Source organism: Ruditapes philippinarum, unplaced genomic scaffold (assembly GCF_026571515.1).
Source record: "Ruditapes philippinarum isolate M1 unplaced genomic scaffold, ASM2657151v2 ctg600_1_1_1_1, whole genome shotgun sequence".
Classification (NCBI taxonomy): domain Eukaryota; kingdom Metazoa; phylum Mollusca; class Bivalvia; order Venerida; family Veneridae; genus Ruditapes; species Ruditapes philippinarum.
The window spans coordinates 184,897-329,075 of NW_026855782.1; the positions used below are offsets into that span (position 1 = coordinate 184,897).

Genomic DNA, 144,179 nt, shown 5'->3' on the forward strand with positions numbered 1-144,179 from the left:
TTGATGATTCGTTTTTTCAAATTACATTATAACACATTCATTCTACACAAACCTGTAATATTTTCTTTTCGGTATTTTCAAACATGTAGAAAATGTACAATGCCACCAAGGCGGCCACAAATATAAATATATAAGTGTTAAAATTGTAATCACTTTTTAAATCAAAGACTTTACTTTTATTTAATATGATTATTACATCATATTAACCATATTTGACCCTTCCTTTTCTAAAAAAACATTATGACACCTTTAACCTTCAAATGTCTCGACTTACAATACTATTAATAGAGAATTGCATCGTACGTAACAACTTCTGTAATATGATTAAATTGATTCAACCAACTATCCTCTTTTTAAAGAATGAATGAAAAGAGTTTCCATGTAAATTGTAGAAATGCCTGCCTCATCAGTTTTTCTGTAATTGATTCACAGCAAGAAGTGCTCTCTGCAAATAAATTCAGGAATGACATGTAAAAATTATTTTAGATATGAGTTAAAGATAGAAAATTTGATCAGAGAAACTTGTTATTCGTTTCTTAAAATGGATAAGTTCACATTAAAGTACTTAAATTAAATTTGATTTATTCATTTTAGAAAAGGAATTGCTTCTTATGTTGGAATTCATATATTAAGTAATCAATTCCTAACGATAACATCAGAGATTATAAAATATGAGTGTTCGAAAATATTCGACTAGAAATGTGTCATTATAATAAAACATATTGCTTTTAAGTTGATATGTAAGGAATTCTAGCAAAATTTCCTTAATGTAACTATGTTGGAAACTACGATAGCATGTACATGAATACTGTAGCACTGTTATTAATTCTTTTGTGTTTTTGAAATAAAAATCCGACTGGTTAATATAATGTTGATTTTTCGAATGCACCATTTACTTTAATTAATGTTTTATGTAATTAATACATTTGATTAAGTTTAATTAAATAAGAATGCAAGCTGTGTTATGCTGCAAGTGACAGAAATTCTATAAAACAAACTGAACAGTTACTTAAATATTGCACATAATTATTTTTATATCATGTTCAACTTTAACAACACCAAAAAAAAAAACACATTCACGAGTTAGAATACTGTTCAGTAAGACCACTTATATAGCAGACAAATATATCTATTAATTAGAAACGTAAAATTGGAATTATCTATGATGTTATAATCATTATACAGAATAGTGTAATCAATGTCTTCAATACACGTGTTGCTCTGTTATTTTTATAACTTAAATTATTATAACGATATATATATAAATATGGAAGCAATTTAAATAAGATTAGTCTCAGGCAATTTGTATTTCCCACTTATTTTCAGAGCTTTTTGTCTGAAAAATAGGATGATTATAGGATTATGATGTAATCTTTTTCATATTGGGTCCATGTCTCTGTTGAATTAAATCTTAATTGATTTGTTACGCTCGCATTTTTTATGGTGAATGTATAATAATTAAAGCAAAAGCTTAGTGAACATCCATATAGTAAATGCTGATTGAATTAATCATTATAGCTTTTACTTCTCGCTCTGAATTATAATTCACATGAAATGGAGAATATGTGTTTTTTAATATAGAAACATATTGAATTGATCGACTGGTTTATGCATCGTACCATACCAGTAAATAAATTAATTCCTTACACCCTTTATAAACAAAACTTTACTCAAAGGCAGGCATAACGGCATAGAATTTGAAAAGCAAACAGTAAATTATCAGTCTGTCAATTTGTTATGCGAACATCCTATACAAAAAGAATGTCCAAATAGTATATTGAAGCAAACTACGATGGGCACAGTGACAAGATAAAAGATAAAAGGCAGGTCAAAAGATAGCAATCTCAACAGTCCAGACGAACGGATATCTATCATATTTAATTAGGTAAATGTTTTTTTATAATAAGTTCTTAACTGTGGATTCAGAATAGCTGATTTCCTACAAAAATAAAAATAGTAATTGATGTATATTCTCAACTTAGAGGAGAATCTAATACATATATCTAAGTATTCAGATGGAAGTAGAACTTTACGAATGGAGTGAACTAATTGCTCGTTATCATGAAACAAATTTTCCTTAGGACTGAGCCAAAGCGGACGATTTCATAATTTTCAGAAAGATAGTTCATTTTTAATACGCTTTAATACAAAGCTTAGTGTCACCAAGCATAATGAAATGTGCAAATGATATTCAGTTATGTTGTAATGTTGTCTAATTATATTTAACATTTTAGAATCAAATTCCTGGAAGAAAGGACAAATAAATCGATGCTAAATCTTCACAGAAAACTAAAATTGACTTGCAAGTTTTTAAAAGCCACTGGTGCTGATTTTAAGGTTTCACATATCAAACAATTTTTCAGGATCTCTTAAAACAAGTTTGTATTGATAACAAAGGCTGTTTTTCTTATAAATCTGTTTGCAAAAAATGATTACTTATTCATGAAAGTTCTATAAAAATAACCGAGTATTTCTTTTGTATTTAATTCAGCTTAAGACGTCATATACTCTTAATCATATTTTTTTAAAAATATAGGAATTGTTAGTATATAATAATCTTTGAGATGTATGTCAAGGAAAATTTTGGGACTTAATATTTGGCATAAATGTTCATGGATATTACCGTAACGGATATTTCAGATTGCCGTTAATTGTCATCATGTACTCATCATAATATCAGGTACTCATTATTCACTTTCAAATTGATACTCACCATTAGCAATTATACTCATCATTATAACTGACACACATTATTTACTTAAATACTCATCATTTGCCATTATGCTCATTATGATAACCGACATTCATTTTCATTTTGATACTCACAATTAGGTAATTATACTCATCATGGTAATTGGTACTCATCATTCACTTTGATACTCACCATTAATCATTAAACTTATCATAACAATTGAAACTCATTATTCACATTAACACTCCCTATTATTCATAATACACATCATGATAATTGGTACTTATTTTCAACTTAGATACTCTCCATTAGTAATTTTACTTTTCATAATTATTGACACTCATTATTCACTAAAATACTCCCCATTACTTATTATATATATCATGATAACTGGTATTCATGATTCACTTTGGTAGTCATTGAAAATCATCATGAAACCTGGTAATCTTTTTTCACTTAAATACTCACGATAAGGCATTTGTACTCATCATGTTCATTGAAATCACAATCACTGATACTAATCACTATCATTTCTGATACTCGTTGTCAGTGAAATCGTTCATTGCCTATCGCATTGATATTCATCATAATTACTATTTATACACAACGGAAAATATTGAAAATTTACTTTAGGCATTATCATTTATCATTTCCATCGTCATTTCTATCCTTTAATACGTCTTTATCTGATTTATCTATTTTACTATAACTAGTAACTGATAATCATTATATCCATTTGTTACTCGTCAGTACCATTAACTTAATCAATAATTATTTTTCCATCGTCATTATCAGTAATACTTGGGAAAATCATCATAAATCATTAACTAGTGTCATTCAAATTGGTCATTATCAATAATATCATTTTAAATCATGTCATTATTAATATAGGTTAACTGTGTAAATAACCATTAATACTCTTGATTCTGGACAATTATCAGGCCATATTTATTATTCCAACTGTTTTGTTTACTGAATTGTCTCCACTGTATGTCAGAAGTATTTTTGTAACGACTTCAACGGAATGGAAAATTATATCTGGAGTTTAAATGTCCTTAATGGAGTTTTGCATGAAAGGATAAATTATATTGTGCCCTTGAACTTGTTATCCAGAACTAATGGAATGTAAACAATAAAAATGTGCTGGAAATTTCTGTCTTGTCTTCCAAATTTATTTATGATATCAAACGTGAAATTCTGCTGGCTTGAAGTATTCCGTTATCAAAGTGATTTTACAATAAATAAGCTTATGCTTAAAACAGAGTTATAAACATTTATTTTGACGAATTCGTTTTTGCTTTGGGAATCACTTTATATCAACATGTAAACATTGCCTTCCAAAATTAATCATTATATCAGCAGATTACTCAGATGAGTACGAATTAATTTAAATGTATAAAAAATGTGGTATAAATTTAATAATCAATTGATTAGAATGCTTTCTTAAATTGATGAATTAAAATGCTAAATTATACCAATTGTTTTAGCTTCATTGGCCATTGAACTGCGTTTGGACTTTGGCAGTGATACAACGATTGTAGAGGTAAAATGAACAATTGAGAATGGCAAACTCTTCTAACGATTTTATTGCAATTATATAACAAGACAATTGATAAAAGTAAAAACACTGTAAAAACACTGTTAGTTATGCATCTACCTGAGAGAATAAGCAGAACTGTTAATGTTGTTAAAACCCCCATGAAAAAGATAATTCTACTTTACAATTTAAATATCACTCACATGGAGACAATTAAATAGTGCGCAATGTCACAAATATAAAACAAACCACTTTAATGCGTTTTCTCGTTCTTTGTGATAATTGATTCCTATTCTTAATAACGTTGAAGATTAACACTGCTTGCGGCGGTTATAGGGACATGAGAAATTAGATATCTCTCAAGTACAGACTCAGTAAAATAGAGTCTGTTAGTTTTATTTTTAAACTTTTTTACCCTTTTTTTTCATTGCTCAAGAGAGATATTTTTCAGAATGATATGTTTTTAAAACTTCTTGTACATAAATAAGTGGATATAAATCTATAGATAGGTTATCAAAGGTCTGCATACTTTGATACATATCATACAAAAATATTGGAAGAAATAAAACAAAATATGCTAGTTGAACGCGAGCGTAAAACGTGAAAAGTGTTTGCTAATACTACTTCAGATAGAAATTGAATAATATGTAAGGGGAATTTTACTCTGTTTTTATTAAACAAAGCTGGGCTATTAAATATAAATTGTTACTAATTGCTAAAATGAGTTAAAGGTATAACTAAAAGGGTATGTAAAAAATGTTGACAGTTTTTTTAAAAGAAGTAAGAATATTTCTACAAAATAGTTTTACACCCGTTTAGAAATGAAAATATACATCATGTATGCATTCATTCTTAAGCAGAAATTCTTACATAAACACCGCCTACCATTTTACAATACCTAGACATCGATTGTTATACAGAATGCAAATGAAAAGTTATCTAAATACTGTTACATTAATATAAATACTTATCTATTAAATAGAATGTTCAAAGGAATGTTTCTATTCACACAATTCTGAAACTCAGTGTAAACCAAATGAAATGATCACTCTCATAAGTTCTTTAGAATAAATGTAAATCCTTAACTTTGTTTAATTATATAATGAATGGTGATATATACGAATGTCTTTATGTTAAATTTCCCATCAGCCACAAGGAAATACACTCTAGTCAGAAATACATAAATCGGCAGATAAGCATGTAGTTAGACTATAAAACATATCTGTGGTAATAGCTTTTGGGGAAACATAAATTTAAGCGGCATGTGTCTGTGTCCCACAACTATGAGAGTAACGTTATTATCTATATCAATTACATGGTTCAGCTTCTCATAATAATAGTTTTACTAACAAGTAAATTAGATAAATTAATTTCATTCAACACATTAACTAACTATAATTACAAAAAAGTAGCAAAACTGTAGAGTTATGTTACTGCAATTTGTGAAGATATTCGTCATAGTAAATTAAAGATCCTGTATGTTTTGTGATTGATATTGTGACTGTATGTATCATACACTTGCAAAATATTATATATGTATATAATAATGCAAATAAAACAATTTTCAAACATCCAAGAATATGTAAAATGTAATATCTTTATAAATAATGCTTATTTGAACTTACAAGATTGACAAATCTTAATTTGAGCATCATATTTATGAAATAAAACCATGAAAAAAATGTGTTACAGGATCTTTAAAGTAAATCATGATTCAAACTTCTTGTTGATATGTTTTTCTTTCAGACTTTTCATATCAATTTAAACATACCTTTACTTCACTACCATAAAACACTATAAAGAACGTCCATAATAAAGAAAAAAAGATATACTACACTTTAAATGGATACACAAATTTCAATACGGTGTCAAAAACATTGTCTAGCATTGAGTAAATTAGGAATGTATTATTCAAATATGAACAAAGGGCAATAGTTGATGACAAAAATAACTTGCAATAGTTACTACCATATGACTTAAATTAAACAGATCCTTATTTTGACACCAAATTATCTATATCACATTTTTCACAAAAAAGTGATTGCCAAAAAAAAACCTAACCACTCTCCCACCCGGCATCCCCCCCCCACAAAAAACCAAGCTAAAACTAAATTAGTTGATTTATAAACATCAAAAGATCATTGTTTAATATAACATAATTAAATTGCGATGAGCTTAAAAGAAAACATTTTTATATTATGTAAATATATTGCACTACTTATTTACCTACAATTAGAAAAAAACGCATATTTCTAAATTATTGAGTTCGTATCAAAGATAGACAAAATACTAAAAAGATACAAAATATTTTTCTTACAGTTATCATAATAAGAGAGCAAACATATATTCATCAGGAAGTATTAGATCTTCCACAAAGCTTAAAGGAATGATTTCTCTGACATATGTTAGTACAAACAACCATCACACACAGTAATTATTTGAACGTCACACTTCCATAAATTGATTTTCCGTTCCTGTAATTAATTTGTAACCATCTCCATAATATGTCTAACAATATAATTTTTCCAAAAAGAAAATCAGCAAATGACTGATAGGAATGCTAAACTGTTTCTGACTTTTGTTTTAAAATAAGCGTTGTAGAACTTGTGAATACGTTGTTGTTGCTTTATAGTGTTCTTCAGTATAATACGAGAATGAATTTGTTTTGATGTGCCCAAGCAATGCACGGGTCTAGATATATCCCCTATTGTGGAGAAAAACAACATTTCATTATATTTCTTTCCATATTTTTGACGATTGTCCTTATGCTTTACTGTCCCATCGTAACGGTAATTGAAGGTTAAAACCATGAAATAAAATGATATATTAGATCTGCAGCATCCAATACGTTAAATATTTTGGACGGTCATGTGGTAAAAATCAGAATCAGCGATTGAATGTTAAACAAATTGTTTTTTTATCAAATAAAAAAAGAAGAAGTAATCATTAATAATTATTTGAAATTATCAATATTTCCCTTTGCATGCTGGCGACACAATAATTTACCCATGCGACCAGTGCAGACCAAGATCAACCGACTCTTCCCTAACATCTGATCATTGTCTGCACTATTCAGTGAGTACATATTTTGAAAATTTTCCCTAAATATGATGAATGGTCTTATCAAGATTGAATGATAAACAAGTCCATCTAAAATATTTAGTGTGGTAACAGTTCAGATATCTGAGTACAGTTCAGATATCTGAGTATTTTTTTACAAATGGTATGGTTCAAACATATTTGGCCAAGCATATGTGTGATATGTAAAACCCTTTGCTATTTTTTATAACAATTACATAACGTTAATATGTTGTTCATACATTTCTACACAGTTAACAATATTTATTAGAAATAAATTAGTGAATTAAAGTGATCATATTTTCAAATATATCCCAAAGCAAGCGAATATTACACAGTGTCTTCCTCTACAATACTGTATGCCGGACACGACGCATTCCTTGTCAGTTCCAGTTTAGTGTTTTTCCTGAATCCTCCATTGTTTTTATCATCATGAATATAGTTTGTACCACCGTTACATGACAATAATGGAAGATTAACACTTTGTTGTCGATCTGCCGTGGATCTGTTTATGTCTTGCTTTGGTAGTTTATAGATACATTGTTCGCTATATGCCTTATTTGTATGGTGAGAGGTTGATGCACCTTCATCAGAACTTCCATCAAAGTATGCGTTAAATATATCATCAAAGTTTGTATCAGAATCACAGCTTTGCTTTTTCATGTTTTCATTTACATGTCTTACAATATCACAGTTTTGGAATGGCGCTTTATCTAAGTCTTTTGTTGGAGAAGGTATTGATCCGTTTTGCCAGTATTTTGGGTGAATTGTCGGCTGACCAAAAATGTCTCTGCTGTCGACGTTTGGAGAATTTGAGCGGGAAAACTTTGAGTGGGATATTCGTCGTTGCCTATGTGATTCGTTTTCTCCCTCCAAGAAGTAGGTCAGCATTTCCCCCTTACCCTTATAAAAGAAAAACTTCAGATTAAAGTTAGAGTAAATATATTGACTTTCCTAATTTTAACTTCTTTCAAACTTGATTCACGAATACTGCACGAACATTACGCTGAATGGGAATATATCAATCAAGCTGTCTTCAATTTCAATGCGTTCTATGAAATCAGATTGTTGTCAACATACAAATGATCATCAATAAATAAATGATCATCAACAAACGAATGATTTTAAATAATGATAATAATAAATAACAAATGTAATACAAAAACGAATATCAAATAAACAAAAGCTATAAAACAAATGAATGATATTCAATTAACAAATGTTATCAAACAAACGAAACAAATGACATTCAATAAACCAATGAATGAATTTTGTTTATTTTGTATTAATGACTCTTTAACAGATACGATAGCTTCTTAGATAAATTTTACCTTTGCAGTTATATATCCTCGTTCAGTAAGTTGATAACCACCGAGCTCTCTTAGTATCTGAGTAATTGTAGAACTACAGTGAATCTTCAATGCTGTAAAACAATACAAAAAAACTATATTCGTGCATTTTGCTTTACCCTCTCTACATTAATTTGACTGGTGTTTTTTTATTTATTTATTCATTTAAATGTAGTCATTATAATTATGTCTTAAACAAACAAACAAACAAAACAAACAAACAGACAAAACAAACAAATTGGATAAACAATAGAAGAAAGTGGGAATAAATGTATACAATTTTATAGATATGGCAATAATTTAATTTCGTTATTTTTCTTATAACATGAAACGATTTCGTACAGGAGATACAATATATATTCTTTCTATTGAAACATGTAACTTTCAAGTGATGAACGAGATCATTCATCATAATATAAGGTTTACTCGATATGCGCTTGAACACAGATTAATAAATTTACTTTAGAAGTACTATCATGGGTAGTATTTTACTTACGGACACCGGTAGATTCCATTCGTGAGGCAGTGTTGACAGTATCACCAAATATCGTATATCTCGGCATTTTCAATCCGACAACGCCCGCTACACATGGGCCTATGAGATCAAAAGAATGGTTTTCAAATTTAAATCAATCTTAGGCATATTTTCAGAACCAATTTCATCACAAGTGTGATACTTTGTATTTATCTTTCCATAACGATTTCTATTAGACCTTACCATTGGCAAACACTAAACAAATCGTCATGCTATTAAATATTTTAAGTGCGCCCAAATTGATAGATAATAAAACATTTTCCGATAATCAGTGAAGAAGTATATTTGCCCAAAGAGAAAGACAATTGAGAAATATATTTGCTAATGTGATACATCTATGATTCTCCTATTTACGTTCGTTTTCAATATAACATACTCTTTATATGCTTCATTTATCTGTTTCTGTTAGTTTATACAAAATCGAGTGTATTAGAAGTTACACTCTCAATATTCGTTTCTGGAACAAACAAGTAATAAGTAATGTAAACATTCTTGCTCAAGGAAACAACGGCTTGTCTCTGACTAGATCCCTTCCCATGGGTCCAGTAATCCTTCATGGATTACTAGTCCGACGCGTAAATCACTCGGCCACACCACAACGCTTTTAAAAGAAGTACTATACTTTTCATCCGAAAAATTAACTGGAAATGTTAAGATCGATACCTGAATGGATTCCTATACGGAGTTTAAGAGTATCAGATGGACGATGGCTGATTTTAAAGTTCATGATTTCTCGAAGCATGTGTAATGACATTGAAGCGATCTCACCGGCGTGAAGATTTCCATTACGTAATGGTAGTCCGCTTACGACAAAGTATGCGTCACCAATAGTCTCTATTTTGTACACGTCATAGTTTTCAACAATGGCGTCAAAACACGTGTACAGTTCGTTCAGCATACACACAACCTTTGAATGATAAATAAGGATTTGTGCAATATTTGTTACTTGTAAATACTACATAATTATATTTCTGAAGGATATATAATTAAAGAAATAGTATTTATTAATTGAAATATAATTGAATAACTTCTAAATATAACGTTTACTAAATCAAAATGACAATGTTTAAACGAATAGGAAAATAGGCAATAGGGTAATGGGCAATACTAGTAATTATCTGACAATAAAGTAGTGGGCAATTGGTAAACGGGAAATATGGTAATGGGCAATATGGTAATTTACAATAGGGTAACAGGTAAAAGAGTAAGAGGCAATTGGTAAACTGGAATTAGGCAATAGGGTAATGGACAATACGGTAACAGACAGTAGAGTTATGGGCAACAGGGTATCGGATGAGGAAAGGGACAAAAGAGTATTGGGCAATAGAGTAACGTACAATAAGTTAATGAACAATATATGTTTACTGACAATAATGTAACGGACAACAGTTTTACGGCAATAGGTAACGAACAAAATGGTTACAAGAAAAAAGTTTAAACATCAAATCTATAACATTTAAAAAACATTTGAATCTATAATACAAATGAAGTATAAGGTTCATTAGCAATACCTCCATTGGCGTGCTTTCAGCTGATAAAGCCGTGAAGCCTACAATATCAGAAAAATAGATAGACACACAGTCATACAATTCCGGAACAACTGGCTCCCCTTTCTTCAATCTGTCGGCAACATACCTGTTTAACAATAAAGAATACATATATTTAACAATTAGTCTGCAGGCGGCATTGAATTGTAAAAATGTAACCATCTCAGGCAAGATCTATTCTGCTTACCATTTAATCCTAAGATTATTTAGTATTTCCCTCAACATGATAATTGGTTTTGTCCTGATTGAAAGATGGAGAAGTCTTTCAAAAAATATAAACGTGCTTATTAAAAGTAAAAAATTATTATAACAGCTTGCCTTTTAATTTTGTCTGAAAGGATTGTGGAGAAAATACAATTTTTGAGACATATTGACATATCAGCAGTAGAAGTTGATAACGGAACTGCAGAAAAAAAACTTGTGGAAGTTTTGAATGCATGAATTTAGAGACATGTCATTTGTTCAGGAAAATCTCATCTATCTTAAACCGTGACAAAATAAATTTGAATTTAGGAGGTTCATTTATAATTCATGAATTAGAATTTATACGATTGATTGGATAGCAAATTTGTACTTAGTCTAAATAAATACTATTTGGTAATACAGTGACAACTACAATGTTACATAATAACCATGCATTACATTTCAGTAAAACGAATGGTTTTAACACATTAGATAGTACATTTTACTTTGAAATATAGAACAAAAATGAACTTCAGTAAGGAAAACCATTTCTATCCAACGATGATATACTTGTGACGGCACTTTTTTGAACTTAAATTATTTGAATAAGAAGGAAGTATTCAAAACTAAGAAAAGACTGACATTGTTCTCCCTGCCAAAGGTATTTCACAAGTTAATTACCATTTGTACATTTTTTGTACTTCGGTTTTAAGTTATTGTTTGCGTGATTTCACTCTAAAATGTGGTTTAATCATTAACGGTATAATCATACAAGTGTCTTTTATCCATTACAAAACTTACACTGGTAGCATACGAAGCAAGAGATTTTCTGTCATTTTTTTCTCTTCAGATAATAATTCTGTCCTCTCAGCTACCAAATTCTCGAGATTGTTTGCATACTTCTCCATCATGTCCAGCATGTTATCAAAAATATTTGATTTACTGTAAATATGAAGTTTAAATAACATATGATCCTGCTGCTGCTGTTGAGTATAATGATGATGATGATGACAATGATGATTACAATACTTAAGATCAAAATAATAATAAATAATAATGAATATAAAATAACAATGATAATAATAATGATAATAATAATAATAATAATTACAACAATTATGATAATAATAATAATAATAATAATAATTAATTATGCTGCTGCTGCTGCTGCTGCTGATGATGATGATGAAGACAAAAAGAAAAATTAGAAGAAAACAATGAAAATGATGATGATGATGATGATAATAATAATAATAATATAATCAAAAATACTTTTGATGATGATTATGATGATGATGATGATGATGATGATGATGAGGATGATGATGATAAGTTTCATAACAATGAAAGATGATATTGATAATGAACAGGTTATAATAATAATTATAAAGATGAACGTTATAAAAAATGACAAATATATAAAACTGACTGAATATTATCATTAACGATGATAAAATATTTTCTTTCTTTAAATTATTTGTTCCGCCACTTTTAGATATCCTTGATTTCTCTATCATTTAAGAAAATATCTTACTGAAAGTTTTTTGCTGTCTATGAATTTTAGAAAAAACAAACAAAAGTAACACATATCACTTTTTATTTCAAATACCATCAGTTACATTTCAATATACTTCACACCGAATATTCGCCGACTTCTTCCCTATTAATTAATATGTCTTATTTACATTATTTAATGGGTGGGGCGTCCGTGGCCGAGTGGTAAAAGTTCGTTGACTTCAAACCACTTACCCCTCACCGCTGTGGGTTCGAATCCCGACAGGGACTTTGGATTCCTTCAAATGAGGAAGCTATCCAGCAACCTTACGGAACGTCGGTGGTTCTACACAGTGCCCGTTCGTGCCTGAAATAATGCACGGAAGGGCACCTGAGGTCTTCTTCCACCAGTATAGCTGGAACGTCGCGATATGACCTATACTGTTTTGATGTGACGTAAAACCCAAAACAAACAAACAAAACATTCATTTTTAACAGTAAACGAATATAAATTAATCACTTCAGTCTATTACATATACTGCTAAAAACAAGTCCTACTTACATTCCCTGAAGCATATGTTTCAACCGAAAGCGGATTGTTTTAAAATCTGGTCGGTGCTCAGGCTCCTCGTGCCAGCAGTCTTCGATACAATCCTTCACAAACGGCTCGCATTTAACACTGGACAGATCCGGTCGTATGTCCTTATCTCCTTGCTTTATAATGTCTATAATCTCTGTAATGTAAAAACCAATACAAATATTTACTACCGATCTTGTTATTATGAAACAAGAATGCATTAATCAAATAAATGATGCCTTAACTTAGTATGGAGAAACCAACTAAAGCTCATTCTAAAATAGCTATACTTAAAACGTGCCTATTTTAATTTCAATGTGATGACAGTGTTTCAGTTGATCACATGTGTGTTCACTTCCTGGAACTAACCAATGTCGTGGACAAATTGGGGCCTGAACCCATGATCTCTGATGAAAGAAAGTCATCTTGCCACTAAGCCACCTTAAACATCCAGTATGTAATATTAAATAATATCTAAATTAGGAAAAAAAAACATGGGGTTTTCATTCTAAGATTGATGGGCAAAATTGACACGTTTACATTCAATTGATACGAAAAAGTGCACATGTTGCAAGTTGTGTTTCATTAGGCTTAAAAAAAAACAGTTGTCTTTAGTTATGACGCTTCCATCCAGTCATCTTTTACCATTTAACACCGGCTTCAAAATGAAATTATAACACATGTTTGTTTCTACACGGTACCGTTAATTTTGTGTATGGTATAAGTCATTGTTAAATCTGTTATAATATCGTTTTACATCTGTTTAGCAAACAGGTGGTTAACCTCTCCCACCCAGAATGGATAATCACCTGTGACTGTATGCATGTTTTATTTCATTCTCGTAAACTATTCCTGTCAGTAGGTTAGACCGTACGAAAACTAATGAAAATTTATTTCAGTTTCTTTGAGGGTTGCGCATCAAGGTTGTACAAGTTGATTTACGCAATAGTTTATCAACCGCGAAATATACAAAGCACCTGCTACAATTATTCTAAAGCTGAAACAATATGGTGGCTGAAGTTGTGCTATAAATAGTATTTCAGGAGCCGGTGCAAGAAGGCAAAATTACAATTATAACTTCATTTATTCCTTGTGCATTATTGAATCGTATGTTTCAATCTCTGTAAGAGAAACAAGTATATAACATAAAGTATATCTTCTTCCGATATAAGAGGTTGATATTATCAAAATTTGGTTTTATATTCTGAATAACAATATTTTTACCTCGACTTGAATACTGTGTTTCTCCCCACGGTCCGTTTCGTCCCATCATCTCGTATAATATTATAGCAAAAGCGTACACATCGCCTTTTTGTGTACCACACACTTCCCTAACATTGCTTCGTAATAGTTCGGGAGCTTTCCATAGTAATCCTAAATAAAGGACACATAAAAACTCAAAATCCAAAGTGGTATAAGAATCTTAGCCTAAATATTCAGTTGTTTCACAAGTAGCCAAATGGTTTCACTGTTTTATTGATCACAAAAAAGACAGTGGGTGCCTACTTCAATAATGGTGTCAAATACAATGTGACAAAGGTAATAACAAATAGACGCATGTGAATATTTCAAAGAAAGAATAAAGATAATAATAAAATTCAAAGAAGTTTACAGTACTTTTAGTAATCTAGCATTTCAACAACCATTTGTCGGTACACGGTCCAAATATTTTGTAAAACTATATATGTTATTTACATCCAACTGGAATGCTGTTTCTTTAAAATATATTTACTTAGATGAGAATGATTTAATTTGTTACCAATGCATCGTCCTCTTGGATAATATAGAGAATGATAGGGCCATCGCCTTTGAATGTATTGATCTGAAAAGCGATAGTCGTTAGTACGATGATGAAAACGCGAAATCACGAAACTACGATGGTGAAAACGCGATAGTACGCTGATGAAAACGCGATAGTACGATGATGAAAACGCGATAGTACGATGATGAAAACACGACAGTACGACGGTGAAAACGCGATAGTGCGATGATGACTACACGACACTACGATGATGAAAACGCGATAGTGCTATGGTGAAAACGCGATAGTACGGTGATGAAAACACGACAGTACGATGATGAAAACGCGAAACCACGATATATCGATGATGAAAACGCGAAAGTACGATGATGCAAAAATGATAAACTATCGTGTTTTCATCATCGTACTTTCGCGTTTGCATCATCGTAGTTTCGTGTTTTCATCATCGTACTGTCGTGTTTTCATCATCGTACTGTCGCGTTTTCACCATCGTAGTTTCGTGTTTGCGTGTTTTCATCATCGTACTGTCGAGTATCGCGTTTCACATCAAACCATTCATAGGCGATGGCCCTAACGGCATCCCATAATATTTAGCTAAAACTTGTAATTTGGGTTTAATACTGCGTTGTACCGACACAGAAGGAGTCAAAAGGCGACAATTTTATTTGTTGCACCAAAATACATATGCTTTACAGACATTTAAGTGTCTTACTATAATAATAGTACAGTTTGAAATTTAAGTTTATATTTTACAACACTATCTTACTATCATAGTATTTATCCCGATCAGTGATGCTGTCCGATCGCTCATTATCCAGTTTATGAAGTCCAAAGTCCGAGACCATTAACACCCATCGAGCGTCTATAACACAGTTACTGGACTTGAGGTTGCCATGGCTACCAATTTCACTGTCATGAATAAAACTCATCGCCTGTAGTGCAAAAACTGATAATTAGTATACATTTCACATGTTTAATGTAATATTTAATGGTTAAAACAGGTCAACTCTGGAAGAAAATTGTTTAAGTGTCTGTTTAAAGTAACAAATATCTTAACGCGCGTGATTAAATTCGCTATTTTTGGAATTGTTTTGCTCTTTTGGTCACAGAAAATGTTTGAATTAAAGCTAAAAATATGATAATATTACATGTAAGTCATCCCGAAAGAAATCAAATGATATAATTTATCAATATACAATTATTTCATTTTGACGAGAATAAGGAATTAGTTAAAGCCGTATTTTGTCTGGAAAGGATTCTTTTTCCTTCTTTAGAAAGGGCACACATGAGTTTTTTAACATTAAAATAATGATTCTAGAGTATTTTAAATGTTTATCACCTGATGATAGTAGAAATTAATGTAAAATTAATCTTTTTAAAGGTTGCAAAATGTAAACAAAGTAGTAATTTGACTTTCATACAAAATACTTAATCATTGTATCAGTACTTATTGCTAAAAAAGTAACAAAAGATGGTTTTATTAACTGGCAAATGAGTCACGTCTTGGAAAATATGACAGGGCACCAACAATAAAAGCATATGAGAGGGAATATTATAGCATATCCTGGGAATAATGGGCCTTTATTAGACTTGTTGTGGATCGCAGTGAAAGAAATGATGCGTGTAATGCCTTAATTACAGACGAAATGAAAAGTCAAATGTACTCTTAGTTGTAAGCACGAACTTTCAACTTGTTAGACACTATTCTGTCGTTCTCTTATCATTGCAAAGACATTGCTTGTTTACCAGTTTATAAAACCTTACTTACAAATTAATTGCATTGAATGGCGACATCATCGATTCTTTCAGATAATAACTGTAATTCATTTTGTCACAAAATTGTTCTTCCAACATAAAATAGACTCTCAGAAATCTAATAACCCGTTGTACGGTATTTAATTGAGACCCCGTTACACTGCTCACTTACTGCTATTATCAAATAATTCCAAGATCACTTAAGACGGGTTATGCTATTTGAGGTGCGGCAAAATATCGTTTTACATAACGTTTCGTTTTATTAACATGACTAGAAAAGATAGCAAAACCATTTCCTTACAAATATCTCATACAATATAAAAGACACAGCGTGCAGACAATGCGCTATGATTATTGCTGACGAAATTTTTTTGCAACGCCCATTTGTTAAAAATATTGATGCAAAAATTGAACTATAATAATTGCAATAATGTCATGATCATATTGTTAATCTCTTTAAAATGACGCCCTTTTCTTGTATCTTTATTAAGTAAAATATGATTGTACTTACAATAAAATCATATTTAGAAATATAAAGTTCTTTTTTAATACATTTGTAATAATTTTTTAAATGAGGGTATTTCTTATACATGTACATGTTATAACGAAAAATATATACACAAAAAAAACACGAATAATTATAGTATAAAAAACAATCAACTATAATAACAAACATGAAATAATGCAAACCGGCTTGAAATTAAAACAAAAGAAAGGATCTATGTGCATTTTATATTAACTTAAAGATATAATTGTTACTTTGTAAATAGTACTGTCTCAACAAAAACAAAACAGTTTAATGTGATTTTGAAATTCAAGGACCTAGAAATATAAAACAAAAAAGACAAACTAACCTTTAAAAGATCCGATACAAGTGAAGAAATAAACATGTCGTCAAGACTAAAATCTTCATTTTGTAATATATCCTATAAGCATAAAAATATATTATATATATCATTATGATGAAGTTTCTTGAAAATTACGTACGTAAATTATAGGCATGTTGAATTTTTCATATTATGTAAGAGTTGAAGATTTCCTTTTTAATTTATTTAAAGGGTATTATGTTTCAGTACGGAAGTCTAATAGTATCAAGTTAGATAATATTAGATATTGGAAATACATAATAACGCAAATAAAGACGTTATAATGCAAAATAAATGGCATAATTACTCGAAACAATCCCGTTTCAAGTTAAATTTCATAAATGTACGGACATGGCAATTTTTGTTACTATGAACAAAACCATTCATTTATAATGGGGGAATTTGAATTTAGAACTACTGACTGGATATAGAACAGCGCAGACCATGATCTTGATTTCCACTTGTCGCATGTAAACGATAAGGGCTTAAGTGTCGGCGAACATTTTTTTTTATAAATAATTTGATACTGTCAAGGTTTTTATTAATGATAAAATAACGTACATGAAGACTTCCCCTTTGACAATACTGTGTTAGTATGTATATATGCGGCACGTCGACACAAGCCCCGAGAAATCTCGCAATGTTGTCATGGTTTAGCTCTTTTCTCAACTGAAGGTGTTTTCTCATGTCTCTGTCAATTTCTACGCTCTTTCTAATAATATGCTTCACCGCTACAATCGTACCTTTGTACGAGCCAATCAGGTTACGTTTATTTGTGTCACTGCACGTGGAACGCTCGCGCTTACTTTCCTCTAATAGAATGGAACGCTCCGATTCACTTTCGTAGGAAAATATGAATTTGAATGGTTGATTTTTGGAACGTTTTCTCTGAAAGAAGCAAGATGACAAAAACATTACATTCAATTGAATTATATTACAACAAGAACAACCAATTGATGAATTGAATAAGATATTTTGTGACACTTTTATGATTTTTTGCTGTCATTTTTTTCGTTAAAAAAAGAAATAATCCGATTTTACCATATGTATTTGAGTTATGTTTTACTTTTAATTTCACTCTTTTATAAAGTTTATTTCATTCTAATTCAATGTGACTTGATAAATGTTGTTCGTTGATTGTCAATCCGAGACTAATTTCAGAATATCAAAAAAGTAAATTGGAGGAATTAAAACAAGTTGTAGTTTTATCGATAAGTTTATAACCTGAAACAACAAAAATACTACATGTTTATGAAAAAGACTTTGGCAATCGGAAACTAACTTCTTTAAGGAACAAATCTCTAAATAAAATCAAAACACTTTTTATCTTGAAATTCAAATGGATATATCTATTAAGAAATTACTCTTCAAGACAGAGAAAAAACAAAATCTCTAAAGAAAACTCAAGACGTCAAAATTAAAGATGTTTCAGGCTCGATTTGATGAGCCGGTTCATGGATGGTAGTAGTAATTGCAAGCTACCGTCCATGCCCACTGGCACCTCCTTAAACAGGGCTAAACATTAAACATCAACTGGTAACATTTTGAATTTTAACAGACATGTTACCTTTTTCCTTGCCGGCGGTATAATGTCATCTACAGAATCGACCAAAACAATGTCTTTAAAATCCACTTTCCACAATAATCTAGCCAATTTCTGTTCGTACAGATAATGTCTGAAATAAATTCATCGAAAACTTAGGAAATAATGAGTTTAAGTGACTTTTACATCACCCGGAGACTTAAAACGTCAGAAATAATGGGTATGTTATAAAGATTTGCCTGTAGATAGAAGTCAGAAGAGACATTGTACATTTCCTTTAAGACATAAAGCAAATTGCCGTGTTGTTTCCCAATATGCGCCAAAATATAAAAGATTTGTCAAAATACGAAGGAACATTGACATTCAATACAAATATTAATGACTATTTCTTTTTAACAATAAAACTCAAAGGATTGTGCCACTTTTTCAATTAGGGTGGTATTCTCATGGCGATATATATTTTATCAAACGATCTTCTAGGTATTTATAAAATAAAATGGGACCCAAAACAGGACAAGACACAAGACAGAACACAGACAGGATAATCACTTAATAATGCTTGAATGGAAATAATAGTAACCGATAAGGGAATTTTTTTTTTTTTTTTTTTTTGGGGGGGGGGGGGGGGTTACGTCACATCGACACAGTATAGGTCATATCGCGACGTTCCAGCTTTACTGGTGGAGGAAGACCTCAGGTGCCCTTCCGTGCATTAAATCAAATACAATTTAGCCGTATGACGACAAAACTAACATAATGGGTTTGCGACCAGCATGGATCCAGACCAGCCAGCGCATCCGCGCAGTCTGATCAGGATCCATGCTGTTCGCTATCAGTTTCTCTATTTGTAATAGAGTACGTAAGCGAACAGTATTGATACTGATTAGACTGCGCGGATGCGCAGGCTGATCTGGATCCATGCTGGTTGCAAACGCACTATGTTGTTATTGTCGTGACACGGCTCATTGATTGATTGTCCCATTACTTCATGAGCATTTCGTGAAAAAAATGGCTGTTTTCAATGAAAATTCTTCAATTACAAGTTCAAATTGCTATAAAACTATAAAAAACTGCTTTAATACTAATCTAACTTGGCACATATGTTGACTGGACCATTTCCTTTGCAACAGCAAGTTCAGGCTTAAATTTCCTGTTACCATGGAAACGAGGGGACATCTCAAAATTGCCAAAAAATGACTATTTTGAGTTGATTTTTTTCCATCAAAATGGATTTCAAAGTGCTGCAACTTCTCAACGGATTGAGATAGAGTCAGATGCGTTTCAGCGTTTGTTACACGGTACCTTATTTTCGAGCTGGGGTTATTTTTAACCTCTCACAAGTCCAAAATGTTCTTGGCGATGAGGGGGACTGCCGCCACCCTTCACCCCCTCCCAAACAGAAGGGGGCACATGCCCTTTATGGCAACTTCCTGATGTATCTTTTGGTTGGGGGCCGCGCCGCAAAAGATGTCATTTAACAACATTTCTCAAACAAAACAAGTGATGGGGGCCTTAATAAGGCATTTTTTTACCATTTGAGACAACAAAGAGGGGTTGGGGGTGAAAAAGGAATAAAAAGGCGTGTATTTCGCGTAATGGGTTAACAGAAAGTGATGAAAAACCTGAAATACCCCAAATCACGTTTTTCCGTGTTTTAAGATGGCCTTAAATATAAATTTGAAGAAAAATAGTAATTTTGTAGAATTTTTTACTTTTTTCATTAACCCATTACTTTATGAGCATTTTTTGAAAAATGGCTGTTTTCATTGAAAAGTCTCCCGTTACAAGTTCAAATTGCTATAAACTATAAAAACTGCTTTAATACAAATCAAACTTGGCACAAATGTTGACTGGACCATTGCCTTTGCAACAACATGTTCAGGCTTAAATTTCCGGTTATCATGGCAACGAGGGGACATCTCAAAATTGCCAAAAAATCACTTTTTTGCGTTGTTTTTTCCATCAAAATGGATTTCAAAAAGCTGCAACTTCTCAATGGATTGAGATATAGTCAAATGCTTTTCAGCGTTGCTTACACGGCACCTAATGATCGATCTGGGTTTTTTCAAGCCTCTCATAGGTCCAAAATGTTTTTGGCGATGAGGGGGACTGCCGCCACCCTCAAACCCCCAGACAGAAGGGGGCACATGCCCCTTCTGGCAACCCACTGATGTATCTCTTGGTTGGGGGCCGCGCCGAAAAAAGTGGTCACTTTTTTAAAAAAACATTTCTCAAACAAAAACAAGTGTTGGGGGCCTAAATAAGGCATTTTTTACCATTTGAGACAACAAAAAGGGAGGGGGTGAATAAGGCGTTAAAAAGCGTGTATATCGCGTAATGGGTTAAACATGTCTTACCGAAGAAAAAAACCACCTGCAATGAGACAAATAACCGCTACAACAATACATACTGCCAGTATTTGCCATTCTAAAAAAAAGAAAGTATGTCATTAAATCATATGTCCGAAAGTATCAGTATATAAAATGTTCTAATTTGTACCATATATTTCGTCAAGAAACAAAATAAAAACCTTCCTGCTGCATGGCACTTGTTAATTTTGGAAGTGTCTTGTCATATATTAACTTAGGAAGAGACCTGGAACTACTTATGTTTTCTGACATAATTCCATGATTTTTTGCTTGAAATCATTTTAATAAAAATGTAAACACAAAAAGTATCGATAATGGAATCAATGGACAAAGTTAATATTTTGTTGTTCTCACCAAACTCTTGTATGCACTTTTCTCCGTGAAATCCACAAGCCGGTCGGTCAGGCGGTGGCTTTCCGTTCTTCCATTTTATATTTTTGAACAGGTGTAGAGACTGTAACGAGATAAAAATTATTGAAGAATAATTCTATACTTTTTATTACCATTTATCTTTAACCTTTTAACTTAAAAGACAAAATTAGTGACATCGGAAGCAAGAATTAAATCGACCACTGTGTACGAGATTTTATTTAAAGAGCAACATTCTTATTCCCATTGGCATCGGCTTTATCAATATTTAATCTTCTCCCATGGGATTTAACAAAGGCATTTTGTAGGATGTACATATTGTCAATATTTGACTACCCAATAATATGATATCGACGACTTTCAGCTGCAACAATTTTCTATTTTTGAATTCATATAATTACCGTGTATATCCAGTAACGCCAGAATGTGAAACTACCAAACGATTTGTGCAATAAGTAAAGCAGAATTGTGCAATAAATGGTGTACACCTGACAGTATTTCTAACGCGGTAAGTAAACTAGCCAATACATTTTACTTAACCGAACTGGAAAAAATGAGTAGTCGCATACGGCTGCTTAGACAATTACTTTTTTAACAATTTAGTATCTACTGCATTAATTTTGATTTGATTAAAAGTCTTTATAATTTCAGAACATTTTTCTGATGACGTATCAAATGTTCTAACCGGAATTCCTGAACCGTTTCTAGTCATGCTGAAATTTCCCGCCGGAACAAGCTCAACCCCTCCTTCATCTCGATGTACGTCAAATGTTAATAACGTATAATTACCCTCCGCGTCACCGTATATATCAACGTAAACGTCATAGCCAAGAATACCTGAAAGAAACAGCATTTCAGAGATGAAAAATATAAATAGATGAAGATTCAACACTGAAATTGTCGAGCGTGACATTTTTCAACGAGTTCAATAAATTCAGTAAAAAAACCTAAACGATTATAAATTTCTATTTACACCAAAAGCAGATATTGAATGGACGTAGGTCTCCTACTAAATTGTCTAAACAGGTTGAAGGCAAAAACATGTATATTAAATGATAAAGCTAAATAAACAAATATTCATTTGGAATCTTTAACTGTTTAATGTTCTTACTTTTGAATGATCGATCACGTATTTTGTCTATAATAGCTGTCCCATTATTTGGCTTTCCACCTTCTTTCAAAACTTCCTCTAGAGCGCGTGCATACGTATATACTGCGTCATACAAGTAAGCCGCATAAACTGGCACCAAAACCTGCATAAATATATTACAAATGCAACCTGTAAAACATTTATTCTAATAGTGACAAAATTACGTTAATGAATATGGTAAATAATTGCAAGGAACTCGGACATTGCTTGGTATTTATGGCTTGGAAAATATGTCTTCAACAGACGGATTTCTTTCTCAATCAAAATAATTAATTCTAAAGTTTCAAAAATGTTTTAATTAAATTACCTTATTACTTATACTAATACAACAAACAAACTACGACCGATAAATGTAAACCGAAGTAAAAAAATGTCTTTCATATACGTGAAACAAGTTCCAGGAAATTTTGCCAATTTTTTTTATATAATTAATATATTGTCATAAAACAATATGATGCTATATTTTTTGAAATAACTACTGGCATTTGTTCTCTTAAAACATTTTCAAGTTAAGACATTAATAAATAATGTTTTTTCTTTTCTCAGCTGGATTAAATCACTCTTCCTATAAAAGCAGATTGATGGCATAAATCGTATTTTTTATCCATTAGTATTTCATTAAGTTGAACAGCTAAGCTGATGTAAATACGACAAAAAACCCTTGATCTTTCTCGGGTGATGCAAAAACATTGAAGTGATATGTTTCAGTAATTACCTAGAAAGGTTAAATAACAGATTTTTTGTAATTGATTAGTGTTATCAACATGGAGATGTTAACACTGTTAATTTAGATTATATAAATAAATGATGACGTTGAAATTGATAGTATTTATGAGGTGGTGAGAGAGACAATGGTGATGGTAATGAAAGTAGCAGTGATGACGATAATGATGATTACTAAAATTATGATGTAGAAGATGATGGTAGTGTTGGAAGTGGTGATGGTGACATTGACGATGGTGAGGAAAGAAGCAGTTATGACAATGATGATGTTGGTATTGATGTTGATGATTACTACTTTGATTTTCTTGAACATTTTGAAACAACCGATAAAGTACAGCATAAAGCTATCAGATAAGATATTAAACAAAATGAAGGAAAGAAAATAGACTTACAGGCTTTCCATTCCAAATAGGTCGAAGATTGGAGGAAATTGGTGGCTCGGTGTTCCTTTCCCTGACGTGCTGAAAGAACTCTTCAGTTTTATTGTTTTCTGGTGGTCGTGGAACCAATAATAAAACTGTTTCAAACGATTGAATATTCTTTATAGTCAATGCTGTTGTTTCGTTCTCAAAGGGCTCTAGACAAAATGAGAACAGACAATGTAAGTAATGATATCATCTTAAAACAAACAAAATGTGAAAGATAAAATCAAATGACTTTATTAATCATATGAAATCTTTCTGAACTAAAAACGTAATTACCTGTAAAATAGACAATAAATATCAACTCAAAAGGTCCCTTATCAATTAAATGCTTAAAAGAAATATCATGCTCAAATTTGGTATTGAAAGTATTGATAATTTCTATTCATCCACTGTTTAAATGTAAAATAAACATCGTTTTTGCACACTAAGAGAAGATATATTACGTTTAAAATTGTAGATATAATGCATACATAGTGACATTAACACCAAAAATCAAAAGAGAACCAATCAACTTGATCAGTTAAAGAGACAATTAGATAGAGAAAACAGTTTCCTAAATATCTTTTATGCATTTTCTCAATCAAATAAGACTAATTCAGTAAGAATTTCTTACATTTCAATAAATTTCTGCAATAAAAATATTTTACCTAAAGATAAGCATAATGGCATATCTTTCATAAAAGATGTATGGTTTACACTATAAAGTTCACGTAAAAAGAACAATTTAGAAGTAGACTGCAGAAAGCTTAACCATTCAAATCTGTATCTTACTTTTAATAAGATATTCTGATGGGTCGTCTTTATAGAATCGTTCATCTACGGCAATGACAACATATTCGGAAATTTTATCGTGTAACATGGCCTTCAAAAGTCTGCTGAAGTCAATTAGAGCATGGATGTCGCCGAGAAAAACGTAGACTGAAACATAAAATATATCTTTCAAATCATGTTACCTGTGTGAACTCAAATTTATGAATATAGATAGTTTAATATCACATATATACGGTTTTGAATATTAACATGAATTATTGGCAAGATTGAGAAACGCTTAATATTACTTTAAACATGATTTTTTATCATATCTGATATATTTTCGTTCCTAGAAAATAATCATCTCAAACACACCTGTATGTCTTAATAAGATTTAAAAAAAGAAACAGAAAAAAAGATCGGCAAAACTGCATCAATGAATGAATTGATTTTGCTCATTAACAAAAAGTTCAGAGCGACGAAGTCAACATAACTTCGCTGGATGCCATTTTTTTAGTTTGTCGACAAATCTATTCCGCACCTTTTGTAAAAAATATTAGATACTTTTAAGGAGTTTCTACATGATTGTACTTTTATGTTTTCATTTTGTAAAACAAAATCTAATTCTTTTATAAATGATTGAAAAGCAGAAAAAGAATAATAAAATTGAGATTACACAAATTCATTTTTCAAGACTGTAGTTATAAACCAAACGACTAAATGTTCTTACTTCTAGTATCTTTATAAGTAGATTCAACCAGATGGTACATTTCGAGATTGAAGGAATAAGGCTCTTTGTAGTATGCCACTTTGTTCACGTAAATGTTGTTTTTCGTAGACAAGTCTTTCAAGCTCTCGGCTGTTTCATTCCATATAGATGACGCACCAACAACTAGTGTGAACCTGAAAAGTACGACAGTAAACAGAGTACATCATCTGAGGGCAACAGTACATCATTTGAGGGCATATAAAACATAGAAAACAATAGGTATTAGGGTTGGGAGGTAAAAGGTATAATTAAATGTCTGATACTAACAGTTTCTTGCGACAACTTCCCAGCAAGACATGACAATCTCTTGTTAAAAGTAATTACAATGTCTCCGTTATCTATCAAGTGATGAAGTTCATGAACGCAATATCATAAAATAGTTTAGTAACATGCTTTGACTCTTTTATTACTTTTGTGTTACAACAAAAAAATAAGGTAGTGTGAGTATTCATGCCCAAGGAGGAAGGTTTTGTTCGAGTTAAGTTTATTTCTTAGAGCAAATTGCTTAGTATATCTGATTAACACGCAAGTAACATCCACGTGTAGACATAAATAATCTAAATTAAAAGGAAAGGCGTCATACATCGTCATATATCAGGTTATAGACAATGCTAGGAGATATATTCATCTTCATATTTTAAGTATTTATACTATTGTAGTCCTAATTTGCTAAATGTTGTTTAATCGAAAAAATAGTATTGACATAATTTAGACGAAGGAATACTCTAGCAAGTATTTCTTTGTTAACTATTTGATAAATATATTACAAAATTCTACTTAAGTACAGAAAATTATGACACCACATGACTAGACCTTTATTTGCAAATAAGTATGAAGGAATATTTTACCGTTTCCATTCGTAGTATTGCAATATAGACATGATCGATTTAGACACTTTTGAAGTCGATGGTTGTGTCCGGGCAAATGTCCGCCTATACTTGCTTTCCATTTCTAGTTTACCAAACTTAGAGTCGTGGCATTTCTGAAATGAAATAAAGCACACCAACATTAAAAATAAAACTTATCTTTTATAACATAAACGGTAAATGAAATAAAGCAAACCAACATTAAACAACAACATAAAAAAGTGTATGTATAGTCTATTAAGCTAAACATAGTTTGAAAATTTGAATTTTGTTGAATTGGATGACATTTTGCATTTTTTCTGTCAATTTTGCAAACGCCTTATTCTTCTACGCTTTGTATGATATATGAGTCTTTTGACGGAGAGAGTATAACGTAATAATAAACATCCTGATTACGAAAACACGGTAATAATGACTTTGTTACAACATACGACATTAATTACGATTAACTGATATTTCTCTGAACAGTTTTGGATTTGGCTAGTTATTATGAAGTAAATATTTACAGAAGAACAACTTGTTACATGCAGATGATTGGACTTTCTTGATTTACTGACTTTTCATCATACTTTGTTGGACAAATGTAACGTTCATGCGGTGCATTTTAAATACTTTAATTACATTTTATTTTTCTTTATATATCAACATGTTTACATGTACTTTATAGTGTGTTTTTTAAACCAAATATTTGTGATGTTGTTGGTTCGGATATGAAACACTTTTTCATAAGTAAAGCTGTAGCATAAAAGAAATGTAATACAAATACTGACAATAAAAATACTTAAATACTGAAAAACGTCATATTTCTTTTGACAAAAGTAAATGGCCAAAACATCTTGAAGAGATCAAGCGATTGAATGAAAGAAATCAAGAACAAATATTACTAAGTGTCTCAATTTATATGCGTCATGTTTGTTTGGATATTGAGATTTGGTCAGTTTGAGTAAATATATAAATGTGTGTAAGTGATGTTGAACTAAGTACGTTCAGACACATCTGAAAAAATACAATAAGAACTATACTATCCTATCATAAAGCATACTAAACATTTGAGGATCTCTTAGAAGTATACAAGTAGTATATTTAGTGTTAGTTGTGATTAAGATATGCTGAAACCATTGCATTTTTCAAAGAGCAACCATTTATTTCGAACCCAAAAAATGTGCATTGTAATATTTACTGAAATTTGTTGTATCAATTCGGTTTATAGTTGGGGTTGTTTTTTAAGTAACCCATAACATAATATACATGCACCAAGTTTAAGTCAATATTTTGACAGTTAAGTAAAAATGTAAACATTAATTGTGAATTTGAACATTTAAGTGTTTTTGCAGCCCAGATGTAAGGTATTAAATGTATCCTGCTAAAATTGTTGACAACGAAGGAAACAATTATATCGCAATACGAACCCAGCAATTGTGTAACATAATCTAGAACCATTATCTCGATACCGTATATTTACTAGTCAAATTGTATGCCTTTATTCGTTCGACGGTGGATGTATTAAACAATTGTTAAGCGGCAGAAAATGTGTGTCCGGTGTTACATCGTCACTAATGGCTTCATTTAAGTGACTTTGTTTGGATAAAGCTTTTGCATGGAGCCCATATTTACCGCCCAATTTTGAGCTCTCAGAGGATAAACAATTTAAGACGATCAATAAACTCTGTCATTGCTATGACATATTCCTTTTGTACTATTCTTCCTGTGGAATGGGTTTGAGTGTGAATCAATTACATCAATATTACATGTAGAAGTTATGATAAAGAACTTATGCCTTAAATACGCTCATTTGTAAAGTCGTGTATTAGACGATATGCAACAGACGCCTGCAACAGATATTAAATATTCCTAAATTGTGCCAGTTTTGATTTCAAAGGCATAATTATATTTATTACATACATCTGTGACTGATGCTGAGTTAAGATATCTTAGAAATTTTGTTTGACCTTATCGTAGATATAGTTAAAAGTAAACACATAAAAGTCATAAGCATGATTTATAGCAGTTCCAAAAATCGACAATAGAGTAGACAATATATTTACTTTTATATAATGGTATTAAGACAAATACAATGAAAATCTGAGTGCATTATTACTGGCAGAAACTTCTTTGGAATGCATTTTAGCCATATCGTTCTTTTCAGCTATTCAGTTTCAAAAGCTAAGGGAAAAGCAAACCCATTTGTCTTTAGAATTATTGCTGGTTGCCTCATAGGTACAAACAAATGTTTTAACTTATATTTTTTTTTAAAACAATTAAGAAGCATACACAAAATTATAATATTATTAATATATAATTTTCATGAAATATGACGTTTGAGTAATTGAGATCAATCATTTTAATATGCAAATATTTAATGAATTTAAATTGTTTGAAACATTTTTCAAACATCTAAAGAATATCCGAGATAAGGACTGTATTTTAGATAATGAAAACGTTGTATCAACAGCAGAATAAACACTTAAACACCTGGCAAAAGCTTCGTAAAGTTCAAATTAAAAATGAATAATGGAAATAAGTAAAGCACACATTCAAATTAAATCTCTAAAATCCACATCATTGTAGTCTCGGCGCAATTAAAACTTATCTTTAACTCAGTCAGGGTCAATTACGTTTGTACCTATTAAAACAGCATCTATAGTCTGTCCCATCAAATTTGAACATTCCATTTTTTATTTAATACAATTGTAAAATCATTTAAATTAATGTCATGTTAACCCTGACGTCAATATCTCTAGGCATGTTTTTCATTTTTTTCATAACGTTAGTAATATGGTCACAATGTAAAAATTATATTTTTTCCCGTTGACTTACGTTGTAACCTGACGTGACGTCCATTTCAAAATGGCGGCGCCCATATAGACGTCATTTAGGGTTCGTCTCACAATTAGCGTGAAATGTACTTGGTAATTATAAAAAATTGATTATTCTTATTAATTTTTACTTACTGGTCAATAGCTAAGTTGGTGTCAAAAAGGCAATTTTACTAGATCTAGCAAATCGCTTTATAAATTCTAAAACACAAAGATTAATATAATTACCACGATATACTGTCGTATTTTATATTATTTTTAAGAAAAAAAGGAGCAATGAAGTGATTTGAGTAGATAGCTGTTCAATCAAGCGCGTATCTTGAATACCGCAACGCGTCATTCTGTAGTTGTCTGAATTCTGTGCATTAGTATGTATCACGTCTTAAATTGATCAGAGTCGATGGGATACAAAAATATGTTACCCTTCTTATTTCGGGTGCGATGTTCGTGCGCTAAAACTTTCCGTAGGTTTCAACTTTCACAAGAAATATTATTAAGAATAAGTTTGAATTGGAGCGTTCAATAAGCGGCAATAAGTGTGTTTTTTAGACTTAAAGTGTTACATATTATGTTAAAAGGAAGGGTAGATCGAGTCAAAGAGAAACACCCAGTGACGTCCTCAATAATTTAAGTCTTCCTAAAATTTGAAAATATTCAGTGAAAAAAAACAATAGACCTAGCATATTTTTCGCGGGAAAAAATACCGCGTATTGTATATTTTGTAGCTAAAAGGGTAGGATTTAAAGAAGTCTTGAATAACGAGATAATATGTAGGGAAATCATTTCTGAGAAATATATAAAAAAGTTTAAAAAAATAAAGTCAAAACGAAGGTTATAGATCTATGTAATTAATGGAAGAAGTATTGTACTGTTATAGATTCATGTCATTAAGTGTGTAAATGTTATCAAAAGTTTTATTATTAATAGATCTATACTGTATGAATTTAAGGTGTAATTTTAACAGTTAAGTTGCGAAATCTGGGTATACAAAAATTATTTTAAATGCAATCAAGACAAATTTATCTCAACGCTTAAAATTATCTGTATGAGGTTACATATGCCTAACCGCCCTCTGTCAATGCCGCAACTGGAATCATCCATAAAAAAGCGCGAGGCATTTTTGTTACGTCATATATTTCGTAAATTGTTGTTGACGTAATAAAGTTTTTTTCGTCAGGAATCCAATAAACATTGTGATGTTGACATGTAAAATTGATGGGCCGTTCTTGAATTATGGATTTGGAACATACTGAATTATGATGTGTTTCATTTACATATTTCATTTGCTAACCCAGATAACTCCACTTTTAATAATGAGACGGATTAACAGTTTAAAAAAATCTGGATCATCATAAGTGTACTAGGAGTTATGCCATTCAGGAGTTTCAAAGTAAAAAAATGGGATCTAGATCTACGGAACTGGATAGAATGTGATAATGAAGGAATCTTCAGAATGCGAATTTGTCGTGACGTTTATAAAGATCTATTTCGAAATTCATAGGGATTCTATTCACACAGTATATAAACGATTTGAACCCCAACCGGATCTTGTGAGAAGATTTTAGTGTCAGCCATATTCTGCCACTACACTTGTTTACGATATTGCTATTTATATTGATACTGATGGACGTTAGGTTAGTAAATCTATATTTATATCGTAAGAGAGAAACTTACTTAAACGTTTAAGTTATGCAAAACATAAACTTTAGCACGAAGGCTATAAAATAATCGAAACTCACGAACAGCTTTCAGGTGATCAACACTGAACACGAACAAAAATCCGTCTTATTCCAATGATGATTTAGTTATACATTGAATTGTGATAGCGAACTACTAAAGTAATCAATAACAAACGATAATTTAGCCATATGCATAACATATTGCTGTATCTTGAACATAAATTTAAGAGTTTTACCAAGGAGGTCTTTTCCGTAAACTGAACGTTACTTGCTGGTGATTGTGAACCCTACTTGTGAGTTTACGAAATTTATCTGTACCCTGATTTGTGAGTATTTTTAAAGATTTATTGGAGTTCATTGCGATTTTTGTATCAATTATTGCCAGAAAATATAAATGATTGTAATAGAATTTAAGTATATAAGGTGGGATCTAAGGTATTTACCGAGAATTGGTTTAACTGATAATATCATTAATCATTTGTTTAATAAAATATATAATGCTATGTATATTTTTCTTTCCGATTACCATGGAAGAATACAACTGCATATACTGTTCAGTAAAGACTACGAATTTCAATGCCATCATTGACCACATAATTATTCGCCATCCAGACTGCAACTTGAAAATAAGAATAAATAATGATCAGAATAAAATCTACTCAAAACAATTCAGCGTCACAGCCAATAACGTAAACGAAACAAAGAAGTTTATAACACCAATTGCTGAAACACTGACGTAGTCTACATGTCAGAAATAGAAAGTCAATGAATTTCTGAGAATAAAAAACAGTGTTTAAAAAGGCAGAATGAAATCAATGGTAGGTGTTAAGCTTTCAACATGTTGAAATAAGCAATCTGCACCAAAATCTTGTAATGATATTTCGAGGTTTATTGATACGAGACGTTATATAACGGTCACGTCAAAACTATATATAACAACAATGCCGTTGAACTAAATAGTACATATGTAACATTTTAGCTTTATATCTTTCCAAAGAAAAATGAATGGTAAGTGAAGATGAGGTTTGTTGGTTAATTATTCTTATCAAGAAATAATTGACTTTCTGATTCGTATAAACAGCCACTTTCGTAGACAGTGAAAACATGACGAAGCTCCTTCATTCATATGCAGTTTTAGTTACTTACATGTAAAACATGTACCCTTCTCTTGTGACACAAAAACTTCATATTCTGCACAATAAAATTTGGAACATACGACAAAAACACAATAAAAATCATCAAAAGTGACTCGCAAGTAATGGTTCAGTGAAAACGCAAGTAGGGTACAGATCATTAAAATTGTTTTAGCAAGACGGGTACAGTTATCAGAAATGTCTCCTCTATTATTAACTATGTTTTATAAATATTCAAAGATATTTTCACAAGTGTCTGTCCGGTAACATGAGGTGAAGACAATAAATCAAAGATTCAGATATGAGTTATAGTGAAGTAAAACAATTTTAGGCAAACATTTGCTTGTGTAATCGGCGTGTGTTGGCATAAACACAACATGAGGCGAAGAGCACAGCGTTTTATGTGCATATATTTTACGAAGAAGGTTATGGGTGTATATTTAAGCAAAGATGAATTATTTCTTAATATGATTCAAATGTTAACATACCGTAACACATTAAATTCAAGCCGATTTTTAATAGTTTAATGTGTCATTACGCCTTATTGTACGTTTAGATGCTGAGATCTTCTCACAAGATCCGGTTGGGGTTCAAATCGTTTATATACTGTGATTCAGCTTAAAAGTAAGTGCAATTTCTAGATTTACTTCATGTGAGTCGATGTACTTGTTGCTTATTATCTAGTTTTTAAAGCTTTCCATCATGCATTGCAACTAAACTGGTAAATCTTGTAGATCATGATTTGTAAAATAATCATGAAACGACCCCGACAACCTCATGTATATTTTAGAAACATGACACGTGCTTTCTCCCGTTTATCTTCAAATGAAGAGTACTTCGGCAATGGCTACGGAAAATGAACAACAGAGATTTACCATAGAGAAATCAAAATTTGCTTTCACAAGAAAAGTAGACACTTTAGAGAAAAATCCTGAAAAATCTCGAGGGTGACTTTTTTTTAGTTTACAAAAATAGTTTAATTTTTGTTCAACCTCGTTTTGTTAATTCACACCAGGCAAAAGTTCATTTCCATTTTTAATGGGACAGACTATAGTTCAAGGTATACAACAAATGTTCTTGCAAATGTATGATATGTATGACGCATTTTGAAAACAATGTTAAGTGTCTTGTATTGACACATAATGAAACATGAAGCACGAAGTGACGCAACGAGCTCATTTAGTTACCCAAGAGAATGGCGCGAGTGTAATGTAATATCAACATATTTAGCACTAAAGAGATTGATTAAGACAGTTTCCTGCCAATGTTACTTCACTGACTGTCCTTTATTCCCATTTGGACAACAACGATTTGCATCTCGTCGTGAGAACACATTTATATAATTAGAGCTGTTAACCAAGTATCGTACAGTCGTTAAGAAAAATGACAGGTTATTCGTCATGTCAAAAAAAACAAACAAAAAAAAAATGAAACAGCCAGTGAAAAAGCTTTGTGTGGTTTGAGCAATATAAATGGTATTTAGAGTAGTACTACATATTTACAAAATAGGTAAACACGAAATCCACAAAGAACGCCCAAAACGACAAAATTGGAAATGTTGCAAGCTCGATTTGACTGAGCCTGTTCAACCTGGTTAATGCAGGTTACCACCCACGCCTCCTAGCACCGGCTTAAGCAAACAGTATGAATTCAATATTTTATCATGGTAATGGTGAAATTTTGAATTTAAAACATCCACAGATGTGTTCATACCGAATGTCTTAAATATCTGTTACTTTTCTGCTCTTAACATAAGAATTGCTCCCACAAAATATAAAAACGGATTTGCGGGTCAGAATTGTTGATTGTTTATAAATGCATTTTAAATTTTAAATAAAAACACTTAAATTAACTGATTTGCAATCTGAAAATATATAAACGGAGACGCACATAAAGATGTTTGTCGTTTTGCATTGCGTTCTTTGATTTATAATCCAACTGGAACTTAAACTGAAGATATCTATTAACTGTCAATAGTACTAGGTAATCAATATAGAACGTAATAATGCTTATCAATGCAGATATTCCACCGTAAAAATGTATGTATGTTTTAGTGAATATGTTTTACATCTTCGATAAAAAAAGTGAATTATTAAAAATACAAAGCACTTTGCGGTAGGTCTGTAAGAAACAACATGTTCCTTGATTTAGAGATATAAAGGATTTTATGATTAGACAAATTAAACTGAATATACATTTTTCAAATCAAATTTCAAAATCTATCTGTTTTTCTTTCAAGTAGGAAATATTTAATATTGTCGGGCTGTAATACTTTTTCAATCAATTTTCATTAAAATCTTTATAGCTTAATAAGTACACGTCTTTTATAATGAACTATTTAAATAACCTTTACAGCAAAATACTTTAATATTTTCTTTCAAGTTGAAATTACATAAGAACATTGCTTTTTGAATAAGAAAGTTGCCAACAAGGCTCTTGTCAAGTTCAAGTGAAATTAGTAACCTTTGTCTTAAACATACGGAAAGAATATTTTTGAAGGTAACGGTATTCTTTCTTTTACCAAATGAGCTCAGGCATAATGTAAGCAAATCATTCAACGCATAAAGTAAAATGTATTATATTTAAAATCAAAGCTTTGTTACAGTATAAGTTCTTGAAAATGAATTTTATTTTATATTTATATTATCAATTTTTGCGAACATCAACGCGTATATTTTGGTTTGACATAGTATATGTTCGGATTCGTTCATACTTTTAATGTACAATGGATGCTAACTATTATACTTAAAAGTATTTCATAATTAATCATATGAGTTTGCAAGATGATTACAAAAAACCGACATATTTCACAATAAATTAACACGTAGATCTATGCAAGATTTCGCTTTCTCGATTATGACATATTACGCTTCCGACGGAGCATATCTTATCCACATAAGCTATTTATGAATTTTTTCAATTGGGGTCAAACATTAACGATACTGACCTTATTTCGTGAAATCAAACTGTTTGTGTCATATTTTGTCATTATCAATAAAACTACTGTTCTCAATGTCTCAAAGACTTCCTATTTGTCGGATGCTTGCTATCGATTGTACACGACACATTCTGGTGTCAGGTATCAATAACATAAAATAATCGGTTTTGTACAAGATATATCCTAATGGTTTCATTTATTAAACCGGATTTATTTACTTTAATTTTGCCCTATATAATACTTCATTGTAATCACTCCAATCAAATGTGTTGAATGTTGCACTCGTAACCTTCAAGAAAGCCTTGATTTTTACTAAAATTCTCTATTGAATATTTATATAAACCAGTAGTGTAAATAGCGTTTTGCCAAAAAGCAAGATCGAGATGAAGAATAGGAAGCTGAAAGGCAACAAAATAAATATATTCTTAGAATGTTAATTAACTTTTAAGATTAGAACTGCATCCGGTAAATATTATTCAAATATTTCGTACTTAATTACCTTGTCAGACATCATCTGAACGTATCAATGTACACTTAATGTTTTAACCTGTATCGCGGAGTATGCAGATGTTGCACAATCATGTCAAGTTGGCAAAATTTAATTTCCCTGTGCTGTTTTACAAAATAAGAATATTCTATAGGAAATTAAGGCAATGCTTTGATTTACATATAGGTAAATGAATATGCAGATGATGCACAGTCATGCAAAGTAAGCAAATTATTTTTCCTCTTGCAGTTCACTTAATATAATGTTACTGAAATTAAACGTATTTTAAAAATGCAATAATACTTCTTATAGGAATTCTGTTAGTAAAACAATTCGTATGATTTGCATATCAAGTTAAAATATTTTATTTCAAATAACTTCTTCTGTTGGATTTAACGACAGTAAATTGTAATATTATCGCAGAAATTACAGATACTGCGCTTTCTTATCAACAAGTGTGCTTTGTTTGAAATTATTAGATGAGTGGTGTTATTTACGACACGTACAGATGCATGCTGCAATAAGTGTGCACTTACGTTGATATTGCTTATTAACGCATTCTTGGTGCTTTAAACAGAAAAAGAGTGAAATAAAAACTTAAATATCTTTCTATAGTTTGGTTTGATAAACCTGTAAAGTAGGAAGAGATTGGAAGAGATATCAGTGTGCAAATATTGCACAGTCATTTGAAGACAAATGTTTATCTTCTATGCATGTCTTGCTGATTTATTAAATAACATGCAATGGAATGTAAACGTGTATTACAGGAATGCATTTCAAACGTGTCGTATATATCAAAAAAGCATTATTTTGATATAAATACACAATTAAACATTTTCGTCAAATTATTTTTGAAAACAAAATCACATAGAAAAAAATACCAATAACATTCAGTATTTTACTTTTTACGGAAGTATACAAAAATTTGCATGTGTGGTAACATGTAGCTGTAAAAACAATTGATATGCAACACACTGTTATTTAAAAGAATCGATTCATAATAGAAGATCTGAAATTAATGATTATTTTGATAATATTTAGTTACATACTCGACAGAATAATACGAAAAACCTGTCGGGGCATTTCAACTTCAGGAATTCCCGATTGTATATATATGAATTATCGATTTCAACTTCAAGAATTCACGATTTCAACTTCATGATTTCACGATTTCAACTTCATAAATTCATGATTTCAACTTCATGAATTTGAAATCATGAATTCGTGAAGATGAAATCGTGAATTCGTGAAGTTGAAATCGTGATTTTTTGAAGTGGAAATCGTGAATTCGTAAAGGTGAAATCGTGAATTCACGCAGTTGAATCGTAAAATTGAAATTGTGAATTCATGAAGTTTAAATCGTTAATTCGTGAAGTTGAAATCGTGAATTCATGAGGTTGAAATCGTCAATTCGTGAAGTTGAAGTCGTGAATTCATTAAGCTGAATCTTGAATTCGTGCATTCCATATTTTGAAAACGGGAATTCACGAAGTTTAAATTGTGAATTCATAAAGATGAAATCGGGAATCCATGAAGTTGAAATGGCCCTACGGGTCTTCATGGAATAATGTATGGAAGTTTAAATCACATACATAGATTCCGTTAAGACATGAAAATTGAATCTGTATAGTGTAAAAAAGAAACATCCTCAATTTTATGCCACTTTAATATGAAAATGGTTTATTCTGTTAAAACATTTGTTCTGTTATGTTCTTACTTGAACCATGTTTACTTAAAGTGAAATCTAACGTTGAGCATTATTGTTAATTGATTTCTGACAGTTTTGCGTCAAATTGTGTATAAAACATTGGAAATATAATACGCCAAAACGAAGCAATTTCCTTTACTACGACATTATCGTTATCCAGAAAGTGGTTTTGATTTACGGTCATGGACAATTTTTGAAAATAATATTGCTTTACAAAGAAAATGTTTGTGTTACTTTAATGAAATCATTTATTTATCAACCAACAACTTTCACAAATAATGGTTAACACAAAAAAAAATGAAATGTTTGCTAAAACATAGACCGAAACATTAAGTCAATGGTCAAAAATTGATTCTATGAAGTAACTTTAATCTTCAGCAGATATATTTAAGATAATAACTTTATAATACTCTCAGTAACATAATTGCTTTTAGCAGTGATTAAACATGTTGTATAATTTAAGTTATTAAAATACAAATTTGCGTCGTTTACTCGAAATCTTATATTTTCTATGAATGATATACCATTGAATGACGTAAGGGACGAATAATTAAATCTGTATGCGCAGTGTTTGAATTAAAACGTTAATTGAAATGTTGATTTAGTAGTCACATCATCCAGTTTAACGATACTTCAATCAATATTGCCGCCTACTTTGATACAAGGTTTGATTGCAATTATTGTCTTTATAAGTAATTCATACTGTTTCCGAGACCCTTAATTTCAAAAATAGTTGTTTTAGAAGTTATTATTTTCAATTTAATCACCATATTAAATTTAAAACAATTACGTAGAAGTAAGTGTGGATTGTAATCTCAAATTTTTTATCGCAATTCCTTTCTTACTCGGTTTTTCTGTTACAATATGGACATCACAAACGATTATTTCATTTACATTTAACGACAATTCTGCAATGCTCTTATTTTGTGACTGTGATTTTTTGAAATTCAGTTTACACAAAGCCGATTTCGTATGCTATTTATATTTGCTTTGTTAAGATTTTTTAAGCCTTTTTGTCTGACTTTTGTCACTAGTTAATATGTTATATAAACACTGATATAAACACAACGTAGCACGGCTCTGAGAATTTCATTTTTATCTGAAAGCATACTATTGCTAAAACACTGGTTAATTGTTTCTGGTCCCTTCGTAATCATTGATTCTAATGCTTTGTTGTGTTGAACATTTTGCTTAAGCCGGTGCCGAAGGGGTGCGAAATATATATTGCATTTACCTCTGGCTTTATGAACAGCTTTTGATCGAAACTCAAATTTACTTTATCTTGATTTTATTTTCTCCGTTTCTAAATTTCCCCTATTAAAATAAAGATATGTCTTGAATGCTATCAGTGATATCTTACTATCAGCCGGCCGCTTAAAGATCTACATGACATTGTATAACCTAACAACTCAACCATAAAAACATCATATTGCTTGCCCTGCAATAATGTATCTTGGAGAAACAGTACGGAATTTTGTAAAATAAAGCCAATCTCAAAACATTACACAGCTTCTTTGATGATGACCGTCCTCAATATCTTAAAATCTTAACGTAAAATATCTTAGTATCTTAATGTTATTCGGTTGATTTATTGTACTTGCTCTCTCCTTGAAAAGATAGATCTTTTGCTTGAATAAATCAAGATAAAAATAGAACTGCCTAAAGATAATTAAACAGGATTGAGAAATCCCTTTCCTTATGCACATTTTATAATTTAACAATGTAATTATACTCATTTAGTGATGTTTTGTTTCCAAATGCGTTACAAATGAATTCCTGTATTATTTACTTCTAAATGAAATATCGATACAATACTCAGCCATTCTCTCATAATTGAAGCACTTTTGGTTCACAAAAAATGAAAAATCTGACTTTCATAAACAACGTTTTCTATGATTTGCTTTTAATGTTTAATACCTTGGACAGATTGTGTGGAAGTTTAACACACACCATTCGCTCCGTTTGTTTACTGAAAGCTTTTGAAGTTAGTTACTGAATTACATTGTTACGGAACATATATATACCATAGGAATTACTTTGGAGGTATTGTTTTACTAAGATTTTGAATTAAACAATCCAAAAGAATATGCATTGTAAAGTTGAAGATCAATGTTTACCTTTAGCAAAAATATGTTATGCCATATCTTATTCTGAAACTTGTATACTTCGTATTTGAAAAGCTTGTATCAGCAAATATTTTCGTAACTTAAAATTGACATTGTTTCGATTCAATGCACAAACAAATACTGTCATAAAAGTTATCGAATTATATCTAAAAAAGAAGCAGAAAACAAATCAAGCATAACTTTTAATCGGTGTAACGTTACCAAAAAACTTCGCCTCACAAATGATCATCAAACAGACCTTATGATCTGTTACGGAACAAAGGTGAAAAATTATAAAACATAGGATTTATAACTCAATATTTTCACTCTTTAACATTACTTAAACAATTTAAATGTGGTATCTTCACAAACAACATCAATCATAAAACACTGTATCAATTAAAAGTAACATCAACAGTTTAATTTAGTGAGTAATGCAGGTAAAGATATCTGTTACGGAACATATGTTATGGAAAATAAAATATTATGTTTTTCACTGAAAAGAACAAGAATTCTTTTTTTTTCACTTTTATTTGCTTTATTTCTGCCTAATTTACACAAAGTTGTTGTAATGTTATAACGTTTCATGTAGTTTCCTCTACATTTTCTTCACCAGTGCTTTTTCTTTTTTGAACATAATTTTTTCTGCTTTCTTTCTCTTTTAAATGATTTGTTGTTTTCCCCTCTCTGCTTTGTCTCCTGTATTTCTGTTTTTAAAAGCACCATTCTAAAATAGAAAATCGTTGCTTATCATAAATTTATTAACCTTGATACATGAACATCATTAAAATAATTATTTTTGTCATGATTATTATTAATATAACAATTACATAATAATCATCATTTTTATCATTATTACATTAATATCATTATTAATATTACTTTTTTCATGATAATTGTAATTCTAAAACTTTTAGATAATGTAAGTGACATAATGATACAATTTTGGTATTTTATAAATAGTAAAAAAACATAAAAAATCATATTCAAACATAGCATTTATGAATGCTATGTTCGTAACCAATATGATATGTTCCGTAACTGAAAACTGCAACCTTACAACACAATACAAATCATGTTAGACTTCCAGTTAATATTGGACACCATTTTCATATATCTTTATGATGAAAAAACACACTGGAACAGTTTTTATAAACAAACTGTGTATATGTATTATGGTGCTAAAAAAAGATGATAGAAGACTATGCTTTCGTAACAAATTGCCTTTGACTAATTGATAATATGTGCACTTCTTTTTCATCGAAATATGTGTTCCATGTTTGAAACCAATCATTCATTTCAAATTAATAAATAACTATGGATAAAGAACATATATGACATCAGATTATGATCGCAAAATAATTAACTATGTTCCGTAACAAATGTTTCAAACAGGTAAAAAAAATATAAATAGCATCAACTTGCTACTTTTGACTCTGTGGTTTGCTAAAAATAAAGCTTGCAATCGATTTTTATCAGTAAAATTTCTCGTGTAAGTAACATAATTGTGAAAACATCGTTACCAAATCAAAAAACAGTGGTTTTCCAAAAATAAAGTAACAGTGATTGCCAATTACCTCCAGTTGCCTAATTGTATCATAAAAGTCAATTAAGATGTTGCATGCATACCTCTAAGTGACGTATTATTGGGAGCGGTGATAGGCAAAAAAGTCACACCGTCAATTGAACCGTATACTGTACTGAAATTCGGATGATCGTTTTGTTACGGAAAATAGTCGTTATGGAAAACATAGTGAAATTCGATTTCTACGGGTCAGAATTATCACATTTTGTGCAAACGACATCTGATTTTGGTGTTTTTCATTTAAAGAAATACAAAACAATATTTTTAAAAATTTTTATTTGATTGGTATAATGTATATTTAAAAGTATACGCCCGTTACGGAGCCATAGCATTTTAAACGCGACATTTGAATTATTTACAATAAAACAGTTTGTGTTAAAATGTATCATCGCAGGAGTCTTATTTATCAATTTTATTCAAAATATAGTCTTTTGATATTGTTTTGAGTACAAATTTAAAGGAATATAACGCATCTCAAGATCGTTACATTCCAGTTTAAAATCGTTACGGTAACATAGTTGCATTTTGGCGACGGCAGCATTTAAAGAAAATCATGGAAAATAAGGGTCTCTGTCTCGAACTTCTTATGTAATTCTTAATCTATTATCAATACTGTATCGATTTTAGGCAAACAATTGTTGGAAAACATAGAAATGGATTGTTTTTTTCACCAATCTCAAACTTTAATTGGCCAAGCGACAGCGCTTTTTTGTAGTTACTATAGCTTTTCAGTTTAACACAAATGAAAAACGAGGAGCATCCACGATATAAAATTTAAGTTAAGCTGCTGAGAACATCCCAGTGTACTTATTTAAATGTTTGCCACAAAGGATTAAGCTCGTCAGTACATTTTACTACGATTTTAAAAGTGGAGACAGGAATTATTAAAAAGTGCTTCAATTATAGGAGAATGGCTGTACTTAATTTTATTTTCCGTATTTTCACTGTAAACATTTACTTTTCATTGAGGTGGAACATATTTTCCATATTTTCACTTGCGTCTTACCGGACTTCTTTATTCATAATTCAGCCAGCACATAAAATTTAAAGGATTGTAATGTCAAAAAAGAGAAAAATTTATATAATCAACAGAAAATTCAAGTTTTAACTATAAATTCAGAATTTATTTTCATCTTGTGATATGAAAACTATGATATTTCACTTGTGACTACCGCCACATATGAAATACCACTCGCTGAAAATAAATCCTTTATTTATAGAAAAACTTTAATATCCTATACGTCGTTCTTTTTTATATTTCATTATATCTTTATATTTTTAAGTCACACAGACTAAATCAGTGACGTCAAAGCCGTGTACGTGTTCAACCTTAAACATAGAAATGTACGTATTTCACACCAGCTTCTGTTTATTTTCAAATATAAACTTGCGACATACGCTAGGCCATATATTGTTGGTTTTTTTACCTCTCGGGAGATATTTTATTTACATTTTTATTTCTACAATCGGTGCCGACTTAAATGTAATTTGTTAATGTAATAACTAACATACTATTTGATCATACATCCACTTTTTGGGTTTTTCTTTCTTTTATTGTCTGCTACCAGTGACATTTGTGTAATTTATCAAGTAACCCTGTCGACATATGCCGTCTGTTGTTATCTTCTGGTCTATAAATTACACAAGCAGATGATAAATGCATCTTATTGGCACCACTTCTCAGAAAGAAACACAAGAAAATGGTTATCAATGTGTATATAAATAAGAAATTTAACTGCAAGTTTTCCTTACGATAAACAAGTTCGAATGATTTTTAATTGTCTGAAGAAAGTCGTTCGTGATAACTCAAACAAATTTTGCATAGCTCGCCTATTTAAATGCCATATGTGAAAGGCTTTATTTTCATCTGTTTAGATTAAAATGTAATCTAAAAGTGAATTTGTTTTTGTATTGTGTCATACATCTTTTATGTAATATAACCATTTTATGAATTTAATTTTGTTGTTATCTATAACATTAACATTTTTACACTTTTTTACATGTCAGTGTATACATTCAATTTTCAATAACATTATATATTAATTTCTTATTCCTTCTATCAAATAATATATGCGATGCTAATAGTTTAATGACACACTTTATTTATAAATAAATCATGTCACAACCAACTCGCTTTATCAAATCTTGAAAAAAAAATTTAAAAAAAATTTCTCTGACAATCTCAATTAGAAAGATGCATGTAATATAATACACACTTAGTTTCCAGTTATTTATAAATGAAAGAAAACGATTTTGCTAAAACTTCTTCTAACGTATTCAATTACATAAAAAGAGAACAATTTTTAGAATATTTACGTAAAATCAATCATACATTGTAAGAACTAAGAACTCCTTCATGTCTGTTAATTTGTGATATCGTGATTACTGTTGTAGTGAACAAGATAAGTCTGCCTTTGTATTGTCCGCCGTACTATATAAGAAAATGTTAATGCCCCTTCGATGACAAACGTTAACTAGTTCACTTGAACACATATGAAGCTTTTGGAGGACATTGGCTTTATGATACCTTGTCCGTCTGTAAAGATTGTGTTACCTTCCTCCGTTTTGTGTTGTCATAATTGTACATGTTTATATGGCCTAACATGAGTTGATTAAAATTACTATCTAATTAACATACACTTAAATCATGTCACAGTGATTTTAGATAGTAACAGTCCTCGGCCTAATATTTACAAAATATGAAAACAATAATCAACAAAGGAGGAGCGGCATTTAATAAACGCATCCCTACACACAGCCCAGCAACACCGAAACACCCGCAAGGAGCCATGCAGGACACCAGCCAAAATCAGAAAACGGCAAAGCACTGACTTTTAACAAAAATTAAAACTTTAAATACTAATTATCATACCTTAATAATATAAACAAGCCTGTACGCAAAACAGCTCTATTCAACTGGTAAAGGAGCATTGCCGCAATACAAAGAGTAGATCGATGAAGTAGTTAAACAATATATACTATTATATTTCTTTGTTTAAATATTGTGATAAAGCATCTTTGTATAAGCTTTTTGAACATGTTTGTCGAATTTTAAAATTACATTATGAACAGTGTAAAAACGAATTGAAAATCAAGTGTGGACAATTTACAAAAACAATGAATATACATAACAGAAAAGACAAATAATCAAAATCTTATGTTCTTAATTAGAGCATTTAAGCCAATTATTTTGTGCTAGTGCTGTGTCAAATTTTCTCACAGAACATTCATTATTTTCCAGTTTTTTCATCGATGATGTACAAATTGGAAAAAGTATTGTGTTGTGTTTAATTCTGTGTATTAACTGACAAATTTCATTGTCAATAACAGTTAACTTATATACAATTTACAAAAAATTAAAGATGATTTACACAATTATAAAGTATCTGTATCTGGAAAGCATTGAAAATATCGTGACTTCGGTATGTAAGCATATTAATGCCATAAAACTTATACATCTCAGAAAATGTATAATAACCTATATACTCCATTGTATATTTCTTTTCAACTTCGCCAAGTCAAACTTCAAAACAAGGCACACAATCTCTAAACAAAACATAAACGTTAAGTGACTTACAATCAAATACTATTTAAACATATTCAAAAGGCAGCAGTGACCTGTGTTCATATTTGTTTAACAGTGGCTTTATTTGCATTTATTTTCACATAACGGCTATACTACATAGAAATAATTTGTGCTATGGAGGTTTTGTAAAGTTTTTTTGGAGTATTTATTCAAATTTTAACTATTGTATAAGTGTCATTTATATACGGTTATTATCGTTCATGTTCTTGTAAAAAAGTACGTGTGTCGTTCACTCTTGTTCACTTTCAACAAAACGTAAATATGTTATATTACAAATTTGCGTTTCATAGTATCTTCTGTAACCATTGTATACGTAACTAAATATACACAAAATATGTGCGTATGTCGAAGTTCACTTAAAGCAAATTATAACAATTAATTAATTGAACCGAAATGTCTTTTTGTGAGACATTATAAAGTTATATCTAGAATCATTTAATTAATTACTCTTTTCACAAATGAAATGCAGTATTTAGGTACCTTTTTTGGTTTTTATCATGTACAGAAATGTTATCCTAACATACAATGATTAGTTACAACATCAATAATGCGAAAGCTTAGACAGTAGACATAATCTGTAAATCTGAAATTTCTTTGATAGTCATGCCCAGAAACATGGTGGTGTTTCTAGCGAGGATATTCTTCTACATTGGATTTAAATTTATGTGGATTTTTCTGAGAAATTAATCAAATTTTTTTCAGCTTATCTTTGGATGAAAATTCTATTTCTAGAGGTACATATAACCAGAAAAAGTATCTTTAAATTACAGTATTTCTTTTCTTTATTTATTTACAAGTTGGTATCTTTTCTCATAGTACAAAACTGAAATCAAATTTAAGTAGTCATTGAAGACTATTAATGGTGCAATTTTGAACCAAAACCAACTATTTTTGAGATCACCCGCGGATGCCGCCTAAATTTTCTATTAACGAACATTCTATTTGAGTGCATCCATATTATTTTATATGAAATATTTGAATACATCGGTTAAGTAATTTGCGTTTCAGCAATAAACAAGTCTGCAATAGGAAACGGACAAGAACAAAGTCTTCCCACACATGTCACAGCAATTGAATTGAATATTCACGCGACCAGTGCAAAACAAGATCAGCAGGAACTGCCATACCGTCATGGTCTGCACGCTTCCGCCAGTTCTTAATACATTCTTAAATTTCATCTCAAGATAATGAATAGGTTTGTGTAGGTTGAAATATGGTTCATTCATGATACCAAGAGTGGTAAGGGTTAAAGATAAGCGCTGCTTCGCTAAACTATATATGTATTAAGTATTACCTTCTTTCTAAACCATCTTTGTCAGGTCTTAGTTGAAGGGACATACCAGTGTTAGGTTTTTATATTATGATATTTCTTTATCCAAAATAGATATTAATATGTATGCAATGTTACACAGTATTTTTGATAAATCTCTACAAAAAAAGTTTCTAATTTACTAAATGCTAAATAACCAAATTTAGATGTTATCAAAACATGTAAACGTCATATCAATTCTTGTGAAAAATCAGAAATATTTAATATCAAATAAATGCTAATGTAACCGCTGGTAATGAGACAGTTAATTGAAATATTGTCTTCATATTTCAACTATAAAGCTACATAAATACCAAGTCTTTTATATTACGTAACCTTCCGAATAACAGGAAAATTCCAAAATGATTTATCTATGGTATGTGTCAAACGCTCGATTCAGAATGATTTATATCAGCTTGATATTGCTTCAGTATATATGTTCTTGTGTTTAAAGCAAAAGCTTTCCCATTCGATTTCACATGAAGTAGTTATTGAGAAAAAAACCACAAAAACAACATTATAACTATAGTGCCAATTTGCCACCACACAATCAAATCATTTTACGAAGAGACAGACACAGTAACAAACTATTTACTTGTAAAATCATTGTTTCAAAGCAGAAAGTAATCATATATTTGTGATAGTATGACCCTTTGTTAGTTTATAGATAAAGCGCATTTAAGTGCATTGTTATAATACGTGCTATCTTTTGTATAGGTTACGGATGATTCAATGTACGAAACAAAAATGCTGAAAATCACTCATTTATCAAGCTGTTCAGATTTTTTAAACAAACATACCCGTAAATGTAACCGCTTTTGGATCCGAAATAAGATGGTCACTAAAGTGTTGTGGTATTAATTTTAAATGATTTCTAAAAGTAATGTAACGGTCAATGGCTACATTTGGTTATCTTGTAATTATCAATGCCGCCCTGATATTTAAATGCACACTATTTGGTGGCGCTTAAAATTTTCCCTTTTAGTATAATAATACAATTATTTAAAACATTCAAGAAACAAATCTAATTAATTATTCCCGTTCATGATAAAAAGTCATGAGTCATTTTCTTCTAGGCAGAGTATAACCTATTTTTTATTTGTAGCAGATTTAAAGAAGCACTTCAAGATGAGGGAGGACTTAAATCAAGATATACATTTTTGTATTTGAATTAAACTGAATTTACCGTAATTATTATATTAGTAAATATCTAATTATCCGTTTACTGTTCGCACACAAATAGCTGAATCTTTTACGATAAACAATTTGCATTATTAAAAAAGCTTTGCTGTTACTAAAATGCGTTAACATTTTTTTCTGTTGATCTGTATTCACAAAAGATAAACGTTTTATATGACATACAAAAAACGAAAACAAAAACAACAAAAATAAAGAGTAAGAAAATGTGAAAACAAAATATAAGAAACAACAACATCAAAATCTCATAATAGATTTTTATGCTATACACTGCAGGAAATATGTGTCAATTTTCTTTACTTTTGTATGATATAAATTTATTCATCTCACGTAATTCACGAATAGGTATGTCTTATACTTCAAGATTTCTATGATTAATTTGATTTATATTCTTGTAATAAATTTCAAACAACACTTTATCAAAATGGAAAGAAAATGCTGATTAAATTGAAAGCATATATAACCATATTATCTCAACAGGAACTCATCATTTTATATCAGATAGTGATTTAAGTATGTATTACTTTTGTCTGTTCGAATCATTACAGTAGTACAAATTGTAGTTCACAATTTTGCAATGAAAAAAAAATGTATTTTCTACTGGTGATCATAATAAACGTCAAATATGTGTTTCATTTCCAGCAATAAACATATTGTGTATATTTGCATTTTTAAAAATTAAATTAAATGTGGAAAGTGAATGTATACTTTGATCATGTCTATCTTATATTGATTTGAATTTGTAATCTATACACATAATGGACATGTATTTAAAGCTTTTTGTTCAGCAAAGTATTCCAAACATCATAATGTGTATAAACATTATACTTTAAGTAAATAAATTATCTCCATCAAGACAATAATAAAACAATAACAACATGTTTCCTTTATGTTCTCGTATAACACATTTCAAACATCTGAACATTCCAATGAGACTCGTTTCATTTGGTCAGTCTTGGACTAGTACAAATAACAATAAAATTATCCCCTTTGTTTTGATACCAAAGGCAATGGATAATTAATCTTCAATAACGTTCTTAACAATCTTTTCTTCAATGAAATTACATTGTTGAAAAGTATTGTGAATTGCTTTCAGACAAGTTCGAATCAAATCTTTTATAAAACATTGGAAAAATTTGCTTTTCTACTAATAGTGCAGTAAGTGGTTTTGATACACCGCCATGACATTAGTTTACAAGAATAATTGTAAAATGATATTCCTTTTCAATTAACATGTTTGTGTTACTTTTAATGACATCATCAATTTCTCAGCTTTCGAAAAGGCTGATTTACATAATATAAACATGTATAAAATATCCTCCGGAAAGAAGTGTTCATTGCACACAAGGAGTATGTAAACAAAATAAGCAAAAACACGCAGGGAACGGGCAACCAGCGTATTAACGCTTACTGCATAAAATTTCTAAAGTTATTCTCATCTGCATTTGTTATATTGCAAATAATCGCTTATTAATGTAATGTTACTTAATTGTTCTTGACAATTACATAACATGGCGCCTAGTTTGATTTGTAAAACCATACGCTTGCGTTGCTCTTTTAGTCTTTTTACTGTTTTAAATTATAAAAATCATAACGATTTTAACAACTAATGATTAAATCTTTTTTTCGCAGTATTTTGATTATAAGGTCAAATGAGATGGTTTTTGGTGTTTTGTTTGGTTTTGGTTTTGTCTCTTGTTGTTGTGTTGTTGCTGCTATGTTTGTTTTGTTCGGTTTTTGTCAGTCTACTATTCACATAATATAGTTTGTTCGTGAATTATCAATCGATATTGCCACCCACTTTGACTGACACATTGTATATTGCATTTATTGTCTTTATTAGCACTTCATGTTGTTTGAATAGCTTTACATTCGAGTTCGCGACCCTTTGATTGCAATAATAAACTTATATTGTCCCGATTTAGAACATGCATTCCTCTTTTAGGAATATGGATGATTGAAATATGATAGTTGTATAAACACAGATGTTTCTAAATTTAAAATTTCATTTTACCACATATAAATGTAGAATTCCCCATAAACCCGGTGCTATAGGGTGTGTACGATGGCTTAATTTTATCAGTACCATTTATTAAGAGGCTTAGTCAAATCGATCATGCAACAATTTCAATTTTAAATATTTGGGCGTTTTTTAAAGTGACATTATGATTATTCAAGGTTATATCGTGTGCGTACATGTGAATATATAAAAAGGTTTTCATTTTGCCACGTGTACCGTTCAGTTTATAAAAAGAGTGGGCCAGTCTTTTTATGTTCAAGCAGATTAATAATTTTATCCTAAACGTTTTCAAATATCACCTAGTAGTCAAAGACAATTTTAAAAGTCAATCTTTTGAAATATAAAGTCAATTCATATCAACTTCACTTATACTGGACATGGCAAATACTATTGGCTCGAATCTTGCCTTAGACGAAATTGATCGAAGTCACAGGGTTGGAACACCGAAGGCCCATGAAACACGTCCTAGAGACATTATTGTTAAATTCGTCTCATATAGAGCTCGACAAAAACTTTACTCTAAAAGAGCTTCACTTAAATCAAAAGGGTATAAGAATTCCTATATTAATGACGATCTTACAAAAAAGCGAAGCTCACTACTCTTCGAAGCACGACAGCTGGTCAAGCATAAGTCGATACTTAGCACGTGGTCTTCTGATGGTACTATCCTGGCTAAAGATAAATTCAATCAAGTGCACGTGATAAACTCAGAAGAGGATCTAGCGCACATTAAGACACATACATATGCAGAAGTGGTTCTAACCTCGGGATCTTCTGGCAGTTAATAATGTAACTCATATTATGAGAGTTCATTAAGACAACATTCATGTATATACTAAAATACTCATTGATATGCTACTTTAATAACTGTTATTTGTCATACAATTTACATTCAGTGATTAGAACATGATACAGTCGTTGTTGTTGTTTTATTGCATGTAGTAATATTGAGAAATGTGAAGACTGTTATATGTGCTACATTGTTATATGAATTATATAACCTTATTTCATACGATTTACGGTCTATAACATCTGTGATCTACTGTAATACTTTAGTGTTAGTAGTTTGTATTGAATCATAACATACTTTTTCGACCTACTTATTGTAGGCAAATAACTTAAACGGGAAAACTTTAACAATTTAACGGTACGTATGATTTGACTGATCACATATCACGTTTTTTTTCGTTTTTCAATGTATCGGACTGTTATATATATTTTCATGATCTAAATTGTTGCTCTTCGCGCGTAATAATTTATGACATTATGTAAAACATTCCAAACACAAGTAATTGATATATTATCTTAGTAGAACAATTTTATTTCTTATTATCTGTAACAAATACATTGTACACCTATACCATTTACATTACCAGGTCTCGCTTCTCTTTTTTAAAAATTTAATAAATTATGATAGATAGTTGATTATTAAATCTTATCAAATTAAAATAAATATTGTATATCTCTATCATCAAGTACTACCGCGGCTTCAGATAGTCTAATATGCCCGTTGTTGTGTTTTCATGCGTTATTTGACATGTTGACATCAACGTTATAATAATTATAATACTCAAGTAATATCAATCTCTCTTTTTATAATAATTAAAGTGCATAGTATATAATTGATCGATATTTAATAGTTCAATGAAGAATAGTCATTAAGTTTATCAGTTAAATTGTATAAACTTATTTAAAGAGATGTTTTATTACTGAAAATACTTTTGTTTTCCATAGTATGCTATTTCTGTTTATGTTCTTGTATAATTAATACACTTGTAATTTTACCTTGGTAGCCGATATATACCTGCATTACTTTGAATGTACATTAACTATGATTGTAAGTATAATTAATGTGTAAATATGTATGTGCTTATAGGTCATTTTGCGTATATACAAATGTACTACTGACAAATTATGGACTTCATCGCTGATATTAATGCGTTTATTCAATACTTGTTTTTTGCCTTATTATGCAAATGGATTTAATCATTATATTTCCCCTTCTCTTTTTTTTATTCTTCTTAATATAGGAAGTTCAAATCTTACTGCACACACATCATTATAATGTAGTTTACAAGTCATAATGAACACTGTTTAATTAGATAATTTGCTTAATTATATATTTCACATACGTGTATAACATGTTAAAAGTTATTATATATTTTTTCTTTTTTTCTTCACTATCCTTGAAGATCACTGTAGCAGTCATGACATTCATAGAAATCTTGCATATTTGTAAATATTTGTTGATTACAACTTATCAATTATTATTATTTCTCCTTTCATCAATTACATAATGGAGTGTACTTTTGTTTTCTGGAACAGAAACCTGTTAGTAGAATCAAGATTTTGCCGTTTTCACTTTTTACTCCTAACAATTTGGTTGCTTCTTAATAATCCTGTATATTGCTTGTCTTTTAGTCAATATTTCGAAGTCAACGCTAGTCGTCTCCGTTCATTGAAAGGACTGACTAAAACATATTCTGTAAAGTCTAGGGCATTCTATAGAAATCTTTCATTTTCCAAAAACGTAGCTATTGTTTTCACTGTTTGTTTAATAATATCGTGGTCAACAATTTTCCTTTTACAGTGTGGAGACGTTCATCCGCATCCTGGGCCCGACAACTCATTTTCACATGCATCACTTGATACATCATTTGATATTTCACATAACTTGTCCATTCTACATTACAATGTTCAGAGTCTTTTACCCAAACTTGACATTATCAAGACAGAGTTCGATTCTTTTGACATATTAGCATTTAGCGAAACATGGTTACATTCATCGGTTAGCACAAGTGCACTACTATTAAATAATTTTCATATTCCCGAGCGCAGAGACAGAGGACATGACAAATATGGTGGTGTTATATTATACGTCAACGAAAATTTAGCTTATGTTCGAAGGCATGACTTAGAATTCTTAGATATTGAATGTATTTGGATTGAACTTATTCTAAAGCGGAACCTTAAAATGCTTATTGGACTCTTCTACCGCCCACCAAACTCTGATGCCCAATATGACCTTAAAATTGAACAATCTTTTGACCTTGCACTTAATTCTGGTATTCAAAACATTACAATTGTTGGCGACTTTAACCTCAATCCTGCCATTCCCGCATCCAAGCGAAAACTTTTACACCTTTGTAACCAATTTGGGCTTGCTCAATGTATCAATGATCCAACTCACTTCACTGAAACGTCTTCATCCGTCATAGATCTTATTTTTTTAAAAAACATACGTAGTTTGGTACTTAGTGGCGTTGGTGAACCAGTTTTCGATCAGCAAATTCGTTATCATTGTCCCACTTTTGCACTTTTTAAATTTACTAAACCAAAATGTCAGACTCACTCCCGTCAAATATGGCTGTACGACCGAGGAGATTATAATGCATTGAGATACTCTTTAGAACAATTTGATTGGCAGACCATTCGTAACACTGATATTGACCAATGGGTCTCTGCATTTACATCTACCATATTTAAATTTTGTAACCAATATATTCCTAATAGGTTAATCACCATCAGACCCACAGAACCACAGTGGATATCAGGTGAAATTAAACGACTTATACGCAAACGCAAGCGTCTTTTCAAACAAGCTAAGCTCCATAATCGAACTTCGGACTGGTCGAAATTCCGCCAACTTAGAAATAAAATAGTTTCCCTTATTAGAGATGCTAAATCAGAATATACAGCCAAATTAACCCAGACTCTCACTAATAAAACATCTAATAAATCATGGTGGGCCACAGTTAAAATGTTTCTCCCCCCTAATAGTCAAATAATAGTCTATTCCTCCACTGCTCAATGACTCAAATATTCTATATGACAACGAGGAAAAGGCGGACGCCTTCAATCGTTTCTTCGCTCAACAAACATTTCTTGACGAACCTGATTGGCAACCCATTCCACCAATTTATTCTTTCTCCTCAACTCTATCATCACTTCACTTTGAACCATCTGATATCGAACCATTATTACGAACACTACCACTTGGGAAAGCAGTTGGTCCTGATTTAATAAACAATCGCGTTTTAAAAGAAATATCGTCTCAATTAGCTGTTCCTTTATCAGATATTTTCAATTATTCTCTGTCTATCGGTACTTTTCCTACTCAATGGAAGGTTGCAAACGTATGTCCAGTTCATAAAAAGAATGAGACCAATGTAATTAGTAATTATAGACCAATTTCACTTCTCTGTTCCCTAAGCAAAGTTTTAGAAAAAGCTGTTTACAAACACGTATATAATCATCTAATTAACAACAACATTTTAACAGAATATCAGTCTGGTTTCCGCCAAGGCGACTCAACTATAAACCAACTATCAGTAATTTATAATTCTTTCTGTGAAGCAATAGACAATGGAAAGGAAATTAGAATTGTATTTTGTGATATAAGCAAAGCTTTTGATCGGGTATGGCACAAAGGACTCATAACTAAATTGTCATCTGCTGGAATTCGTGGAGATTTACTTCTTTGGTTTCAAAGCTACTTATTCAATAGGCAGCAAAGAGTCACTGTCCAAGGATCATCATCTTCTCTTCTTTACGTCAAGGCTGGTGTTCCTCAAGGATCCATTCTCGGTCCACTGCTTTTCCTTATATTTATAAACGACATTGTAATAGATATCGACGCCAACATCAGACTTTTTGCAGATGACACAAGTTTATCCCTTATCGTTAATACACCCGAAATAACAGCAAATGTACTAAACTCTGATTTACAAAAGATTAACCAATGGTCTAAAGAATGGCTGGTTTCGTTTAATCCAGCAAAGACCATATGTATGACTATATCTCGGAAAGCTATCAAAACACAACATCCTCCCCTACTTCTGCAAAACCAAGTCATTTCTGAAGCTTCTTCTCACAAACATTTAGGAGTTGTTCTATCAAACGATTGTTCATGGTCAAATCATCTAGAATATATTAAAAACAAAGCTTGGACAAAGATCAATATTCTCCGTAGTCTAAAATTTACACTCGACAGAAATACATTAGAAACATTATATTTGACATTTATCCGTCCATTATTAGAGTATGGAGATATACTTTTTGATAATTGTTCAGCTAGCGAAAAGCATGAATTAGATATGATTCAAAACGAGGCTGCCAGAATAGTCACAGGTGCTACTAAACTTTGTTCTCTTGAAAAACTTTATGACGACCTAGGATGGGAATCATTATCAACTCGACGTAGTAATCACAAACTGGTCTTTATTTACAAAATTCGAAATAGTTTATGTCCCACTTACTTAAACACTCTAATCCCAACACGTCAAAACGAAAGATACACCTTCCGAAACTCCTCTGATATTCCTCCTATCTATTGTCGAACATCCTTTTATCAAAACTCTCTCATCCCGTCTAGCATCCGTTCCTGGAACACGCTCCCTCAGAATACAAAATCATCAGAATCTTTACAACAATTCAAGCGACTTCTTTCAAACCCACACAAACCTCCTAATTATTTTAACACAGGGCCTCGCAAACTTCAAATCCTGCATACTCGCTTAAGACTTGGCTGTAGTTCCTTAAATGATGATCTTTTCCGAAAAAATATTTCCGAATCAAACACATGCGCCTGTGGTCAAACAGAAACAGTGTGTCATTTTCTTCTAAACTGTCCTTTGTATCAACATATGCGAGATATTCTCTATAGGAACATCATACAACTGGATAGATCCCTGATCATAACTCACACTGTGCTATTGCATGGTTCAAATTCCCTTTCAAACAACCAAAACGTAGAGCTTTTCAAGTATGTATACCTTTATATTGATTCTACGAAACGATTTATATAATGTCTGACTGCTACTACTATGCTGCTTATATTCTTTTCTTGTCCTTATCTTTATTTGTTTAATGTCCTTTTTGTGTTTTTTTTCTTTAGTTGTTTTCTGTAGTTTTTTACTTAAATTTTGTCAAAACTTACTAAAATCTTGTCCTTACCATTAACATTTCATTTTTCTTTTTCAATCTTGCATTGTCAAATGTGTTTTTTTTTTTGGTAACTTGTTAATTACAACCACCACAGACATTGAAGATTGTTATTGTTAGATAATGGCTTCTATAAGCTTCTGCTTTCGGCCAAAATCTATAATTATTGTTATGTTGTTATTTACACATGTACAAATATTCTAAATAAAATATGTTTAAACCAACTTGACTAAGAAAATATTAGCATTATTTAACTTTAAGGTCATTTTATGAATCATTCTGTAGGAATAATAACTTTTGTCATTCAATGATTTAGAGTTGTTATTCGTTTAAGATTAAGTTTCCTTACATTCGAGTCAGAAATAATAAATTAAAGTACTTTTGGAAAACAATTTCTAATTCACTACATCCATACCACTTAAACAACTTTCAAAAACTTTCACTTTTCAAACATTTCATATATGCGAGAAAAATATATTACACCAATGAAGCTGTATCAATAAACCACTAAAAATATCATTACCTCAAACCATATTTAAAGTAAACAATATTAACTAATTGTCATTGCGCATGAAATAACCTTTGTTGGTTATATTCTGGCAAATCTAAATATTTAAACGGGAAATACCAGATATTTCAACATCAAAACAACACGTTTAATTAAAGTATATCTTAGAGAGTTCGTGCAATTAAAAAAAAAATACTTTTCGAGATATATCATAGTTTATTTTCTCAATATCTTCAAGTCCGGTTGATTTATTGTACAAGGTTTCTACTGCAATAGGTAGATCTCTTTCTGTTCTTGAATAATCTGAAAACGTTTGAAGATAAATGATGAGCTTGCAAAACGTTTCTCCTCAAAGATGATTAAAAAGCATTCAGGAATCACCTTTACTTGTTCATATTTAATTCATAATTTAACGATCGCTAACCTCCCTGTTTGATGATTCATATCCGATTATATCTGACAATTAAGAGTGCTTATATATAGAAATAGAAGAAAAAAAACCAATCCAAGAACGCATTAAACAAATAAACGATGTGTACAATGATTGGAGACGCCGCAAGCTACTTCTTCCTGCAAGATATCAGAACATACGCTACTGTTGTTATTTTATTATTACCCCATATCATGTTTGATGAGGAAAGTAAATTGTTGACACTTGATTTACCTAGCTTGAGCCGACTTACATACTATTAGCGAATGTAATAACAAACTGACTACTTGATTCTACGCCTACGCTGTTTTTTCTCTATTGTCTGCTTGAAGTGACACTGAAATCGAATTAATCAAGGTATTTTGTCGGCATGTGTGGTCTGTTACTATCTGCAGGACGACTATATATTGCACACGCAGACGATAAAAGGATATAAACTGGCCCAATCTCTCAAAACAAAATAAATTGACGGTGCCCAAACACATATTAAAAATCAGACCCTTTAAAACCAGAAAATGGTTATTAACTTATATATAAATAAAAAAGCCAAAGCAATTTTCTCTTTGAAAAACAAAATTTGATTGATTTATATGTGTCTGGTGTGAATTGTTTATAAATGTATATCTTTTGTGAAACAATACTGAAAAAAGTACTACCTGCATATTTCGTTGCAATATAAAAACACCATTATAACAGATGGTCATTTATGTATTATAGTATAATAAATGAATGGTTGATACTCATTAATTATATTTTTATGATATAAATAAAAATAAAAACTATATATTTTGTATAACCACTCTGTATGTATTTTAATATGAAACAAATAATATTAGTGTCTTTAACAATATATTAAATTATGCAATGTAATATATTGACACCGTAGGTAAAAACACATCACCTGCTAGAGCTAATAGATGCATAGACTATAGTTATTAGAACCTATTTAGTCGACTTTAACGCAATTGTTTTGAGGCTGCTAAGTATTTTAACTCACAAGTCAAGTCTAATATCATAAATTCAGGAAAAGAGCAATTTTATATATACAAAAGACTGTCACGAATGATGAACCTAATTGTGGGTGTGTATTCAAATTTGTTTAAATCGAGTTTATTACTACTACTTTAAGTTAAGCCTTACGGCAGTTCATTCACACAGACAACGTGTGGTCGGTCACACACCTAGCATTTTAACAATATATTAAATTACAATTTATTTCCGCTTCGTGCAATAATGAACTCTTGAACTAACATGATCTAAAATTAACGAACTTACAAAACATAATATTATTATTTATTTTGCTCCTCACTGTTCTGGTTATTAAATTAATGAAAAAGAAGATACACAAGAAATTAAAAAAAAACGAACAACAAAAAATCATGAATCCCTGACTTTCGAAAAAGGAAAAAAAAACATCATGCCTAGCGCAAAGTATCGGTAACAATAAGTTAATCTATAATACATCGATCATGACTGATATTTGAGAGTACTTACTCAATTGAGGTCGTTAATGAAGAGTTTGAAATAACTGACTATTGTACTTACCAGTCAAATCAATATCAACAATAAAAGATTATTTCAAATGCCTTATATCGAGACCCCTTTTTTACATTGAATGTCCTTCCCTAATTAAATATGGATTTTTTAAAATAGGAATCAACGGTAATTTCGAAAAGGAAATGGAGCATAAAAGATAATCAAATCATTAAGCATGCGTCAAATAAATGCACATTTGGTGTGAAATACATGTGAAAATCATTCTCTTAAGCTCTGAAATAAACAAAATACACGTGTTTTGCAATTCAATAAACCATTTGGTTGTATCGCATAAGTACTGGGTGATGTATTCAAATTTGTATTATCACTGAAAGCGTACTTAAACAGATTATTTACAAATACTTCCTTCTGGTTATCGTTATGCATTTGCTCCGGGGAAGTATTGTACGTAGAGTTATATGAAAAATAAAACAATCTCATTAACCACAAATATTGGATAAGATCACAAAGATTAATAAGGACCAGTAATTTTTTTGACTTACATTAAACCTTGTCACAATGTCGATTGTTAAAATCAGAACCACAGACACTTAACAAAATATTCCGCTTATATGATTTCTAATCAAATCAGATTTTAAGAACAAACTCTAACGGCAGCAGGAATTTTTTTATATTTGTTTGACAGTGGTTTGGTTTTATTTGATATTCGGCTTACATAAGGGTTATATCTTATACAAATAATTGTTTTCTACTGAAGTTTTGAGAGGATTTTAAAACTGCTTATAAGTATTTATGCGAGTGTGTTGCGTCACATATATTCTTAATCATACCTTTAGTTACGATAAATAAAAACATGTATTTTAAAAATTTATACAGTAAGCAAATCTTTTATATGAGTAACAAAGTGAATTTTCGGTGTAACACCATACATCGGCATTTTTATCAACAGCATATAAGCACAAAATATGATAAGCTACTGTATTTGGTTAGTATGTTTCCCATCTCCCATTGATTCCTACGAAATCAAAAAAGTTCTAGAAAATATCAATAAGTATATAATTACTATAATGTCAATATTTTGAGTATTTCAAGTAGGACAGGGGAAATGACCTAATTTCTTTGTATTGCGTGTTTAACAATACACGAACATGTCAAAGGTTGGCAAACGGAGCAAAAATCAAAATGCTGCAGGCTCTATTTGATTAAGCCATTCAGAAAAAAATCCCGCAAATTAATGTTTACGCACGTCTGGTACAAGCTTATGCAAAGATGAAAATGGTGTGACTTTACAATTTAAAAACATTTGGAGATATAAACTTATACTATATCTCAAATAACACTGTTACAGTTTCTCAAATATAGTTTAGATCAGTAGTTAGAATTGACGGACTTGTTTTTAATGCTTGTTTTGTGCAAAGAACGAGGAGTTGCTACTAAAAATAAGAAGAATCAACTAAAATATTAGATCACTTAACATTTATTATGGTATTTATAAAGTCATTATTCATTATATTCAGGGCCGATAATTGTACAAGATTAACTTAATAAATGCCCTGACAATGATTTACATATATTTGTGAAGAAGACTACATAGCTCATTTGTCTAAATCTTACGTAGGCTATGCAATTTAAATGTCATGTTAAAGAATACTTCAATGCAATATCCTCTATGCCATGAACATAAAAGAAAATCATTTAAATTAATGACAAATATTTATTCTAATATCTATTTCGTTTTAGAGATTTAGAAAAAATCAAAGACAGGAATATTTCCTCAATTTGTGAATAAAAATTACAAATGAGTCATCAATTATCTTTAATTTTAATCTTATCTTTGTGTACTGCAATGTAATATTCAATTATTTTAGCTTTTTATTTGCATACACTACTTAAATTTTTCGTAAAAACACACCTGCAAATTTGAGGACTTGAAAATATAGCATTACAAGGTGAAGAAATGAAAAGCATACATGAAAACATTTTTATGGAGGAAATGATATAAAGTTATCAATACTATCTGCCCAATTATGGCTGCGCAGACAACGCCTGGCGCATATGCGTAAAGGTATAGCTCAATTATCAGAGCTGGGAGCACCATAATGATACCAATATCACAACATATACCGTTTTGTTACAGATAAATATATCTTGTAGAATCATTTTGGTATAGAAATGTAGTAAACCAATTTTTTAAATATAAAACTTTGTTCATAGCTACAAGTCCTTCGTAATAAATAACATATGTAATGTTGATAACAACTCTTGATAGTCTTGATATTTATTGATTGTTCTCCACTTGTAAATAAATCATTTTATTCTAAATGAAACTTTAATACGACCATTGCTGAATTATTGAAACATAAATGTTATATTAATTATGACACGACTTGATTATTAATATTTTACAAAGGCTAGGTTTAAAGATGTTTTTTACTGTTTACTGCTCTGCAGCAACTTTAACCGTCACGTAGTATATGTGTACCTAAACAGATAAAATAATAGTTTAATAGATGAAAATGTAAAATTCTTATATCATTGGCGACTGGTAATGGTGAGATGACAAAAAAGTATATCTAGAGACATCATACTGATATCCAAAACGAAGTAGTGCATGAAAAGTAAAAGATGAAAAGAAAATATGATCACTTTTTGTCATATGGAATAACTAGGTTTTAAATTTCATCAAGCTGGCTCAATGACGTCATTTGTATGTGCTTAAACATTGGAAAACAATTATACATATCTTTAAGAAAAGTGTTGCCAATTTTTAGTGTTAATGTAAATGTTAATGCAACAAAACTTAAGTCAGATAAGACACTAATTGTTTTGTATTGTAAGTTAAGATGGCAATTCTAGAGCTCTATAATAAGAAGAGATTCGCATTCAATAAAGCAACTCAATATGAAATATATTATATACCAAATAATTTACTGTTTCCTTCTGTATGCATAATATTTATTTTTGTTATACATCATCGGCTTGAAGTGACATTTGTTTAATTAATCAAGCTTCCTGTCGACTTTTGTCGCCTGCTTTAACACCAGTGTAATAAACTGCAGGCACAGATGATTGGACATCTGCTATGCTTCAATATCTGAGAAAGATTTAATTAACTTAATCTGAAAGGAACCCCTATGGGCTAGAACATTAGCTTTATAAACACAGGCTTGTAGCAGTGTTCCTCTTGCAATAGACATGCATATAAATTTTATTTTGCATCACGATTAGCAAATTTGTGTACGATTGTTTATAGAGCAAACCATTAAATATATGATTGGAATAATGTTTAAATGATCAGATTAAACTATATCATTCATTTTATGTGTTTAACTTTTGAATGCCTAACAAAATGAAATGAAAAAACATAATTGTTATATCTTTTGAATTTATTGTTATATCTTTTGAATTTCTATTTGTAGCATTTATTATACTTATTACATACTTATATTTGATTCATTAGTATAAATCATCTTAAAATGTAAGTGGTGACATAACAATTATACACATTCCGGCGCACATAATTAGTTGTATGTCTATGTTGCCGAAAAATGCACTAACTATCACAAAAGCATTGACATTATCTAAAACAATCCAGATTGTCTTAGCTAGAATCTCTGTGTTGGTAAATCATAGCAGGTGCAAAACGTACAACCAACTAGATCAAATTAAATCACGTTTTGTACTATCAATCTTATTATTATTATTATATTCTTGTGAATGTAGATCTTTAAATAGCTTCTTCAGGTAAATGATTGTTTGAATCGTTAGCGTCCTGATAATACTTGCCTATTTTGTATGAGTTTGTTTAATTTACCTACAGTGTTTAATTAAAATGTTCATTTTATAATTTTTGTCAATTTAAATGTACCTAAGCATTTATAATGTATCAGTAAATTAATAAATTCAAGATGATAAACTACTTTGCAAAACTAAATTTTAATATGCCTACGTTCCATATCAGATTTAATGAAATAATTGATATTGGAAAAAAATAATTCGACAGTTAGTTAAACGGACGAACACAATTGTTCACAATTTTTACGCTTATTATCCGTCATTGCTTTTTTTATTATTTTAAGATACAACGAACACTGTGATGTATCGAGTTTCCAGCTATACTCTGCTTTTATTCAAAGCAGGAGCTGGCACTGTAGTATACCCCAACGCCGTTCTAAACACTACCTTGATGTTTCAAAGTCCTTTGCCGCATTAAAAACACAGAGTGATGAGGAAAAGTGGTTTGAAGTAAACGACATTTACCACTTAGTCTTGGTTTTAATACTTAAGTAACATTAAATAAAAATAAATTTAAAAAATACTTCTTGTACTTACAAATGTATATATGAAAAGACTATTCGTTGATGGCATCAGTCAGATCGGATCGAGACCCTTCCGATGATCAAATCGTTAATATCATGAATTAAAATTATCATTGACATAGATATTCTTCGTAATTCAAGCTTAGCCTATTGAATAATAGAAAATGCTCATTCATGCATTATTTGAGAAAGATAACAATGAATATGATACGTTTCAACATAATATTATTATGAACACAATACATTGCATATCTTATAAATGAACATCTGTTGCATAATCGGGATTTTGTTCGAAAAAGCTGCACTATAGTAAGCCGAATATCAATGGAGAAAGTAAACATTAAATTATTTACACACGTGTGTATATTTCAAGAAGTGTTGGCCACCAACGAATGGTTTGAAAAAATAAGTAATCAATTACACTGTATATTTGCACTAGAGAAAAAAATTAAAATTTAGTTGATAGCTTTAATTGTAATCCAGATTTAATTGCCGTCTAGATGTCTAGAATCATTTTTGTGATTGTTTATTTTTTGTGTAAACATATTTAAATGTGGACACATTAATGAAATAAAGAATATTTAAGTTAGATGCGGTGCCTGTTACTTATGGAATAAGGCTAAACGTAATATCTTTTATTGAATTTCGTTTTTAAAGTGCACTTTTCTTAAAGTCAACTTTGCATACCTCAGTCCGGCAACAAAGGCATACATAAATTTTACATATCTTATTTCAAAGTCAAATATTATGTATATCATTATCAGATTTTTGAAATCATGGATTTGGTGCTTCAATAATATAAGTAATAAAGACTTTTACCAGGTCATGTGATTCTATATAAACGGTTGTTTGAAAAGAATACCCGAGCCGCTTGGCGTATAAGCTGAAAAGCGATGTTAAAACGTGCAGTATGATGATATTCGTAATATCAATAAATCGATCGAAATATAATGTTGAAATGTTGTTTGTTTGAATAGCTTTATATAAACAATAAAACCTTTAATACTATACCTAAATTAATACAAACGTTTATCATAAGCTTATTAAATTGAAAAATGTATGTAGTTCATATTTTCAAATATTTTATACTCTTTAATCTAAATTAAGAAAAAATTTGAATAAGGTAATATTTCTTCCTATTGATATCAAGTTAATTTTGGACAGCACATAGGGCAGTATCCTTATAATATTGATTCAACTACGGGTGAAAGATTTGAAAAAAACAACAACAACAAAAAAACAATAACAAAATAACAAGCAAGCACCGTAACGGTCATTTTGCAGTGTTAGTAAACTTGCTAATATTGGTTTTACCACTCGAGTGAGCAGCCGTAGCTGGCAGTGACCGCATGTTATCTTGATATGAATGAATATTTGCATATGACTCCCGTGGTGGGCATCTTGCGGGTTCATTGACACAAACATCACAAACAGAGTAGTATTACGAGTTTTATTTGGTAAAAAAGCTTCGCAGTATTCCGCTTTGAGCACAAAACTTAAGAACAATTAAATAAATACATGGCTCCTCGTGTCGTTGAACTGAGTGCAATACGCGAAAATAAAAAGTGTAGTACTTTTTATAAATAATACCATATGTTTACAACTTAAAGAACATAAACATCAAACTACTATTTCCTTACCCGTCATACTAAAAAGTCAAAATTTAGCGCTTTTACATCTTTATCACAATTCATTTAGATATGACATTAACTCCAAAGTATATTTTACTTGGCCGCAGAAATGTTAGTTAATATGTTTTAAAAGCAAGTAAAGATCATCTTCAAAAGCACTGAAATACTTCATACAACATTTAGTCCATATGGTGGTTTTTACAAATGCATTTGTATTTAAGCGATACAGTTTCAATGCAAAGTGTTTCAATAGTTATCCACCGACCTCCATTGAATCTCTGAAACACTTAACCTTGTTATGAAAGAGGTGCCGATATTTTACGCTTTCAAGAAATCATGTGAACAAATCTACTTTAAGTCTAAATGAGCATTATAACACATATTTATTCATTGAATGGAAACAAAAATATGTTCAGTGAAGAGAGGATATGTATATAAAAAGCGAAAAATAGTTGAACCAGCATAACTGTTAACAAGTGTTAAAATGGGTCATTTCGGCTTCCTTTAAATGCACTTTATCCACACAAATTTCTTAAAAAAATAGGTATTTTTATAATCTATAGTTATTCTGAAGCTTGAATGTTTTTAAAAAAAATTACTCCCACGGTGTCGTAATGCGTCTTAAAATATATTGGTCTCGATGTTTAATCCAACATAGCCGAGTTAACTACATTCCATTTTCCGTAGGCGGATTTGTTGCAATATAAGTATACTTATTTCAATATAAGGAAATGTTATTTTATATATTAAGTTTTATACATTTCTATGAATTGGACAATATTTGACTGAGCAATAACATATCATTCAAACAAATAATGTCTGTATTATTATAAGTTATATATGAACATTTTCGTTTTAAATGTTTACTTACATATGCTATCATTGGCAGGTTCCATGCAGCCGCTATGTTAGACTCGCAATGACAAGAAACGTCCGGACCTATAAACCCAACGGTATTATTCCTATGATGTTCTGTCATGGCATTTATTGCATTTAATGAATTCATTCTTGTATCATTATATAAAAATTCTAGCTTATATCCCTCCAACAAAGTCGAATTATTGTTTACATATTCCAGTGCTATAAAATAAGCACCGGCGAATAATTTAGCATGTCCGCTGGTTGAGCCAAGAAATGATAATTTCAGTGGTATCCTATTATCACACTGCATGTATTTAAGATTAATTATTAAAATGCTAAGTAAGAAACTTAGTTGCTGATATTTTTGTTTACCCGCCATTTTTTTAGAATCCAGTTTTTAATGAATATTTTATTGTATTTCCAATTTTGTGTTAATCAAACATTTATGCTATGACGAAGCATTGAACAGATTTAATTAATATCCAACAACAAAAGAGAAAAACATCCCGCATCTGGTCCTGGATAGAATGGTTATGTCGAACGTTAAAACAATTTGATAAAACATTAGCTGATTTGTCGTCAATATTTTTTCTTTTAATCTAATCTGCTACTTAGTGAAAAAGTAATGCTTCTTTCCAAATTAATATCTTGTGAGATATTTATTATTTTAATCCATCGTCATCGTTCGATCATACTAAAAGGTTTGAAGAATTTTATTCTTTTGCGTGTTATTTTCTCTTATCTCTAAAATACATTCTTCATAATATGTCTTTGTCACAGCGGCTACCGGTGTCACATGATAAATAAGGACACGTGACCCTAAAGATGTGTCGATTTTGCAACCCATACGTATCCAATAAGTTGTATTATACACTTATTTGTCTACATATTCTCGTTTTAATTTTAAGCGCTATTCTTGTTAAATGCAATATTTCAACTAAAATAAACAATGACTCGGTTTATTAAACAAATAACCATCCTGAAAAAAATCTACAACATAATCAAACTAAATGCATGATTAAAGTGGTTGCAATTTTTTACCAAGTATTAAATATAATAGTTACAAAACACGTATCGGTTTATACAGTGAAATATTCTCTACTGCCGCTCGAGGGCCAGCAGACAATGTTTAAATACAATAAACGGCCAATCGAATATTGTTTACTCTTAGCGGTAGCGGAAGAGTGCTCATATTTGAATAATTGAGACTTTATTTGCTCTTTGGTTAACGCCGCGCTGAGGGTTTTTAATGCTACTTTGCCCTAACGTTTAAAGTATTGAACAAAGTATAATAACACCCCGTTATTGCAGTTACATATTTACCAATTAACGCTCTGAAAATTTGATTTAAACTCATTATAATAATAATATGTTAAAATCAAACATCGGTTCTTTCCTTACACAATACTATATACACTATCGTTGTATTTACATTTGTCAATTCGGTCATATAACTTAAAGTGCTTTTGAATTTGATAGTACCATATTAAACTGTTTAACCAATGTTTACAACTTTGGTAAGTCATAATTGTATTGAAATGAATCAGACACCACACCTCTTATATATTTTTAAATTTAAAAGCAAATTATCTTTATATTGATACAAGGCCTTTTCAAGATTTTCCTTAATTGCATTGCAAATATGATCAAGAAAGAAATAAGCTTCATAAACATATGATGTTAAAATGTCGGGTATTTTGTCATAGCTTAAGTGTTAATATGAGGAATAAATCGTGAAGTTACCAGGTCAATATGTAGACAATATGGAATGGCACGACTCCTTGAAAACAGTAAAAACATAAGTATAAACTAGTTTTAAGTTGCAGACTCGATTTAACTAAGTCTGTCCATGAGTAAAAATGAGAGGTGCAGCTCTTACACCCCCTAGCACCGTGTCAAGTGGGTTTCAATCCATAAGACTGTAAGTATCGAAATAAATCATCCAAAAAAGACCAGAAGGTATGAAAAATATCATTACTTTGTCAATGGTTTCATTCATTCGCTTTAGGTGCGAAATAAAAAAAATAAACTTAATGCACCGAAAACTGGATGAATTTTCAATGTATCAATATCATTAAAATTGATAAAATTTGTTTAAACCATTTACATGGTATGCATGTTATCCTATGACAAGGTTTGTTATAAAACATTTAAACATGTCAGTGGTAGTGTTAATTTTTAATACAGTGATAACTAGTTCGCTGTTACCTACTATAGGAAATCGGTTAAAAACCCTACAATAAATATTTACTTTAGGACAGTAAACTATATATCTTGACCATATTCATGCTATTTTGTGGGAATTGACTATAAAGTCCAAGGTCAGGTTTACGTTCAAAGTCGGAATGTTTTAAGTGAACTTTAAGATATTTACTTCACAAATAGTTCTTCTGATTTCTTTTGTAAGACATCAATTTAATTTAACATAAATATTGTTCAAATAAAGCGAAAGTTTAAATAAACAATACGTATTGATGAGAAAGATACCGTATTTACAGATTTATCTTTATCACGGATTTTCTAAGGTTTATGAATAATTTGATTGAAAATAATATTTTCGCCTTATAAATAATATCATATGCGTACGAATTTATAGTAATTCCGAAATGAGGATAAGGGATGACTCTTTATAAAGTTAACAGAACAAGCAAAAACATAATAATAAAACATAAAATACTCGTAGCTCTCTAAGAAAAAAGTTTGACATTAAGGTTTTGATTTTTTAACCTCTTTCTTCAAGTCATTATTATAATTACAAGGAAATGCAAATATGTGTTGCTTTTTTAATTACTTAGAGTTTCTGCAAGGGAGTATTCATCTGCAAAGGACTATAAACTGGTTCTAAATGTGCCGTTAAATACAAAAAAAATATCTCATTCTCCTGATTAAAATTCAGCGTGTAGTTTCTTTACTATCCCTTAACTTAGATAAAACAGGAATGATTATTACATAGGAATGATTATTTAATCAACATGCTTGAAAATTAAAACCAAAATTAAATAGATATTCAATTTGAAAGTGTATAAAGATATATACATGTATGATGAAGTATTTTATAACAATTTAAGAACAGTAAAATGATGTTGTTTGATATGTAAGATACATGTATACTAACATATTTCTTAAATTCTACGCACAACTCAGTTAAGATAATTATATGGTGACGCGCCGGTCGGGTCAGCTATTACGGTGCAAAACCGTTATCATATTGTATGAGTTATCCCTAGTCAAATATTTAAATATATAATTTAAATCAAGTTTTGACTCAAAATGCATCACGGTGAAGTGTTTGTATTTGTGTAAAACTCTTGCAATCTGTTGTAGCAGTATTGAGGACAATTCAACACAAAGATCTTTAGAAATATTTGCATTACACCTAAACCAAACCTGTTTATTTTTATCATATTAACAGTTGGAATTCTAAACAATGACGTCAATTCTACATTCAAATGGTATGTTAATAATACGTTGTTTATAGGTTCAGAATGTCTCGCATAATTGAATTACATCCTCGGGGAACAGCGATGTTTAACTCTGTACTAACATAAAATGTAAGCATATTTTGTCAATGATTACATTAACCGTTTAAAACTAGAAAAATCAATTTTATAGTAGCACCATGTGATGATACAGAGGGTTATTTTAAGTATCTTCTAAAATGCAATAAAAAAGGATTGTTAAAGAAAAAAACTGTTAGAATAACAAATATGATGTTAAAATTTGCCTTGTCATTAGTGCAATTGTTAATATGTAAGATAAAACACAAAGTTATAAGGTTACTCAGTAAACATATTTGAGCAGTGAACATATTTCGAGAGAAATTTAAAAACAATTAGACAAATTATTTAGTCAATGAAGTATTCGGTAGAATTTCGGGAGAGGACCTTTCATTCTATTTCAAATTATATTGTAAAATAACATTTCCCTTTTACACATATTGCATCCATTGCATAGAATGCGTTAATGATTATATCTCGACAGAAGAGTAAGCAAAGTCTTACATAATATAAAATGTCACAACAAAACTTATCTTTCTCAGCGAACCTAATTATATGCAAGCATACGGAATGTATTTAATTAGTATTCTGTCTAAAGAGATTCTAACAAACTCATGATATTTTACAAAAAAAGGATATTATCTCAAAAATCAAGATTGAACTTCAGATAAATAACAATATATATTTATCTAACTGTAATACGCTTTAAATTAACGCCTTAAATAAAGATTGTTTATAATTAATTTTGATTTAGCTTTGACTCTAGATTCTATTTTTAAGTTAATGTATTCCCTGAATTGAGTCTGTACATGGGTCTAATAAAAACGTGCAGCAACCCTCACGCCATTTAGAAATGACTTGAGCGGTACTGAAATATCAGCACATAAAAGAGCCCGGTGGACCAGAAAATATTACAATAAGGTGAAGTACGGGACAAGGTGCCACACAGCAATTGACACCTGCTGTTGTGAAGTTTGAAAATATAGAGAAAGAGTGATTCCTCGGAGGCATTAATGGCAACAAAATTACATGAATTACGAAGAGGTGTCTGAGCCACGAACGTTTCATCTTCTCTCCATAATATACTGCTGATATTACGTTTGTATAAGGTTATAGTTTCATACTCGTCTGTGCACTGATTTTGAAGTCTATAAATATTAAAAGCGATTACTGGTAATAAATAGATAAATATTTCCAATGAGATTTTTAGTTGTCTGAACAAATAGCTTGTGAATAATAGTTCTGTTTAATTTATATAAAGCACACATACACAAGTTTCTATCTTAAGTAACCGCCTCCGTGGTCGAAGGGTTAAAGTCGATGACTTCAAATCCAGTTACCTCCCTGCGTGGGTTCGATCCCCGGGAGATGCTTTAGTAGTTCAGCGCGGAGGAAGGTAGTCTAGTACTGATGTAACTCTCCAGGAACGATGGTTAGGAAACTACCCGCCTATATGACTGAAATACTGTTGGAAAAAAGGTGTAAAATGAAACAAACAAACAAACAAATCCTATCTAAAGCAACTAATAATGTAGGAATCGTGATTGACAGCTCATTATTTTTAGCTAAAAATCAAATAATGGTTCTTGCAGTTTACGAATTATTTTGACGGTTCAAAATTTAATATGGCTAAGAGCAAAATAAATACCTATTCGTTTGTCAATAATTAAACTATCTAAAAATAGGACATGGGGATAAAGTATACCCTTGAAATAAGCTTAAATCAAATATAAAATAAATAAGGACATTTTTTTCTTGTTTGTTACGTTTATCCCTTGGGTGGTCCTCCTACCTTTTGTCACTTGCTCGTGGTCAAGTTTACAACTTTATACTTTCAGTTTATTCGCCAAATCGGCATAATAACATGCTTTTGGCCAATTTAAAAATTGCAAAGTTGGCTAAGACAACATAAACATATAAACAGTACATAATACAGCACATAATAAACGTACATATAATCTACACAAATTTTCACAGATATACAGTATAATGAAGTGTATTTATATAATGTAAATACTATTATACGTTACTATTGCTTATAAATCTTTTATTCATTGATAGATGTGCATTGTGACAAATGTGGATGTTTCAGGGATATGCCCTGTTTGCTTGTGATGTCAAATATTAATACTAATCTCGCGTTTGGTGCTTTTGAAATACTTGTCTTTAAACCGTATGTATCTTTACGTGATCAGCGAAGGAAGGGACAGCCAACGAGAAAATGATTTTGATTTCGAATATTGCATTCAAAACATTCAGTCTGCATGGAGAGTCAGAACCGGTAAATTGTTTATTTCTTTATAAAGTTAATATCAGATTACTTCACCTGAGCTATAGACATGTTGCATTCAGGAAATTTATGCTTGTTTATGTATGAGGTTTAATTCTCTTGAAATGTTTATTTAAAAAGTTGTTTTGAATGATGAACCATGGTGTCATTTCATAGTCTTATGTGACTTTTTTGTTTTAACATAATTATTATTTTTATATGTTCCATGTTTATCTATAAATCATCATAATAGTATGACCTTCAAACGACTTCAATAGCAGTAAACTAACCAAAAAGTTCATTGAAATAGTACAATATGTTATTGTTCTATAATTCAGAGTATAATTATATTGAATTAGGGACAGAAATGCATATGGATAAAAGGTTAAGAGTAAGGAAAAAATTCTTAAATTTAGATTGGCATTGTGCTTTGGAAGACTTTGTCACATCAGGATAGCGGAGGGACTTCAAACAATATTTCGAGAGTAAGAAGATATAAAGCGTTCAAGGAACATCAAATCAATATTTACACTCGCATACATGTTTATAGTTCTTCGTTTCATTTGGGTATTACATGACAACGTAATGCTATAACTGAATGCAACAGAATATATACTAAAACTGCATGACATTGTGATTAAATTGTCACATAAGAACTTTTAAATATGTTTTCATTAAAATGATTCCTGCTTACATATCTTTTTCTCCTACATATTTTTGATCTTCCCGTTGACCCGTTTAAATAAAAATTAAATGTTTGTTATAATTATTTAAGACAATGCCTCTAATAGAGAATAACGGAATCGCTAAAGAACGCTCAAAACGACAAAATTGAAAACGTTGCAGGCTCGGTTTGATTAAGCCTGTTCATGGACGGCCATGGAAAGTGCAAGTTACAATCCCCGCCCCTAGCACCCCGGCATAAGCAGAATCCGACATTTAAATACGAAAATGGTGAAACTTTAAATTAAGATATATCCACAAATGTGTTCATACGGCGGTTATCATGGAATCTTTGACGTAACAAGTTAGTGCCATTCCATGAAAAGCGGCGTATGGTCGCCGGTTAAAATAGTGCGTGTGCCCTAACCGAGAAAAACAATAGGCGGAACTAAAAAAAATGGAATTTTAAAAGAGGATTTGAGGTTGTGAAGCCTGCATATCACAGAAAAGACGTCAAAAGACAAATTTACAATCAGGCAAAATATCCTAAGGGTGTTTATACAGTATTTAAGGAGGAATACTGGAACCACCCAAGCTGTAAAAGGCTAAATAAAAGAAACTAAAAATACCACATAACATGCATACACAGCAATACTGTGACAGTCGTGTTTAACGATCTTCACTGATCGAAAATATAACATCTTTGATTATATGTACGGGGCGATTTTTTTACAGCCTCCACACGGCACAAATAACACTGATGTGGCAATACAATAGAGAAGTAGAGAAAAATACCCAAAGAACGCCCAAAACGACAACAGACAACACAGCAACGGAGTTCACACATTAGAATGTACTTGTAACGAATGTAGAGCTTCTAGACTTAGACTTTAACAGCATTCATTGTGTATTCAAATTGTTCTACCCGCATTCAATCAACGGCTTTTCTGGCATTCAATCAACGGCTTTTCTGGCATTTTCGTTAACACTTCAAAAACCTTATATTTGGTGTTTGATGTATTGTAGTGATGAGTTGCAGTATTCAAGAAAATATCTTTTAAAAGCATAACAAATTCAGAAAAAAAGGAATCGTGACATTCACGTTATAACTAAAAGCATACTTAGCTTTGATTTTTATAGATATATGTGTGGAACTCAAAACTAAAAAAGTATTTATAGGAAAAAAAATTCAATCAAAAATAAAAGAAACATTATTTAGAGATATTACGTATTGAATATGTACAGAAATCTTTCATTGTTTTACTAGGTCAATTTGAATTGAATAATTTAATATAAGACCAAGCTAATAGTAGTTTGATGCATCAGACATGAGAATTGAGTACTGCTGAAGCCGGTGCTAGGGAGCGTGAGGGATGTTGTACTTTTTAATATTTCTCATGTACAGACTCAATCAAACCGAGTTTATAATTTTCATGTATTTGTGCTGTTTAAATGCTTCAGATGAATCCCTTTTTTTCCAGGTAATTAACATAAAAATTCGTACTATTTAAACATTTTATGTCAGTTTTTCACGTTATTAACCTTGCAAACTGGAAGGAATAAACCGAACTAGTAATAAGTTCCAGTGCAACGGGAGTGTTGAAAATAAATGTTTGATGAAATGCTGTTTACGCGTTTGATAAGAAATACAAAACAAGGGTAACAGTTAAATACCTGGTTTTAATCGTGTTCAAGTGGTGTTGTGACATTTTAATCGTTATGTGTACCTTTAAAACTGCAATGTTTGCTTTTGCCCTCATCGTTTAGATTTTAACACCCTTCAAAGCAGCGTTGTTTTTTTTAGAATATATTGCTTCAATAAAGATTTTATTTAGCAATATGTTAAATGCATGTAATCCAAAAATGATATGATCGTATATATGTTTTGTTATTGCAAAATTTAAGTCAAGTGGTCTTTAAAAAACCTACGCCCTGAAGTATTTAATAACTGTATCGATTTACTTTTCATCGTTTAAAATATGAAAATAAAGTTTTCAGTATTTTGCTCTTTAAACTTTCATCTATCGCAAGAAGTATTGCGACAATACCTATTCTACAAATTTACCAAATTTAATTTATCATATTGGTTTGAAGTTCGTTATAACATTTCTCAAAAATTAAATTGTGTCTAGTCGATGGCATTTCCGCTCTTTATCTTATTTCTAAAACGCGATTTAATGCGCGATCAGGTTATAACAAAAATAGAGTTACCAGAAAACATGTGAAAGCGCATTTACCCCTTAGCGTCATTTCCTTGTTTCCATGTTTTAAATCTGCAAAAATGCGTACTCGGATGACAGATGTACAAACTGATAACGAATAAATTATTAAGACATCTATATTCAGAAAGTTTAAATTTAAAGCTTATGAGAAACTTGTTCTTTTGGTTAAAGAAGATGATTATATTTTGTAATGTTTGCCCTCTTTCTATCTTAAGTTTGTATTAAAATATGTCACCTATGTTTTCAATCGTTCTTTTTTTTCTCTTTGCCTTATTTTAGCAGTTGTGTTGCGGGATATGTGTCAAATAGCCAAACCTATAAATATCATATTTCTTCATTGTCAATGTTAAACTTTCTCGCTAAAAAGTTTACATATATCCTAAAACTTAAAACACATCACTGTACTCGTGGTCTTACCTCCACAAATTTCATTTCAATCTTTAAAAAAGGTATACGTACCTGTTTTATTTAGTTTGCTGGTCTGCACTTACATTTTATAAAATGTTATTTAATTCATTTATATTTCATTATTTATTCTTTTTTAGTTTTGAACAATGGAATAACAAGGTCCATTATGTAATTTATTTTTGTTACTCAAAACCCTTTTTTATTATTTTTTGTGTTCAATTATCGTTACCAAAAAGTTATTCGATACCAATGTTTGTTTCTTCTTTTAATTTGATATTTTGCATCAATTACAGTTATAGTGATTTTGAGTTTTTGAATGGAACGCAAAAAATAATGTTTTGCAAACATTTTGCTATTTTTATGACAAATGATTTCATATTCAACACTATGTTTATCTAACATTCTCTTCATTATTATATAAGGTTAAAAACTCACTAAAAAGGGAAACATTATTCGTTACCGAGGAATATTGTGTCTTTAAACAGCGTTGAAATCGTATGATTTAATGTTTTACGTATTCTAGTTTTATCAACTGGCATATCATTCGGATTACAATGTACAGATAAGTATAGTTGTTGTCAGTTCATAGTTTAATTTGAAAGAAAGGAATTAATTGATTTACGGTCTTATTTATCCTCGGTGGTGTTAAATGAATTACGATGGGGTAGTTAAGATATCTTAATTCACCAATTTACATATATAATACTGCGATGACATGGCACGGAAAAACCCGATTCCATTACAGGGATCTTACCTTAACAGTACACACGAGTCCATACTGTTTATTGAGAAGAAAAGTAAAACACAACAACAACAACAAAAAACAACAACATCAAGAATAGAAAAAGATTAAGCTTTTTTATCTGATTTAACGATAATTGTACAAAAAAGAAATAGGTTTTGGACATGAATCAAGTTACATATTAATTTAACTGATCTGTTCAATGTCTTTAAGTAAATGTAAAGTAGAGTCATATATAATTTTTCTTCAGATAATGATTTAAATGCGCACTTATATCATTAAAGTTGACACTTTTTTGTGATAAATTGTTTTTAATTCATTTCAGTCACTCCATTGAAATTGTGGTAAAGTCGAGACAACCGATATAATGTTATTTTGTTAACTGTGATTTGGGCACCTATATAATTATATCGCATAACAGTACGTTCGTCTAGCACAATTATGTTACAATGACGTAGTTACCCATTATAACAGGTATTCTTACCCAAGGTAAACTCGGATTGAATAATAGTTCAAGAAACATTGTTGTACCATGTTTATCATTTAGAAATTAAGTAATACGGACTTCATTTGGATCTGAATTATAACTGTTTTTTTTTCATTCGTTTTTTTTTTCTTTGTCACTTAAACATTCATCTCATATGTTGAATTTTACCAAGGGAAGTTTGTGAGTAATAATTATCATTTGAGCATTTTCTGCAGCCAGCACGTATGTTGCATGATAAAAATATAGATATAAACATTTTCACATACACATTGTTTAAATAATTCAATTCCAATTTGTATCTAGTAAATGCAATATGTTTTGAATAAAAAAGTATTCATTACGCTGCTCTTTGTTTGTGTGTTGTAACTACAATTCACCAGGCTATGTTCAGGTTCATACTAAGTTTAAGAAATGCAAGAAAATGTCTTATTATTAACAATTTGAATTACAACATTAGACAAACTTGTAAAATGCCGATATAATAACAATTGCATTTCCAAACTTTAACGTAAATACTACATTCCAAATGTTACGTAAATACACACTTTGTTTATAGCTACAAAATGTCTGGCATAATAGAATCATATCCTTGGGGAACAACAATGACATATTCTTTATAGATATAAGATGTAAATATATTTTGTCAATCAGTGCATTAATCGACTATACAAAATTTCTAGAATAAATTTGAAACATTTATTATCATTTTCATCATAACTCGTTTCTTATAACGTCGTGCATCTTTAGAAAGTCTTTAGAGGCATGTTATAGTATTTCATAACATAAGCCAACATTCAGTTTAATTTCCATAATCACATCAACTAAGCCAAGCCTTAATATATATAAAAACATCATATATATTCTGATATAAGTAATTGACGAGAATGTAGGAGAGAAAGTTGGTCTGCTAATTATTCAGTCAATAAAAGATTCAGATAAATTTTAGATAAGTGTTTTACATAACATTTCAAAAATAACGGCGTGTTTTTTTTAGGCATACAGATGGGTTAAGTACATTTGTAAAATGTTTCCGTATACACTTGAAAATTTTCTTCTAGATCAACGTAAAATAACACGTTCCGCTTTATTTTAATACGTGTTAAGAATAAAATACCAAAATGCTTTAACAACAAATTCTAGACAATGTCGTTTTTAGCTATATATTACGTAAGAACTTTTTGTGCGAATGTTTTGCTGTTAGTTATTAAAGATCCTGTAACACATTTTTTTCATGGTTTTATTTCATAATTATGATGCTCAAATTAAGATTTGTCAATATTGTAAGTTCCAATAAGCATTATTTATAAAGATATTACCGATTTTAATATTTCATGTAAATAAAGGGAGATAATTAGAAAATTATTTTCTATAAATTATAAGTCAAATTTTCCAATATGAAATGAATGCATATAATTTATTGATCAAATATAATGTGCTTAAATATTTGCAGTACACATTTTACATATTCTTCGATGTTTGAAAATTGTTTTAATTGCATAATTATATACATATATATATTTTTGCAAGTGTGGTATACAGACAGTAAAAATATTAATTACAAAACATACAGGATCTTTAAACATTAAAACATCTGTTAAGTTAAAAACAATTTTAATACTATAAGTTTAACACATTAACACAAATCTTACAGAACGATTGTTTAGGCATATATATCGTACGGGAATGAAAGGACAGCCATATTCATGTAATACAATTATAGTTAAACTCATGTCACATGAATTATTTAAAGCTTTTCCCAATTTAAAATGAAGTGGTACGAAAGCTTTCTTAGACAATAAATAATTTAAACCCTTCAAGGACACATAGTGGGCAAGATAAAAATGATTGCAGAATCTCTTTGATTGAGCCAATTCAGACATCTTATAAACTATAGCAACGTTTTTACTAATCGCATGTTCCAATTGTACTGTTTTAATATTTTTAAAAAGGTTTCAGAATGTGTTATTAAATGTTTCATTGATAATATTCATAACATTTATTTGTAAGAAAAATATTAACGCTGTCATTGGATTACTTAAGTTGTGTGAATATACAACTCGTTGGTAAAATTCCGGATTCCATTATGAAGCACACAAGAGATGGGTTACTAACTTCCTCGTAGAAATCTTTAAGTAGAAATCTTGATTCACAGTTCACTGTTTTGAAATGAGTTGATTCAATAGGAAGTAATGATGTGATCAAAAATATATAAAGTGAAGAGCAAAATAAATATAAAATCGTTGATAAAAAATTAATCGCGCAAAATATAAAGCATGGGGATAAAGTCTGTTCTTGAAATAGGCTTTAATCAAATATAATTATTTTAAGGACTGTTTGTATTTGACAAAATGCGTGATTTCCTTCCATTCAGCTATTGGCAGGAATCATTCTGCGTTAAAACAGTATTTTCCTCTGTATTTTCAGATCAATAAATTGACAATAATTATTGTGGGAAAATGAGATTTTGCAACAAGTTTTTATGACATACTATAATAATCTGCTTACTTTAAAAGTTAAAGTTTAACAAAACAAATTACATAATAATTAGCCAATAAATAACGTCACTCATGAACCATTATATAAATATCCTTAAGAATGCATATGTAGTATACATTTGATAGAAAGATCGGCTTTGTACTTTAAATAGTTTGAATAATCTTTGCTTAAAAGCTATGGATACGTCCTTGAAATAAGATTCGACAAAAATACAGTATTCATAATGTCGAAATTTTTCAGAAGCACTGTTTTGTTGTTGTTTTTTTTTTTTTTTTTTTTTTTTGGGGGGGGGGGGTGGGGGGGGGTTGAGGCTTCCAACTGGGTAACCCCGTTTATTCACCCAGTTATAAGTATGAGAGGGTCGGGGTCATCCCCCTCATACCTTACATTCTTTATACATGTTTATCACATTGTAATATTTACAAACAACATATCATGATATACCTTAATTTCTATCAAATTACTTTATAACATTATAATAAGAGAAGGTATACAAATAGTCTATTTTACACATTTATGTAAGTTTTAAGAAAAACAAACAAAAGGGAACGTCACATAAATATAGAATGTCAGTTTAATTTCAGAAGCACAAAAATGGTAGCAACCTTGAATAAATTGATAAGACATCCCCAGCATCAATATCATAATAATAAGCAGCAGCAACAACAACAGCAGTGTTGTTTTATGAACTTAAACGTTATTTCAGGCTTACAATAAATAATAAGTAATAAGCTTCAAGGACATTTTGAAGAAGCAAAGGTTATTAGTCTGCAAGGCAAAGCCAAAAGCGGTAGGTTGTATAAATTAAGCGCTTAATTGGTGTAAAGCTTTAGACGCTTTCATCTGATAAACAGACATATTGCATTCAGGTAATCATATAAAATATATATATTCTAATGAAATTTTGAATGATGCACCTGCGTGTCATTCATCATCTGGTGTGACTTCTTATTTCTATAAAATTTTGTCATGTTAATGATGTGTTTCAACCGCATATGCTCATAATGATAATGATTATTATGACTTCAAGAGCAAAACAAATCACACCAAAAGAAATCACAACAAAAATAAAATCAATAACTTCTATATGTCAGATAAGTTACATAGTCTTGATTCATCGGTTAGGGACAGTCATGTGTAAGAAGAAAAAAAAAACGGTTAAAACGATTGTTTAAAATATTTAGAATATAAATATACCAGTTAATTAATCAGTAAACAATTTCCTGAAATGTTCGTTAATGCTGCAGAGCCTGTCAGAATTTATATTTGCTGTATGATGTTTTATAGCACTGCTTTCTATCTATTTAAAACTAAAACTTATCTAAAAAAACACCGGGTACGTAACAGTAACGTTAAAAGTAAAAATACGCTAATTTGTGGGTGAAATTATTTAATTGCATCATTTGTAATTAAAGGAATAGTTTTCCATACAATAAAATACAATTAAAGCAAACAGGAAAAAAATATTCAAGAATCTTTGACGTAAGGAATCATTAACGTAATGATCCTAGTCTAGTGGTATAGTTGCATATAATTTGTTAATAAGGATTGACTAAGAATGGAAAAAAATCACATTCTGGTAATTTCCTTTAGATTAAGATTTTTAACACTTTCAGTGGTTGTGTTTGTTCCAAAGTGAATGTTTCAATTTAAATCTTATATACATCTAATTAATAATGGCAAGGAAGTGAATGCTTAAAATAAAATAAAAATATTTGTAATTATACAGTCTGTATGAATGCGAACTTATATTGAGTTTATTTTTCCTTAACGAACAGGACCGTCAGTTTGGTTAAATCCTGAACTATTCAAAAGCTGTTGTAATGTACATTTCCATCGCTTTTGTAAAAAAAGCATATATATTTAAGTTCTTTTTTATATTTGCTGTGGTAGAATTTGAATTATGATCTTAAGTATAATTGAGAATGTGCTGAACGTATTAAAGTGTTGCAATTTCCTCCCAAGCAAATTAAGCTTATATTCAATTTAGAATGCTAATCTTTCTATTTCGCTGTTCCTATTTTAAATAAAATCTTTACGTCATCTACGCTTGTACTTTTCCAACAGCTTTTGCTTTCATTTACTTAATATATGCACAACAATATACAAAACTAAAAGTTTTTATTTACACGATGAAATGATATGGCATTCCGACCAACAAAAATTGTCATAAATTTCATAAAATGATTTTTATACAGAAAGGACAATCAAATGAACAGTTAAATTAAATTGAATATCTTTGAAATATATTTATATTCATTTTGTAATGAAATATTTCATTAATTGTATTTAAATTGTATATTTTAAAGTCCATTTTAATATCCAAAGCATCTATCAAAGCACAACATCGGAACATTTTGTTATGTTTTCCTTGCATTCCTGAAACAATGACTTGTAAGAGTGCAGCAGTAAAATAAATGAAAAGTTGCACTTTTATTTGTTTACATGAAAAGTGTTTTATAAAGATATAAACATATCATACGTTCTCATACCGGAATAAAACACATTTATTTTTCCACCCAGGAGAGTCCTTAACGCAACAAAAGCTAAAACTGCAAAAAAACAATACCTATCAAATGTTGCCTTGGATTATGCGTTATATTAATTTCTTTCGCTAGACGAATAATAATAAGCTTTTTGCATTACCTTTTTAGCTCGACTTTTCTATGAAAAGGGGAGCTATCCTACTCGCCCCGGCGTCGGCGTCGGCGTCGGCGTTAGCGTTGGCGTCACACCTTGGTTAAGTTTTTCGTACCACCCCACTTTATTTCAGAAGTATTACAAGTATGGCTTTGAAACTTACCATACTTGTTCACCATCATAACCTCCATCTACAGACAAGAGTACATAACTCTGTCAAGGTTTTTGACAGAATTATGGCCCTTTTTTGACTTAGAAAGTGTATTGAGCTTGGTTAAGTTTTTTGTACCACCTCACTTTATTTCAAAACCATTGGAGGTATTGCTTTGAAACTGACCATACTTGTTTACCATCACGACCTTCATCAACAGACAAGAGGACATAACTCTGTCAAGGTTTTTGACAGAATTATGCCCCTTTTTGACTTAGAAAATACATTGAATATGGGTAAAATCCACTTATTGCCTTAACCCTTTGAGATATTGCTTTGAAACTTTTAATGCTATTTCACATCATTACCCCCATCTGTACGCAAGAGAAGGTAACTCTGTCAAGGATTTGTTTTAAAAATTAAGGCCTTTTATCGACTTAGAATCTTGGTTAAGTTTTTAGTACCAGTCCACTTTTTGACTGAACTGTTTGAGATATTAATTTGAAAGTTGGAATACTTGTTTACAATCATGATTCCCAAACATGTCCAGGAGAAGGTAATTCTGTCAAAGATTTTATTTGAATTATGGCCCTTAACTGTCAATGTTTTGTATTATAGGCAAGCACTAAAAAACTTAAAAAATCTAAAAAAATTCATTCCTATCCACTTGTTCACTTTACCATAAATTATGTCATATAAACATTGCTGTAATATTCAAGGGTATCAAACAACTAGTTCACTTTAAAAATACAGAGATTCTTGTATTGCCTTTTACTGCAAAAACTTTTTTTATTGGCAAGCAATAAAAAAGTCGAGCGCGCTGTCTTACGGACAGCTCTTGCTATTTTTACCACGCGTTTTATACTTATTTTGACATAAAAACAACTGTCCAGTGTTATTGTTTATTTAGTGTGTAATTCAACATGATAGTTATAATGTCTGCATTTGATTGGCTGCTTACAATGTAAATAAGTTTTAAACTCCAGAGCATCAACAGTGCTTTAAACTCTGATCGTTAATCAAATGACTATTCCTATGGTACATAAATTTGGGTCGTTATGCTTCAGATTGTTTAATTAACCGATTTACATATAAAATGTTGATGAATATGCAATGGTTTACAGGCCGTGATGTTTTAGACTAAACATTTTGTAAAGGTAACATTTATTTACTACCTAACTACATTGTGTTGTCTTTAATTAATTTCAAAGAAGACAAATGCTTTAAGGGATAAAATACGATAAATTTAACATTTTGTTTTATGTCATTTCGACTGTTTATCTATGTTATAAATTCTTAAAATATTATAATAAACTTAAGAACATACATTTAGATAATATTCGTACCCCTCAAACAATAAACTTATAAAGATTTAGTTCACATATAATTATATCATGGTGAATGACATGATGGATATAAATTTACTCCGCGTGGCAAAAACCGACCGCTGGTGAGAAAAATAAGAAAAGAGAGAAAATCACACAATTATAGTAATCAAATGCTGAATTACTGAAAAGTGACATTAAATTTAATTTGTCCTTTATATATTCCATTGCAATGTTTTGTCTAGCATGTGTTTAAACATATAAAAATGACTTAAACATAAATATTTCAGAACAACAAACTTATTAAAAATTATCTTTTATAGGAAACCAAATTTCACCCATTTTGTTTTCTCAACGTACCGTTATATTCAATCAACAGTTTTCCAGGCTTTTTCGTTAACGCACCAGAACCCACTAAACTCTATATTTGGCATATAATGAATTGCAACGATTAGTACTATAATCGTTCTAGTTTTACTTGTAAACTTTTCATTCACTTTATTTAATAAAGTACATAAAATAACTTTTACGGATTCAGTAGGAAGCTTGAAAATCCTTTTTTGAAAACTCTCTCTGTCGTTCTTTATAGTCTGTACTGAAACCAAACCTAATATTGTCATTTCGATTAAAGAAATCATGCGTCCTTCTCCATATAATCAAACTGCAATCTCCTTTTTCCATCAGCTTCTGTTTATTTTTTTCTTTGCATATGCATAACAAAATGGAAAAGAAACACATTTGGAATAGATAAATGAAATGATATTCAAATTGAGGACATTTTATTTATCTTACAGTTCTGACATTTTGTCATAATTGTTTTTGTCTCGCCAAATTTATTTTCAACTACCATTTTGAATTCTCAAAGACAGTTTAATCAGAAGTTATCTGCATCTGCTTAACCAGGAAGCCAGTGAAGTGCACCAATCCTTCAGCATTGTTTCCATGAACTGTTGCATTTGTATGTACCAATAATTCATTTATTGTTAGACTCTTGCGGAGATGTTTTTTCTTTATGAAGTTTTATCAGAATTTATCTGTCATTAAGAGAAAAACATGGTTTCCTTTATCATATTTTGGTTTCTGCAAATGCATGAGATTTTCCACGATTAAAATAATAATATTTTTTCTGTTTTCTTGAAAATGTATTAAATTCCAAAAGAATATATGATGTACTGTGCCGCTATGATAATGTGAGAGTGACGTTGAATTTTTTGTGTTCACAAAACGTCATTGTATCGTTGGAATAAACTGAAAACATTTCGCCCTTTTTCTTCACAATACATCTGTTTTTTTATGAATTTCAACGGTAAAACGAATTTAATGTATCACTTAGTGTTATTTTGTGTGACAATATTTCAATTGCCAAACATAAAAATAATGATTATTATAATGATAATGACAATAATAACAATGATGATACTTCACTTCGTCATTGAACAAATTAGACACATTTTCTCATTATGGAAATAATTTAAGTGTTGTTTTTACTCACGTTCTAAAAGTACATACCTTTATACAATTATATTACTTTCAACACAATTAACACTCGGCTTCCGCATTCTTTAGATAATCACTCGAAGCTTTCTAAATTTTGACTTTGTGTTTCAGTCGGTGCTAGAGGGCGTGGTCGTGAGCTTGCATGTAACGCTTTTGTCCATGAATCGGTTCAATCAAATATTTTCAATTTTGCCGTGTTGGTTGTTCATTAGGGATTCATTTCTCCGCTATTGTTTTTACTTTGTAGTCGCGCCATTGATTTTTTCAGTGGTTAGTTCTTACTTATGAATTATATTTACAAATCAATCTTTCTATTTTTCATTACACTTACACTTTTGAAACGTTCTTAAGTTAATTTCGTGCCATTCAATCATTCATTCATTCATAATGTGTGATGATACGTGATTTAGTTCCGGAAAATCAGCATTGTATAAGTTGTTCCCTTTATGAATTTAAGCCTTAATGTATATTACAAATCTCCTTTATTGGATATGTGAATGCGTAAACCACCACTCAACTGTATAGTACATCTTATTATTTACTTAAAATTTTCTTTTCTTTATCATTCCTCTTGCTTTAACAGTTATCTAACTCGAAACCCGAACGAAGTCAACTTCAAGTGTAAAAGTACCAATATCAAATTCCATAAACAAAACAAAATATCATTCATGCAGTAACATAATTGATATTTAGTTCGACAGTACTTCTTCTACATTTATTGTCAATTTATCTTGACAGTCTTGGCAATTTTAAAGACAATTTTCCTTTTTTACACTCACTTACTCAAGAATATAGAAAGTAAACTAAAGTTTAGAAATTCAGACTTTTAAACTTTCCATGTAAATTGGGTAATAGTTGGAATTCACCGTACTTTAAATAGTAGTACATTATCAGACGCGTGTAGACAATGATGTATAATCAGTAATCACAAACAACTGATACTTTTTAGCACCATTTACTCTCATCAATGTTTGATATTTCCATCTTGTCAAAAATAATATTTTTATCTACTATTACAAAGTAAACAAATGTGTATGTATCTAAGATAAAGAAATGTATGTATGTAATATCACAAGGAATTGCATTCAATGACATTTTGAGTTGATATGACTGTATTGATCATAAAAACAATGATGCAAAGCTAAAGTTATGTCTCTTTATGGTTCATGTTAAAGGCATGATGCCAAAACAATAAATAAATGACCTTAATTCAGACATTGTTTAATTAAGATACTAAATTATATCTCTTGCTTACGTAAATTTATAGCCAGTCAATATTTTATATAACGAGTTAAATCAATAAAACATAAATCAGGACGATTCAGACTCTGATTTTCTTTACATAAAGAATAATTCATATGCCATTTGAAAAAAAAAAACATTTATTTTTCAAATCGTTATTTACAAATTGACATATTTTACATTTTACTGAGGCTTTGATATGTTATTTAATCAATGTAAAAATGATTCTTTTTTAGAATTAGGATAATTTGGATGCTTAATGGAGACAAGAAAAAGACCGATATCTGCTTAAAATTTTAGTTTTGTTGTTGTATGTGACGATATTTTTATCATACTAGCCAGATATATCAATATCAGGCTTAAGGCAATTGTATTTGTTTTTCAAATCAATCTTAACAAGTGTTTTTAATTTATGACGTCATTACGATTAAGAAAGTGACAGTTTAATGGTACTTAATTCATAAAGTGGCTACAGGACCTGTTAAAAATACATTGTACTCTACTGACAACTTAATGAAGTTCAACGATCTGTTTAAAATAATGCAAGTAGAATGAACAACAAAAACTTAATTCATAAACTATAAATACAGAGTTGTAAATATAGAGTTATTCTGTGAAAACTTTGGAGGAGATGCATTTTAATGATACTAGTTCATGACATCATAGTGGCATAACTTAAAAACATTATTTCGTACACTATGAAACTCTTTTATCCAAGTCTGGAAATATAAATCTAAAGGTATATAAATATTTTGATATTTTGTAATATTAGAAATTATGAATGTCAAAGGCGAGGGTTATAAAGAAGGACATTTATAATTCAGCACACACAAAGACAAATGTCGATTTTATTTGCTATATTTTCGTTAAATTACAAGTCCTTTTCCTAAACTTATCGAAGGTACAAAGTAAATCAAGGCTGTCAACAACTATGAACTTGTGTTCATGAAAAATTAATCAGTATTATTGTGCTCACTGTTGTGAACAGACTTGTACCCGGTTCCCTTGTGCATTGTCATCTGAACGGTAGACAATAATCTTCCACAAATATGTTATTTTTGCCAAGTGAAGTCAGAAATGTTAATTTTGTTTCTGACAGCTTATTCAACTACGAAAATAGAAATATTGCTGGTACATAAAGCATATTAAGAAATCATTTTACCATAGTATCACGTAAAAGAGTCCGACAGTTTGCATATTATAAAAGTAATTGAAGCGGGATGATATTGTGTGATTGGTTGCATGTTTTAAATAATGTGTATCTCTGATTGATAAAAATTCCATTCAACTGTCCATCGCATTATTATCTCAGTAAAATATATATTAATATATATTATAGAATAGCTAAATTAGCAAATAACGGATATGAAAATTGATTCTGAATTGATCACTGCCAATGACACTCATCAAGGATTCCAAACAGCTGTACATATAACGAAAATAGATATCAATTTGGAAACTAAATGCAGAGCATACAGGAGTAAATTAATGTGCTAATCAATTTTTTTCTTATGCATAAATGATTATAACATAAGTTGTAACAAACCTCCTGGTCAAAATGAGCATTAGGTTTTAAAACGCTGACACATCTCAGAAGGTATGGACTACTTGGGTCATTATAAGAGTTATAGTACATAAAGTATTAGAAACAAGAAAACATGGTGTTTACCATATTCCTGACAAATCTGAATGTAAAACTTACATAACCAATCATTGGCAGGTTCCAAGCAGCCGCGATATTTGATTCACAGTGACACGATATATCAGGGCCAATAAATCCCACATTTTTTATTCCATAGTGATCAGTCATTGCATTTATTGCCTTAAGTGAGTTACCACTTGTATCATTGAACATATAATCCAGTCTGTATCCATTTAATAAAGATGCATTCTTATTTACATGATCAAGGGCAATAAAGAATGCACCCGCAAATAATTTTCCTAGTCCACTTGTTGATCCAAGGAAGGACACTTTCAATGACTTTCTTTCATCCAGTTGGATATTGAATTAACTAAATGCTTGATAGATTTGCACGAAAATTATAATCATTAACGGTTTTAATCCAACCATTGCTTGTTTAGATACCTTTAGCACGTTTTCATCACTTCGACTGATATATATATATATATATTAATAATCCCTCTGTTATCTTATTTAATTAAGATATCATGAAACTGAAAATTATTTTAATTTCAAATTGGTTTCTTATAGACTGATAATTACACATTATAGGTTTTTACATCGTTATCACTATAAATCATTTGCCTTCTTCACAAATACGTTAACACATAATAGTTTCTAATTTATTTTTACAAAAAAAACAAAACAAATGGTGCTCCTATGCCAACAAAAATACCAAACCTGTTTCATTAAAAATATTAAAAACAAAAAAAGCACAATACTTGTGACACAATAACTTCCTTGCCAATATATTAAATTTCCTTTCACTACCGTTAATAAACGAAAAGTACTATCTCCTTAAATTTTAAGTATATGACATCCATCTTAATACATTTCATCAACTTTAAACAGATGAAACAAATTTTGTAGAAATAACGTGAAATGTCACAGTGCTATTCAAAACAAAGACAAAACGCGAAGTATTGGAATAAACATAAGCTCCTAACTGTTATTTACTGACAACGGTACTGACATCGTTAAATCATATTTCAACTTTATACACTGCGAGCGAAATGAAAACATTTTGCCACTGAAGAAGTTTTTCAGAACTTCAATATGATATGAACTTTAGAGATATATTTAGTTGAAGCCTACTTTGTGTCGATCTAATAGACTGTTATCTTTAGCGGCGGCGTAAACCACGTAAATCAATTAGAGTTTATATTGGTATTTATATACTCGAACTCGAATAATGTTTGTTAGTCTCAGAAATGTTTTTGTATATCTAAGCCTTTAGCTTTAGCTGTCACTTTTACTATGCCAATTAAATAGTTTTGTATATATTTACTTTAAAAATCAAACAAATATCTGGGCTTTATGATTTTTCAATCAAGTAAATTATTAATTGAATTTTACCTGATTATATAAATTGTTTGATGAAAATGTCAAACAACGGATGACCTTTAATAATTATCTTACCACAACAATTGAAATTGCCTATTTATCAGGTTTTATTGACATTTTCATTAATGATACAAAGAACCTGTGGGATATCGGACAAATGTAGACTATATGCGTTTAAATTTTATATATATTCTTGGAGAAATGGATTTGCGGCGAGTACTGTCGCTTTATAAGCGTTAATCAAGAAAAACAATACGCTTTTTACTATTTGTGTTACAAGGCAGTTAACTTGTCAACAGAAATGAAAGTCAGTTCACCAGGAAATGATTTATGTTCTGCACGTGCATTTTTCATTGTAAATGTAGTTAATAAAAATTAAAATTAAAATTTTAACATGAGTTATATTATAGTTAAATATAGCCGTTTTTTAGATACTGAGATGCTCCTTTCTTTTCTGAAAAGTAAATAAATACATGCCACTGCACGACCTGTTTATATTCATGTTATAGTCTGATTTTATTGACGTGTCAATAATGAATACATTATAGCACTCATTTAAATATTCGATCCCACTTCAGTTTTGTCCGTTTATTTTACGAGAATTAATATGGAGTATATCACTAACGTTTGGAAAACTCCCACTAGCTCAATGTTAGTTCTCGTAACATCTGCAATAGCACAGTCGGTTAAGTAATTACCTAATGTATGAGAGGTCCGAGGTTCGATCCCTTCTTTTGACATTCTTTTTAGACTTATTCTCTCTTTATTTTAAGTATATTTTAAAATATATTGTCAAGCGCTTGCAAAATTGTCTACACGGACATGAAACAACTAAGAAACACTGATGATTTGTCACATTTTGTATTGTATTTTACGGTACTGAAATTACATTTATTGATTATAATCCGAATGAATTTTCAGTATCAATTATATACAAAAATATAGTATTTACAAAAGAGTACTAAACATATTAAAACAGAACAACCATAACTTCAAAAATTTTGAAAAAAGTTATAAATAAGAAAAAAGTCCTGGACATGCACTGTCTCCATCTTACAACAAGTAGGACATTTTAATATTATATACCCGTGGTTTACCCTATTGCGCTATAACGGTCAGTGTAACTATAATTCATAGAAACTAGATGAATTTAATCACATTACTGGGTACCTGTCACGGAATTTACCGAGCATTTATCGAATATTAATATATTCTGTGCATTGACCGTATAATGAGTATGGAATTGACAGGTTAATAAAATCAAACAATAACATTAAGTGTTGTGTATTCGATTTAGAGAGAAATTGTTCTTGTTTTCTCGATTCCTTTTTACGATACTCTTTTTAAATAGTCCTTCATTGTTTTCTCATAAACATTCAATTGCTAAATTAAAGGGAGCGTATTTTATTGCCATATTCCTAGAACAGATTCAGAAACACAACATAGACAATTTATTAAATCATATGCAATGAATCAACTGTCGAGGCTCATTTAAATTCAAATATTCTTTTTCGATTACATTTATTTTCATTGTGTAAATATTTTTAATAAATCTTTTAAATTAGAAACAGATTACACCCACGTGTGCTTGTTTAAACCCTATTCAAATACAATTAAGAAGCAAGCTTTATTTTAGCTCAGACAGGTTCAATGTTGCGAATGTCACCAATAAAAATCGTAATATCTGTTCAGAAAATTACAAATAACAAATGAAGTCGAATTGATAACTTAGATTTTCACGTACCTTAAATGACATTTATAAAACAGTGAAATACAGCTTAAGTTAAAAATGAACAATATTTAAATTGTTCACATGCGTTGTTTTTTTTAATGATTTTGTCGAAATTGTGACTGTAAAGATAAACATTGTGAACTAGCCTCCAGAAAAATTGTTGTATCCCCGTCATATTCGTTAACATTCAACAAATGATGACATTCTGTTATGTTTTGTAACATTAACTTGGGCTATAAACTGTATTTGTCGGAGTCTGAAACTTCCTTATGTAGTATGTAACGAATATGGCAAACTTTTGTCTTGATAAAATTCACATTTACATGTTGTACATGTTGTATATGAGAATCAAATATTCAATTTAAGATTGTTATGTAAGGGTAACATAAATAGTGAAACTGACATAAATTAGATTTAATGAATAAATGCTAGGATAATATTGAGTGAAATTGTTAACCTTAATCAATATCCTAGAGCACTTCAACACACAATGAATTGGGAATTCTAATTATAAATTGAGCAGCTGTATTTGTTTAAGAATCTTTGTTTAATTTATTACGTGCGAATAAATAGATTTGTCAAATAAATCAAGTGAACTGATTATTTCTAGAATTAATGTTAATTATTATCAAACGTAAAGAAACTTAAAAAGTATAATGTAGTAGTTGTGTCAAAGTAGGATAATTTATTAATTATAAATGTATAGATACAGCGTTATTTATTTCAACATCTTAATTTCGCGAAGTTGTAAAAATTGATGAGCCGATAATTAAAAGTTTCGTAAAATTGCATCGAATGCGAATGTTTTAATGCGAACTGTGGTTATTTTGTAAACTTTCCTTTAAGATGTGTATACCGTTTGGTTTGTTTTTCTTTGCACATTCTAGATATGACAATAAATTGCAATTGGTGTAATATATCATTTGGACACTAAACGCAATACATAAAACTTGATTCCATTCTTATCATTTCCCCCTTTTAAAGATCTGCCTGACATTGTTTCATAAAATATGCTTGAAAAAACGAATATAAGTTTGTAACATATTGTCGAGGTGTCAATTTGAATATGTTTCTCAGACACAGCATATAATACAATATGACCTCAAATAACTGTAATTTTATTTTTAAGAAGTATTCAGTAAAATGAATTTTAAGAACATCCATAAGAATTACCATATAGCGTGACAATTTTTATCTAAGCAAACACATTTTGCCATATCAGCAATGTTGATGCTGCTTTTTTATACAAATATACAGTCAATTGTCTAAGCTAATATATACAGTTTCTGTCTCTTGTGAACATTAGACTTCAGCTAGCTAAGGTATTTTCACTTTAAAAATTCTAATTGTGCTAATTCTTATCAAAATATGACTTTAACCAAGTTATCAGTTGCAGTCCAAAAAAGTTATTTTCATTGCGGCTTATGTTATCATTTTTCAGATCATATATTATTCTAACACTGTTATGGTCCGACTTGTAAATGTTGCCGACCTTAAATCCTATGCCCTTCATCTTTCTGCTATAAGTTCGTCAAGGATTTTGAAAAATTTCAGAAGAGGAAACTATAAGGCTACCTTACGGAAGGTTTGTGGTTCTATCTAGGAGCCCACACGTGTCTGAAATAATGCACAAAGGAAAACCTAATTTCTTTCAAACGTATACGACCTTTCACGTGTAAGTGTTACATCAAATAAAACAAAACAAGTTCATGACTATTAACGAAATTCTTACAAGTGCTGAGAAATCAATAACTGTGATAATATGACAAGCTTTTAATAAATATTACTTATAATATTCTTTTTATTTAAGAAAATATATAGTATTTTTATTTATTTTAGTTTAATGTGGTCCTTCGAAATTCGTTTATTATGCATTGAAAGACAAATACATTAAAGTCAATATGCAGCACAATAAAGTTAATTTAAACATCATTAAATCATTGGAGAATAAATCTTTAATATCAAAGGGAAAACAAAACAGATAATAAAAAACACGACATTTAATTCTCATTATATAATAACGTATTTACGATTTCAAAATGTTATTACTGTGAGCTTTAAAAAAGGATAATATATTCAGGTCAACATTAAAATACGTTTTTATGTGAATGATATTAAAGCTGTCTGACTGTCGATACTAATTTATGTACTGAACAGACAAAACAATTTGTAAGAAACAATGCATTCAATAAGAGACAAAAATATAAAAGCAAGTACAACGCTGAATATCACGCAAATCATTATAATTGTTATAACATAAAGTATTCAGATAACTTTGTATCTTACTTCATTGGATAAAACCTTCATTGTATAAAAAAGCGTAGCATTCACAATCATTACATGACATTCAATTATACTGTATCTTTTATTATATTATTGTAAATTTGTATTTGCATTGTCTTTACTATGACTTGTTTCAAAATCAACAAACCCTTTTTACTTAAAAAAGTCGGCTTCAACTGATAACCTAATATAATAACCTTCATTCTCAAACGTAATTGTTGTTTGTTGTTAAGTCCGTGCGTACTTTTATAATAATTATTGACACTTTTTCTGGACAATGATGGCTATATCAAAAATTACTTTTGCTTTCTTACAGTCAGCTGCTGCATAGAACACAAATCAAGTAGAAAAATCCAGACTGTCACATAATACATGTTGTTGTTTTTTTTAAAATTTACCTTAGTTTTTACATAAATCAAACAGTATTATCTTTCATTTGGCACGAGTAGACTCAGTAAAATAAGTGATTATTAAAACTGCTTCTATTTCAACACTTATAGATTGTCTGCTATTTACATCGAAAATAATATCTAACTACTTTTAGAGTTCAAATAGGTATGCAAATGTGTATTCTTTTTAGATGGCGTGTTTTAATAATTTTACAAATGTAGTAAATTAATATCATACGGAAACATGTTATCATCATGTTATATTCATACGTTGATTAATCGTTGTCATTTAGCAAAACAACATGTTCTGTAATAGGTAAATGTACTTTATATGTTTACAGAATGATATAATTGTTTTATGATGGAGCAATGATATCAAATGATTGCAAATGCAAAATTGGCCTACTTCAATAATGATTAAATGTCCACTTGACACATTTAATTAAAGGACCTCCATTTAGGTCCAAACGAAACATTAAATTTGAATTCAGTAAATAGATCACCTGGGACACTTCAAACAGAAAGGTATACCAATTTTAGTGAAAAGCGTAACATTACTTTTCAATTTTAGGTCATGTTTCTCAATAAACAATAATTATTCTGGAAAAACGAAGTGAGCGGATGATTTGAAAATTTGCATACAAGCTATTGGTCGGGACCTACATCAAAAGGAACATTAATCTCGAAAAAAATATTTCAAGTCCTGTCATGTTGGATTCCCTTTAAGCTCGTTTTTTATTGATCATAAAAACAATAAAAATGCAAAAGTAATGTCTCTTGAAGGTCAGCAATAACAGCTGACCTAATTATGAGTCATCATCTCATTAATTATATATCTTGATTACGTAAATCATAACTGTTCAGTATTCATTAAACTAAATATACTTCATATAACGATGTAAATCAATACAGAACTATTCATCACGATTTAGAGACGTAAAGGTATGTCAAATTTACACCACTATGACTTTGAATTATCATTGAATCAATGCTAAAAATGATTCAGCTTATAATTAAGATAACTTGGAGGCTAAATGAAGACAAGAATAAGATCGATATAATACTTAGTTAATCTGTTGTATGTGACGACATCGTTTTGATGGTCATATAATCATTTTCAGGCTTACAACAATGCTATTTAATTTTCAAATCAATTTAAAACGTGCTTTGACATCAGCAAGATTAAAATAGTGCCATTTAAATGGAACTTAATACATCAAGAAGCAACAAGACTGGTAAAATATTTTTCTAACAGCAACCCGTTTGAAATGAAGCGAATAGCATAAACGGAAGCTTTAAGAACAACATAAAAGGACAGAGATGGTACATTATTATATGATAACTATAATAATAGAAAATAATTTGTGTGTTAGTTACTGGTTTGACATCATAGTGGTATAACTTAATAAACGACATATTTTCAAAAAATATGAACGGTTTTTCAAATCTACGAAAATTCAACATTCAACAAATTAATCAATCAGTATTTGTGAAACATTTTGAGATTAAAAGTTGTTAATATCAAAGGTCAAGGTTATACTAATCGAAATTCTGACTTTTTTAATGCAATGTGGATTTCAAGTATCAACATTGTCTAAAAGTGTTACTTAAATCTTTTCCGTAAAACTATTTTTTTTCAATTCTGTTTTATGACAACACACACATTAGTTAAGATCAATAATCAATCAAATTATGTGTTTGTCAAAAAATAAATATTGTTAATGTAAACGTAATCATTAGCAAACCCGTATACGATTCTCTTGTGTGTTGTCATATGTACGACAGACGATAACTTCCAAGGAAAGATGTTATTGTTAGGACAGTGAGGTCAGAAAGACCAACAGTATTTTGACGGCTTAGCGAAATATTTCTGGTATATTTAGAATAACTAAGCACCTTTTTATAGAGCCGACTAGAATATTCAAAAGATCCATAAAAACAAAAACAGTAGAAGTGAGATGTAATTGTCCGTTTACACATTTAAAGTTACTTGTATGTGTGAATGAATAACAAATGTCATTCAACTATTAACCGCATTATTATTTTTCGTCAAAAAAAAATTATTACCAGTAAACTATATAGGTATAGCTCATTTGTTTATCTTACTTATTCTGTAAAACTATCACTACACTAATTATAACAAAGATATCAGGGACAAAATAATAACTTTTGCTTATGTGCGTGTGAAATAAAAAGATAAGTAAATTAGGATGCTAATCGTGTTTGTTTTCTTATACTTAGATAATCAATAACGTATATGATCTCAATTTCATCAACAAAACAATCAGTATCTATAAGGATAGTTACATCTAAGTAGGTACAAACTACTTTCAAATGATTAAAACAGTTAGACATAATACATATAGAAACGAAAATTCAACTAGAAAACATAACGTTTGTTTGTTTGTTTGATTGATTGGTTGATTGATAGTGGTTTACATCACTACGACACAATATAGGACATATGGCGACTATCCAGGTTTACTGGTGGGGGAAGACCTCAGGTGCCCTTCCGTGCATTATTTCCGGCACGAACGGGCACCTGAGTAGAACTAAGCTAGTTGGAAAGCTTCCTCCCATCAAAGAAACCACAGTCCCTGTCGGGTTTCGAACCCACAGCATTGAAGGGCAAATAGTTTGAAGTCAACGACCTTGAACAATCGGCCACCTAATGTACACCTATTTTGTGAATTGACAGTAATATAAAACTTACATAACCAATCATTGGCAGGTTCCAAGCAGCCGCGATATTTGATTCACAGTGATACGATATATCAGGGCCAATAAATCCAACAGTTTTTATTCCAAAGTGATCAGTCATTGCATTAATTGCCTTAAGCGAGTTACCACTTGTATCATTAAACAAATAATCCAGTCTGTATCCATTTAATAAAGATGCATTCTTATTGACATGATCAAGGGCAATAAAAAATGCGCCCGCAAATAATTTTCCACGTCCACTTGTTGAACCAAGGAAGGACAGTTTCAAAGACTTTCTATCATCTAGTTGCATGTTGAACGAACAAAATGCAGTAAGTATTTGTACGACTATAACTATGATAAACCGCTTTACTCCAAACATAGCTTGTATAATTTCCTATTGCACGTTTTCATCACTTTGACCTTTAGACTAATCACATTGTTATCTTTATCATCTGATTGAAACCTTGTGAAACTGAAAACTATGTCAAATTGGTTTCTTGTATACCAATAATTGCCCATGATACAATTTTCGATATTTCTGTTAATCCTTTTTCTTCTTCAAATAATTTTTACAAATTTTCTTCTATTATTTTTTTTAAATATAAATTGATGTTTCAACAGCATATTTTAAGACATAATAACACAAGAATTACAACACAATAACTTCCTTGCAAGCATATCAAATTTCCTTTCACCACAATAATAAACTAAAGGTAATATCTCCTAAAACTCGAAGTTTATGACATCCATCTCAATAAATTCCATTGAAGTAAAACTGATAAAACTACGTTATAGAATTAAACTTAAAATGCTAAAGTAATTCAAAACAAAAGACAAAACGCGAAGTATTGGTCTAACATAAGCTGGCTCCTCATTGTTTTCTTTGATGGGATTTTTTTTTGTATTCAGAACTACTAAATGCCCTTTAGAGATATATTTACTTGAATCCTAGCTGTTATGAGTGATATGTCGATCTAATAGGCTTTTATTTTTAGCGGCGGCGTAAACTACGTAAATCAATTATGGTTTATATTGGTATTTGCATATTTGAACTTGAATATGCTGAGTGTATTTATATTTATTTCTCAGAAAGTTATTTATTTGTTGTGTCTTTGTATTCTTCGTTTAGCTTAAAGATATACTTAGCTCAGATTTGATACTTAAATAAACGTGTTTTGTCATCACACAGAGTAGATATGCTAGGTTTAAAATTATACACACTGTACGTGGTTACACGATCAAAATATAATGCCATTAAAAAAACTGGCAGTTTTTTAAAAGATCCTGTAACACATTTTTTATGGTTTTAATCATAAATATGATGCTCAAATTAAGATTTATCAATATAATATGTTCCAAAAAGTATTATTTATAAAGATATTACCGAATTTAACATTTCATGTAAGATGTAATAAAAATGTATTTTCTATAAAGTTTAAATCAAATTTCACAATTAGAAATTAATCATAGTTTAATATTTTAATGATTACAATGTACATATAATATGCACAAATATTTGAAGTATTCTTCATATTCTTTGATGTTTGAAAATTGTTTTATCTGCATAATTATGTACATAATATATAATTTCACTTGGTATGGTTTACCACTTTGAACACAACATACAGGATCTTTGAGAAAAGACCAAATTTACTTGACCTGTAATATGGAACGCAGCTTCCCATACATAGTTTATTCATTCTGTTATTCAAATTAGACATATTCAGAAAGAATTTCATAGATTTTAGTAATTTTTTTTAACTCAAGGATGAGCATAGTTTATCTCTAAGTTGCGACTTTAACGATACAAATTGAATAACTTCATACCTACTTATTTACTGTTGTTTTATTTCATCAATTTATTATAAATTGATTTGAAATTTAACCTGGTTTTATAAATTATTTGATAAAAATGTCAAACAATTCGTGGCTTCAAATGACTTATTAGTAATGGTCAACACATTCAGAAATGATATAGACAACGGAAATAATACAATAATACAAGAGTTGTGTTAAATGAATTTGCAGTGTTTTATTTGAACAATATTAGCGTTTGTAAAAAGTCATTAATTTAATTTTTACAAGGCAGAAATAACAGTTGTGCTCCCGCATTCAATAATATGGTAAGAGAGTTGACTCTTAAACACAGTTATATAATCGTTAGAAACAATCATTACTTATTTTTGAAGTCAGAGATATCCAATTTAAATTCAATGAAGAAAATTTATGTGTGTTTTTGTTTCATAAATTTGTGTGACAAAAACCGTATTTTTTAAAGACATAATGACAAGATTTTACATCTTTATATATCAAGTGTTTTGTATTCGATGAACAGTATAATTACGTTGTTTTTCTAATTTTCTTTGTGCATGTATGACATGAAAACCCTTTTTAAAAGATTGATCCAATCAACTTATATCAATTGCTTCATACTCCTACATTTTTTAAAGTTTATATACATGCTTCTTATTTCACTAGCTGTATATTCAAGTTATTATCGCATAGTTTATATAATTAAAAAAAAAATCCGAAGCTCGTTCAAATTAAGACGTTTTATTTCGCTTTCATATATTTGCTTTGCGTCAATATTATTAATACATCTTTTAAAATCGAAATATATTAAACCCAAGTGTATTTGTTTAAAGTCTATTCAAATACAATCAAGTAGCAAGCTTATTTGTAGCTCGGCCAGGTTCAATGTTGTGCGTGCTTGTCGAAATAATTGCTCTACTCTTTAGACTAAGTTTATTCAAATCTTAATAGCGCCTTTATTAACATTACCCTATGCAGTTAGTTTAGATTCATGTTTGCTAGGTAGCCAAATAGTAAAATAAAATGTCAAGGTCGAATGAAGCGATGGGTAACTATATACAGGACGCAAACTTTCCAACAGACAATCACGAGTTCAAATGCAGTCGGATAGATTATTTAGAATAATACGTTTTATATTTATATGTTTTGGAAACCGTGAAAACAGCTATAATATGAACAGTATTGAACTGTCTAGCTTGCTATTTTATTGTCAAGTGTAAGATATTGTATTGTCAATAATTGTGACTGTAGATATTAATATTTCATATAAATATAACAACTACTTTAATAGAAACGTGGTTTCTGTTTCTCCTGAAACTTGTCATACTCGTCAACTTTAACTTCTCATTCAAACGAACGGAGTTACATTTCTTTTGTTAGTCAATCAAGGGCAATAAATTTACTAGAAATTGTATTAGTCTGAAAAATACATAATGTTGTTATGAATATAGATGCCGAAATAGAGTCTTGGTAAAGTCAGCATTTACATGTAGCAGCAGATTCAGCTTAATTCTCCTTCATTCATAGAATATATAATGAATAACAAAACAACACTCTAGCGTGATGGTTTCCTTTTTTTTTAATTTATCTAAGATTCTGTCTGTAATCAGTAAATATTGTCCCTTTATTATGTCCAATGAGCCAACACATGTTCGTGTCCACATTACATTTAGAAACAAGAATAACATAAAAAGAAAAGCTTTTTCTTATAATTATTAAAACATATTTTGTTCTTTTGTTATATATGTACATTAATGAAAATGTATCAATGAAAGCTTTCATAAATTCGACAAAGAAATATTATATTCTAATAATTTGTATCAAATGAATGGACAGTTTTTTTGTATATACATACTTCCAAAATTTATTTCTTAGCACAGGACATGATCATTAGCATGCAAAACAGTATTTACAATTTCACAAGCAGCTACATATGTGCAGTATCATTGAACTTATTAACAGGAAAGGTAAAGACAGAGTATTAAGCATATCAGTACATAATGTAGAAGATATAACATGTCACAATATGTACTAATTTTAATCAGTCTTGACTATTGTCATGCATACCGACGCATCTAATTACTTTTCTGTCTAATAAAATAGGAGAAAGTTACTGATGTTTGACAGGAATAAAATGATGTTTCCAAACTAAACATACCTGTAATTATAACACAGTTGCAATGCAGTTACAAAACAACCGACGATATATTGAATGAAAACTATACCTTGTCCTATTCATTATTAAAAACCAATAAGATAAAAGTGATATTCAAAGTTCCGTTCAGAAAGTATAATTGACTGACACCCGTTCAGTACGACATCACTCCTTTTATCATATACTGTTTTACGTGTCTGTATAAGATAAACTTGCCTTTTATTTAAAATAATTTGTTTTTCAAAGCAAATTGTTTAGCTTATAGAAAAAACAAACCGCATATGATCTCAGACTTACTAAGATTGATATCATGGTTGAACTTCTTGTTGAAATGCTATTTGAGACTTAAAATCAGGAACATTTAGAGCTAGCTGACTTATGCAACTTGATTATGTAATGGCAATAAACCCAAATTAATCTAGGAATGATTCTTGCATATAGGTATACAATGTCTTGTAAAAACACATAATTTTCCAATAAAACTTGAGTTATAGGTATTATCCTATCCCAAAATATCACTTGTTATCAATTATACGGAAAGGTAATATAACATTACAATGTTTAACAACTCTTAATAAAGATAAATGTGTTTTTGTTTTTAATTAGATGATTCAATAATTACAGATTGTAATATAATGACACAATATGTAGTGAAATATAAAATAAACGAGTTCTTAATAAATGCAAGTCTGAGGGTAATATTGAGTGTAATGTTTATCATCAAAACCCTTATCAATATCCTTGAGCACTTCAACAAACAATAACTTGAGAATTCTAAATATGATATTGAGCAGCAACTGCAAGAGTAATTGCTTCATGATTTTTTCTATTTTATTAGGGGCGAATAAACAGATTTGGCAAATAAATCAAACTGAACAGGCTATATTAAGAAAATTATGTTGATTTTGTACAAATCTGGAAGCAAAATCATAATCAAGTAGTTGATGTCAATGAAGGATGCGCTACTAATCAATATATACCCAGGAAGTTTTTGATTTTAACATCTTTAATTGGCAAATTCAATTTATCAACAATGATTTATAAAATCATATCGAATAAGTACAGTGCTTTTTAACCGTGATCATAATTCAATTTGGTAAAATTGCTCTGATTTTTTTATTTTGTTAATTTTGCTATAATCTGAGATCATTTCTTACATCAAAACATATTTATATTGCACTCGAAGAGTGTTGAAAATGGACAAAAAGGTGTTTGAGTTTGTAACATAAGTAATGTTTCCAAACAAAGATATATATAGATTATAGATTCGCCATTTTAATCAACAGAAAAATGAATTTTAGATTTCCTGATTTATCAAATAGCGTGATAAATGTTATTTGAACAAACAACCACATAATACTTCGTCATTGTCAATGTAAAATACATTTTGTGATACCGGCAATGTTGATGCTAGCAATTTGTAACAGATATACAATTATAATCAATTGTACAACATAAGGTTTCTGTCCCTTGTAAACATTAAATTCCAGCGCGATATTTTCTTCCTTTTACCATTGCTATTTCATTTATCTCTGCATACTTTTTTAACACTGTTACGTGTTGTACTGTTTAAAGTTGGCGACTTTTATTCACTTGTCACTTGCCCCTCATCGCTTTGGATTATTTCAAGTGAGGATGCTATCCAGCTTCGAATGCTCGGTGACTCTATTCAGGTGCCTGCTTGTGCCTGAAATAATGCACGAAAGGAAACCTGAGGTATTTCACTACCAGTAAACGTATCACCAGTGTCGGTATGGCTTCAAAAATATATATATATATAAACCCAAGTTATTACTTTTTCGCCCAAATTTTTAAAAGTGTTGTACAATCAACAAAAAGCAATGTAATTATTTTTCTAGTATAAATGTATAGTAAAATAAGAAAAAGTATTTTATTTACTTCATTTTATGTTAGGTCTCAATGATCATTGAGAATGCATTCTTAACATGTCTTTCTAAGACAATTTAGTTTATACCAACATCATTAAATCCTTGAAAATAAAACCTTAACATTCAAGGGAAAACAAAACAGATAATAAAGTCAACCTCAGATTTCATTCTTTTTATTTAATGATGTATTTACGATTATAAAATGTTATTACTGTAAACTTGTAAACTCACAGGTTTTACGAAAGCGAAACAATGAGTATTTGCAAGTTAATATCAAAAACCTTTTTATGAATGACTTAAATAGCCTCGGATTGAAGATAATAATTTTAATACTGAAGAGAAAATACTGCATTGAAGAAACAATGCATATAAAAAACAAAAGGTTTGAACAATAGCCAACGTAAATCACTGCAGACGTAAGCAAATCAATGAATCAAAACTGATTCGACATATTTAACAACGGAAATGAATAAATAACATGAATAATTGGTTTAAGCGCTAAACCTACTTGAACAGAATACACCTTTGTCACAAACATAAGAAAGCCAGGCTAGCTTGTATAATCATCGTTCAGTCTAAACATGCTTTCTTCATATTGAATTCTTTTTAGATTTGAATCGTTTGTACAAATTTGAAGCATAGTAAATCGTTGAGACAAGCGTAATGTCCAATGTCTGCTTACTTGACAAATGTCTATAAAGTTTTGTTTATTGGGTTTAAATTTTATATCTCATATCTTACGTCACTTTTACTATGTATCAGAGAATAAAAGAACAACCCAGAGAAGCTTGACTATTATGTATTTTCTTTGAAACATAATATAATGTAATCTCTTTTCCTCATGAGTATATTGTAAAAAATGGCCGTTTTCATTGAAAAGCCTCCTGTAACATGTTCAAATTGCTATGAAACTATGACAAATGCTTCAATACTAATCAAATTTACCACAAACGTTGACTGGACAATTGCCTTTGTATTGACATGCTCAGTCTTAAATTTCCTGTTACCATGGCAACGAGGGGACATCTCAAAATTGCTAAAAATCACAATTTTGCCTTGCTTTTTTCCATCAAAATCGATTTCAAAGTGCTGCAACTTCTACATGGATTGAGACAGAGTCAAACGCTTTTCAGCGTTGGTTACAGGTTACCTTATGGTCGACCTAGGGTCATTTTTAGCCTCTCTCAAGGCCATATTTGTCTTGGCGATGAGGGGGACTGCCACCAGCTTCAAACCCCCCAAACAGAAGGGGGCACATCCCCCTTCTAGTACCCCTTCATGTACCTTTTAGATGGGGACCGGCGCCGAAACGTGCCTACTTTTTTATCAAAATTTCTCAAACGAAAACATGTGTTTGGGCTCAAACAGAACAATTGTATATTTGAGGCCTAAAAGAGGTTGGGGGTTGGGTTGAGAGTGCCCTGTTTCGTATATATAGATGTGGCAAAGTGTTAACCTGATTCAAAATAACCGATAATTGGCGCTGTTTAAGACAATTTCTTCGTTGTAGCTTTATTATATAGATGATACGATTTCAAAGATAAACGACAGTATTGGCAAAATATTGAAATAGGACTAAAAAGAATAGGCAAAGCAAAATACAGATTAATTTTTTTTATTGTTTTTGCATTATTCATATGTATTATATTTGAAGTTCAAATCGTTGATAAAAACATTTTTGTGAAGCATATATAGAAGTTACGTAACAAAGTAGAAAGCAGTCATGGAAACACATTTCTGGTCAAAAAATATGCAGAAGCCTTCTTAAAAAAAAATAGAAAAGGAATTGATATTAGGACCTGGATAATATTCTATACAGTTTACTTACAAACCCAATCACTGGCAGCCTCCAAGGAGCCGCGATATTTTGTTCATAGTGACAAGATATATTAGTGGCAATAAATCCAACATTGTTTATTTTATAGTGATCAGTCATTGAATATATTGCTGTTAATAAAATGAGTTACAGATAAGCACTTGTATCATTTAAACACATATCAAATCTGAAACCTCGTTATATGATAAAAAATGTATCAGTTGTCAAGTGAAAATAACGGATCTGAAAAAGGTGTGTATTTTTATGTCGCCCTTAACCGAACTTTAACTAAAATACGTACAGATTATCTTATTTTATTGAGAATTTGAATTTACAAGGCATCATTTTCTGAATTAGGAGCATATTTTTCCCACAAGTATACATTTTGAAATACAATATTTTGACAAGTTAGAGATATTTATATATATCAATTTGAAGCAAACTTCTGTTAAAATGCTTGTGTCAAAAATCTAGGTATATGTCTTTAATGAAGATAGAAACTATCCTTATCAATCAAACTTATATTGTTTTTCTTTTTTGATTGCGTTTGTGTATTATACTTGTTAAATGCAGACTGCTGTATTACGATATGACGCAGCAAAGTGATCTTATAAATGCATATTTAGTCACAATGTTCTTTCAGTTAGTCCTTCTAAAGTATAAATGCTATCCATAAAATTAAAGCTTTTTATTTAATTTGTATACTATTATGGTAAATTTAATTATACATAAACGTTTGGGTTAGTGATATTTGTAAATATTTACTATTAGTAAAAATATTCGATTCGACATTCATTAGACTTGGTGGCATTATACAACATGTATAGACAACGATATTTGACCGTGTAAGTTTCAAATACAATCATTGTCGAAACGTAAGGTCACGTTGATATTTATATCTCATTCATCCTTTTCAAAGAGAAATTATCTTGTTTAAAGAGCAAAGCTTTTATAACAATAACACCTATTTGTGATCAAATATTATAACACAATCCTTGCGTGTTGACAAAAAAATAAAAAGAGTTCCTGTTAAATGGCATATTTTGTGAATTGGATAAAATAAGCTGATTGTTTTAACATACATTAACCATCATTTTCTTGTAATTCCCATTGTGTCATTCATAATTCGTAATTTTGATTCCTAATGGTCATGGACACATATGGTTTATCAAAATGCATAAGGCATTTACAGTCGTCTCTATAGAGATTTAATGCGCATACATTTGTAATTTAAAGCATCGTTGTTTTGGCATAAGGCTACCAATCAAATAGTTTAAATCCAAACAAAAGCTTATTTATATATTATAGTTATATATGTATGATGAAATGGTATCTTATCTGATAATAGAAAGCAATACTTTGGTATTCATGACAATCATATTAAATACTTTCCTTACTATCCAACCTAATATATTTTATAAACAAATAAAAACTTCACAATTTATTTAAAATTCAATTTTTGCGAGTATTTAATTCAAATGCTTGCTAGTAATAGTAGATTATAATGACACGAATTATTTAAAAATCCATTAAAAATATATTTTCATTCACGTTAAAGTCATTATTTTTTCTATGATTTTACTTAATAATGTCAAAAACTGCACTTAAATATGCATTTAAATATTACACTTAAATTTAACTGAAAAGCTAAAGATCTGGAAAGACTTTGCTGTTGCTTAGACACATGTGGTTTCAAGTTAGTAAACCATATGTTGGAATTGATCGTATATAAATCCTTTTCTGTAAGACACAGTGTAGACATTTAAAATGAAATCAAATATGCAGATCTATAACTTCGGTATCAAAATCTACAAATAAACAAGCACTTGTGTATTCACAATTCCTACGAAATATCCTAATAGACAATGACTAATATCTTAATCATTGCTGTTAATGAAGTTTCCGTTTGTATCTTTAAATAAACACTGAAGCTTATATCCCAGTAACATTTGTCAAGCGTTTCAAATGATGCCCCAGAAAATAGCTTACAAAATTGTGTTGAACACAACACAAAAGCGACATTGTAAAGGGCTGTTATTTCATGTATGTAAGTAGGTACAATTTAGAAATGCTACAATATCCACATTGGCAAAAAAAGTTTATAATGCAATGTGGACTTTAAAATTATTTTATTTATTAGAACATTTGTGTCAAGCGAGAACGCAATTATACTAAATAATGTAATGATTCATAAATGCTATTTTGTAATGAATAAAATGAATGTTATTATATCATTGAAGATAAAAAATTTGTAAAACCTAAACTCTGTTCACATTACATCATGAAAATGTGGTAATTTTAAATAAAGCGATATCAAAACTGGTTTCAGAATAGATAAACATTCATTCGATTCTACGCAAGTGATCATAATTGCATTTTTAAATTCTCAAAATAATTGACACTTATTTACATGAAACAGAAATTTCATTTTTTTTGCAGAAAAAATTTCTATTGTGCTTCGACCTTATCATAGTGCATGACAAATCATTATTTTTAATAGATATGACAATATTTGACATGTGAATCATAATACAGTATTAACATAATGTTTTGTGTATTTGGCAAAGAATACAATCATGTGTTTCACTTGTTAAATGACATGTATGACATGTATAACAATGTTCGAAAAAATAGCACATATCACAAAACTATCTTGTTTGTCCTTAAAATTTATTTATTTATTTATTTATTTATTTATTTATTTATTTATATTACGCCTTTCTGTATTTGCTTTACAGAAACATTTAATGAAAGAGATTACATATAAATATGTTTCTTTAAAACTTATTCAAATACAACATCAAGCGACTTATCTTATTTTAACTCAGACATGTTCAGCAACAGATTCTACGTGGCAGTGTGCTTAATGATATTTTGATAATATATACTTTCATATTTGTAATATCATAAGAAACATACCTTGCCATTTCCCTTAAAAAATTATTGTTGTTCCATGTCATATACTTAAAATTTCTCTTCTAAAAGAACAATAATATCTAGTTATGTTATTTTGTTACACAGTCAGTGGCCGATTGGTTAAGACCGTAGACTTCAGACCACTTTCCCCACACCTCTGTGGGCTCGAATATCGTCATGGCCTTTGGATTATTTTATATGATGTAACTGACGGGCGTCGGTGATTCTGCCTCCACCTGAAAGGCTGTTAAGTCACCATATGACCTGTACAGAGTTGATTGAGCGTAAAAGCCATCAACAAAGTTATACAATGGAAGACAATTAAATCAAACAACTGGAGATTATGTTATGAATGTAAAGACGTCGAAATAAATTCTTGCTTTATTCAAAATTTTTACTTGCAAAAAAGAGTTCATGAAACGAGAGAAAAAACGCCATTCATACATTCATTGAGTTTATAATGTTTACACACCTCCTCTATTGTTTGTGACAGGTCTATATTTTTCGGATAGACCGGTTTAAACAAAAGAAAGTCCGTTATGAGGTCTATCTTTTGCACGTGCACAGGTCTGTTCTAGTTAAACAGACCCGGTCATGAAAAACACGTGAAAAAATAGACCTGCCTATGCGCAGACAAAGAAAACAAGAAACGAAATAAAAAAGTGAATTATTTTTTTAAACAAGATAATGTTTATTGAATGCACTTAGCAATTATTCCAGCATCCCTATATTAAATCTTTGAATGAAAATAATGGATAGCATATCAAAGTTAGGACACATTTAACATTTATTGAATCGCGTATCTAACTGGTTCTTCGGTCATTAAGTGCACAATATAAAAAATCAAGTTCATTCATATGAAACTATAGCAGTAATCAAAGCATACTTATTACGATTTTAAATCACCTAATCCATAACAATTTAAACGTTCTAGAAAAATTCACTTCACAGTACATAAAATTGTACCAAAAATTCATATCGAAAAAATATACCAAAAATATGTCCATTTCACAACTTTTCGCCATTTCATATACGCTTTGCATTAGAAACCGCAGCTACCCACAGCATATAGAAAAGTCTCTGGTAGGATTCCCACCCGCAGGCTCAATCGGATTGTTAAATCCCCGTTAACCCCCGCCCTCTTTCTTTAAGTTAGGCTTTATCCTGTTTTTCTATTAAACCGGAGAAAAATCAAAACTTATTTCCTCTGAAAACTTTCAAAGCCAGGGCTTAGTTTCAAAGAATGCTACACAACAACGTTAAAGGAAATTTGTATTGATAGAATCCAAACATTGCTTATGTAAAAGTACTTAATGTGGATTTGTCTACAATGGGCACATCCATTATTATTTCAAATATCGATAGAAACGATAGAAATGTTTTATTCGGATATCATTAAAAAAATCTTGAAAAAGAAATTTCAATAAAGTTATTAGTGATTTAGTATTAAAATGTTATGATAAACAATCATATTTTATTCTAGAACACTATATCATCTGCTATATAAAATATAGTTTCGGTTCATGTATCTCACACTTGCCAACATGTATACATATGTAAGTCTTTTGAGGTCTGCTGGGTATCCGAACATTGCCCTTCGGACAGTTGCCCCATCGGAAGTTTGCCCCCCGTTTGCAGTGACGGTCATTTGTCCCCTCATATATTTGGAAGGGGCGGACATTTGCCCCTCCCTGTTTTAAAAATGTTAAAATATTTTATTGTTGAATTGTTTGCTACCAAAATTCATCGCATATTGTCGAATTTTCATTGTGCTTAAAAACACAAAAAAAATTCTCGCGCAAATTTGTGAAATTCAAAATAGCATCCATAAATAAATGAACTATAATGTTTCCATTGGCATACAAAAAAATCTATACACGAGATGACAAGTGACAAGTCACAACAGCAAAAAAAAAGGGACAATCGTCCGACAAGGGCAACTGTCCGGGGGCAAATGTCCTAGAATCTGCATTGTCTGATACTATCAACATAACTATTCATTCTTTAACATATCTTCAATTAAAGTTCACTTCATTACTGTCAAATTGCACATTTTGCTCTTTTTTATTATTTTAAAGGGAAAGGCAAAGTTAAATGCAAAATATATATTGTACGTTGATAAAAGCTTACCTGTATACATGCGCTGTGTTAAAAATAATATTTGTGCATTACATCAAATGCTCCGGATCAGCCATTGCTCAATCCAATTTAGTTTTACGGTGTGTAAGTTGGATATCGGCCTCGTACATCGATCTTTCTGTTTAGAAAAGACCTAGTCACGAATTTCATGAAACACCTCGAGCGCTACGCGCTCTCGGTGTCACATGAAATTCGTGACCAGGTCTTTCCTAAACAGAAAGACCTCGTACTCGGTCGATATCCTCTACATAACAGTAAAACATTCTAGCGTGCTGGTTTACTTTTATTTTTAAATTTATCTGATTTTTTGTCTGTATTCAGTAGGATTATGACTTTGTAATATCCAGAGTGTTAGTAAAGTTGCGTGTCGAATGTACATTTGGAACAAGAATGTCATAAAAATGAGTTTACTTGTATTAAGATTTAATAGCGAAGAATATCTCTAATTGGAAACGACCCGACATTAAAATGTCTGTCAAACTTTTATGTAACGTTAGTAAATATTCAATATTTTATAATTGCTATATGTTAGTTTTTTTAGAACAATGTGTGATGTATTACATTCTCTAGTTTAATTAACAATAATTGATCTTTGGACATTTTAGACTTTGTTTATAACTTTTCAGCAACAGTATGATGTTGTCCATTTTTTAATATTAGGTTACTGGATAATGTAACACGGTACCAATTTGAAAATATTTTTAATTGTTATGCATACCATTGAAAGAGCTTTGTTTGACTTCCAAGTACAAAGATGACTTGTAAAAAATATTATAATAAGTAAATATATTGTATGATATCTTAACATCATACAATTATCAATAAAGTTAAAGAGTTTTACACCCCATTTTTGAAAATTGCATTCTCAAGTTAAGTTTATAACATCTTCTCTATATCAGAGTCTCTCTTACAACATCTCCCCCAGTCTGTTTAATTTGGATTAAATTGAGTTTTTTTAAACAGTTGTAGAAACAAAACTACATTTGTCCTGATTTTCAAAACTAAATGTCCAGCTTCTGAAGAGAGATTACAGAAATATTTTAATGAAACAAGAAAAGTGTACAATTGAACTTTTTGTGAAAGACAAACATGCCCAAAAAATAAAACATGACACAATACTTCAATCTGTATTCAAATAATTTGACTAACACTTTTAATTATTATATAACGTTATATTTTCTTTGTTTCTATAAGAATATTGATTCTTTAATCAATCTGATTTGAATACAAAGTAAGATAAGTAAACAAATTTGCCAGTTACGGGCAAATTGATATGTTTAAAATTCACACTGATGAATATCGTTGCAAATATGCGTGGTGTGGTGATATAAACAAAAACATTTTAAAACCTGCAAATGGATTGAAATTGGAAACGACAACACTTTTTCATCAGAAACATTTTCTTAAACTTTAGTTTTGGAGGAAAAAGAAAGACTGTTTATTACAACCCAAAACTGGAGACTTTTTTATAACATATGGTTACAGAACATATAGGTTTTCATTGACCGCCTTACTGTGAGCTACTATTGGCGGTTCAAATTTCATATTTTTGGCTAATACTCCATTGTAATTGCATAAATGTAAGTTATCACCACTTTGTGTTTCATAATTAACCCTTAGCATAACTAGTGACATGTCCGGGGTCTGAACTCGACAGTGAAAGCTGCTTTTTATGCCTCATCGGGTTGATGGACCATTATCAATCTTAAACTACAGACAGACAGGAGATGGTTAAAAATTAGGTCAACACGTTTTCTCATTTGAAAACATATTTTAATAACTTATTAGAATTGTTGTTTTGTGAAAACAGATGGTGTGAAACTAAAGTATCTCAGATGAACTGACATAAAGGAGATCTTATTCCGGTAAGTAGTATTGAAAAAGTTTATCGAATTCTTATCAATTCCTTTAGCACTTGCAAATTCTTAATAAAAATATATTAACCAGCTGTTGCAAGTGACATCGTTTAATTAAGATATGTAAGTGCATTATTAGGTGCGAATAAATAGATAAAGTGCATAAGTCATTCAAACAGGTTTTATTACTAATGCTGATTTCAATTTAATCGAAAAAAACCTCATGTAATTGTCGATGTACAGAAAAGATACAATTATTTTTTATATACAATATAAGGTATTTGTTCTCAATATATAATTAGCAAAATTTATAAAATATTTATTTGCTGAAGTTCCTGAGCTCTTGTCTAAAACTATTAAAGTAGTACAATGTTATTATACTGACCATGACCAAAATTGGTCTATTGGTTGAATACTTGAAAGAAGTTCGTTCTCTTAACTTTGTTTTTGGATGCTGCACTATTATATTGTTACCGGAAACGAAATTTAGTCTATAATCATTATTTCATAATTTTAGTTTTGTCAATATATTGTAACACTGAAATTTTACTTTTTATTCGGTTCTTACAATTTATATTTTTCAACAAACGACTTTTATACAACCATTCAAAATTAGGTAGATTACATGCAATAAAATTGCTTTGAATTTCAAAAATAGTAAAGCATTGAGGAATCTTGTAAAATAGCAGAACTTTGTTATACATTTTTTAATAGTCTGCCCCCTCTCCCGATCTAGAAGAAAGCAGCTTTCAAACGACTTTCAATTCTTTAAATAGCCTGCCCCCTCTCCCGATTTAGAAGAAAGCAGCTTTCAAACGACTTTCAATTGTCTTTTAAAATAGATAGTTCTATATATGTAATATATTTTTACAAAACTGACTTATTATTATATTGAACGCGATATTTGTTCAATATTAAAAATTAACGTATGTTTCAGGTGTCAGTATGCGCATCTAAATGTTAAAATGTACACTGATAAAAATAAGATTTAACTCTTTACCATAATTGTCTGCTTCAAAAAATAATCAAAAACTAACGTGATTCTATAAATATCCTAAAGAATGTATCTGTAACCTAAAATTGGAAAAAGGATGGGGCAATCTTTTCATATTTAAAGCAGTATCAAATTTTGTACTATTAATTGTTGGTCAATAACCATCATAAAAGTAAATCTTTTGAAATTCATTACTACGTATGCCGAATTTGATAACGAAAAAACAACAGCATAATGTCAACTTAATAACAACAACAAAAAATGAAACTCTATATAACAATATAAGAAATAAAATTATAATAAAACCCCTAAAAAATTCAAATATCTTGGTCAATCTTGAATATTCATCTTGACTGTGTCTCACCGACGAAATCATCAATATTTTAGATATTATTTTACTCTCATTAAAATGAATTTCATGTTTTCTTAATTATCATAATTATCCTTTGACAAGTTTTTTGTATGCAAACATATTATACTTCGTCAGTAAAGAATACCTTTTATGCATGTTGACAATATTGATGCTGGCAATGTAACAAAGATGCCTTTATCTGTTCGCAGATATAGGTGGTGCCTTCTAAAAGTATTATTCACTAAAGGCAAGAATTATACTTGAATCTTTCACTTTTCTATTTTCTTCTTAACTTGTTTAAATTGATTGCGTGTGTATTTGTTGTTTTATTTCGCCACATTACCAACTTGATGTATTTAGGAAAGAGTTATGTATTTGTCTCTGCAAGTCGTAAATCATTTTCCAATAATAATGTAAGCCTTAAATGCAATCAGTTATTTTGAAGGTAAATGTTAAAGATAAGCAAGTTATTTTTTTAATAATTCTAATAATATAATGAAAAAAAATAATACTTTTCATTTTTAAAAAGAAGACTGAGCATATCGTTTATTATTATTTTCTTATGCTGTCTTACTTAAAAACATTAGTAACGCTATGCAACACTGCAACACAACGTGTCATTATTGATACCATCAATAAATCCTTAAAGTTCAAGGAAAAACATAATTGATTATAAAAACCAATACTTATTTTAATTTGTCTTTTTGATTTAATCACGTTTTAACGAAAATCAAATTTTATCTGTGTGTGCTTGTAATCACATCGAAAAACAAATATTTTCAGCTCAATTTCAATACGTCTTTTTATATGTATGACGTAAATAAAGTTGGATCGCCTTAACAACTTAAGACAGAATAGACAATATAGCTCGAAGGAAACAATGAATGCCTAAACGATATAATAGTTTGATCACTGGCCAACAAAAATCAGCTTGATCAGTATGCTTAAAAGCTAATGAGACAGGAATATTTTAAATTGTGATAAAACATCTGTTTTGAGAAACAATTCAATTGCATCTGTGTACTATTTGATATTCACTATTATCTTTAGACGATAATGCTGACAAATGTAATTAAAAAATCTGGTTGTACAAATTTATATTCTATGTCATGAAGTCCAAACTATTCAGAAAAATGTTTAACCATGTTGAAACAATTTAAGATTTTGCAGAAGAAATTGTAATAAACATGGTATTTTACCTCTACAAATTCAATACGTTGATTTTGAACTAACAGACATATTACTATATCATACAAAACAATGGAAATGAAACAGAAAAAGGCAATAAAGCATACTAAAATGCAACTAAATTTCAAATGGTATCTATTCAAGTACATGTATTAGTCGGTATACTTAAACACTAACAGATACGCATGTCTGTACATCATTAAACATACAAGTCCCATAGATTAAAATAAGGATAAGAATAGAAACTAAAAGATAATTTGAACTTGATAGTAACAGATTTTAGTTTGTCAGAACCAGGATCTAATTGACACACAGGTGTTCAAAAAATATACAGAATTGAATATTATAAGATCATAAAAATCATCTTTGATCGCTGAAAAAAACAAGCTTAGAATAAGTGTATAATATTATTTTTAACTATTGATTTAACAGGCTTGTAATACTTTTAATAATATGTCATTAGCGCAGATAAACTTTGTGATAACGTTTATTTCCTTTTGTAATGATAAAAGTTTTAAATCAAGACTTACATAACCAATCATTGGCAGGTTCCAAGCCGCCGCGATATTTGATTCACAGTGACACGATATATCCGGGCCAATAAATCCTACAGTTTTTATTCCACAGTGATCAGTCATTGCATTTATTGCCTTAAGTGAGTTTCCACTAGTATCAGTAAACATATAATCCAGTCTGTATCCATTTAATAAAGATGCATTCTTATTGACATGATCAATGGCAATAAAGAATGCACCTGCAAATAATTTTCCTAGTCCATTTGTTGACCCAAGGAAGGATAATTTCAATGGCGTCTTGTCATCAGAATGTACAGTTAGTGAGCAAAACCTTAATAACAATACTCCTATTATTATGCTTATAAACATATGTATTCCAAACATAGTCCACTGTTCTTTCGAATACTTGTATAAATTCTTAGATAAAAATTACATTATACACTTAACTGCAATGAGTCATATGTTCAAAGTATGCAAAATATGTCATTTTCTTAAAACATATCTTAATCAGATGATAACAATTTATAATTAAGGTTTTAAAAACAAGACAATTTCTTCTAATAGTTAAAATCCAATCGTTTCGTATTTCAATTTATAGCATTATGAACGATTCACATAATTATCAATTCAGTTTGGTACTTAACACAATGAAAACTCCAAACATAACCCTGTTATAATGTTCGTATGAAATAAATAAAATTAACTTCCGCTAAAATAAAAGTTAAAGATAACATCCTCAATAATTTATCCCCAACATAACTTTATCTAACTCGTTTACAATAAAAACCGCTTTAGGGTCAGCCTTGATATATTATACAAATATTCTTAAATTTCTTTCAAAAATTATATATAACTTTAAATCAGTACCCGTTGTAATTTTTGAATGGAGTGTTAGTGTTTAAACAATATACAATATTTTTGCCACTGAAGGAGTATTTTGAAATACAATATATGACCAAAAGAGATATCTTTACTTCAAGCTGTTAAAGGCGAACGTGTGAATAATCTAGGCCCTTAGCTGAGGTGTTTGGTTTAACTATACACATCAATCAGGTGTGTTTTGATATTCACCCAGTCGATTGGATAATCATACGCTTTCTTAAATTATAATCCAAAATAAATTTTACAACAATTTACAATGATAGTGAATAGAAAGTAACCTTTTGGTTTAAATGTGTATAAATAGAACGGTGTCAGTATTATCATATAGATATTTGACCCAACACATCAGTTTAAAATAAAATTTGGAAAAAAAGTCTTAGGTTACGTTGATATAATAATGTTAATTGAATATTTCAAAGTATACACTTTTAAACTTAAAGTGCAAATATGTTAAAACAATAACACGTATTTGTGATTAAACAGATAAACATAATGATCATTGTGCGAAGTTTAAACGGTTTTAAAAGCAGAAATTTCAGTCGGCTTAGATATACATTGGTTAAAAGACAAGTACAGGACAATAACGTACATATGTCATGCTATAAATCTTTTAAAGGAGTATGCTAAATGTTAAGTTTCGGATTAATTTAGGATAACAATAGTTTTTTTTTTCAATTCCTACAAATGTTATTTACATACGCTGTCTGTTGGCACCAATTACACTTCTGAAACTGACAACTTTACCCTATATGTATTTGTATGTATGTATGTACGCACGTATGTATGTATGTTTTATGTTTTTACGGACGAAATGCAAATACTTAGCACGTCCATTGCATTAATTAACAGTTAAGGCCAATGGGGTAAACAAATACTAGAAATGTCCTTATGGACAAGGACTACAACATCGATAATTCGTCATTGTAGAGTTGTCCGAAATGAGTATTAAAGATATACTATGCCCAAATTTGATATCAGAAAATATTGATAATTGCTACATAGTATCTTTGTAAATATAAAATAAACATGTTTTGTTTTCACACAAAGTAGATATTTTATGTTTAAAATTCTACACACTGTACTATTAGGTGGTCACAATGTAAATACGAACATAGACAAGCATTTAGGTCTAAACACTAGTCTAAACACTAGCTAACGTTTAAGAATAAACATTAAAAATTAACAATTTCAATATTTATCTATTCATCAGTTGCAAATGTAGCAAACATTTACCAAAGTAGAGTATTCTTAGCTGTTTTGTCTTTTTGCATCAAATTTAATTTCTTTAAGATATTGTTATTTCAACTTAAATCATTGTATGTCAAAATTGAATCTTTTTAAAACCAAATGTAAAGCTTATTGTCGTATTGAATAAAAACTATCGAACACTTAAATCGACTTTACGTTATATTTTTACATTTGTACTTTTTATGTTGCTTTATTTTTTTATAAGTAAATTAGGCGATCTCAAACCTGATTTATTCGCACGAGGAACGTTTTGCAAATTCTTTATAGCTTTATAACATTATTAAAATGAAATTGAACGTTAGATTTTAATTTTCAATTTTTCAAAATTTTTGTTTAGAAAAAAAAACAGCTTTACGGTTTTAATGGTCTTCATATTCTACATGTTTATTTTATTTCTTAACTTTAAAACAAATACTGTTTAAGTTCATCAGGGCTGATGAATGATTGATAAATCAACGAGATTATCCCGCCATATTTTACTAGTGGAGCTAAAAAACTAAATAATGTTTATTGTATCAAATAAAGGTAATTTACAATACAAAGTGGTTGTTTCTCCTTGTATACAAATGCAGTACTTACATAAACTATCATGGGGAGGTTCCAGGCTGATGCAACAGTAGCTTCACAATGACATGATTTATCCGGCCCTATAAATCCAACCACGCCCATTTCATAATGTTCTGTCATAGCATTAATTGCTGTTAATGAACTTCCGTTCGTATCTTTAAATAAATATTCCAACTTATATCCATTTAACATTGAAGTATTGTTGTTAACATAATCGAGTGCTTCGAAAAATGCCCCAGCAAAGAGCTTTGATGGACTTTTGGTAGAACAGAGAAATGATATTTTCAGTGTCTTTATTTTCTCAGGGCATACATAACTCAGATATGCAACAACAGTCCATGTAAGAAAATAAAATATCTTGATCCACATAGCTATATCAACAAATTATCTGAATCTTATTAATCCAGTTAACCCGTCTTCACAGGCATGTTGCATTTCCACAGTATATGTCTCTGTCACAAACTTCTTTTGCAAACAACATAATCCTTTTGTTATCTCAGCAGTAAAATATTATTAAGCAAATATTCTTATCAGTAATTTATTTATAGTTATGACTTTCTTAATTTGATCTTCAGCAATTATTTCAAGAAATGATATCAACTATCTTGTCATCATACAAAAACACATTTCACATATAGCCGACAATCAAGTTTGAAAATTTTATTGTACCCTGGCTTACGTTATATATTTCACTGGTCCTGAAAGTTTTACACATAATCACTTTACACCTCACAGATTGCACGTAACACTTAACTACCGAATAGTTAACACTTCACATCTATATATTTCATTTCTCGTTATTGATATCCACTGTTCAAATATAATAGCTTTAAATCAAAAAGAAATATAATAAATCTTAAAAAATAAGAATTAAGTTTAATATAGTGCCCGTCTTCATAAATCGCAAATATGTCGTTCTTCCATTATTTTTAAATCTAGATAAAACTGATTCTATATATTGCATGACAAAACTTTATTATACCGTGAAAAAGGCATATATATTATTATTTCACTAATGTCCTTTGTGTATCTGGTAGAGATCTTGTATAATTATCTTTCCCTACTATTGTCAAATCAATAATATTCAAAATATAAAATGTTAGAAAACCTTGTGTGCTATATATTTTTAACAATCAATAAAAAAAGATATTGGCTCGTTAAAAATAAAGAAAATCAGGTATATTACACATTTACATATTAATAAAGCCATCGCGGTCGTCATGGCATTATGCTATTTTAACATCGTGCCCTGAAAAACGCACATTTAAAAACGTGAAACAATGGCGTATGCTTTGTGGGTTTTTTTCCGTTTTATGCATGTTTCTTCTAAGTTTATGTACATCTGTAGGGTGGTTCTCCTAAACATAAAGCAAAACCGAAGAACAATTTATAAAGACGTTTATTAATGCCGAACTTTTATCCAAGTCAGTATTGGTCTCAGATCCGTGTTTTATCAACCAAAACGAAAGAAAGGTAATCAAGCAAGAAGTGAAATTATTCTGCTGTATAAACTTCACAATTTATCTTTGGTTTTAAGAGCTTTGTCTGTTTTTAACTGATTACCTATCTGTTGTGTATGTTACGCCAATCCATTTGATTGAAAATGATATACTATCTTCAACTATCTACATCTTCACCTTACTGTTTAATTGAAAGTAGGCTGTATATATTACTGTAGTTATTCCAGTTCTTGTTTTAATGATCTTCTATTACTAGAATAGTGTTCAATTTGAAAAAAATGAGCGATAAGATTAGCCCTTTTTTCAAATACGATTAGAATCTAGGCACATTTTAAACCATGTATTATAAAATTATTGAGCAATACATTAGTTTGATCTCTCTTGGTTGAAACTTACATTGAAACACACTACATTACTTTACTTTACAGTTAATGAATACATTTATTTATTCAATTTTTATTTATTTATTCATAAAAAATAAACAAGTAGAGATTTTGATGCTAAAGCATCAAGTCGCCGGATAGAAAAATGATTGTCATAAATATAAGAAAATATAAGTTTAATGGTTCAAGTATAAAAATAACAGGAACAATGAGTTGAGTAATGTTTGCCACTGAGGCTTGTAAGGCAAGTGCTATGCTGGTAATTCTTCTTGTAATTGTACTTTATACATATACTGTTGTACCATACATTGAAATCCGTATAGGTTACTAGTTCAGATTCAGATTGAATAATAATCGAGGAATCGACAAATAATTACCGATCATCGAATATTTGCAAAGTGACTATGAAAATATATATGTTTAATTATTTCATGTCAAACAATACAATTTTACTGTAAAAGTGTTGTACATCATTATTATGTGCTATAGAAAAAATATATAATTTAGTTGAAATCAATATAAGCATTCCCATCGTTACTTACGATATATAAAATTAACGTTTAATTGCCTTTCAGTGCGATAAACTATCAACACAAAGATAGTTTATTATTTTTTTCTATGTATCTAATACGATTCCGGACCCCTAACGTCATACCGTTTTGGAAACCTGCGTGACGGAAACCGACGGAATATACCGAAATCAACGATTACCATTATATATTTCAATAATGTGCCTCTTAAGCATAAAATTATTTTGGGATGTTCAACCTAAACTAAACTATTGAACTTTCTTGTCGAAAGTTTGACAGAAAGGGCCAAGTTTAACCCTTTACCAAGAAGAAAGGAAAAGGTTTTGAAAATTTATTTTTAATGTGTAAAATATGAGTAAACAGGTTTTTCTAATGATATAAAGTATGAAACTGATTAATGAAAAATAACTTATGTAATTATCTGTACAAAATTACAATGATTTGCATCTTATCAGTTTCCACACCTTTTGCCAACCATTAACAAGTTACCTGTCTTATCAGCAATCTGTTACTATTAATAGATTTTATAACGATATACAACATATATAAACATGTAGTCACGTGATTCTTACGAAAGACCAGGGAGAATTTGTTTATAATAAGATAAAATAATGTAATATAATAGTTCTCATAAAATATAAACAACCAGAAAATTCTAAAGTGTCATTTCAAATTTCATTCATGATTTATATATTATAAAATAGCAATGCTTGACACATAGAAAAAAGTAAAAGTTACCCTAATATTCAATGACTGATCCTTGGGGATACGTTATTGATTCATTTTATGATTATTGTAATGTTGCTTTTTAAGATGTCAATATGTGCATATTTCATTTCATTGAGCAAAGTTATCATATGTTTGATTTTTTGAGATTACTGAAAAATAATTGTTGTCTTTTAATTGTTCAATGATTGATATGCTTTTATTTTCAGATTTTAAGGACTTCTCCTACCATAGGTATAATATTAAACTATTACAAATATAGTCGCCGGTTTCTACCGGCAACTAATAAATGAAATAAAAATAAGTAAAAGGGGAATGAATGATGAATAAATGAATGAATGAATGCATTTAAGCTTTGGATGAATATAGTCTTAAATCATACTGTCAGTATTAATTACCTACGTAATAGGATGCACAACTACGCGCCTTGTAAATTAAGCAATTTTACCCAGCTTATAAAAGGTAAAAGTGCTATTATATTATTAAAAGCAGAATATGAAAACGAACAAACGGAAAATGTTATTTATAAATAAACAGATTATCTACTTACGTATGCAATTAAAGGTAGATTCCAAGCAGACGCGATAGTTGACTCGCAGAGACAAGACATGTCAGGACCAATAAATCCAATTGTTTCTTTTCTATAATGTTCTGTCATTGCATTAATTGCGTTAAGGGAATTTCCACTTGTATCCGTAAATAGATATTCCAACTGATAACCTTCCAATAAAGATGTATTTTTGCTGACATATTCCAGTGCAACAAAGAAAGCACCCGCGAACAACTTCGATTGACCTTTTATTGAGCTAAGAAAAGATACCGTGAGAGGCATCTTGTCTTCACTATACACAACGATAAAACACACATTTAAACTCCAGATAAGAATTGCAATGATTTTGAACAACTTTAATTCCGACATGGCTTTAATATAAATAAATAAATACTCATCTTAGTCTACAGGAATCGACCTATATCCCAGGATTTTTTTTTCTTAAATCAGATCACTTTTTTGCATATTCCTTTAGAATTGTCACACTTATTATAATTAAAACTATCCCTACTAAAACCTCAATAGCATAATAAATTCGTGTTTTGTTCAACGAAACTGAACCTCTCTGTTATATATAGATAAGTCAATTTAAATTCTGTTAACATTTACAGACACCTTTCTCTTGCTAGACATCCGTTTATTTAGACTTTCCAGAGGTTGTCAATTGATGAACTCTATAAAAACACAAGTTTCTAGCGTGACGGTTCACATTTATTTCATATTCAACAAAATCTATGTCTGCCTCTTCAGTATTAGTCAACTCAATATAATCTCCAAAATTTCCGAAGTGTCTTTACATTACACTTGTGCTTCGACAAATCGATAAATTTAAAAAAAAACGCATGACGTTCAATCAATAAAAATAGTAATTTAATACATTCTGCAAAACAAACATTAAAAAAAACAATAATAGTATGTAAATGTGTGTCTATTCTACATTTTCAAAAAACTTTGACTTACTTTTAAAGTCAAGTTTACTTTTTTTGTATTTCCTCGTGTCATACACTGTAACATATTTTTGTTATCAAATTTATTTACTTTTAGATTATACGTTTATTTATATCTTCTTCTTTTTTCAATATGTCTAAAGTCCACTAAATTGACATATATACAAGGTGACACGTATTATATATTTTAGGATATAATATTGCATATGCAAATTTATAAATTGATCAAATTTATTTAAACTTAGATTATTAGTTCATTTATATCAATTCTCCATTTTCAATATGTATGTCTAAATTCACTAACTAGATTGTATTAGCTTAATTAAATATAAGGCCATTCATACTATAGTTGTTTATGATATCTTATTTCATATACACAACAACAAAAACAAGACATAATTTAATCTTTGTACACTCTAAACGTGCTTATTGTCTTAACTTTATGTGTGATTAACGGACCGGTAAATCACTCACAGACCATTAGTTACTTTTTATTTCAATAGGTTTATGTTACATTTTAAGAACAATAATATTTAACTAATAACTTTATATGTTTGGATATTTTCAAAATAAAGGGATTACTTTTAATATTATAAATAAGTCGATTTAAATTTTGCAGCCCTTGTGAAATGATATTAATCTTATTTTTTTCAAGAATGGCTGAAACGATACACAATGTATCTTTGAGGGAATCCGAAAGTGGCCATAATTAACCCTTTCGCTGCCGGAGGGCTATTGTTTTATTGATCACCTATTTGCCATGGGTTTTCTAAGAAATTACTGTATTATTGATTAATATAATTATTATTATTTGTTATTAGTATTATAATAATTATATATATTTCCAAATCTGTTAGTATAATAATAATTACTGCCGATGGTATAATTTCTTTATATTTATTATTATTTTATTATTATTATTATTAATTTATTATAATTACTATTATTATTATAGAAACGGCTAAAACCGTCCATATGGCAAATACCCCGAAAATAACAGGGACGGCATAAGCCGTCCCTATGGCAGTGAAAAGTTGTGTTGGTCAGTATAAAGTTAGCATTTAAGTTAAATCGTTTTCAGGGCATCTTTTATTTTCACATTTTATATTTAGTTTATAAATATAACACCTAGTTTTATTGTTGAACTACTATTTTCCTAGTCTGATTTAAAAATATAATTTCTGTAATATTAATTATATCATGCTTAGTATTGCAAGAACTCAATGAACGTTAAATATAATTACAGAATGTAAATGTTTGACCGGATTTAAGCATATAGATTATTGGTTATAAAGATTTGTACAGGTTATATGTCGCTATTTAAACGACAATATGTCACGGTTCAGAAATGTTCACTATTTAAGGGAGGAGATGTGTAAGCAGCCGGATAACTCAGTCGGTAGAACCGCGGTATTCCGAGGGTCCAGGGCTCGAGTCCAGTTAGGCTGCACATTTTTTTAAGCCTGTGACAAATATAATCCGAGCCACGATATATTTCATGATATAACCTGTCAGAAATATTTGTTACGAATTTATAATACAGCAAACGTCTTCTCTAGAGAAAAAAATGAGATTGCTGGCAAAACTGTATATAGATTTCACTTTACATACGTAAACTATTATAAATGTGTTTATAATTATTGAGTATCAAGATAAAGCATAACTTAACGATGGTGGAAAGCGACCGTTAGTGTATTTAGGCGATATGATTATTGAATACTTGTCTGTCGATAATGACTTAATGACGCACTCTGTTTAAACGTCTTTACGCTTTTGAAGGACATATCAAATGATCGTAACAAATGATTATCTACTTTAAAAATCAGGTCAAATGTAATTGAGATAATAGCAAATTGATCTGTACTGGTACGTGTGCACTTTTTTTACAATTAAGAAATTTTCAAACATTTTTTTTAAATAACTGTCATAATAACCTTAAAGTAATGTTTTAAAAAAGTTTAAGTAAGTATCACAGTGAGTTAAAATGTTATTATTATTATTTTTCAAGTTAGTTTGCTTTAAATACTGTTAATCAAAATTAAAGGTTGGTACACCAACTTTGATTGTTTTAATTAACTACAAATTGATATTTGCAAAATAATAATAACTTAACACTTAATTTATAATTTTAAGTGTGAATTACACTGTGAGACAAATATTTATAGGGTTAACCGGTGCTTGGGTGCGTTAGAGATATTGCATTTTATATCACGCTCTTAAATAGACTCATCACATCGTGTCTGCAGATTTCATGTAATATAATGTTTCATTGCTTTTGAGGGGCCTGTTGACCAGACAAGTAAGGTCGATTTACAATCATACTAGTATTCCCCAAAGCCTTTATACAGTAAATGTTTGTTATTTACCATAATAAAATGTTTCGTTTACAAACTTTTCGTAGTCTGGTAATCATTTTTCACCGCAAATAAGCAGAGGGCAAAACAGAAGTTGTGTTCTAGTACTAAAATTATAAACCATGTTAATGTTTAAAAAGATGCGGAGACCTTAACGCTGACAAAATGTATTGTTATATAACTTCTTGTATTCTATGTAACGTTGTTTATATTATTTGGCTAGTACCATTACGCTCGTAAAGCCCTTTAGATTGATTTCTAATAAAGCTGTTTAAATTAAGCGTAAAGATTTATGAAAATTTGGAATATTTGCTTCAATCCAAAATTGATCACGCAATATCAGAAATGATAATAATATTGACCAAAAGCACATACCATCCATAACAAACAACACAAGTTTCAGAGAAAATAATTATTATAATCTCCAACAAGACAGCTTATTCATGGCTATTTTATCTGTATTCAATATATTTATTGCATAAAACATGTAACATACGATTATTTAAAGCAAACAATATATGAAACACAATGGAAATGTATATGTTATCACCCCTCTATTTATATCTCTATACAAATTGCTTCTTGTCAGCTGATCAAGCATGAAATAACATACGTCTGTTGTCTGACATAAACAATTTATTTATAGCATTATTTTATGTTTCGTGTTATCGCTTAACCTCTCGGTTATCTTTGTGGTAAAACCTTCAAGTAAATGGATTACGAAACATATGCTGAGTCAAACGTAAACAAATTAAAGTTTCTTTATTTAAAAGCAATGATGTTATTTCATGTGATATTAAGTTTATCAGACCTATATAACATAGAAGATCAAATTTAAATCATATGGTGGTATATCGCAGAGTAGATTCAAAATAGGGAACTTCTATACATGGTGTGATAGATAAATTACTGCGTGATAATAATTTTAATAATAATAATAATAATAATTTTGCTATGTTATTATATGATCATCAAAGAAAAATATTAGTGACTAATGAAGAAAATGCCTTATTCAATAATTGATTTGTTTATGATATATGTGATAAGTGGAATTTGCCATGCTCTTTAAAAAATTAAGATTATTATCTGCTGTCTGCGAGGTAATAAATTGTTAGAGACGACTGTATTATTGATATATTAAATGATACTTCATGGCGAAATTTATGCTCATTAACATGCCTCGGTTATCTTACGAAAGTGTTAATGACGTAAGTGATGCATTAAAGAAGTGTGCCAAAGATGACAAGTGTTTATCAAAGGAATATGAGCCGCGTCACGACAAAACCTACATAATGCGTTTGCGCAGATGCGCATGCTGGTCTGGATCCATGCTCGTGGCAAACCCATTATGTTGGTTTTGTCGTGACGCGGCTCATATATTCTTCACAATATTCTTTTCGGTTATAATAATTGATATTTATGTTATTATTGCAGAAGTTTTGTATGAATTATCCAATCAGGGTCTGGAAGTTTTATCTCAGATCGTAAGAAATTGACTGGTCAGAAACAAGCTCAGAATGTACACCGTGTGGCAGCTGTAAAAAGTTGCCCCGTACTTCACTTCATTGTTGATCCTTCGGGATCATTGATGTCAGCACTATCAAGTGTTGAGAATTGAGTACCGATCAAGCCGGTGAAAGGGGCGTGAGAGAAGTTTGTTTACAACCTTGAGACCTGTATAGTCCTTTTTTGTTTATAAACGGTAACTTATATATAATTTACCAGTGAGCATTGTTAAACCATTAAACATAACCGTTAAACAATTTTTTAAACAATCATGAGACACAAGTAGAAAAGTTAGTAGCAAAATACACATTATTGTATAAGAAAAAATATGAGATATATTTGATCGAGGAAAACGGTAAAGTATTCAGGTTCAATAACTATGGAATCATTTCTTTTTAATTTAAGGTTTAACTATGGGGAAGAACCAGAAATTTTACAGAATGCCTTAATCAGAAGGATTGAAAAACATATGAGCCGCGTCACGACAAAACCAACAAAAAAGCTTTGCGACCAGCATGGATCCAGACCAGCTTGCGCATCCGCGCAGTCTGATCAGGGCTATCAGTTTCTCTTCTTGTAATATACATTGTAGTTGGTAAGCGAACAGCATGGATCCTGATCAGACTGCGCGGATGCGCATGCTGGTCTGGATCCATGCTGGTCGCAAACCCATTATGTTGGTTTTGTCGTGACGCGGCTCATATACAGGTTAACTGCTCTTCATAAGTGTTAATAAAGATGGTAAAAAAACTGATGGTGGTTAAAGGTCAAGGCGAAATTAGCGGAGGTATAATCGACATTATTGTTATTGCAAATATATTTTATAACTGCAAAATTTAGCGATTTTACTTACGGTAAAAGTTGGCATGCCAAGGAAAGGAAATCGTTAATATGTTTCTAGTTATATAGTCTTTTTTATTTTTTATTTTTTTGTTGTTTTTTTTTGTATGGGCGACAATGTGTTATCAGATATTCGTGCCTACTCTTGCAGTGTTTTTGCAATATTATCACCACGGATAAACATAAAGTTGGTCTTTATTTTACACTGTATTTCTATGTATTTACATTGAATGTGTGCTATTTTTTTAACTCATCATAAACCTTTTCCATTTAGTTAAAATGGTACCTTAAGTGTGTATTCATTTCATTTTTCAGAATTGAGTTTTTCCCCGCTACGTTTTTCCCTTCCGTTTAATAGTCAATATACTATTTATTTAAAAAAAAAATCAAATAATTATACCCATTGTTTACTGCTGGATGGGTCTAGGAACGGGTGAAAAAGACTGTGTCTAAAGTTAACCGCTCCCTAAACAATCGCACTAAAATAAATTATGTATAAATTGAAGACTTAATCATTTTAATCATTAATTTATGAAAATATCCGTATACATGGTAAGAGATGGACAGCTATTGTTCATTCGAAAACTGTTTCAAATTGTTGACTGGAAAAGACAGCGCTCTGTAAAAGAGAAAAAAGAGATTTGTACGTTTTACTGTTACATATTATATAACTATAGTATATATATATATATATATATATATATATATATATATATATATATATATATATATATATATATATATATATATATATATATATATATATATATATATATTATATTATATATATATATATACAGTCACATTCCTCCATTTACGGGGCATCGGTCTATTTGAGACCATACTTGTGGGGTTTATATTTAATGTGGGGCATACATAAGGCCTCGCAACTCTGGCATGTTTTAAAACGATGTATGGGGGCGTAGGCTACCCTTCTAACATAGTGCCCGTAGGCAGGTTTTAGTAGTAAATGGTATATGTCCCACAAATTTATATATTTTTTATGAGGTTTTATGTTATTGGTCAATATGTTTTCACCTATGGTAAAATCAAATATATAGTTGATATATATAACTTAGTACCCCTTAGTTCTGTTGTATGGAAATGTTCATTTTATGCCTACATAGTGGCGTATATAAAAACTGACTTCATGAAAAAATGCCACTCAACTCGGTCTTATATAGAGGCCCAGTAAGTGAAGGTATGTGTGAATATATATATATATATATATACGTTATTACGTTTATGGAAAGAAATTCGTTGACTTTATTTCCCCCTCCGAATGCTGGTAAAGTGCACAACAGACAATGGACGAGATTGTTCTTAAATAATTTAACATGTTTTTTTTTGTTTGCTCCGAATTGCTATTTTGTCCAAATATAAATCAAATCTGCCTATTAGCAATTAAGTTATGGTAGTTTTGAACATATCTTATAATATGACCTTTATAGTCAAGATTTTTTTTCAAAATCAAGGTAACAAACTACATGCATTCAACTCAATTACAAAGTTATAGCAAACCTTTGCAGTTTGGGCTTAAATTGGAAGGTTTTTTAAAGGTTAAGGTCAAATGAGTTTGACCTTCATGGATGTGTTGACACAAGGATTGTCTTCCACTAGTATGAAGACAATTCATTCATAAATAACAATAACAGCAAAAGCAAAACTTCAAGCAAAATACAATGATTTTAACTAGTCACGAAACGAATGATATCAAAGAGAGAGAGAGAGAGTAAAATTATCAATTGTTCCCCTAGCCACATAAGTATCCAAATGTTAGCTCAGACAGACGGACGGATGGATGGACAATGCCAAAACAATATTATCTCCTTATTCCTATGGCAGGGGATAATTACTTAAAAAACAGTTTATAAACTACATTATTTTTTAAAATGTATGTACAATTTAGCTCTTTTAACTTAAATATCTTTGCAGATATAACAACTGGCAGACTTAAAGCTATACTTCGAGTGACTAAATAAAAGCTGCAAGCAGTACACAAATATGAATTTAATTTTTGTTAATGATATCAATAAAAATTATACATTGATATTATTAATAGAAAAATACACATATGTGTGCCCAGTTAGAAATATACATGTATGTTTCCAGCTATTATTTTAGCAAAACAAGCACTAACCAAGGTTTATAACGACATTCAACTAATTTTACATCATGTTAAGACTTTAGACTTCGGCTTTAGTCAAACGTTACTAATTTGTAATATCTTGAGTGAAAGTGAAGTTTCCGTTGACTGTATGAGTAATATAATTTACAAAAAAAAACATACCAGTAACCTCTGTTTTGCCACCTCACCGAAGGGTGGAGAAAGGATATTTGTCGTAGAGACTACAAATACCGCATATGCTGTTAGGAAGTCTGCCTTAGTTGATCCACATCCTAATTCATCTGAAAGTGATTCTTCTGGAACAGCGCATTCGAACCAGTCCTGGAGAAGACTTTAACAAGAAGCCAAGTTAAATTTAGATTTTTACAATCTTGTATAAATTATTCTATCTGTTTTATGCAGTGTTGTTTCATTGTAAGCTCTTTACTGTTTTGATTCAGTTATTGTAGTCTTCACCTTTTCTGTTTCGGCGCCATATGACCGTAATTGCGTTAGTGCAAATTCAAACCAATTTTGACACCAACACGCAATCAATAAAATATGATGAACAAGATCAACAAGGAAAGGCGGCGTTCAATGAACGCAACCCCCATACGATACAGCAACAAGAACTAGTGGCAAGGAGCCAAGGCGGACCCCAAACAAAAACAGGACAGGACACAAGACAGAGTACTTGCAGGTTAATCACTAAAATGATAAATAATTAATTTGTAACTGATAAGGAATTCAAAGAAAAATACTATTAATACCACTGTTACTGGTGTTGCTTCTACTACTTCTGCAACTGTCGTACTATTTCCACTTCAATTACGACATTGCCACTGAAGCTATAACCCTACCTCTAACAATGCCGCTACCACAACCTACACAAGTATCACTAACAATACAATTTTTAGTTCTAATTCTACTACTGTCAAGATCACCATAACCAGAAGTGCGACTGTTTCTGTCACTATATCCACAACAACCACTAGCTGTACATTTTTCTTAATAGCTGATTCAATAAGTTACCTCTGAATTCTCGACCAAGCGAAGGTGGTGTTCAAATTACTAACATCCCTAACACCATCAGTTATACCAGAGGTTTGCGTACATTCTCCAAGACTTTCAAATACTTCAACGTTACCTTCACAGAGCATGGTGAGTTGATAACCTTCATAAAATACTGTTGAAAACAAAAATTGATTTGATTTGATGCTTGAAGATGATCGGAAAAAACAACAAAAGCACCCACTCCCCACCAAAAAAAACCCCCCAAAAACAACAACAGCAATAAAAATAAACAACAGTAACGATAATGTAAGATCGATCATCGTGAAGCAGCAGTTATATTTAGGAACTATTTTACTTTTTTCCATTATTAATAAAACACTTGGCGCATTACATTATATCCTTTGTTTTTATTGTAAAATTTCACGATACTCTGTAAGACGGCACGGATGTAGGGCAAAAACAGATATAACTAATGATGGCTGCATCGATTAATCGTGCATGTCATTTGTTACATCATGATAGAAATCTTTGCTTGCGAGTTATGTAAAACGGATCAAAATTTAAATGAAGGGACCTTACTAGATAATAAACAACACTAACCGTCTTGGATCCATTCAGACGGTTGCTCATCTTTGCAGAAGAAGTCGAATTTTGCTTTGAATGCTGCTGTAATAAATGGTTCGACATCAGGGCATTCTTCAACAATGTTGTTCTTACATTGAACAAAGGCATCTCTCCTGTCAGTGGCACTGAAAACAGGATTAAGTTTGAGTTTTAAAATATACTTGACCAATTTGTACAAATGGGTTAACCTTACATGGTAAAGTATAAAATAGCTGTGAATAAATGCATAATGGCGATCTATGCTTGAAATAGTCAATGATGGACTTCGTCGGTCAAATCGATATATCACAAAAAAGTTCAACAACAAAAACAAAACAACTAAAAACAACAACAAAAAAACAACATAAAAAACAACAAAAAAACAACTACTTCAAAAAAGAAAAGACACACCCACACAAACAAACCAAAATAACGAAAACAAGCGAGTCTGAAAATCCAACATATTTTGTTTCTTCACATAATTCAATTGTCATTAGTTTCCCTTTTATCCCTTAAGCAACCAGGTGTGCAGAAGCCTGGATAGCAAATGACTTTTGCATATATATGTACCTCATCAGAAAAGGTAAGAAGGTTCCTTGATAGACAGCTAATTCGCACACTCTAGGAATTTATTATTGCTAGTATAGACTGTACCTGCATATCAGTCCCACTTCTGTAAGTATATCTTCCTTCGTAATAGGGTCAACGTTGTCATAATAATTAAATAGCCTTAACATCCGCTCAAAATCAACATTACTTTCGGACTTGAAGCATGAGTCAAATTTGTTTGTTATGTTTTCGTATGCATCACATTCGAAGATTTCGTCAGAGTTTCTCACTATCAAAGCCTGGACCAGGACACATGTTAGATATATTAGAATTAATTCTGAAATAAAAATATGACTGTTACAGGCCTATGAAGAAAATGGTCGAACTTCATTTTTGCATGCTTTAATAAATATATGAACATAGCTAGAATATTTGTGTGCCTTTATAATAATTATTACTTATGATGATGTTGATAATGATTTCAACAAAAGCATGAAACCCCCCCCCCAAAAAAAAAAAAAATAAAAGGAAACAAAAACAAAAAAACAAAACAAAAAACAATAAAAACAACAACATACACACACCCACGCACCAACGCACGCACACACACACACGCGCACGCATCGCACGCACGCATGCACACACGCACACATACACACACACACACACACACAGCAACAGCAACAATTATTCTGTAAATGAAGTAAAATAACTGACAAACCAAGAACATGAAGAACACCGATACCAACAAAAAACTTAAATTTCAGTTTATTGAAATTCGACACTGAAAGATCCTTCTGTTTTTATAAGTGTCTTATATAAAATAATTTCTCACCAGATTTCATTGTTAGTCCGCTTTTAAAGTAACGTTCTGAACAAGTTTATGGTCCGAACTGTTACTTGTATCAGTTTTATATAATTCGTCAGTCTAAGCCTCGTTTCGACTGGTTGAAAATATGGTAATTGCATGCTCTTTATGATGGTTCAGACAATTAGCTCTATTTGCTTATCTTAATATCATCATTTTAAAATTGCATGATATTTATGATCTTTAAAAAGACAGAATACTACAATAAATGTGGAAATTATATTATAACATTATTCAGATAAAATGAATATCAGGGTAATAACTGAGATAAAATGTCATTTTTTTATAGACACAAGAGAAAAAACATGTTGCCATTACTTTTGGCATTTTATTTTGTCACTTTTCATCACAATTTTGAGTGGAACACTTGTTTAATGTATCAAAGCACTATTGTCCAATTTGGTTGTCATTACAAAAATTATATGTTATCAACCAGTTGTTGTTAAGGCGGGCGTGCAAAGACTGTGACAAGTTTATGTTAAACTATCACAGATAAACTAATTATGAATTGCTCCTTAAACCGAGCACGGAAATGCTAGATGAATGATATGCCAACATTTCCTCTGATAAATGTTATATATATTTTGTTGATTACTTCTTAATCGTGATACAAATTTACATATAGACATCCGTTACTGATATATGTCAAACATAATATATACGTTTTGTATTTGAATGGCATTCAACTTTATTACAGTTTCTTTATTCTTTGTACGTTCTAATTTTAAAACTGCGGAAACAATTACTGCAATTAATTAAAACTAAGGTTTTTGTGTCGCCTCTACGGAGTAGTGGAGACATATAGGGATCACTTCTCCGTCGTCTGTCTGTCTGTCTGTCTGTCCGTCCGTCCGTCACAAAACTTGTCCGGACTACTGCTCATAAACTACTGGTGCAATTTCATCCAAACTTTACAGGAATGATCAGTACCAAGTCTAGTTGTGCATATTGTCAGCATTTTCCGGGTCAGTGATTTTTGTCAGAGTTATGGCCCTTTAATAATTTTTAATTTTAAAGTTTGTCCGGACTACTTCTCTTATACCACTAATTCAATTTCAATGAAACTTTACAGGATTGATCTGTAGCTCAAGTCCTTGCGCATATTGAACGGGTTTTACGGTTGAATGATTTTTGGCCGAGTTATGGCCCTTTGACAAAAAGGTGTTTTTTTCTGTCGTTGCCAGATACACAAAAGCTTGTCCGGACTACTCCTCATAAACTACTGGTGCAATTTCATCCAAACTTTACAGGAATGATCAGTACCAAGTCTAGTTGTGCATATTGTCAGCATTTTCCGGTTCAATGATTTTTGTCATAGTTACGGCCCTTTAATAATTTTTATTTTTAAAGTTTGTCTGGACTACTTCTCTTATACCACTAATGCAATTTCAATGAAATTTTACAGGATTGATCTGTAGCTCAAGTCCTTGCGCATATTGCATGGGTTTTCCGGTTGAATGATTTTTGGCCGAGTTATGGCCCTTTGATAAAAAAGTCTTTTTTCCTGTGTGTTGCCAGATACGCAAAAGCTTGTCCGGACTACTCCTCATAAACTACTGGTGCAATTTTATCCAAACTTTACAGGAATGATCAGTACCAAGTCTAGTTGTGCACTGTCCGTCTGTCTGTCTGTTTGTCACAAAATTTGTCCCAACATGAAATTGGCCATCATGAGGCGACACATGTGATTACTGATCGCTCTTGTTAAAATTAAATAGATATTTCGAATACAAACACTTACTTGCTTAAAGCATTGATAGAAAGGAAAATTATTCAAAACTGAAAGTTGCGAAGTTACAAAATTCTGTTTGGTAAGTGTAAGAATATTTTGAAAGTACAAAAGCACACGCACGCATATTTCTTCCTAGTTAATAATTCATATGGCAAATAAAATTTCTTCGAATTCAAGAATGAAATTTGAACAATATTATAGTTAGCTTATAAGTGTTTATCAATAAACCCAAATAGTTTATATGCATCAGTTTTCCAGCGGTATTATAAATCAAACTGCTATTGTGACTATTCTGTCAGTTTCGCAATTTATTTAAAGTTTTTTTAAGATTTTTTCAATCGTATATAGGACTAGCAGACGGTACCTTTTATTTTTACAAAATACTTTATAAATTTACGTCAGATGATAGTTTACCTTAAACATTCAAGCACGCACGCAATATAATCATGATAAATAAATTAAAGTTGAAATAGGATAAACATATAGACGTCAACAAACTCTTAACTCGGACTGGGACTAAAATTAATGCCATGAAGATATGTGAAAAGATTTGATCCATTAGGTCAAACAAAACAACAATATTACATGAAAATTGCAAATTAGGATTGAGTCTGTTTTTAAAAGAAAAAAAATAGAAATATAATTATAAGAGCAATATCTCTCATTCACAGCATCACTTTAAACGGTATTAATCCTTCAATACTGAAAATATGTTCTGTGTCCCCAATGATCTTACCTATTTATATTAATTGATATATATATTTATTCGTTTTTCCATTGCGGCAGTTTAACATGCTAACTTTTATTCTGCATTGAAAGAATTTGGTGTAGAATTTCACATAGTTTATTATGAAAGATATACATGAATTTACAGGGTTTTTTGCAAGCATTTCATTCAATGATATTGAAATAAAAGATATATTATTGCACATTGCATTGTTTGCAAAATTTTATCACAGCCACGCTTTAAAAACGTTTTTACACAGATGACTGACACATAAATGTTTATTTTTACTTTGTACTTTTATGAAAAAACTGTACGAATAATTAAGTCACATGTCATAATATATTGTCTCGATCAGCTACTTTCTAAATGATGTTTATAAGAAAACATTTACACTTGAGAGTATATTAAGAAAGACAAATCTCATAAGATCGTGATAACATCTGAAAAAAGATAATATACGAGCTTGATGTCTTTGCAATTCCCATTTGAATTAAATTATGTAGTTAATAGTATGTGAATTTCTTTGATCTAAATAATGCGTCGCAAGTTTACAGTCTAAGTTAATCTTCTTTCATATTTTGCCGAGATATAACTCTTAATACAAAGTCTGATTTGTAATATTACCATATTTTAATCGGAACACAAAGTGCCTTGTATCATTTCAGATTTAATATAAGGGGTCATAAATAGGGGATTCAAATGGAAAGATGATTAAGATAACAACGTATCAATGCTTAATGTGCAAATACGTTCTACTATGCATTCAAGTTAAACCATTCGAAAGTGACAATTTATCACGGGCGACATTTTTTTTAAACAACATTTGACCATAAATCTTGATAATATAAAATTATACACCTATAGTGTTTGCTAATGACAACTGGAATTCGAGTATACAATCTAACAATGGCTTTAGTTCAAAAAATTGTTCCACGATTTTCTTACGTCATTTGCTTTGGATGGATTGAAAGATTTTGTGAAAACTCTGTATTTGGAGTCCGTTTAGCGTACATGTACGCATTGCATATTTTGGGCACACCAGAACCTACGACGGAAATAATTCCTCGATGAAGACTTCGTAAAAATCCGAGAAAAAAAAGGTAAATAATGAGGAAAGCCAGGAAGGTAGAATCACATTTCGATTTTCTTATAAAAAGCTCTGAATTTTAGATAAATGTTTAAACTGTCGAAAACACCTATTTTCTCCTTCACATATCGACTAAAAGGGCACATCTTTGGCAGCGGAAATTCACATTTTCTTTTAACCGATGCTTGATTTTGAGATCCATATGGGATTCCAGCCCCGTGATTATTTTACTGGATGCAACAGTGAAAAAATAAAAAATAAGGATAATGATAAATCCAAACAAGCTTACCTGTTTCTGAAAAATTTATTATATTACCCCAGGAATCAAGGCATCGTAAACAAATTTCTGGAAATAAATGTAATTGATTGTGTGTGATAGAAAAAACACAGTTTTATAAAATATTGCAAAACACCTAATTCAGTGTTGAAGCAGTACGTATAGTCAAGATCAGAAAGTACAGAAATATCGTGTTTCTTTTCGCCAATTCTTAAATTTTCAATATTTGTTTTGTATATAAATTGATGTGAGGAGATGAATTTTTTAATTCTCAAATATCCCTAAAGTAATATTTTAACTAATTCACCGTCGTCAAAATCAACAATAATTAAAATACTATTTTCGCCTTAAAAAAGAACAGGCAGCTAATAGTATGTTCTTTTTACATAAATTAGAAAAAATAAAATAAATATCTATGTCTTATTTACTAATTTAATTCCATTGAACTATGCTATTGCCACTACAGTCACTTGTATAAATTGCCGTATGAAGTAGGAGAGACAATTTGCAAACATAAATCTGGTAACAAGTATGAGTGAGTTAACAGCTCATATTATTTGTTGTAAATAAATAAATTGCTGTTTTTACAAAACGTGTCACCATTGTAAAGTAATTTAGATTTTATTAATTTTGTGAAGTGTTGTGAGGCTGATATAAACAGTGAACTCAATGTTTTATTTTTTGTTTCTTGATTATAAATTCAAATGTTTCACGTGTTTAGGATGAAATATGACATTAGATTCGTATATATTTTTCCATCATCTCTGCTGAACCAACTACAAAAATCAACAATCTGCGACTTTCGACAATATTTATTTTTCGGTGTTTTACCAATTTTTTTAAGAGACGGAATACCTAAAAACGCCTTAAGTGTCAAAAAAAAAGAAAGATATTGTATGCTTGATTTAACTGAAATAAAAAAGTATAACTTTGTCATCTTTCAAGCATATAATTGAGCCGGTATACATATACACGTAGTATGTTTTTCTCATATCAAGTTTTTATTATTATCTTTATTATTATTATTATCAATTATGAGAGTTTTTGTATCACATATGCAGATCCATATTCTATGTGTAATTAATTGTATATTGGTGTAATTATGTTCATGAAAGATTCTGTGTTTATTTGACAACGTTTTTATTTTCGCGTCGTTTGATATTTTATAAACTTCATTTTTTTCTGAGGAAGACTTAACATTGAAAGCTAAAGAAAAACGTTTGTTTTCATTAAACTGATTATATATTATGATTTAATTGAAATCAAATTAAACGTTCCAAAGTTTGCTTAATGCCAAGAGGCATTGCACCAAAATTACAAAAAAGAAAAGTGAAAAGCTAGACTTATAGAATGTTGTTCTTTTAGGTAAAATTAATATTTATATAAAATAATTTATAGTGAAGGCATGGCAAATAATCTTATAGCTTCCTACACAGTCGAACTTACAACCAATATTATATATTATACTGAGAACGGAGCGATGTCCAAATGGTTAACAGAAAGGTTCCTTAACTACATGTGAACGCATATAGTCTTAGATTTATGATGTTTCATTGTCTACAATAATATGTGGCATAGCCTAATTTAGCAAATGATACATTTCATTCACGTTAACCTTCTATTATTACATCTGTGGATGTTTTTAAATTCAAAATTACAGCATTTTTTGTGTTTAAATGTTGAATTCTGCTTAAAGCCGGGGCTAGTGGGCGTGGACGGTAACTTGCACTTTCCAGTGACGTCCATGAACAGGGTCAATCAAACCGAGCCTGCAACATTTTACAATTTTGCCGTGTTTGGCTTTCTTTAGGGATTCTGTTTTTTCTTTATTTCTACATAACTGTATCAGACAGCTTGTACTTTAATTAGATTCTTTTGCATTTGAGGTAAATATACATGTAGTTTATTCAGCTTGTATCCATAACAATGTGTCTATAAACATTACAAAAACAAATTGAATGCTTCTGTAAGCAGATTTAGACAGATAAAATATGTTTTATAATGCTACTTCATGATCCGTGCAAAAGGTTGTTTTAGGTAAGAAATATCCGTTAAACATTTATAATGTTTATAATGGAATATGTGTATCTACCAAAGTTTCAAAGCAACCCTTGCAATGTACTGTAAACCAATTGAACAAAAATACCTCATGTCGAAAATCGTCTGTAAATTAAATTAAAGACAACTCTATGTATTTATATAAATCTTTTCTTTTCACTTTTAGAATTTAGTAAAGAAAACGAAATAACAATTAAATTATAAACATAACCCTAAAACAAACGTACTAACAAACATCAGAACAAACAAAACTACAACAAACATACATACAAAAATTATATGATTATAAATGTTGTTTTTTAGACAAATTTAAGTTTATTTTCATATATATCCGATTTATTTTGGATTCAAGCTTTGAAAAGAGCGTATTTCTGAATAATGGAATTGCTGACGTCAGTTTCGTTGAATAAATTTCAGCTTTAATATCTACATGTCTGTATAATCATCATGAGCAACTAAATAACAGCATTAATGAAATATATCTTTAAAGCTTTTATTTCTGACAACATTCTAAAAAGTCAGATTTTGAATAATTCAATTGACTTGAAATCCAAAAACGCATGCACAAAATACCAGAGAAAGAACCAGTCGTAACTCACAAGTAAATTTGCAATAAAAAAATAAATAGATAAACCCGAACACACGTCTCTTTCATAATGTTTACACATTAATAATATCATACATGCAGATTATTTTCTTCACAATTTTGATTACAAATGATCCTTTCATCTTAGTATGTACATTACACTAATTTATTCGTTTGATTTCGTTGTTTATTTTGTTTGGTTGTGTCGGAAGCTAAAAGCTAATTGAAACATTCTTGAATCCGGTCCTTGAATAAACCAGTACTTAGTAATGAGTGCTAAATTTCTTTCTCACGGAAAACGGTTTGTCCCTGACGGGGCTCGAACCCACGCGGCCATCAATTCTTATTTTACTAGTCCGACGCGTTATCAACTCGCCTAAGTCGCCACTGCTTAGATAAACTCGGTCAAAGATCTGATTTTTATCAAAAGTAAAGATTTCAACAGGCAAATAAACAAATCCTCACACAACCTGGAGTGATTGATTAAACTTCGCACCTTCCTTATATAAATTGCTTGCCTACCGGAGAGCATAACGTAAATATTTGGACAACGGAAGTATCTTACATGTAACAATTACAATCTAAAGAAAAAGAAAACTTGGAAGTTTTACTTTTGAATTATTTTCCCAAGCAGTAGATCTTAAACTTCTTCAAGTCCATTCTTTGAATACATAATTGAACAGAATGAACTATGAAAATATATGGTGTCTCTTAAAAAAGTATATTAGACAATTTTAAATTCTAACACGCTTTACATTTTAAATACTTAAACACAATTATGATATAGATTACGTGATTAATCCATATATTCAAAGTTTCTATCATCATCATTTAATTTAATCTTTATAATGCATTTTAAATCAAATTGCAGTGCAGGGTGAAATAACACAGGTTAGTTCTGTCAAATAAGCAATTTATTTTAACATCTTTAAGCTTTTTTTTTTCATTTTTATTAGCGACTGACACACTAGTTCTTTTCAAATGTTTTTATCTTCTTTAGGTGTGGCATTAACAAAAATGACTCTATTTTTTCCAAATGATTTGAAATCATGCCTACTTATTTATTAAATGGAACATTTGGCATTTCGCGACAAAACGGCAAGAAGCGCAAAAGCCATTTATCGACATGCTAAATGTAGCATGTAAAAGCTTGTCGCCTATTGATGCAACTTAATACGTCTTTAAAAATCTTAGATACCTAAAAACAAAAGAGGGATACATGTTTAGAAATCTAAGGTACCTAAAATAAAAAGAGAGATATATGTATAAAAATCTAAGATATCTAAAACCAAATGAAAAGAAATATATAATATATTTATATAATATGTAATAAATAACTGCACACATTATGTTGATGACTGAAATGATTACAAAATGTTTATTTAAATCATTGTTACTTTTATGACTATATGATACAAAAATAGAAAAAAATCATATATTTTAATAAACAATCAATCGTTTTATATTAAACACAAGCATTGATGAGCTAGTTTTCTAAAGAAGTTTCTTTTTTCTCAAAGAAACTGATACACTTGAGAGTGAGAGTATATGAAGAACAAAAGACACATTTTACGCCTGAAAAAATACCATGTTGATGCCTTTGTTGTTCCCATTTGATTTGTGTTATGTAGTCATTTTTTCAGCTGATTTATATGTCGCAATTTTACTGTCTGGGTTAGTCCTGATCTATAGATTGTCGAGATATAACTTCTTAAACATAGTCTGATTTGTGACACGAGACACTTTGTAACTCTTAAACAAAATTTCTTATTCGTTCCTATTTAATATGAAGAAAACATAAGTAAATTGATAAAAGGAGCACTATGTAACTAAAAGATTGACAAAACCTAGGTTGTTATCGTGAGTTTTTTTCACTTCAGTCTTTATTTCATCGTACATCGGGGGTCAGAAATGTATTTCAACGACAGTTATTCAGGAAGTAACATGTAAGTTAGTGACACGGCTGTCTTTAAATATACCTTAACAAATGGCTTCGTTTGATTTAAACCATCCTATTCTACTATTTTATGATTCGAAGTCGTCTCATGAACATGATAAAAGCGCATTAAAAATGCAAATAACAAATTCATAAGGAATACAATAGTTTAAATAATCTAATTTCTGTTAGTTTAATCATTTCGCAAAAAAAAGAGATATTTTTTTAAAATTCACAAGAAATAATTATTATATATAATAGATTGGATACGGTGATAATAAATGAAGGCGAATGGGAATTAACACCAGAAATAAAAATGAGATGGTATTACATATAAGCTTGATTTATTATTTAAATAAGCTTGATTTATTGTATTTTAAAACTTATCTGTATTTCCCCACTTACCTAGGATTAATATGTAAACCAATTCGTCTTGATTAAAAAAAAATATATAGTTGCCACTTTCCAGAAGGAAACAAATAGTTTGTAAGAAAACAAAGTGTGTTTGGATTCACTTGTTTTCATTGTTGTGTAGATTACCTAGATTTACCAAGATTATTGTCTTGATGGAAAATTGCTTATATGTTACTCCTCATAATCTTCACTCACATTTTAAACCATGAGATTATTCTTTACAAATTGACGTTGATAGTAGTATGTCAGTTTATATCATGCCAGCTAAAAATATCTTCGGTTGTAAATTGATGTTGAAAATTAAGAAGACAATTTGCAAGAAAGTGTGATGAAAGCTTGGATCATTGACTTTGGATAAAAATCAAGATGCAATAGTTCTTCAGAAATTCAAATTGCAGGTTCAAACTGTTGTGTGGGTACTGTCAAACATCCGCCCGTATTTATGAAATACAAAACTGCTTAAGTTAGAACAGGGTTAGTAAGGAATACATAAGTAAGTGTCCTGTATTTTATGAAAATAATAAATAAAACAAAATCTGCATTTGTAACTGTTTGTTCCTCTTTTATGGCTCTCGGGGGATTGACCTTTTACGCTTTTTTCTAATTTGTTTTCTTTAAACGACATTGGTAGAGGGTCATTCAATTTTAATTAAATTTTACTTTTAGTTGTGTGTTTTGTTTGTACTAAACAGAAATTGCTGTTACATGTATCAAATTTCGTAATCAAGCAAATTACCTAACATTTATTATACTTAAACATTATGTTAATGCATTGTTCTTTGCAAATGAATCAATTATTCTAATTTAAACTTATGTGGTAAAAGTCAATGTAACATCATGTGACTATGATATTATAAAGCATACAGAAAACTAATCGAATTGAAACAATCTAAGGAGTGTTCTAAATTTGGAGAAAGAATTGGCACTGAAATAACATTGTACAAATTTATTCACAATAGTCACTTAAGCACAATAATTGCAAAGCGTTGCATCAACCAACCGGATGTAACGTTAGGTTAGCAGGAAGGAAAGTAACATTAAATATTCAACAGGGTCAAAGGCAATAAAGAAAGTTTCTTATCTAAACTCAGATCCTAGGGATTTGTCAGTCTAAACTAATCAAATCAATAAAAAGCCTGGACTTTTGAGAAATAGCTTAGAAAAAGTGTTATAACCATGAACTCAGGAGGGAACGGTGTCCTTGTGGTAAAGGATTATGTCTCTTAACTTCCTCTCAACATATAAATGATGGATGTATACGCTAATTGAATCTTGGTATAACCAACAGTGTTTTTTTAATTTGAAATGATTCGTTTCTCGGTCAAACTGTAATTAGTCATAGCCATTACATCTTTTGCAATTTTAGACATATGTGTTTCTCTCCCTTTAGTAGCATACATCGTATTACATCGTTGATGTGAACAGATGTTTTATTTCAATCAGGTAAACTTTTTACCTAAATGTGTCAGACAGCTTCTAGTTTAATTAGTTCATTAGTTATTTATCTTGCATCCTTAGGCTAAACAATGCGTCTAAAAATAATTACAAAAACAAAATGCATGTTTCTGTCACGATATTTTTTATGTAGTTAAATATATTTCTGATTTGTAAAACTTTTCTACATGAACAAAATAAATGGGTTTGTTCGCTTTGCAATGATTACTCATTTACCAAGCCTAAAGAAAATTTCAATCGACCCTTAATAGATTCAATTGTGCGGGTTTGAACGTTCTGTAGGGATTGTGTTTCTCTTTTTTCGCTCCTTCAAATCCGATTATGGTTTGTAAAATACTTACTTCATTCACATAGAAAAAAGTTCGTTTGCTACGCAATGATGATATTAACCATGATGATATTATTTCAATCTGAACGTAGCTTGCCGGTAACCATTTCCAAAAATAATTCATATCCCGCTTTGAAATCTAGTGGGTGTGTATCTTTGTATTTCTGTGATTGCACAAAAAAATCCAAACACTTATTAACAATATCATAGGATTCTTTACACTAATTATCTGACTGGTCTGGAAAACATCGGTAAAAGAAAGGTTTTTGCGAGTACATTTTACCTGTCCCACAAGTAAATGAGAGACTAAAGTCTTGTGAATTTTCAAGATGTACAGTAGAAATGGAAATAAACAGCCTACAGCAAAAAAAAAAAAAAAAAAGATTCGGAAAGCTCTGCATATATTTCAAAATTATGACAAGTCCTTGTTGCCTGAAAAAGCATAATAAGACACGACAGATGAATCTATTTATTAATTCGACATTGATAAAATTATGTTCTTGTGACACACATAAATATAAGTTTTGTCTGTAATCAAACACATTCGTAAGTCGATGTAAGTCATGTAAGTCGACTTGCATAATTGGTCATTCTGACTAAATGAACGAGTGTTCATAAAGTATGCACTAAATAGATACAAGAGAAACATACAGTTTCATATTTGACTGCAATTGCAGACATAACAGCTTCCTACTTGACTTTAACTGCTGACATACAAACAGCTTCTTATCAAAACATGTTTCATATGATCGAGTTATTGTTGTTTTTTTTTTTTTGCTAAACGTTAAATCGAAATCGTTGCAACTTTATCTCAGCAATTTTCCTTTTAATGGCAACATAGTGAACATATTTGAATGATATAAAATGCATGTTCTCTTGAAAAATAATAGATTTGTAAAATAAATAAACCCAGTAATAAATAGGGCGAATGTCTACGGCTCAAAAATATTTTCAGAATGATACTTTCCGTTTAACAAAACAGTTGTTTTCACTTTAAAACCACATATATATATATAAGATTTTACCCTTTATAGCTTCAACTAAAAACGTCCGAATGTTAATTAAACATAGTTATGTGAAATCTGTGGATAATGTTTTAAGAATAATGAATTAATTTGTGTAAATTTGTGTTTCAATAAGAACAAATTCTGTTTATTCTTGTTTTGCTTTGGTTACCGTAAGCATTTTAAGTATTTTATTGGCTAGGTGATTTTCAATTTTTTATAAAATGAGAATATTATATTTGTTTAAAAAGATTTTTCCTAAAGTTTATTTCTGAAAAGTTTGAAGCTGATTTTTATTTTTCATGATCCAGTTTTTTTGTAAAAGAAATATATTATTAAAAACTTTTGCATTTTATAATAAAGTTTATGTATGTTAAAACATTGATTAAATTTAAGCTGTTTTAAGTTATTTCAAGGTAAGATTCCTGATAAAAATTAAAAAGGCAATTATATCAATTGATCAAAAATACAAGTTGCATACAATATGTTTACAAAGATGTTATTTGATTTAATGCTTAACTAGCACGCAATACACATGAGATATTGTAATTAAAGTGTTAAAACGAAATTAAATAATTTGTGCATAACGTGATTATGTAAGGGAAGCTTCATTTTGTTGTTGGTGGTGAAAGTTGATTTTGTTTCCGTCAAATCGAATTTAATTTTGCTATTTTGCTCGGAAAATAAAGAAGAAAATGCCACACAAATTAGTCTGTTGTCTTTCGGACGCGCTGTTCATTTGCTTAATCACTCAAAATAATCTGATTATTGTCTGGCTAACTTATTCAAGATTGCTATCTAATACAATGATTGAATGCACTTGATAAATTTGTTTGCTAGCCTCACGAAAGAGAGTGAATGAATACAGAATTTAAACTAATTTATCTTCTTCTTGATTTAGTATTTTGTACATTATACATTCAGACGTACTCATGTGTTTATATTTTGTCTACAAACATACAAGACGGAATTTGGTTGTGTTTTTTCCTATATGAATATTTAAATGTTGATTGAAAATCTCGCAAGCGTTTATTAAAGCTGTAAATGCTTAATATACAGTTGAAATTGTAATGTGAACAGTTTGCTACAGAAATAGTTTTGTACCTTCAATTTTCAAAACTTGTTTTTTTCGGTGTTCTGATAATAGTTTCCAAATAATAACTACCAGAACAATCTTTGGCAATAAATACAATTAAAGCGATTAAGCATTTTGTATGATAGTCAAAAAATATGATAAACAAGATCGACAAGGAAAGGCGGCATTCAATGAACGCAGCCCCCACCCGACCCAGCAACAAGCGTCAGCGGCAAGGAGCCCAGGAGGACCCCAAAGAAAAACAGGACAGGGCACAAGGCAGAGTTAATGCTACCAAAATACTACCTTTTTCGAAAATGTACTAGGAATGAACAACACAATCATGTGAAATGGCAAGGAAAGAAAGCGAACAAAACAGGAGCCAAATACGAGTAAATATCACAATTTGTTAAAACATAAGCTTTAATCGAAACCACTTATTAATAAATAGTCTTTATGTTCGCTGCTGCAAACGAATATAACTAGCAATATCACTTTTTCAAGATTAGCAAAAGGCACGAATGCATTAATTTAGTGATCACAGCTTCAATTACTTTTACAGTTATTCATTCTCAAAATATATGCCTCATACTCTTTGAGTAGATAAATCTGCACTTCAGGTTAAATACTAATAAAATTTACGTCCTTTGTTTTTCAAAGTAAGTAAGTCAACTACAATAGTATTCCGATTACATTTACTGTTACTATCATTAATATGCCGCATTATTTGAAGTCATTGAATTCTATTTTGTTTAAAAAAATATTGAATTAGTTTTACCCTTAAAACAATAAAAAAAATAACGATATTAAGAGTCAAAAATGTTTTAAAAGACACACACATAAATAATCCTATCTTTTATACATGGTAAATCGCTTCGTAAATCCTACACTACAGTACGTTACAAAATATTTTTAGTTTATCATTTGAAAGGCTTAGAATACAATCAGTGTATAATTAATTTCGTACCAAAGTCAAAGTCACATATTGTAATTTCAGGTTTTAATTACTAGTTGCAGGCGTAATTACATTAAAGCTATTTTAACATGCAACAACATTAAGTTCTCAATTAACTAGGTTCTCTAAGTTAAACATGATATGCAAACATTATGAAAAACGAAAATACGGTGAAAGTAATAACAACAAAAGTATTGAAATGTCACAAGAGAAAAGTTTAACATCTTTTACGTCACTTATATTTTTTTAAAATGAACGCGTCGTATCCTTAGTTTTGCCTTCAAAGTGTCACCACCTATGATTGTCTGCAACTTCTCCAAACTCTTCGCATGAGTCACTGATAAGAAACAGATAGTAAAGCAGCCTTATTGTTCTTTACAAAATTGTTAGGTACAATAAGAACAGATTGGTGATTCATTGTTATAGATATGAATATCCTTCTGCCATTTTGGAACCGTATTCTAACAAAACCTGTGACGGTTGTAATGAAACTTTGGAAAATAACAGATGAGTAATTATGTACATTAATCTTTAATCATTAAAAAGAAATTGAAACACAAAGTAGCTGGATTTCTTGTTTCGGACAATTGCTACAAAATCAGTTGATTGAAAAATTAACAATTTTAGAATTTTGAAATTACAAAACTCTGATAAATATTGGAAATCCTTCCAGAGGAATAAAAACAAATGCCGCGAAAGAAAATTTCAGACTCAGCTTGATTGAGAAGGAACATAATTTACGTCCCTAGCACTGGCTTTTGTAGCAATCAATCCTCATCACAATTGGTATTAAAAAATAATGACCCCGTTAGAATGCAAAGCTGTGATGTATTTTGCACTGCAAAATTCAAAATTCTGATTCATGTAGATCTGTTAAGTGCTAAATGCATAGTTCCTTGCAATCGGTAAAGAAATTGTAATTATTTTTAAATTTGGAAACAAATGGTTAAAAATCGCAAATTTTACCTTAAAACATGACATTATGGAAATATTTGAGCATTTAAAATAATGTTGAAATTGATTTGCTCGTTTGGGCAATGACCTGTACTCTAGAACAAATACAATTGCAAATGTACGAGAAATGTTATTCAGATAATATGTTTTGTGTTCCCTTTATCAAGATTTTACATGTTATTGCACAACAATATACATGTATTTATTTCTTACCTACCATGTACATTTATCATAATGAATATGAACAATAATTTTAACGAACGCGAACTGTACAATCACAAAAAGTAATAATATATCTAACCTTTATTGCGTACATGCAAACAATAAATCCTATTTAGCATGATTTACCATTATGACTCATTTAATTTTTACACTTACTTACATTAAGCACCAGGACCAGAAGTATTTTTCGGAAAGAAACAAGCGTGGGTAAGACCACTTGCCACTTAAAATGACAATTGATTTAAAAATGCATTAGTATACATACATGTAACATTTTAAAAAATGTAAATTCGGAGTTAAATATAAAATGTTTGCACATTTGTTATCAAATATTCATGAATGATATTTGATTGTTTAATTGAAGTGTACGTTATTTGTATACATTAATGTGTATATAAATAATTTAATAGCGAGCATCCCTTTGAAAGAAAACGTAATAAACATTTGACTGTAATTTTTAAAAGTTGTGATACTTTGTCCGTTCAATCCTTCAAATATAATCTTGGAAAATAGTTATATAAACAAATTCAATCATAATACATGCAAACAAAAAATGTGGATATTTGTACACCCACGGCACCCACTGAATTTCATAAAGTGGTCTTAATAGTATGTATAGTTTATATTTAATTTAGGGATATCAAGATCAAAGTTTAAAGTAAGTCAAGCATGGTTGTGCAGCTGACACGCATATCGTTTACGTCTTTGGTTATCTAATATAAATTAATGTTTTATGCATTC

At 30.2% G+C, this 144,179-nt stretch overlaps 2 protein-coding genes across 2 annotated transcripts; both read right to left on the bottom strand.

Moving 5' to 3' along the window:
* Window positions 1-7,625: 7,625 nt before the first annotated feature.
* Window positions 7,626-64,498, bottom strand: LOC132744368 (guanylate cyclase 32E-like). The gene is made up of 21 exons (XM_060733056.1): window positions 64,102-64,498; window positions 26,322-26,455; window positions 25,435-25,607; window positions 24,726-24,872; window positions 23,922-24,106; window positions 22,768-22,909; window positions 22,342-22,493; window positions 21,642-21,741; window positions 21,276-21,345; window positions 18,943-19,051; window positions 17,937-18,263; window positions 17,364-17,435; window positions 15,521-15,686; window positions 14,217-14,366; window positions 12,978-13,149; window positions 11,723-11,863; window positions 10,703-10,826; window positions 9,855-10,098; window positions 9,153-9,251; window positions 8,639-8,730; window positions 7,626-8,210 (listed from the first exon to the last, which is right to left on the bottom strand). The coding sequence occupies exons 1-21, from the start codon at window positions 64,468-64,470 to the stop codon at window positions 7,638-7,640; spliced, it is 3,741 nt and encodes a 1,246-aa protein (XP_060589039.1). The 5' UTR covers window positions 64,471-64,498; the 3' UTR covers window positions 7,626-7,637.
* Window positions 64,499-123,987: 59,489 nt separating this feature from the next.
* LOC132744361 (uncharacterized) lies at window positions 123,988-128,682 on the bottom strand. The gene is made up of 6 exons (XM_060733049.1): window positions 128,596-128,682; window positions 127,866-128,097; window positions 127,209-127,357; window positions 126,627-126,780; window positions 125,778-125,946; window positions 123,988-124,106 (listed from the first exon to the last, which is right to left on the bottom strand). The coding sequence occupies exons 1-6, from the start codon at window positions 128,603-128,605 to the stop codon at window positions 124,062-124,064; spliced, it is 759 nt and encodes a 252-aa protein (XP_060589032.1). The 5' UTR covers window positions 128,606-128,682; the 3' UTR covers window positions 123,988-124,061.
* Between the last annotated feature and the right edge of the window lie 15,497 nt (window positions 128,683-144,179).

Excerpts from the sequence above, each read along its gene's own strand:
- LOC132744368 (XM_060733056.1), bottom strand. The coding sequence starts at position 64,470 with ATGGCGGGTAAACAAAAATATCAGCAACTAAGTTTCTTACTTAGCATT. Across the intron at positions 13,150-14,216 it reads AACACAGTATTCAAGTCGAG|AGATTATAGACATTATAAAG; the intron begins GTAAAAATATTG and ends TTTACATTACAG. Across the intron at positions 8,731-9,152 it reads AATGGAATCTACCGGTGTCC|CATTGAAGATTCACTGTAGT; the intron begins GTAAGTAAAATA and ends ATTGTTTTACAG.
- LOC132744361 (XM_060733049.1), bottom strand. Across the intron at positions 127,358-127,865 it reads GAAGTGGGACTGATATGCAG|TGCCACTGACAGGAGAGATG; the intron begins GTACAGTCTATA and ends TCCTGTTTTCAG. Across the intron at positions 126,781-127,208 it reads GTCTGAATGGATCCAAGACG|TATTTTATGAAGGTTATCAA; the intron begins GTTAGTGTTGTT and ends TGTTTTCAACAG.